This window comes from Salvelinus alpinus, chromosome 27 (genome assembly GCF_045679555.1).
Source record: "Salvelinus alpinus chromosome 27, SLU_Salpinus.1, whole genome shotgun sequence".
Classification (NCBI taxonomy): domain Eukaryota; kingdom Metazoa; phylum Chordata; class Actinopteri; order Salmoniformes; family Salmonidae; genus Salvelinus; species Salvelinus alpinus.
The window spans coordinates 31,580,499-31,716,231 of NC_092112.1; the positions used below are offsets into that span (position 1 = coordinate 31,580,499).

A 135,733-nucleotide genomic window follows, 5' to 3' on the forward strand; every position below is an offset into this window, starting at 1 on the left:
ACAATGCGAATCTATCACACCGCTAGGCTCGCACCATGCTGCTGTAGCTTGTGTGTGTGTGTGTGTGTGTGTGTGTGTGTGTGTGTGTGTGTGTGTGTGTGTGTGTGTGTGTGTGTGTGTGTGTGTGTGTGTGTGTGTGTGTGTGTGTGTGTGTGTGTGTGTGTGGGGGGGGGATTGTTCATGAATTGTATGATAACGTAATTGAGAAAAGCAACCGGTGTGAATAGAGAGATACATCTCATTCTCCAGCCTATGACTGAGTAAATGACTGGCATGAATGGTTTGTGTTATAGACACTCAGACAACCATGTCATTGTGTTTTACATCTATGTGTTCCTTATTAATAGAGCTGGGAAATTCACTGGATGGATGCCCATGAAATCCAAAATGAAGAAAGGGCCTGCTCTCATAGGTGAGTGTGTGTGTGTGCATGCGCTCATCTGCGTATGTCTGTTTGACGGTAGGTCTGATGCTAACACCTGTGAAGTCCTAAAGCTCCTGAAACTCTTGTCTTGTGCTGGGATGTACAGCAGCTCCATGAAGCAGATGAATCAGCCCACCAGTGGAGTCTATGGGGACCCATCAAGCTGCTCCTGGTTGGGAAGGACATGAGCGAGCACAGTAGCACCCGAGGCTACAACGTAAAGACAAGAGAGGAAACACGTTCTGCAGGAGCAACAACAAAGCATTTTAATGTACAAAAGCAAATTAAGTCAGTCACGTGATGTGGACCTCAAATGGAAGACAGTAGGCTAATATGTGTCATTCGGCAGCGAAAAGTGTCATTTGAGGACAAGGTGCTCGTCTGCGTAAAGGGATTACAAAGCACTGGGCTGGTAGCTAAATGAAAGAGTTGTGTTAATCAGGCGCTTTATGGGATTCAGCCCATTCACAGCCCCAGTCCCATAACTCCAGTAGAATTAGATCTGTGGTCCACAGAGACTACCATCAGCTGTGTGTGTCACATTCATAACACACAGAACACAATGAGAGAGTGTGTGTGAGTCTGTGTGTGTGTATGTGCATGTGCGTGTGTGTGCGCATGTGTGTGCCTGCCTGCCCATGTGAGTGTGTGTGTGCATGCATCAGTCTCATTGTGAACCATGTTGAAGTGCATAGGGAGGCCACTCGGTATCAATCCTGTGCATGTGAATGAGGCAATGACAGCTGGGCGATAATACGATTCCACACCGGCACAACCAGTCTCTATGGTAACCATATGCCACTATTGTAACAACACTGTTTGTGTATGTAGACTACATCATAGCATGCAAAGGCCTCATCATATATATCGAGATTCGTTCAAGAACAGTTTGGGGAAATTGCTAAATGCCAGAGCGACTCCAAAAGAGGAAAAAGTAGGTTGCTCTCAGTTTAGCTCATTGGGGCTGTTCATTTGGATAATCCCCAGCTAAATCATAGGAGAATCAGCCCTTAACACACCTCCGTGCTTCTCATGAAAAAGAGTGGAAAAAAACAGATGCTGAATGCTCTCTCCTACAGTTCTCCTCTTATATCTCCAGGCACGTAATGTTTCATGTGGTGGCATTGCTTTCTTTGTGCTACAGAGACAAAGCAATTGGAGCTCAAATACATTTACATACACCCATACACTCACACGCATATACCCACGCACATAAGGGCTGCATAGAATGTTCTCCCGGGAGACCCCCATAGCATCTGGAGTCATTCTCCATGTGCATTCTATCTATCTGGGCTAATTGTCATTCACACAAACCCAGATACTCTCTTTCTTCCATCTGATCTCACACAGAATGGAATGGCTGATGCACAATCACAGCCATAATTAATCTGAGCAAGGTTTTGCCTTGGAAAGCACTCCACTCATTTCCAAAGGAAGAATCTGCCTGTTCCTAGTTTATCTTGGCATGAAGTTAATATACATGTTTGATGCTTGAAACCTAATTTAGGTGTGTCTGTATGTGTCCAGAGTCCATGGATTGTATCTGACTCGACTAGAATCTATCTGCTTAAGACTCAAGGCATTCAGCATATATTCTCTCTGTCCGTTCTACCTATTGAGGTTTTACTAACAGTTCTGACTCCTGCTCATATTCCTGTGTGTGTGAGTGAATTTCCACATTGTTGATTAGTACAGCCCCTCATTGTATTTTTTGTGTTCCATGCCAGAGCTGTTACCACGCAACACTTACAAAGCCACATACGGAGGCCGACCCTGCTCGGAAGAGCCGAACGAACCTTGCTCGGGAAGACCCGAACGAACTCTGCTCGGAAGAGCCGAACGAACCCTGCTCGGGAAGAGCCGAACGAACCCTGCTCGGGAAGAGCCGAACGAACAAACAAATGAATGTCAACCACAGCTCTGAGTGAGGGAAGTAACTCTGCTGTTGTTATTTGTTCTAACTGGGCTCATTGTAATATTGTGTTATAGTCCTAACCTCTAGCCTCGATATACATTTCTATTTGGGCTCTTAGTAGTTCTAAACCGAAACAATATCAAACAAATGTTTATTAAGATAGTGTATTCCTGTAAACTGAATTTATAATAAAGAACATTTTAATTGTACATTTCATCTTCCGGTGGTTGTGATTGCTGTGGGATCTTAGAACTATCCATCCCCATTTTCACAGAGCATCCGTTTACCAAAGACACGCACCTCCAAACTATTCCATCCTCCTATAATGCAGTATCAACGGCAGATTTTTCAGAGAATCTGCCTCGCACATAGGCAACTATGCAATTGAAAGGAGCCTAGTATTGTGTGCCATCGTGCATAAATGTAATGAAACAATTATATTAATTTGGGGACGGGTCAAAAAGCATTAAACATTTATGGAAATGTAGCTAGCTAGCTTGCACTTGCTAGCTAATTTGTCCGATTTAGCTAACTTGCTGTTGCTATCTAATTTGTCCTGGGATATAAACATTGAGTTGTTATTTTACCTGAAATGCACAAGGTCCTCTACTCCGACAATTAATCCACACATAAAACGGTCAACCGAATCGTTTCTAGTCTTCTCTCCTCTTAGGCTTTTTCTTCTCTTGACTTTATATTGTGATTGGTAACTTTCATAAATTAGGTGCATTACCGGCACTAACCTCGTTCGTCTTTCAGTCACTCACGTGGGTATAACCAATGAGGAGATGGCACGTGGGTACCTGCTTCTATAAACCAATGAAGAGATGGGAAAGGCAGGACTTGCAGTGTGATCTGCATCACAAATAGAACTGACTTCTATTTTAGCCCTTGGCAACGCAGACGCTCGTTGGCACACGCGAGCAGTGTGGGTGCAATAATTGAATAACATGTTTGTCTAAATTAATTTTGTAGTCAGCCTGTTAGACCGCTGCGCCACTCGGGAGGCCACTCCACAATACTTTTGAGGTAATATTCTATAAGTGGAACAGGAGCTCAAGCAGTAGAACATTTGAGGTGCAGGTACTCAGCTCTTGTGAGCTCCTACACAAGTCAATCACACGTTTTATAATGTATTTCCACATTGAAGGAATGCCATTAGAACAATGTGACATTTGAATGGGAGTTAATGACAATGCAATATACTATATAAAAGACTGTACATACACAGCCACATATTTAACCATGGAGCCTGTTCTAATTGGCCAGTGAGGGGCCGAGCCTGGATACACACCCAAAACTTGTTAATTCATGAAAACCCAGGCCTTTCGTGCCACCGCCAGCTACTGCGCCCATAATTCCGGTAGTGAAAATAGCAAAAATATTCCTGACACAGCCCCGAACCTATAACGTTACGGCCAGTATTAAGATCAACTTTGGTTTCTTTAATCTTTATGAAAGCATTGAAACCGGTTCCAAATAATGTATTAGAGAGTGGACATTTCCTCATTTGTTTCTGAGTGACCTTATGTCCATAAGCTGACCATTATGTACAGCAAAGGCCAAAACATTTGCTTTTAGTTTTCTATGAATATTCATGTGTTCTCATGGAGAGACAGTGTATGCCCCATTTAACACTGCTCAGAGAATGAACTTCATTAGGGAGATCAAAGGTAATTATTTATTCCCTTGTGGTTTTTGCAAAAAACATTTTTTTTTTACACCCAGTCTGTGTGCCTGTGTGTGTGTGTGTTAAAGAGAGAGATGAGGATGATGTCATACCAGCACAAAATGAATCATAAATACATTGCTGATATTTGTGTTTAAAATATATACCTCCTCTTGTTTTTTTTGTTTTTTAATATTTATTTTTTTGTTTTTTTTCTGGGTGGATCAACTTAATATTGCGGAAAGAATGTTGCTTCCATCAATGTAATTGTCTGCATCATTTCCAATCCCCCATATATTTTTGGGGTAAATATATATATCCATATACATACACATATATACATATACATACCTATATAGACCTACATACTTTTTTAGAATATACCTTTATTATTCCCCGCAAACCCTACCACCCTTCCCCCAATTGGAGTAAACCAATAATCACTTAAGCTTCTACCTTCAGTTTATATATCTTATACACATTTTACAGACACAATCTATTTTACAATAGTTATATTTTGTTTGTTTTTACTCCTTCCTCTATTTCTGATGTACACCTCCTCTTGTTAGCTTTACACGAGATATGCATGGAAAGTAGGAGAGAGATGCGACACAGAAACGATAACATCTACAGCTTTCCCCTTCGCTAACCATGTCACTCCCTCAGATACACATGGTCAGCATGGTCCTAATCGACATCCTGAATGAAACAACTCAACCGTGAACTGTGGATTACATTCATTTCCGCATCTCCAAAATTCCTTTCATGTGTAAGGAACAATGAGGCCTTCCGGGTCATCCTGGTCTCATAGACAAGACGTATCATAGTAAATGTAAATTCGGGACACTCAAATTAGTATGATATTTTACGTTTGGTATGGTTACATAAGACAGGTGGTTACTTAAGGCAAAAACAAAAGGAGGGTAGGCGTATAACGCGAACGTCTAGCAACCCAAAGCTTGCGAGTTTGAATCTTATCACGGACAACTTTTGTATTTTAGCTAATTTTATGTATTTTAGCAACTTTTGAACTACTTACTACTTTTTAGCTACTTTGCAACTACTTAGCATGTTAGCTAACCTTTCCACTAATCCTAACCTTAACCCTTTTAGCTAACCCTAACCCTAACTCTTGAATTTAATTCCTAAACTTAACCATTAACTTATGTTATATGATGCACATAGTATTGAAACATCTTGCGTCTGAGTATAATATGCTTAAAAAAGGACACTGAAGCCATGTACTGCAACATACAAACAAAAGGTGTTCCTTTTACAATGCAAATAACCTTTTCTCTAAAGCTTACTGTGTGCTTCCCAGTCGAAACAGTTTGCGCATATATTGTGAAATTTTTGTTTGTTTTGGTTTTCAGAAGCATTCGAGTGCACTTCTTTTTTTCGTGAGGTAAACCAAACTTTGGTAGCCGAAGTCTACACCCCTTGATTGGTCAACTGTAGGTATTCTTCAATTAAGTGTTGTCATTCAACAAGTTTTTATGCAAATGTTTTCACTTGAGAAATACTGCACTAAACATCTTAGTTAGATGTACAATTGCGCCGCTAAGACCTCCATGGCAGAAACGTCAAAATGAATGACTATTCTGAGGAAATGTCACTGTATGTTGTTGCTACGGCGTCTCAAGAGTGACAAACAGTAATATTGCTGCTTTTTTCCTCATTTTTTGTCTTTTAATGTGAGGCACAGACGTTTGCTTCGCCTAGCCGAGTTCTGCTAGCATGAAACTAAACCGAGTATGCGGACGCCTTAAGTCTCATCTCTTTGCTCTGCCTCTCTTGCTCTCTCTCCCTATCTTTCTTGCTTGTACTCAATACTACTGCTATTATTTCATGAGCAGCATCCTTCTCATTGGGGACTGGAGCTGGGGTGAAGTTCTCTTCAGATGACATTTCAATGATTTAATCCACGGCTGTCATCACCAGCCCCCCTCCCTCCACCCCCTCCGTCTCTAGTTATTTGACAGCATAATGATTGTGAATGCCGCCCCCCCCCCCCCTCATCCAGAGAGAAATTCGAGGGCCTCACAGCGCCAACAAAAATAATGTAACAGGACTTGACTTCTATCACACAAGGTTGTGCATACAAAACGGACCCTGTTTCAAAAGTATTTTTTCTTATTGATTCTCTTTACACTCCAGTTCTATCTTTATGTGTTGTAATTTTTGTAAAGAACTGTTGACAGAAAAAGCACCATATATCTTCTTGGGTCTGAGGAGATAAAAGAAATGGCAAGCCTCCTTTACAACATCGGGAGTAATGTTTTTGTGTGAGCCAGCCGGTTCCTCTTGGCTCGCTGGAGTGCTGGGAGGGGTTATCCGCCATCAAATCACTCAATATCCCTCCAAAGCTCTTACATCTAAAGGACTCATTTGACCTTCACCTACACCGATTGTTTCAGCTGCATTATCTATCCTAGCCAGATGAGTCAGATAGAACTGGGATGAGTCCCACATGGCACCCTATCCCCTATATAGTACACTACTTTTGACTAGGACATTGACTTATTTATTTTTGTATATAAGAATTTGTTCTTAACTGACTTGCCTAGTTTAAACAAAGGTTACATTTTAAAAAACTAATTTGACTAGGGCCTATAAGGCTCTGGTCAAAAGCAGTGCACTTTATGCAATAGAGTGCCATTTGGGATACAGACCTGGGTTTGGGGGAGCAGAACAGAGCAGGCTCACAGGTAGGGAGGGGCCAGGGGATGACGGGTGGCCCTTTATACCAGTCACACAACTGCATTAGTCACCAGGAAGAGAAAACATGGGAAAACCCTCAGCCAACTAATTACAATCACTCAACTTGGGAGAGCGCCGAGGGGGAGGGAAATGAGAGGTGAGGGGAGAGTTGGTTATGGGTAGGGTAAGGAGGAAGGGGAGGAGTGAAATCCCCTAGCTTGGGATGATATATATTCCAGAAAAGCTATGTCAGCTCGGTGGCGGTATAATCCACTGTGACAAGTGAAATGATTAATGAGGTTTGAATGGCTGCAGCAGAGGTTTAATGAGCGGAAATATTTTCGATGAAGATGCTTTGCAGTACATTTGAAAGATGGTTAAAAACCCCATGCCTGAAAATAGTAACCTTTTTAACCCCGCAACCCCCTACCCTACTCTTTCTTATTTATGTGATGTCGTTACGAGATATTGCATTACAATCACAGCAGCACATCACTACAGTACCTATATAGCAGCATACTACTACAGTGTAGCAGAACCAGTGTGGACCGGGACTGGGCTTGGCCTGTTTCTCCTTGCTACAGGAGGATTCACGCTCATGTGCTCGACGAAGACGTTCTCAGGGAAATTACCGTCAGATTTCCAAGCAGGTGGTGTTTCCTGTTCCGCTGATCGGGTGCCAAGGCCATTCATGACTCAAGGTTGCTCTGACTCAGTGGTGGGAGTCAGCACGAGACAAGGTAAGTACTGTATGTGTAAAGCCCATTGATAACACTGGATAGAAAAACAATGGCAACGGACACTGTCCTTCTTTGGCTCCATGTTCGATTGAACGGCTGTTGCATTGTTTGTGATAAATTGTTCAAAAGATCAAAACAACAATGAGAGGCCTGTGCAAAACAGCTCTCTTTTGATATACTGTAGTGGACCTCCCCCTCTGTCGCGCTCTCTCTCTGTCTCGCTACGTCTCTCTCTCTGTCTGTCTCTCTGTCCTCTGTCTGTCTGTCTGTCCTCTCTCTCTGTCCTCTCTGTCCTCTCTCTCTGTCCTCTCTGTCTCTCTCTCTCTCTGTCCTCTCGGTCTCTCTCTCTGTCCTCTCTGTCTCTTTCTCTCGTTCTCTCTCTCTTTGTCTCTCTACCTTTCTCCATATACTGTTGTGAGCTAGTATGATGTTTAACAGAACCTATAAATGCAGTGTCACACTTGGCCACCCAAGTGATGTTATTACCCTATTGTATAAAAGCTTGTCACGTTGGACCATAACAGACATAATTCCAGACCCTTCAAATCGCCATTGCCCCCTTTGTAGTTTGTAAGTAGCAGCAAATCAAACTACTGTACATTACGCCATTATACATTTGATTGCTGAATACATCATATTGGCTGTAATGTTGACTCGCTTTCAAATGAGGGTTGTTGATCTTCGACAGTCAAGATTAAAAGGAAAAAAATAGCCTAGAGCGCAGTTTGAGTACACTTTTCCAATATCTCCAGAACATAGATATGATCACATCCCACATGGTTCACACCGCATTACACAAGTAGAGTATTAAATAATGCAGCAGGTTTCGTATTGATATGATATGAATGTATTGACAGCACAGGTCAATGTGGGTACCTTAAAGAAGAAGCTCTGTCTCAATGCCAATCTTAATCAAGGAGGATCATTCATTTTAGCTGGGATGTTATGGTGGGCCCAGTGGTGATCTAAACATATTAGTGTCAGCTCATGTGGCTGGTGTGCTCCTAACCAGAACATATGTCAATACTTCTGTATTCATAGAGACAAGTATGGCAATATAGCATCTGCTTGATTTGAATTCTTGCATTTTTTACAATGACATGAAAATGTTTTTATATTTTGTCACGGTATAGAGAACATCAATCAATAGATAAGAATTAAAAGCAATTTACCACCAGTAATAACAATCACAAATTCTCAGCTGATGTCAATTATAGGTCAACATAGTGAGACCAAATCAAATTTTAATGGTCACATACACATGTTTAGCAGATATTATTGCGGGTGCTGCGAAATGCTTGTGTTTTGAGCTCCAACAGTGCAGTAATATCTAACAAATAATATCTAACAATTTCACAACAATACACACAATACACACAAATCTAAAGTAAGGAACAAAGAATATATACATTTTTGGATGAGCAATGTCGGAGCGGCATAGACGAAAATACAGTAGAAAAGAACAGAATACAGTATATACATATGAGATGAGTAATGCAAAATATCTAAACATTATTAAAGTGACTTGTGTTCCATTATTAAAGTGGCAGTGATTTCAGGTCTATGTATATAGGGCAGTAGCCTCTAATGTGCTAGCGATGGCTATTTAACAGTCTGATGGCCTTGAAATAGAAGCTGTTTTTCAGTCTCTCGGTCCCAGCTTTGATGCACCTGTGCTGCCTTCTGGATGATAGTGGGGTGAACAGGCAGTGGCTCGGGTGGTTGTTGTCCTTGATGATCTTTTTAGCCCCCGGTGATGCGTTGGGCAGTCCGCACCACCCTCTGGAGAGGTGCAGTTGCCGTACCAGGCGGTGATACAGCCTGACAGGATGCTCTCAATTGTGCATCTGTAAACGTTTCAGAGGGACTTGAAGAGGCGCTGTTGCACTTTCTTCACCCCACTGTCTGTGTGGGTGCACCATTTCAGTTTGTCAGTGACGTGTACGCCAAGCTTCCCACCTTCTCCATTGCGGTCTTGTCGATGTGGATAGGGGGGTGCTCCCTCTGCTGTTTCCTGAAGTTCACGATCAGCTCCTTTGTTTTGTTGACGTTGAGTGAGAGGTTATTTTCCTGGCACTACACTCCCAGGGCTCTCACCTCCTCCCTGTAGGCTTTCTCGTCATTGTTGGTAATCAGGCCTACTACTGTTGTGTCGTCTGCAAACTTGATTATTGAGTTGGAGGCGTGCATGGCCAGACAGTCATGGGTGAACAGGAAGTACAGGAGGGGTCTGAGCATGCACCCTTGTGGGGCCTCTGTGTTGAGGATCAGTGAAGTGGAGGTGTTGTTTCCTACCTTCATCACCTGGGGGCGGCCTGTCAGGCAGTCCAGGACCCAATTGCACACGGCGGGGCTCAGACCCAGGGCCCCGAGCTTGATGATGAGCTTGGAGGGTACTATGATGTTGATTGCTGAACTATAGTCAATAAACAGCATTCTTACATAGGTATTCCTCTTGTCCAGATGGGATAGGGCAGTGTGCAGTGCGATTGCATCGTCAGTGGATCTATTGTAGCAGCAAGCAAATTTAAATGGGCATAGGGGTCAAGTAAGGTAGAGGTGATTTGATCCTTGACTAGTCTCGCAAAGCACTTCATGATGACAGAAGTGAGTTCTACGGGAGATAGTCATTTAGTTCAGTTACCTTTGCATTCTTAGGTACAGGAACAATGGTGAACATCTTGAAGCATGTAGGGACAGCAGACTGGGATAGGGAGAGATTGAATATGTCCGTAAACACTCCAGCCAGCTGGGTTTGCGCATGCTCTGAGGACGCGGCTAGGGATGATGTCTGGGCCGGCAGCCTTGCGAGGATTAACACACTTAAATGTCTGACTCACGTTGGCCACAGAGAATGAGAGCCCACAGTCCTTTGTAGCTGGCCGTGTCGGTGGAACTGTGTTATCCTCAAAGCGGGTGAACAAGGTGTTTATCTTACCCCGATGCACGACGTTGGTGACTTCGACGTGGTTGGTTTTCCCATTGTAGTCCGTGATTATCTGTAGACCCTGCCACATACATCTCGTGTCTGAGCCATTGAATTGCGACTCCACTTTGTCTCTGTACTGACTTTTTGCCTCTTTGATTGCCTTACGGAGGTAAAAACTACACCATTTATATTCGGCCATATTCCCAGTCACTTTGCCATGGTTAAATGCGGTGTTTCGCGCATCCAGTTTTGCGCGAATGTTGCCATCTATCCACGGTTTCTGGTTTGGGTAGGTTTTAATAGTCACAGTGGGTACAACATCTCCTATACATTTCCTGATAAACACAGTCACCGTATCTGTGTATTCGGAGGCTACCCGGAACATATCCCAGTCCGCATGATCAAAACAATCTTGAAGCATGGATTCCGATTGGTCAGACCAGCATTGAATAGTCTGTAGCACGGGTGCTTCCTGTTTTGAGTTTCTGCCTATAGGAAGGCAGGAGCAAAATGGAGTTGTGATCAGATTTCCCTACGGGAGGGCGGAAGAGGGCCTTGTAGGCATCTCGAAAATTTCAGTAGCAGTGGTCCAATGTTTTCTCAGAGCGAGTGCTATTGTCAATGTGGTGGTAGATTTTCGGTAACCTTTTCCTCAGATTATCTTTGTAGAAATTTCCGGCTACAATAAATGTGCCCTCAGGATATGTGGTTTCCAGTGTAGTTCTTTGAGGTCCGTCATTGTATCAGCTTGAGGGGCAATATACACGGCTGTTACTATAACCAAAGATAATTCTCTTGGGAGGTCATAAGGTCGGCATTTGATTGTGAGGTATTCTAGGTTGGGTGAACAAAAGGACTTGAGTTTCTGTATGTTATCACAATCACACCATGAGTAGTTAATCATGAAACATACACCCCCGCCCTTCTTCTTCCTGGAGAGATCAGTCGATATCCATACATGTTTATATCATATATAACTATGGAAGCCCTATGGATGCCATAAGCTATTCTTTATCTAATAACCCTATACTGAAGTACAGTCCTATTGAAAATCCAATATACTGTCTACTCCCTATTTTTCACCCCCCAACAGAAGCTCAGGCCAATTTGTTGCAATGGACATGGGCAGATTTGAGTGTTATGAAGCGGATTGATGTTCTGACAGTAGTGATAGTGGGTTCTGTCTTTTGCAATGTGATTTATGAATGTGAGAGTCATTCTCTGGTCCCTGTTTCTGAGGCAGAGTAGTGGGCCTCCAGAGTGCAGCACCTCGCATCAGCGCTACGCTAGGCTGCTCAGGTCCAATTAACATCCCTGCATCCCTGCACAGAGAAGGGATCCCTAACCCATGGAGCCCCCTGTCCCAAGCCACATCCTCCTCCTGCCTAATTCTCCACTCTGTTTCTCTGCTTTGGTCCTGACCCTATCACATCCTTTACTTTGCAGACTTTGGTTTTCGTTTTCAATTTCAAATTTCGAGGTTGGTTCTGTTTAGGTGTGGACGCGCACTGAATTGAATCATCCTTGTTGGGCAGGGCGTCTTGTAACTTTTGCCTCATTAGTCAGTCGTTAGTGTCACCTGTTGGCACAGGTGATATTTAAGAGTTGTGGAGCCAATGCTCCAGTGGCATGAGAGATGTTGGATGAGCTACACGGCTGTTTAGCTCTTCCTCTTTAAATTGTTAACAATGCCTTTTATCTTGCGTCTCCCCTGTTTGGTTTGTTCCACGTTTGGTTTGACTCCCTAACCTAAGTTGGTGGAGGTTTTCTTTCCTTTTGTCTGATATTAGTCAACTCTAGTGGGCGTTCATGGTGGGTGTTAAGACCCAACTGGAGTTTGCTTGGTCAGCACCCAGTCAGTAGGAACCCCAGGGATGCCTTTCAGAAACCATTTCAAAACACCACCTGTTTCATTTTGTTTGTCAGTGACTTATTTATCAGTTCCTTTTTTCTGTTGAGCGACGGTTTTTGATTTCTTATTGTGGAACTTAACATTCAAAATGCATGGAGTCTTTCTCTCTCAATATGCTCTCTCTATTTCTCTTTACCGAGACTCAGTCCATCTCTTTCTCTAAGCGCTGAGCATGTACTATTATTCTTTTGGGGATCGATGATGTCGTGTGCTTCCGGAGATACACAGAATAAAATGTTGCACTTCCAAATAAAGCAGCAATCAGCAGTTGAAACAATAACAAAGTCCCTGTTTCGGTAAAAAGCTGAGGGATGGGGTAGAGAAATGTAGCCACTCTCAAATTCATAGACAGAGCTATGGATGCAAGGACTGACCAAGTGACCATCCATGATATCACAATTACCGTTTTAACCATGTTTTGAGGCTATATAGAGTTTGTTTACATTTACTCTGTTAATTGTAGTAAAACAAGCTTATATTTTGGGTTTTGATGGGGTACGACAGTTGAACTAAGCTTATGAGGCATTTACAGTATACGTTATATTCTTCAAGAATAAATGGGTACATATCATTCATTTATAAGTCCAAACATGTATGCAGCAACTGCATATTGCCCCTTTAGAGGAAAACAGTGTGTACTGTACTTCCAACGTATGTAAGTACAGTTGCGGCCAAATATATTGGCACACTAGCACGTTTCTACAATTATTCACTATTTCTTCTAAAATAAGTTTTAAAAAAAATAATAATATTGAATCATTTGATTTAACATTGCAGAACAAATTTTATTTTGTAAACTTCATTTTACAATTTTAATTTAGAAAATAAATACTAAAGGTATTAGCAAAATTATTGGCACCCTGGAGCTAGTAAATGCAGAAAAATGCTTCTTGTAGCCAACAATGAGCTTACTGCACCTTTCTACTGGCAATTTGTCCCACTCTTTAGCAGCAAGCTTCTCTAATTCGTCAATGTTTGAGGGGTGCCCTCCACCAACTGCTGTTGTCAGATCTCGCTATAGGTTTTGGATGTGATTCAGATATGGACTATTCACTGGCCACTCCAGAACAGTCCAACGTTTCTTCTTTGAACCATTCCAGGGAGACCCAGTTTTTGGACACTGGGTTGAACATTGGACTCCAAAACACCTTGATAATCTGCTGATTTCATGATCCCTTGCGCATGCTCAAGGCCCCCAGTACCAGAGGCAGCAATGCAACCCCACAGCATTAAACCCATGATTGATTGTAGAGAGGATGTCCTTTTCATTGAATGCTTCAGTTGGTCGTCCTTAGAGTCATGTATAAAATGCCCAGTTGCCCATTATTTTGGCTACCATGGCTGGAAGAAGAGATCTCAGTGACTTTGAAAGAGGGGTCTCAAAGGAGCATAGGGTGTGTGTGTGTCTGTGTGTGTGTGTGTGTGTGTGTGTGTGTGTGTGTGTGTGTGTGTGTGTGTGTGTGTGTGTGTGTGTGTGTGTGTGTGTGTGTGTGTGTGTGTGTGTGTGTGTGTGTGTGTGTGTGTGTGTGTGTGTGTGTGTGTGTGTGTGTGTGTGTGCGCGCGCGCGTGTGTCAGTCACCAGATCTCAAACCTACTTGAACACTTATTGGAGATTCTGGAGGGGCACCTGAGACAGCGTTTTCCAACACCATCAACAAAACAGCCAATGGTGGAATTTTCTCGTGGAAGAATGAACCACAGACCACTGTCTGTGGTTCAACAAATGCTAAATCATCTCTCAACACACACCATTGTGATGTACTTTACAATATGCTTGACAAAACCAACCTCCCTCTTGAGAGTGACCGTCATCTTTCATAGAACTCCACAACAAAGGAGAACAATCTGTGCTTCAGTGTGTAAACGTGTGTACACTCTCTCTCTCTCTCTCTCTCTCTCTCTCTCTCTCTCTCTCTCTCTCTCTGTGTGTGGGGATTTTGATGAATAGTGGTGATTATTTGTGAGAGCCTTAAGAGTGGTTTACGGGATTACAGGCCATCACGGGGGTGGAAGACGATCACTGAGGCAGAAAATAACTTTCATAAGGAGTCTCCATTTAAATAATACACAACGCAGACAAACAAGACCTTACAGGCCCAGGGTGCTACGTTGAACAAAGATCATTGTGGACAGCTAGGAACAAAATAAACCCCACTGCTGGTTTCCAACAAGAAATATAAAGCAGAAAAAAAACAATTCCATGTTTCAAATCAAAGGAAACACTTGCAACAAGGATCTGGTCTGGTTGTCACTGAATTGGAGTCACAGCTGAAATTAGATAACTGTCCAATACTGTTAAAGAAGTCAAAAAATATATATACTGCAATAACTGCAGAATTACAACTGGCTGCCTTGAATGGCATCGGTATGCCTTGTATGTAAGAAACCCATATGCAAGACCTGCTATCATTCATTCATCCAATGCAGATCAGCATGCAACAACTCCTATTACGATATGGTTAAATTCACTCTAGAGTAAGATGGAGAACCTTTCCTTTCCCAGTTTTGTTTGTGCATTAACGTCTTCTCTGATGTTATTGTGACTATTTATTTCAGGTGCATGACTTCACTGCCATGATGGATGCCTTGCTGCACTTTTCAAAGCTGTGCTTTTTTTTATGTGGACTTTGGTGAATACATCACCACATTTGATCCTTTCTCTTATAAGTGTGAATGAAAAGAGTTGAATGAAAAGAGTCATTAGTGTGAAGCAAGGTAGGCTAGAGGATTGTGTTACACTCTTTCACAACACCATTCATCAGAAAGCTTCACACAATCAATTCATTACTTTGTTGACGTGGCGGGACTGGGATTGAGTGAATGGCGAGTTAGCTCACATTAGCCTACAGGTATTACATGACATATTTTATCATATTGCAGCAACTAGGGCGGTCTCTGCGAATTAAGCTTACACTTTATCCACTTGAGATGTTTTCCTTTCACTCATTATAACAGTAACGTGCATGTGACCATCCCACTGACTTTGATGGGAATGATTTTTAAAGGAAACACTTGTCACATATTCAAAGGCAACAAGGAACTGGTCTGGCCAGTCACTGAGGGGAACAATAGTGAATATGTTCTCGAAGGAGAGGGCACAGTGCACAATGCAATGCATAGCACACAAGGAACAAACATGACTTTATTAGCCACTGCGACCTGGACTCAGGGGTAGACGTAACATAGTAAATTAAAATCTGGGACACTGAAATTAATAAATGTTACGTATGGTATGTATTCATTTGTGGATGTCCATCATCCATTTCTTATGATATGTTACAAATTACAATTGGTATGATACTGCATGTTACGAATTACAATTGGTATGATATGTTATGGATTGCAATTCGTACAATATGTTACGAATTTGCAATATGTATGATATGTTATGAATTCCAATTTGTTGTGACTAATGTTAGCTAGGCTAAGGGGTTAGAGTTAGGAGTTAAGGTTAGGGGTTAGGGTTAATGGTTAAAATTAGGGTTAATGTTAGGGGAAGGGTTAGCTAACATGTTAAGTAGTTGCAAAGTAGTGAAAAAGTATTTGCAAAGTTGCTAATTAGCTAAAATGCTAAAGTTGTCCGTGATGAGATTTGAATACCAACTATTGGGTTGCTAGACTTAGCGTTATACATCCACCTGATCAACCACCATTCTTTCGTTTTTGCCTTAATTAACCTTCTGTCTTATCTAACCAAACATAACAGAAATTAGGAATGAGTTGCCTCTGCCTATAAAAAAAACGTCCTCTCTGGACAGCTTTAAAAAATAAAGTAAAAATATGTTTGATGTCCTCTGTGCCCATATGAATAACCCCTATGATGTAACTGGAATGATGACATAGATGTTCTTCTTTTAAGTTTTTGTTTTATTATTTCACTGCCATACTGTGTTCGATCTTGTATAGCCATCTTGTCTCAAGAGGACCACAATGGAAATAAGTCCCAGACTTTATTGTGTGCTATCCTCGATGATTTTATTCATGTGCATGTATGGCTTTTAAGTTTTATGTGTGTTTGTTTTTTAAAATGGTTGAATAATAAACTAAACTAAACTAAACATTTCATACTAATTTGATAATCCCGGATTTCAGTTTACTATGTTACGTCTAGCCTATGAGACTAGGCTGGTCAACAATATGTCAATGTGAATAAAAAGAAGGGAAGCACTGCAAGGGTACATCTTTGTGGATCTTTGTAGATAGCAGGTGCTCCTTGGAGCAAAAATTGTCATCAAAAGAAAGGTGGACCAAGGCACTCTTCATATAATACAAATGCCTTTATGTGTATGGCATGTTCAATGAAACAATTTTTTAAAAACTCCAACACGTTAGGGAGTACTCCCTGACAAAGGCCATGCAGCCGAACAACCTGGTCTCGTAATATTCTGTATGTAAATCCGAGAACACTCCATTTAGTATGATATGTTACATTTTGTATGGTATGTATTAATTTGTGCATGTCCATCATCCATTTCGTATGATATGTTACAAAATACTATTTGTATGATATGTTATGAATTGTAATTCGTACAATATGTTACACATTTGCAGTACGTATGATATGTTATGGATTGTAGCGTTTTTAAATCGTTGTTCTATTGAACATGCCAAACAAATAAAGCCATTTTAATTATATGAAGAGTGCCTTATCCCTATTTTCTTTTTAATACGTCAATGTGTCTTTGAATGTGTGTAGCCTAGTGGAGGTAGTTACAGCTAGAGTCATGCAAGGATGCAGAGTTCACTGGGGTACCTTCCCAGGCTTAGTCATCTCCTTCATGGATAAGCCTTTTCCCATGTATCCTGGCCGGGGACTCTACAGTGAGCATAGACCTCGTGGGGCATTTAAGCCCTGAACAGCACCTGACAGGCAGCCTTGTCTCACAGGCTGCGTGCCTGTGAGACAAGGCTTAGCAAGCTCACTTAGCTAGCTAGTCTCGTAAGCTAGTTAGCTAGGTAGTCTTGTTAGCTAGTTAGCTAGCTAGTTAGCTAGTTATCTATGCTGGTTGTTAGCTTGCATAACTGATATGTGTATAATTATAAGGGACACTTCATGTTTAATGGATAATATTTAAATTTACAGAGCTCCATTCCTGACAGGCTGATCAGATTAGCTTTCAGCATCAGAGCTTGATCAGATTCAATAGCAGCCTTAGAGGCTGACAAGTCAGGATGCTGCCTTGTAGGCTGTTTCATAAGCAAAGCTCCTTGAAGGCATATTAGCAGTCAAAGTGCCTTATAGGCTGATGCATATCTGATCCAGTGGGTGAGCTCTATTCCTGAAAGGCTGATCAGAGTCAATAGCAGCCTCAGAGGCTCAAAAGTCAGGATGCTGCCATTCATGGTTCAATGTCTGCCAGCTCCCTATGCCAGACTAGACAGGTCTCTACGCAGCATGCATGTAGCAGCCATTGACAGAGAGCAAGAGTGCTGTGTGCCCAGTGGCTGCCATAGAGACACACAACAACACAGTAAACGCACGTAGCCCAGTCAGCACAGGCAACCTGCCCAACCTAAACATGCCACAGGCCCCTTAGAAGACAAGCCCACCTAGCCCCTCCTCAACCCCTTTCTCTGGGCTCAACCTCACTCTCTCCTACTCTGTAGGTCTCCCACACACCAAGGTGACTGAGTTTTTACAATCACTTAAGCAAACACCTATCTTTATTTGTACTGCTGCTACAGTAGGCTTCAACACTTTCAAACTCCCTTCAACACTCAAGCTCAAATACTTGAACACTCTCCAGCTCTTTACGCTCCCTATGGTTCCCTATGCCTGCATGTTCTATGCCTGCATGTTCTATTGGAATGGATGATTCAGGGGTACGACTGGCTACAGCTTCTTTCGACATTACTTCTCACACTGTGTCTCATTGCTTTCCAGACACCGGCAACCTGTTATTGGCTGTTTGTGAATCATTGTTCTACAAGGGGAATCACATAATACCTCTTTGGGGTCTTTATTGAAAAGAAGACATTTGGCGTTTCTCAAAATGTATACTACCGTGCTCCGGAGCACGCAAATTGGAGCATGGTTGGGTCGGAGTATGAGTCCAAATCTAAGTATGCGAAACGGAGCGACGGAGGGCACTCTCAAAAGTGTACCCCGTTTGTACATATTTTAAGCATGCATTGATTCAAGCTTCAACTGAAAGTATGCAAAGAAATATAACGCAACCACATAAAAAATGATGCAACATTTCTTTAAATCAATGGCGGCCATTATTTGAGCTAAAGCGAGAGAAAATACACTCCGACTTCAAAATAAAATGTTGCCTATTCACACCTCATACGTTAATAAATACATGTTGTGTTAATTTTGATATGTTTACCTGCCTACGTACTGTAGATCGCAAGCCCATAATAAGTCAATTGGGCTAACTGGCTAATTACTAATACTGTTAGCCAGCCAGATAGCCACAAATAATTGTTAGCTTGCTACCCACGAAGAATTAACGTCTATCTTGAATAACATTAGTTTTAGGTGTTTTTTTCCTGTTAAACTATCTGGTTAGCTACATTATTTTTACGATTCACATATAGCTAGCTGATAGTTATTAAGTAAAACATTTATTTTGTGTGTATCTTGTTTTGTCTCTATTGCCATTGTTGTCCTGGCTGGAAGATGGTTCAGTGAATGGGGTACTGTAAGTCCATAGTTTTAAGTCAATAGGGCTAACTGGCTAGCTATCTAGCCACAATTTTTTTTTTAGCGACCCTCAAAAAATGTACAGTGGGGAGAACAAGTATTTGAAACACTGCCGATTTTGCAGGTTTTCCTACTTACAAAGCATGTAGAGGTCTGTAATTTTTATCATAGGTACACATCAACTGTGAGTGACGGAATCTAAAACAAAAATCCAGAAAATCACATTGTATGATTTTTAAGTAATTAATTAGCATTTTATTGCATGACATAAGTATTTGATCACCTACCAACCAGTAAGAATTCCAGCTCTCACAGACCTGTTAGTTTTTCTTTAAGAAGCCCTCCTGTTCTCCACTCATTACCTGTATTAACTGCACCTGTTTGAACTCGTTACCTGTATAAAAGACACCTGTCCACACACTCAATCAAACAGACTCCAACCTCTCCACAATGGCCAAGACCAGAGAGCTGTGTAAGGACATCAGGGATAAAATTGTAGACCTGCACAAGGCTGGGATGGGTTACAGGACAATAGGCAAGCAGCTTGGTGAGAAGGCAACAACTGTTGGCGCAATTATTAGAAAATGGAAGAAGTTCAGGATGACGGTCAATCACCCTCGGTCTGGGGCTCCATGCAAGATCTCACCTCGTGGGGTATCAATGATCATGAGGAAGATGAGGGATCAGCCCAGAACTACACGGCAGGACCTGGTCAATGACCTGAAGAGACCTGGGACCACAGTCTCAAAGAAAACCATTAGTAACACACTACGCCGTCATGGATTAAAATCCTGCAGCGCACGCAAGGTCCCCCTGCTCAAGCCAGTGCATGTCCATGTCCGATTTTGCAGGTTTTCCTACTTACAAAGCATGTAGAGGTCTGTAAATTTTCAAAAATCCAGAAAATCACATTGTATGATTTTTAAGTAATTAATTTGCATTTTATTGCATGACATAAGTATTTGATACATCAGAAAAGCAGAACTTAATATTTGGTACAGAAACCTTTGTTTGCAATTACAGAGATCATACGTTTCCTGTAGTTCTTGACCAGGTTTGCACACACTGCAGCAGGGATTTTGGCCCACTTCTCCATACAGACCTTCACCAGATCCTTCAGGTTTCGGGGCTGTCGCTGGGCAATAAGGACTTTCAGCTCCCTCCAAAGATTTTCTATTGGGTTCAGGTCTGGAGACTGGCTAGGCCACTCCAGGACCTTGAGATGCTTCTTACGGAGCCACTCCTTAGTTGCCCTGGCTGTGTGTTTCGGGTCGTTGTCATGCTGGAAGACCCAGCCACGACCCATCTTCAATGCTCTTACTGAGGGAAGGAGGTTGTTAGCCAAGATCTCGCGATACATGGCCCCATCCATCCTCCCCTCAATACGGTGCAGTCGTCCTGTCCCCTTTGCAGAAAAGCATCCCCAAAGAATGATGTTTCCACCTCCATGCTTCACGGTTGGGATGGTGTTCTTGGGGTTGTACTCATCGTTCTTTTTCCTCCAAACACGGCGAGTGGAGTTTAGACCAAAAAGCTCTATTTTTGTCTCATCAGACCACATGACCTTCTCCCATTCCTCCTCTGGATCATCCAGATGGTCATTGGCAAACTTCAGATGGGCCTGGACATGCGCTGGCTTGAGCAGGGGGACCTTGCGTGCGCTGCAGGATTTTAATCCATGACGGCGTAGTGTGTTACTAATGGTTTTCTTTGAGACTGTGGTATTCATGTGGAATTCATTTGCCAACCCTGGTTTTCACAAGCTAAGCACTTATTTTCTATATTTCACTGTTTATATCATGGAACTAAAGTATAACGTAAAGGGTGTGTGTGTCTTAAAATGACACTCTATTCCCTGTAGGGTGCACTACTAGTCCTGACCATAAGTAGTGGGAATAAAGTGCCATTTCAGATGTACAGTGCCTTCATAAATTATTCATACTCCTTGACTTATTCCACATTTTGTTGTGTTACAGCCTGAATTCAAAATGTATTGAATAGATTTTTCTTCTCACCCATCTACACACAATACCCCATAATGAAAAAGCGAAAACATGTTTTTAGAAATGTTTGCAAATGTATTGAATATTAAATACAGAAATGTCAAATTTACATAAGTATTCACACCCCTGAATCAATACTTTGTAGAAGCACCTTAGGCAACGATTACAGCTGTGAGTCTTTCTGCGTAAGTCTCTAAGAGCTTACCTGGACTGTACAATATTTGCATTATTCTTTCAAAAAATCTTCAAGCTCTGTCAAGTTGGTTGTTGGTCATTGCTAGACAGACATTTCCAGGTCTTGCCATAGAGTTTCATGCTGATTTAAGAACTGTAACTAGGCCACTCAGGAACAATCAATGTCTTCTTGGTAAGCATCTCCAGTGTATATTTGGCCTTATGTTTCAGGTTACTGTCTTGCTGAAAGGTACATTTGTCTCTCAGTGTCTGTTGGAAAGAAACTGAACTCAGTTATACTCTTGGATTTTGCCTGTGCTTATCTCTATTCTGTTTATTTATATCCTAAAAAACTCCCTAGTCCTTGCCAATTACAAACATACCCATAATATGATGCAGCCACCACTATGCTTGACAATATGAAGAGTGGTACTCAGTGATGTGTTGTGTTGGATTTGTCCCAAACATAGCGCTTTGTATTCAGGATATAAAGTTAATTTCTTTGCCATATTTCTTGCAGGTGGACTGAGGGACCTTGCAGATAATTGTATGTGTGGGATACAGAGAAGAGGTAGTCATTCACAAATCATGTTAAACACTATTATTGCACACAAAGCGAGTCCATGCAACTTGTGACTTGTTAAGCACAGTTCTTACTCCTGAACTTGCCATAGGCTTGCCATAACAAAGGGGTTGAATACTTATTCACTCAAGACATTTCATCTTTTCATTTTAAATTCATTTGTAAAAAAAAAAATGTATTACATTATGGGGTGACAAGCCAGTGTCACAAAATCTCAATTTAATCAATGATAAATTCAGGCTGTAAGACAACAAAATGTGAATAAAGTCAAGGGGTGTGAATACTTTCTGAAGGAACTGTATTTACTCGGGACCAGATTCGGACATTTGTCATTTATAGAAGTATGACGACAACCCGTGCATGTGCTACTGTTAGGGCTGTCGTTCTCCTCTTCCTCGGACGAGGAGAGGAGAGAAGGATCATCAGACCAAAATGCAGCATTTGGGAAATAAGCCATCTTTTATTTCAATACGACGATGGCAACACGAAACACAAAATTCTTTCAAATTTACAAAAAAACGACGTCGACGAAACCTGAACATAAACTACATAACTAAACGTAAACTCACGGACAGGAAACAGACGACATCAAAATAAACGAACAGCCAAACAGTCCCGTATGGTACATACATTCGACGACACAGGAGACAATCACCCACAAACAAACAGTGAGAACACCCTACCTAAATATGACTCTTAATTAGAGGAGAACGCAAAACACCTGCCTCTAATTAAGAGCCATACCAGGCAACCACAACCAACATAGAAACAGATAACATAGACTGCCCACCCAAAACACATGCCCTGACCTAAACACATACAAAAACAACATACAACAGGTCAGGACCGTTACAGAACCCCCCCCTCAAGGTGCGAACGCCGGGCGCACCAGCACAAAGTCCAGGGGAGGGTCTGGGTGGGCAGTTGACCACGGTGGTGGCTCCGGCTCTGGACGCTGTCCCCACACCACCATAGTCACTCCCCGCTTCTGTCTTCCCCTCCCAATGACCACCCTAAAACTAACATCCCCTAAATGAACGGCCAGCACCGGGAGAAGGGGCAGCACCGGGACAAGGGGCAGCACCGGGACAAGGGGCAGCACCGGGACAAGGGGCAGCACCGGGACAAGGGGCAGCACCGGGACAAGGGGCAGCACCGGGACAAGGGGCAGCACCGGGACAAGGGGCAGGTCCCGGCTGAGGGACAAGGGGCAGGTCCCGGCTGAGGGACTCTGGCAGATCCCGGCTGAGGGACTCTGGCAGATCCCGGCTGAGGGACTCTGGCAGGTCCCGGCTGAGGGACTCTGGCAGGTCCCGGCTGAGGGACTCTGGCAGGTCCCGGCTGAGGGACTCTGGCAGGTCCCGGCTGAGGGACTCTGGCAGGTCCCGGCTGAGGGACTCTGGCAGGTCCCGGCTGAGGAACTCTGGCAGGTCCCGGCTGAGGAACTCTGGCAGGTCCCGGCTGAGGAACTCTGGCAGGTCCCGGCTGAGGAACTCTGGCAGGTCCCGGCCGAGGGACTCTGGCAGGTCCCGGCCGAGGGACTCTGGCAGGTCCCGGCCGAGGGACTCTGGCAGGTCCCGGCTGGACGGCTCTGGCAGGTCCCGGCTGGACGGCTCTGGCAGGTCCCGGCTGGACGGCTCTGGCAGGTCATAGCAGGACGGCTCTGGCAGGTCATAGCAGGACGGCTCTGGCAGGTCATAGCAGGACGGCTCTGGCAGGTCATAGCAGGACGGCTCTGGCTGGTCATGGCAGGACGGCTCTGGCTGGTCATGGCAGGACGGCTCTGGCTGGTCATGGCAGGACGGCTCTGGCTGATCATGGCAGGACGGCTCTGGCTGATCATGGCAGGACGGCTCTGGCTGGTCATGGCAGGACGGCTCTGTAGGGAGGAGAAGGAGAGACAGCCTGGTGCGTGGTCTAGGCACTGGCTGCGCTGGAGAGGAGGAAACAGCTGGAGAGAGAACCCGGAGAGACAGCCTGGTACGGGGGGCTGCCACCGGAGGACTGGTACATGGAGGTGGCACCGGGTCTACCGGACCGTGAAGGAGGACACGTGCTCTTGAGCACCGAGCCTGCCCAACCTTACCAGGTTGAATGGTGCCCGTAGCCCTACCAGTGCGGCGAGGTGGAATAGCCCGCACTGGGCTATACTGGCAAACCGGGGACACCACTCGTAAGGCTGGTGCCATGTATGCCGGCCCGAGGAGACGTACTGGAGGCCAGATACGTTGGGCCGGCTTCATGACATCCAGCTCGATGCCCAACTTAGCCCTCCCAGTGCGGCAAGGTGGAATAGCCCGCACTGGGCTAAGCACGCGTACTGGGGACACCGTGCGCTTTACCGCATAACACGGTGTCTTACCAGTACGACGCCTTCTACCTCCACGGTAAGCACGGGGAGTTGGCTCGGGTATTCTACCCGGCTTTGCCACACTCCTCGTGTGCCCCCCCCCAAGAAATTTTTGGGTCTGACTCACGGGCTCCCAACCGCGTCGAAGCGCTGCCTCCTCATACCAGCGCCTCTCAGCCTTCGCTGCTTCCAACTCCTCCTTGGGACGGCGATATTCCCCTGGCTGAGCCCAAGGTCCTCTACCATCCAGGATCTCCTCCCAAGTCCAGGAGTCCTTGTTGCTCTGTTGAGCATTCCCTTGCCGCTTGGTCTTAGCGTGGTGGGTGATTCTGTTAGGGCTGTCGTTCTCCTCTTCCTCGGACGAGGAGAGGAGAGAAGGATCATCAGACCAAAATGCAGCATTTGGGAAATAAGCCATCTTTTATTTCAATACGACGATGGCAACACGAAACACAAAACACTTTCAAATTTACAAAAAAACAAGAAAACGACGTCGACGAAACCTGAACATAAACTACATAACTAAACGTAAACTCACGGACAGGAAACAGACGACATCAAAATAAACGAACAGCCAAACAGTCCCGTATGGTACATACATTCGACGACACAGGAGACAATCACCCACAAACAAACAGTGAGAACACCCTACCTAAATATGACTCTTAATTAGAGGAGAACGCAAAACACCTGCCTCTAATTAAGAGCCATACCAGGCAACCACAACCAACATAGAAACAGATAACATAGACTGCCCACCCAAAACACATGCCCTGACCTAAACACATACAAAAACAACATAAAACAGGTCAGGACCGTTACAGCTACACAAGAACCAATGGAATTCTCTGTTCATGGACACCCCTCGCTAGCACCATTCACTAATCACCATTTTTCGAGCTTTGCTCTTTTAATCTTGTAAACTTACTTAATTGTGCTAGGTTAGCGCAACGGAGAACAGAAACTGGATAGTGGTTGCTGATCACACGAGAGTACATATTTCATGTTCTTAGGCTGTGTCTACACATGCAGCCCAATCAATTTTAAGAGTTAAAGTGCAACCCATTTCACCAGGAGGCAAATGTAAACAGGAGGCTAGCACATAAGCCTGGAGAGAAGTACAATAGGACATATGAACAAAAGTGGTGTTAGGGATAGGATAGGATTCTAATACCGATTTTGTTTCTTCACCTCACAATATGGTCAGATTTTTTATGGTTGTCTCGTCATTATCGTTATTGTCTTGACTGTATTTCATTTAATATATGTATTTTTTTATTGTAAAAAAAACTTTACCAGCCATGTTCACATAAAAATACAACTGCTCTGCTCTCTATAAAACAAATATAAAAACCCTCTACCCTAATGTAGTTGGTTTCCAGCATCAAATAAAGGAGAGGATACCTACCCTATGAGTGTTCTCTGCTCTCTCAGGGAAACTAGTCGTTCCCCCTTCTCTCCCAACTGCCTTGTCCCCTCCTTCCTTGAGGGAGGGGACAATAATACAAAAGACTGGGGAGCTACAGGCTGCCAGATGGGAAGTGATGTCATTGGCAGACCTGTGCAGACTGGAGGTGGCTGTCCTCTTCCTCCACAGACTCCCCCTTCCTGTTCTAGTGGATGAATTATCAGATATGAACAAGAATAGAAACACATCAACTTTAACACAACTAAATGCCAAATTGTTTATCCATTTATGGGTCCTGCCAAAGATCAAGTTCCGCAGCTATAATCGGAAGGGGTCACTCACCTCAATGCGTTTGGACCGTGTCCTTAGAGGGCATCATGTTGTCTGGCTTATGGAGGTTAAACTGCGCCTCAGCTCCTGCATGGCCTTCCACTCGTCCAGACACATCTCCATGGCAACCTGGACCACCACCTCCCCCTCCACCTCTGATGGTCTGTGATGAATGGGAGGGATATATAATACAAACATTACCACTACTAAAAATATAATTATACACCTGTTGCACTTTGCATCTTCCCAGTATCAATCAATGATATTACCTCCCAAAATTGTTGTGTTGTGGTGTGTGCGTGTGTTGTTCCCCCCCTCCCATCTGTGTGTGTGTGTGTGTGTGTGTGTGTGTGTGTGTGTGTGTGTGTGTGTGTGTGTGTGTGTGTGTGTGTGAGACTCACTGATTCTCCATCTCCACTGGCTGTTGGCTGCCCTCAGGAGACCGTAACCATGCTAAACCATCCATCACATCACTAGGACTTATAATCAAAAACACATGTTTACTTTTGTAACTTAACTCCATGTGGTACTCACCCCATGGCTACAGGGTATTGAAAAGAGCCCCAGTTCAAGGGTCCATGAGCCCCATCTCTTCTTCTTACAGGAGATGCCTCTGAAAGACAGGAAAACAACTTTACATTTACCATGTGGTAAACAAGGATGACACATGACTTGTACACCAAGTGTACAAATCTCTTTTGCAAGATTGATAAGCACTCACATTCCACTGTGGTGTTCATATTCTCTCTTGCCCCTCAGGTTGAAGCTACCTGTAGTATCTATGTTTCTCTGTGCTCTTCTCCCCCCCTCTCCCCCCCCCGGACCCGTCCGTCAGAGTCTGCGTAATAAGCTGGCCTATGGAGAACATCAGTGGGGGTAGAGTTAATCACTGTCTCACTGATGGTCCATATAATAAGTCAATTTTTTTACAAGGCGATGAACAATAAAACGTTTGGCGTGAGCGCGAAAGTTTCAAGCTCATACGACAACCATTAGCCTGGGAGGTGATGAAGCAAGAAATCCATACGTCTCCACCTACTTCTGGATGGAGTACTGCTGTGGGTGCTCCTCTTGGTTGGTCCTGCATTCCCCGAGGCTGGCTCGCCTTGTGCCCCTCTTAGCCTCCTCTCACCCCTCAACTCTCATCCTGGACTCCTCCCCCTCAGGCAGAATGTTTACCACCTAAAGAACATGGAGATTGAAATGGAATAGAGTCAAATAACTTGCTGTCCATGCATCTACAGATACAGTGCCTTCAGAAAGTATTCACACCCCTCGACTTTTTCAACATTTTGTTGTGGTACAGCCTGAATTTTAAATGGATTAAGTTGAGGTTTAGTGTCACTGGCCTACACAATACCCCATAATGTCAAAGTGGAATTACCTTTTTAGAATTTCTTACAAATGAATTAAAAATGAAAAGCTGAAGTGTCTTGAGTCTAAGTATTCAACCCCTTTGTTATGGCAAGCCTAAATAAGTTCAGGAGAAAAATGTGCTTAACAAGTCACATAATAAATTGTATGTGCAATAACAGAGTTTAACATGATTTTTGAATGACTACCTCATCCCTGTACCCCACACATACAATTATCTGTAAGGTCCCTCAGTCGAGCGGTGAATTTCAAACACAGATTCAATCACAAAGACCAGAGAGGTTTTCCAATGACTCACAAAAAAGGGCATCTATTGGTAGATGGGTAAAATAAAAAAGCAGACAATGAATATCCCTTTGAGCATTGTGAAGTTATTAATTACACTTTGGATGGTGTATCAATACACCCAGTCACTACAAAGTTACAGACTTCCTTCCTAACTCAGTTGCAAGAGAGGAAAGAAACTGCTCAGGGATTTCACCATGAGGCCAATGGTGACTTTATAACAGTTACAGAGTTAAATGGTTGTGATAGGAGAAAACTGAGGATGGATCAACAACATTGTAGTTACTCCACAATACTAACCTAAATGACAGAGTGAAAAGAAGGAAGTCTGTATAGAATAATAATATTCCAAAACATGGCACTGAAGTTAAACTACAAAAAATGTGGCAAAGATATTAACTTTATGTCCTGATTACAAAGTGTTATGTTTGGGGCAAATCCAACACAACACATCACTGAGTACCACTCTTCATATTTTCAAGCATGGTGATGGCTCCATCATGTTATAGGTATGCTTGTCATCGGCAAGGACTAAGAAGTTTTTTAGGATAAAAAGAAACAGAATAGGGCTAAGCACAGGCAAAATCATAAAAGAACACCTGGTTCAGTCTGTTTTCCAACAGACACTGGGAGACAAATTTACATTTCAGCAGGACAATAACCTAAAACACAAGGCCAAATGATACACTGGAGATGCTTACCAAGACGACATTGAATGTTCCAGGCCTTGTTACACTTTTGACTTAAATCGTCTTGAAAATCTATGGCAAGACTTAAAAATGGCGGTTCAGCAATGATCAACAACCAAGTTGACAGAGCTTGAAGGAAATAAAAAGAATAATGTGACAATATTGTACAGTCCTGGTGTGCAAAGCTCTTAGAGACTTACCCAGAAAGACTCACAGCTGTAATCGCTGCCAAAGGTGACTCAGGGGTGTGAATACTTATGTAAATTAGATTTTTCTGTATTTCATTTTCAATACATTTGCTAAAATCTCTAAACACATACATTTTCACATCATCATTAAGGGGTATTGTATGTAGATGGGTGAGAGAGAAAAAAGATGTAATCCATTTTGAATTCAAGCTGTAACACAACAAAATGTGGAATAAGTCAAGGGGTATGAATACCTTCTGAAGGCATCTACTGTTAATGTGCCTTCTCAAATGGCTTATCACTTTGACTTTCGGTCCTCTGCTGAACTAGTCAGCCGTGTCACAATCACACCTGCATTTATTTCCTCATTGGGGGCAATTTCTCCCCCCCAAAATTCTGCATGTATCAAACACACACAAACCTCTCGATGACAGATACATATTTTATGGCTTCAGAGTACATTCAAAACTCCCAATGGGCTGTCACTGGTGGCCATTCTGAGCAGTCTAGAACTATGACTAGAACCTCATAAGAGTAAGAATAACCTGAAATCTCTTGAGCTTCCACTGTTCTACTCATAGTTTGAAACGGCAAGTGAAACAGAGTCGAAGCTCACGAGTTCAGGGTGGCCGTGTGAGGCTACTATGATTATTTTGAAAAATGAATTTGAGAGAGGTAAACATTTCTCCAACCTCATTCTTCAGCATCATGTGGCAGGGCTACCGTTATGTTTATATTAGGACTAAGGAGTGCACCATTAAGTTGAAACAATATTATGTTACACAATATCAGATGCATAACTTACTGTACTGTAATGCTGCAGAGACACCATTCCTCTTATCACAGCGTTCCTTGCTGATGGATCCCTAACATTTCCCCCCGTCTTGTCTTATTAGCCAACGGTGTACAGTTCGGATCTTAGACCCTTCTTACTATTTCTTGTTATGCTTACCTTTTTTGGACTAAATTACCTTTTCAATTGCTTCCAAATTGCTATCACTGTAGTCCTATGTAAACCAATTAGCCTGGCAATTATCCTGGCAAGCATGTTCATATGTAAATATTTCAAATAATCATTGTGACGCTGAATTCTGAAAGGAGGCTGTCAGATAGTGTGATGATACTTACTTGTAGTACATGGAACCAGCAAAGTAACACTGCAGACTGTGGGACGACTGATTTGATTGCCTTTATTTCTTTCATGTCACAGTCAACCATTTCACATCTATAACACAAAGAGAAAACATTAGTGAAACAAAGTAGTACATCCAATCATTGATGGAATAATTACTATAATTAATGTCAGGTAGCAGTTTTGACACCATTCATATTGATAGACATAATAATTGTTCATGAAACAGCCAACAAGGCAGCACCCTGATTTATGAGCCTCTAGGGCTGCTATTGAATCTGATCAGCCTGGCAAGAATAGAGCTCACCCACTGGATCGTATGCATCAGCCTATGAGACATTGACTGCTAATATGCCTGCGAGGAGCTTTTCTCATGAAACAGACTAGCTTGCCAAGTGAGCATGCTAAGCAGCCATTCTAGCAAGCTAGCTAACAAACACAAAAATATTGCTTATCTACAACAAATCAGTCTGATTTAATATCAGTGATATATCAGTATAAAGCTGCTTTAATTTTGAAAGATACTAGCTATATTACCTTTTTCCTTTAGGCTTCGGCTTTCTGGCTCTGTTTGAATGTGGCTTGATGGCTAGTTGTTCCTTGCACATGCGATTGGCTCTGGTCTTGGGGGCGGCATGCAGGCTGGGAGACAGACTGCCTGTCAGGCTCTGTTAAGGACTTAAACGCCCCATGAGCGAAGAGGCTGTTGCTGTCCTGGTGCTGAACTTCCGAATTCCGATTGCGTTGCTGTCCACCTCAGTTGTTCCGAATCGCCTCTATTAACTAGTTTGTTTGTTTTTTAACATCGGACGATTGACAATAGTTGTTGTGAGGCATCAAAAATTCCCAACAACGCAAATACTTACAATATATAAATGCTGCATTGGTGTAGGACCTAGGCTACTGTAGAAATGTGACCCCAGACGATGACTTGAGGCCCTTTGTCACTGAATCCCAACAGATAAAAGTGAGCTAGCCTACTGTAACCCAATGATGTCACTGACAGTGTTGTCCCAGGTTGGGTGGCAGATGTAAACAAGTGTCGCATTGAGAGGCAATCTAGTGTGTCTTTACTTGACTTTGAAGTATAAATCTCCTGACGTGCAAAAAGTACTTTATCAGTAAACTCCCCATGACTTTGAAAGGCTTTGTAAAACCCGCTGTCTCCCTCTCTCAAGAGGCTAACCTAGGTTACTGGCTATTAGATTTACGCGCAACTGTATGGTTTCCCCATTCATGAGGTGGAAGTGATTTCAGGAAGTGCATTTGGCCATTGTGCCACCAGTGAATATTTCACGACTCTCATATGGCTATTGTGTGTGCTTCTACAATAAACCACCATCAGCACTACCCCGTCTTCCCCCTTAATCCCAGCACATGGTTACAGTCAAGTAGCCTACATAAATCAGGCGCCACCGATAGTGTAGTTAGAACTAGGAACACATGCACATCAGACGGCCGCGGCTTGCTGCTATTGCAGCAGGAGCAATAGGAATAGTCACTGGTCCGTGGTTAGTAAAGGAGGGGAATGGCTTGAAATGAAACAAAAAAAGCAGAGATGATAAGTATATGACAGTTCTTGTTGCAAATTGCTGCAGTGCTCTTTTTATAGGTGTAGTGTATTCTCATTCGGATTGACTAAACTGGGCAACCGAGCCTCATGTCACATGTGCTTCATAGGAAGAAGCTGGGCATCTGCAAGCTGGATCTGGAGGAGGATGCTGCGGCAAATGATACACAGAGGGCTCAAAGCTTCGTTCTACTGGCTGGGCTTATTTGTTAGTAGGCATCCGGTTTTTTTCCTCACCGTTCCCGCAGTCTTAACCATCATTTTCGGATCTACCGTACTGAGCCGATTCAAGCCCGAAACGGACATCGAGATACTGGTTGCCCCGACACACAGCTTTGCTAAAGTAGAGCGGAGTCTTGCGAACAGTCTTTTCCCCATCGACCAGTCAAAAAACAAGCTGTATTCCGACCTGCATACCCCCGGCAGATACGGGAGACTGATTCTGCTTGCCAAATCTGGAGGAAATATACTGGAGCTAGCCGACCAGGTCCTGCAGGTTCACAAGCAGGTGCAGGATTTGCGGGTTAATTACAAGGGATTCAATTACACTTTCGCTCATCTCTGTGTCCTGAGCCATCGGGATAAGCGATGCCTCTTGGATGATATAATTACGATATTCGAAGATATCCGCTTAGCCATTCTATCGAATCACACTTTTTCAAAGGTGCTCGTGACCTATCCAAATACAACATTAAAGGTAAGACGGCGAGGATTTTGTTTTATAACACGATAGTCTACAATGTTTCCGCCGGCCGCGGGCATCAATTACCGATTTGAGTATCGTATGTGGTGGCAGTTACCCTTAAAGAGAACATGACCGACGTGCTTTGCTACCCCAAACTCCGAATGACCTGGATTAGCAGTGGGACAATGTATCTGCAATGAGACCATAACCTACTGTCTGAAGCCTGCATTCATTTTTTCAATGAGCAGTGGTTGTATTCGCTCAGCCTATTATGTAGACTGCGGATGTCTTCATATATCAGGCAGGCAAGGCAAGGAAATACTCAGAATGGACTGAACAGCCAATGTAGGCTAGTTGTTAGCTGCAGGTTGTGAATTGGCTGCATGGCCCTGCACTGCTCCAATATAGAGGGAATGTGTCCCTTCTTATTTTGATGCAGTGCAGTTCTCCCTCTCCTGCACATATAGAATGGCATTGCTGATCGACTAGTATGGAGCCTGCATCCTCTTGTCCCCTGTAAGATGTTGCTATGCCTCCTAAGTGTGTGCTGTGGTGCAGCCCTCTGCAGATGTATAGCAAGGCTGTTAGGCTACCTCTGCTCATGTCATTTTAGACAGTAGGCTATAAATTAGGTTAATGTTTTAATCAGATGTTACACAATTACAACAGGTAGCCTAATTTTACAACAGGTGACCAGATCTGTTGATAATACCATGACACATTGAGCACATGTGATGAATGAGTGTGGAAAGTAGAATATTGAGTATGATCTGCCTTGAGGAAGACTCACTATAGTGGGTGACATGGCTCGTTACTGAGTTGAAAACTGTTCTGTACTAAATTAGGTCTATGCTTCACAGAGTATCTTAAATCGCAAGGCACAAATCTAGCTAGTGTTGTATATCCTCCAATAAGAGAATCTCAGGTGGGAGGTTTGCTAATCCTCCTGCACCAGGCCTAGCTGTGAGTAATGCACTGGGCCTGCTCTTTTCATTCAACCTGGGCTGTCCCTAAATCACTTCTAGATTGCACATCCTACCACTGTTCATTACTCTACATCCAAGGCCACTGTCTTCACTCACTGATTGTAGGCAGTTGCCTTATTCCCTATGGCTCTGGCCCTTGTGCGCCCCTTGACACCAACCCCCAAGTTCCCGCTTTAAGGTTAGAATAAACTGACCTTTTCCACCCCTCTTGGCAGATACTTCTAAAGCGCCATTCAGTCGCCGTGTTGTGTCGCCTGCATCATTGATATTCCCCGTCTGTCTGTGCAGATTGTCTTGACATGTTTTTTGCTCTTCATTCAGTGCTTTGATGTCAGCTGGTGGCTTTATTCATTTGTTTACTAGTCTGATGCTAACCCAAGCCACAGCACTGCACTACTAATGTTAAATCCCTGGATGGTATGTCAGAATTTCATGGCTTCTGCTTGTATGAGGAGTCCTTGTGGTGTAGGGTTGATACTATGAATGTTCAGGCCCAGTGTTACTGAATATTCCATTTACATGATAATGGTAGGGAATAAATGGCAATGATATCATGCAATTCCCTATTGTGCTGACAGTGCAAGTGATATTTAATTACTATACCCCATGGAATCCCTCACTTGCTGATGTTACAATTGTACAATCAACATAAAAAATTGCATTGAAGAGATTCAGGATTGGTTGTACAGTACAGTAGGCTACAGTACAATAGGTGCAAACATAGATCAAATCAGGCCAGCTAGGGCCCTTGTCTGAAATGAACAAACAATGCTTTATTACATTTGCATCGTTTCACTATTGGCTGACAAGTTAGCTGTTCATCCACTTGTCCAAGAGATCCATCTTCTTTGGAGGGCAGTCAAGTGGTGTCATATATCTCATCTCCACATATCAGTCACTGGGAGAATTATTGTCACTGCATCGCTATACTAGTGGAGCTCCGATCTAATAGGACACCTACAATATGCCCGTCTAAAAACAACTAGGCAGCCAGTGATTGGTTTAATGCATTTTTTATTCAACAGTGTTTAAGTAATCATACAGTACAGTGCATGTCGTCTGATTCTTTAGTCGCCGTAGTAATGGGACATTCTCAAGCATGAATCCAAGATACACAGTTCAACTTACTATAGTAGAAACAATGGGAATAGTTTGCCATACCAAGCAATAGTAAATGGGTGCTAAGTATGATATAGTATTTATCTTAACGTAAAATGTATCAAATATGGGAATTCATGCATATTGTAATGTTTGGTTGGTGAGTCAGTGTTCAAATCATTTACAAGATTTAACCATAATCCACAATGAACTACAAATTACAACTGTTGCTAATATCAGGTAACAGAAACCAAACAGCATATCTCCAGCTTCGCTCTGTAGGGACTTGAGATCCGTCTCTCAGTGTGTCTGATAGTAACCTGTCTGCTGTGCTCCCTCCCCCAGGATGGCCGTGTGTCCTTCATCGGCCACCAGCTGGGTGGGGTGGCCTTCTCGCCCAACAGCCGAGACCAGCAGGTGAAGTTTGCCCGGGCCATCCAGATCACCTACTACCTTCGCAACCATGGCCCCGTGGTGCAGGACGTCATCGCAGAGAAGTGGGAGAATGCCTTCTGCACCCTCATCACACGCCTGTCCACGCTCAGCGAGGACCTGCACATCCAGTCTCTCACCTCCTTCAGCCTGTGGAGGGACTTCCACCAGACGGGAGTGCTGGCTAAAGGGGAGGTGCTGGTCAGCCTAGTGCTCCTTCTGCTGGCGGCCACCATCTCCAGCTCAATGAGGGACTGCCTGAGGGGAAAGCCCTTTCTGGGTCTGCTGGGTGTGCTCACAATAGCCATCGCCAACGTGACCTCCGCTGGCATCTTCTTCATCTCTGACGGGAAGTTTAACTCCACGCTGCTGGGGATCCCATTCTTCTCCATGGGTGAGTGTGGAGCTGCTTAGCCTTATCAGCGGATGCCATGTTGCCTATTGGGGAGGGGATTAGGGTAATTGGCTGTTGTGTGCTTCCTCAAAGAGGGGCGCCCTGTGCTACGCTGATTGTTTTCGGTTTGTTGTGGCAGTGTGTTGTAAATTTGCAAGTGTTTGTGTGCCTGCATATGTGTGTGTCTTACAGCACATCCTTCAGGACAGCACAACAATGCTTTATATTTCTCAAATAATCAGAAAGCTTCTCATGGACACCATCTTCAGCTCCTAGCACTCGTACAATTACTGCTATCATCCTCAGAGTTTCATCAGCACTTCATCAGCACTTAAGCATTCAATCATCAATCACGTTTTAATCAATATTCTTATCATTTTTGGCCAACACACAAAATACATACCTAGGGAAGCATGCCATGGGAGAAGGGGAACGGTACCAGCGGTTACGAACAACCTTGCCATAAACATACTCACAATCCATTGTCATCACTTTGGTTTAGGCCACAGTCGCCACACCCGTCCTCCCAAGGAACCCCAGCCTGCACATACTGTAGTAGGGGGATCCCCTGAATGAAATAGACAACCATTTATAACCGTGCTACGCCCTTAATTACAACGAGGCAAACCTGGCACTTGCAGAGAGGAAAATACGTTCAAGAACAACAAATCTCAACAGTTCAAACCCGTTACATCTACAAACATCACTATCATAATTGTCCCATTGTCGGTGGAGGGTATAAACGTTTCCCAGCAGAGTTGTCCTCTAATTTCTACTCAAACTGTTCTAAGCCACAGTATCACGAGGAGATCTCCTGTGTACGTGGCTTCTGCCTTATAACCTATTTTCCCAGTCTGAAAGGTTCAGAGGTCAATCAAGCCCTGTAGGCTGAGACTACTCTAGTTTGAATTAAATAAAGTTTAAGTAAGAAGCAGGAACAGGAGGCAAAGGCATCTTGGTGACCTCGGTTGTGTCTCATCAGGGAAGGAGAGAGAGTCAGGGAGGAATGGAGGAGGACGGACATAGGCAGGGAGGAACTTAAATATATGTGACAGGTCCTCCGAGACGACAGATGTCCACCACCCACCTCCTGGGATGACACTATAGTGTAAAGACTGTACTTGAGTCCATCCTGTAGTTATCCTCAAAATGAATAACATAATTATCACCAGACTCAAAGTCCAAAATTATATTTTAATTCTGTAATATTAAATCTGACAAATTGTACTTGAACCAATTTCACTTTCTTAGAGAAAATCAGACCTCAACCATTCAACAATACTTTTTGGACTAGAATAAAACCTACAGGTTGGCAGTTCTCACCACGTCAGTGGACAACCGTAAGATGAGACAGCCGGACAGAGTCTTAACACAGTGCACCTTTTCATGTCTTTCCCCAACTATGTATATCTGGGATGTCATCTTAGTGAAGCCAATTACTGTAGCGCTGAGCTTGTCAGTTCTCCTCTCCCTGGGTAGCTGGAGGAAAACAGGGAGGGGGCTTTGTACCAGGACTAATGAAACATACATGACAGACACATTGGCAGGGCACTGCCTGCCATTCTATCTCTGCTCCAAATGAGCTGTGGATATCGACCTCACCTACTGTATGCTGTACCTCACCCACACTATTTACTCTACTGCACTGTAAATGAGTACCTACTTTCTGCAGTTCTTTTAATGATTCCTCTGTGTTGGAAAATATGGAATTCTATATCCCAGAAAGAGTTGACTCACAATCCTAGAACATAAATCATATCAAGAATGTTTTTAATTTTAATGGAGCAAATTTAAATATGTTGACGCTGTGTGTATGCTAAACAGAATGGTTCTGCTGGCAGGCAGGCACAGTGGCCTTTGTGGGAGTTGCACTCCATTTCAATGGAATTTCTCCCGTTTCATGACTACTGACCACTCTGGAAAAACTGGGCCTTAGTAAATGCCTATACCAAGTACTTGTATCTAGGGCTGTTACGGTGACTGTATTACCGCCGCACCGGCAGTCACAAGTCATGACCGCAGTCAAATTCCACGTGACTGTTTAGTCATGGTAACTAGGCTTCTTCAAGCTCTGATACTGCTGATGGTCATTCGTAGCCAACCAAACTTTAAATTGCCGGGTACTCAGCACTCCATTGTCCCTCTAATCACTCTGATAGCAATGCAAATGTTTTCGAAAATAAATTCAAACACTTCATGAGAGCTCATGTTGTTCAACATTTCTATAGGCTATGCAATTGCGTGAGAAAACAGTGATGGCCTCTAAAAAGAGGATCCCATCAGCTTGTATAGGCTAGGCCTACTGTATTTATTTATCAACTTTCCTAATATTAAGCATATTGCTTTGCTTTACAACAGGAGTATAGCCTACCTGGCTGGCATGAAAATGAACCAAGGGAAAAGGTCCTCCATTTAGCTATTTAAGTGCATAGACATATTTTTTTCCAATTCCCCTGTTCCGAGACAGGTGCATGAGAATGGTCCATTCTAAATCAAACTAATTTCACACATACAGTATATTATTGTGAGGACAGACGCTGGGAGACGATGGTGACAGATGTGCGTAATGATGGGCCGCCTGGTGCCCTCGAGCGCCAGAGAAAGGGAGCAGGAGCAGGCGTGACAGTACCCCCCCCCCTCACGCGGCGTCCCACCTGGGCGAGCCTGACGGGCTGGTTGAGGCGTGGGAGCCGGACAAGCCAGCTGAAATGTGGAAGCCCAAAGTGCCGGCTGAGGCCTGACGAACCGGCTGAGGCGTGGGAGCCCGACGAGACGGCTGAGGCATCACATGGGATGGGAGCCTGATGAGCCGACTGAGGCGTGGGAGCCCGAAGAGCCGGCTGAGGTATGACATGGGATGGGAGCCTGCCAAGCCAACCGAGGCAAGAAAAACTCGAGCTAGCTAAGGCATGGAAGCCCAACAAGCCAGCTGAGGAACCCCCGGTTCCTACGGCAAAAATTCTTACATTTCGAGCCTAGTTAGTTTAGCTATTGAAAAAGCCAGGAACCTTCCCGCTAGCCATGATTGGCAGAGATAATGGATAGTCTGGACATGCTGGGAGATAAGTTTGGATTAGTCTGCCATGTAACATGCTTCTGTCTATAACGTGAGCTGTTCGGTATGTGTTGACAGTCCTTTCTACCGTGATGTTTTTGAAAGATATAACATAGCCATCGAGATCTACAAAAGTTGTGCTACTTTTCTCAACATTGATACCTTGAATTTAGCAGGCGCTGTCGACAGATCAGTTTGAAAAATTTAACGGGCTACTTTCTGCCCACACCACCGTCAGTGTGAACCGGAGTGACTTGTCACAATGCTGGCAAAAGAAGATGAACTGTAGCTACAAACAAAACTACAAACTAAACTGAGTTAAATGGTTCCAGTCTGCCGTGAAGTGTTCATCCCTTTATACGGGTGAGAGTCTGCAGTAGCTACATTTTCAGATATATGCTTTTAATTTTGTCAGAAAGTCGTTATTATTGCAAGTCAAAGCATACTGTTAGCTAGCAAACGTTAGCTTGCTGGCTAGCTAGCTAACGTTACATGTATGATCTGTGCAGTAATATTATTTGGATCAGAAATCCATTTGCATTGCTAGTTATAGCCTAATGTTAGCTAGATGTGGCTTGGGGGTGGTTATAGAATTTCCTTCACATTAACCATCAATGTAGACAAGTGTGTTGGATAAGCGTCATCTAATAATTATAAAATATTTTTATCTCTACACTTTCTTTTTTGATATTGCTACTATGCAAGTAAGCACTTCACTGTACCATTTACACCTTCTGTATCCTGGGCATGTGATAAATAAACTTAGATTTGATTTGATATAGGGTGTGTTTACCACATGACCTCACATGTGAATCCTTAAAGAGATGGCTGGGGCCAATGCTTAAGAAGGTGTGAACGATTCTGAATGGGTGTAGACAAAGAGCTCTCCAGTAGGTGTACCAAAACATTCAATGGCCATTTTCGTAAGTGGTGTTACGAGTTTATCAACTTTCAAAGCAGAATTACTTTCCCATTGTTCCTCAACTGCAGTGTATGATATACAATTTTCTAGCTCTGAGTCTCTACTTTTATCCATTGTAAAAAACACAACTTCAAATTTTGCTACATAAGACCAAATCGAGGCTTTCGGTCACAAATGTAGATGTTCCAAAAGTCTGCATCAGTGGCTTGTAGGCTATGCATGGAAGCCAGGAGATGCTAAACATGTTTATGTTAATTAACGGTCAATTACTGTGAGACCGGCAGTTATTTGCTTGACAATCACCAGCTGACAATTTCATGACCGCCACAGCCCCCCTCGTATCTCATTCCCATCTTCATTTTTGAAAGTGCTCCCCTGCACACGCCATGCTTCCTCTCCATAGTCCACAGTCAGATCAATCACAGTTACTAGTTCTCTACAGGAGGTCCTTTCTGATTTACAGTGTTTTGCATTTTCCTTTCTGGACAACACCATTCTGGAAGCATTGATTTTATCCCGCAGGCTAAGATGAATAGTGACACTGGACAAGGCTGTTCACACAACGTGGTGAACAGGGCTCCTCTGGGACCCAGCCGGCCGCTGATGGACTGGAACAACTGACGATACATTCATAAATATTATTGTCATGAACGTAGGATGATTATTATGTTGTGACAACTTCATAGCCATTGGGATTATTGCCGTAGGGAATAATATATTCTTTAGGCCTTGATTAACAAGAACCAATTAATTGTGCTCAGATGAGTGTCCCGGAACAGATGTCCAATCAGAGATAGTGAAACAGTTACGAGAAACATTCTGAGAGAACCCCATGGTGAATAACTTCAGGATGAGGGGATGGTCATTTATTTAAGCAATGTATGTCAATGCAGACAGTTGATTGACATATAGTCAAGTTAGAATCATTTTAATTTTCGAGTAGCGATACGGAAGATATGTTTTGTTGGAAAAAGCCAGTCCACCAGGACCAATGAGAATGGAGAAGAAAGCAGTAGGAAATGCTATAGCTAATGTGTTTGGTTCCTAATGATCACACTGATTAATTACCATGATTGAAAGTGGGATTTACAGAGAAGAGGGAATAACACTGTCGCATGTCTGGTTGAGGATTGATTTTTATTAGTGTGGTGGTTATTATCATTCATGATCAAACGGTCCATGGAATTAATGAATAGATGTCCCACTAAAGAGAGCCACCACATTTACTCATTCCACATAAACACATTAATTCCTAAGAGCAGTCGAAGCAATAGAATAATGTAGGTTTATGGGCAGCTATTTCAGTTCTTGGGCTAATTTGTCAGTGCTGTTGCGTCAAAGACAAGTCATTCGTATTCAGTGCTGTGCTACTGCTGCCACCAACTTTGAGTCAGTCACCTCATCCAGGATGAGTGTGAAACAAACAGACACTTGGTGGGTGTATCGTGCTAGTATAGACAGTCCAGATAGCTCTTCCTCAGTACGTCAGCTCATCCTCAGTACGTCAGCTCATTGATCCAACTCATTACTGTTACAGGCCTTAGACTGGGGATGACAGTGTGCTGCATGTACACACAAATGGACCTATTCCCTCGAGGACACACACAGAGAGACACAGACACACACACACATACCAGTCGTGACCCATCTTTCAGGGCATGTGGGGCAGAGATTTAAAAAACGTTTTATTTAACCTATTGGTAGATGGGTAAACATAATAGACATCTAATATCCATTTGAGCATGGTGAAGTTATACATTATACTTTGGATGGTGTATCAACACACCCAGTCACCACAAAGATACAAGCGCCCTTCGTAACTCAGTTGCCGAGATTTCACCATGAGGCCAAATGTCACGTTCCTGACCTTATTTCCTTTATTTTGTCTTTGTTTAGTATGGTCAGGACGTGAGCTGGGTGGGCATTCTATGTTATTTGTTTCTATGTTTAGGTTGGTTAACTAGCCTGATATGGTTCTCAATCAGAGGCAGGTGTTTTACGTTTCCTCTGATTGAGAACCATATTTAGGTAGGCTATTCACACTGTTTGTTGGTGGGTGATTGTTCTTGTGTCAGTGTTTGTACCACACGGGGCTGTTTCGTTTCGTTTGTTAGTCTGTTCCTGTTCATTGCGTTCTTCGTTGTCTGTAAGTTCACATGTTCAGGTCTTGTAACGTCGTTTATTGTTTTGTAGTTTATTAAGTGTTTTTCGTCTTCGTTATTATTATAAAAATAAATATGGAAACATACCAAGCTGCATTTTGGTCCGATCCTTGCTCCTCCTCAGACGAGGAGGAGAACGAACGTTACACCAAATGGGACTTTAAAACAGTTATAGAGTTTAATGGTTGTGATAGGAGAAAAGTGAGGATGGAACAACCACATTGTAGTTACTCCACAATACTAATCTAATTGACAGAGTGAAAAGGAGGAAGCCTGTACAGAATAAAACATTTTAAAACATCCTAGTGGAAAACTTGGTTCAGTCTGCTTTCCACCAGACACTTGGCGATTAATTCACCTTTCAGCAGGACAATAACCTAAAACACAAGGCCAAATCTACACTGGAGTTGTTTACCTAGCTTCAGGGGGAAGTTGGTTCCACAATTGGGGTGTCAGGACAGAGAAGAGTTTGGAGTGTGTTGAGCGGAGCTGTCTTCCGCTAGGGGTGGGAGGGCCAACAGACCGGAGGTGGCAGAACGGAGTGGGGTGTAGGGTTTGAGCATAGCCTGGGAGGGGCGGTTCCTCTTGCTGCTCCGTAGGCAAGTACGATGGTCTTGTTGTGGATGCAAGCTTTGACTAGATGCCAGTGGAGTGTGTGGAGGAGCAGGGTGACATGGGAGAACTTGAGAAGGTTAAACACCAGGCAGGCTTCAACATTCTGGATAAATTGCAGGGGTTTGATGGCACAAGTGGGGAGCCCAGCCAACAGCGTGTTTCAGTAGTCCAGATAGGAGATGACAAGTGCCTTGGATTAGGCCATCATTGTAAATCAGACTTGCCTAGTTAAATAAAAGTTAAATTTTTTAATTAGATTTAAATATCTAACAAGTAATATCTAACAATTTCACAACATATACCAAATACACACAAATCTCAGTAAAGGAATGGAATCAACTGGTTGATGGACTGTGAATAATGGTATGTCTATCTCCCAGGAAATTACAAAAAAAAAGCTCATACTAGAAGATCTCATGTCAGTGTTATTGAAGTGTTTTAGTTGCAGGTTCACCTGCCTCATTTAAAGCCTATTATTTTAGGGTTTTGCTATATGCCACCAAGTGCTAACACTTATCACTCATCCAACTAGAGTGCATACCAATACTTTTGGATCTTTGACATCCACTTGTATTGAACATATCTTCACTAATGCTGCAGAGCTTAGCTCCAAAGCAATATCAGTTCCTATTGGCTGCAGTGACCATAACATTGTGGCAATAACAAGGAAAGCCAAAGTGCCAAAGATTGGGCCTAAAGTCATTTATAAGAGTTCATATGAAATGTTTTCTCATGACTCTTTTGTTGAAGATGTAAAACAATGTATGTTGTTCTGATGTGTATGAGGTAGTGAATCCAGATGCAGCACTGGAAGTATTTGTAAAATTATTCATGACAATTGTTGCCAAGTATGCGCCTGTTAAGAAATTAACTGTGAGAACAGTTAGAGCCCTCTTGATTGATGATAAATATAAAAATTGTATGGTTCAAAGAAATTATGCAAACAAGTCAGGCTGCTCAGTTGATTGGTTGACATATTGTTGACTTGCTCACTAAATTGGATAAATTACATTCCCAAACCAAGATACATGTCATAAAACAATGGAAAAAGACTTTGGAGCAGGGTTTCCGTTATGAAAATGTGGCGGGACATTTGACCGGCAGCATTTAAATTTATCAGACATTTGAGAAATGTACCGGACCCATATGCATTTGGTGCGTAACCTGATTAGGGTGTTCACCCACGGTGCTCAGAATGACAGAAATCACATTTAGATGGTGGTAATTAATCTTAGCAGAACATTCAAGTCAAAGAGGCAATGATGTGTGCTTTTACCGCGCACTTTTCCTCATCCAAGAAGACGACAGCAAAATCACTAGCCTATGCATAGGCGGAGCGTGAGTTTCACGTTTGAGGAAGCACATTTTCACCATAAAAATCCTCCTTTATAATAAAGCATTCCATGCATGACATTTTCAGATTTATGTAAAATAGCCTACTATTCGTAATGTGATGAGTAGATTGGATAGTCATCATTTAGGATAGTAATACAACTCAATCCTTGTTCGCAGAAAGACTGTTCAATGCATGGCTGAGTATAGTGTAGAGGCTGGGATATAGGCAATATCAGATCTGTTTATTATTTCTTAGCATTGGAAAAACACATTTCATGCAATTTTACTGCACTTTATATGACTGGAGACATTAGCAGAATCTTTTTTAACACAACAAATTACACGGTAGCCTACTCTCCTGACATTGACAACCAATCAATAAAAACGACATTGTCCATATAATAGGGCTATGAGAAGGGGAGACACGAATAGAATATGATGTCCATCTAAACTGGAAAAGGAAATTATTGTCCAAAAACAAACTTTTAAGTGGCACTGACCCAACAATGACAAAGTGAATATGCGTGGTGCGCACTCACTGGGGACATGGCCGATGAGCTCGGTTGGTACCAATAAGATAGGCCATATGCCTAGTGTTGTTCCCTCAATTAAGGTGAGCATTTTGATAACTAAAAGACAGATTAGAGTCTTTTCATTGTCTTCTCTTATTTTTCATTGTCTTCTCTTATTTTGAAATATTGCAAAATACCTGGGCCTCTCTACTTTTCACTGACAGTAGCAACTCAACACTAATCTCTTTGGTATTTGCTTCGTGCAGCCTTTCCTTCTGACTGTAGGCAATGTGATTTAAAACAATGCCATTTTTTAAGGCTAGGGGAAGCTAACGATCCTCTGTGGCCAAATCATGCTTTAGTAGCCTATTTTGAATGATTGTATTTATTTATGTATAGCCAGGATTAGGCTATATAATTTTGGCAATTCAATTTACTTAGGGAAAGCTTAGCTTCCCCTAGCTTTATAGACGCGACGCCTATGAGCCTATGTCAATCTGCTATACCCCATAGTAGAAAAGTTGACCTATTTTATTGGTCAGCTTTTCGAGAAAGAAATATCCCAAACAGTACAATAGATCCCAAATTCATACAACCAGTAGACCTAGGCTACATAAAAGAAAACATTAAAAATCAATGAATCTGATGCAACAGATAAACTATTATTTCTTAACATTATTAGCGCAACAATGCGCACAAGGCAGGCTATGAAGGAATGTGCATTTGGCTACCAGACAATGAAAGTTGAAAACCAATAGAACATGAGAGAAATAAGCTACTGGTTTCAATGGCATATGGACGTCTGTATAAATAATTGCTTCCACGGATATGGTAGGATTTTGCCTTGGCGACTATGATGTAAGGTAAAACATGACTCATAATATGCAGCAAAACGTTCAGGTTTCAAACAATTAAGTAGCTATATGTTTTCAAAATGCATACTGCCTCTAGCATACTGCCTCCAATTACCAGTTGAGAAATCCAAATATTAGCTATTAATCAAGGCCCCAGAAATATTTTTAACACATGATTGCATTAAGAATGACTGTGCAATGACTGGGCTTATAAAAGCGCTGGCTGACAGATTTTCAGCTAGAAGGCTCTGTACATACCGAATATACACACACAGCTTCTCTAACATCAGATAGATACAGTGGGATGTCCCTCAGCGAAGTTGCCTTGGGCGTTACTCTTCTCTATGTTTTACAAATTATTAGCCACTCGTCATACACAAAGCTAGAATGACTACACCACATGACCAAAAGAATGTGCACACTTGCTCATCTAAAATCTCATTCCTAAATCATGGACATTATGGAAGTTGGTTCCCCTTTGGTGCTATAACAGCCTCCACTCTTCTGGGAAGGCTTTCCACTAGATGTTGGAACATTGCTGCAGGGACTTGCTTCCATTCAGCCACAAGAGCATTAGTTAGGTCGGGGCCCTGATGTCGGCCGATTAGGCCTGGCTCGCAGTCGGTGTTCCAATTTATCCCAAAGGTGTTCGATGGGGTTGAGGTCAGGGCTCTGTGCAGGCCAGTCAAGTTCTTCCACACTAATCTCAAAGCCATTTCTTTATGGACCTCCGTTTGTGCACGGGGGCATTGTCATACTGAAACAGGAAAGGGCCTTCCCCAAACTGTTGCCACAAAGTTGGAAGCACAGAATTGTCTAGAATGTCATTGTATGCTGTAGCGTTAAGATTTCCCTTCACTGGAACAAAGGGGCCTAGTCCGAACCATGAAAAACAGCCCGAGACCATTTTTCCTCCTCCACCAAACTTTACAGTTTGCACTATGCATTGGGGTAGGTAGCGTTCTCCTGGCATCTGACAAACCCAGATTTGTCCATTGGTCTGCCAGATGATGAAGCGTGATTCATCACTCCGGAGAATGCGTTTCCACTGCTCCAGAGTTCAATGGCGGCGAACTTTACACCACTCCAGCCGATGCTTGGCATTGTGCATGGTGATCTTAGGCTTGTGTGCGGCTGCTTGGCCATGGAAACCCATTTCAGGATGCTCCCGGCGAACAGTTATTGTGCTGACGTTGCTTCCAGAGGCAGTTTGGAACTTGGTAGTGAGTGTTGCAACCGAGGACAGGCGATTTTTACGCACTATGTGCTTCAGCCCTCGGCGGTCCTGTTTTGTGAGCTTGTGTGGCCTACCACTTCGCAGCTGAGCCGTTGTGGCTCCTAGACGCTTCCACTTCACAACAATAGCACTTACAGTTGACCGGGGCAACTCTAGCAGGGCAGAAATTTGACGAACTGACTTGTTGGAAAGGTGGTATCCTATGACTGTGCCACGTTGAAAGTCACTGAGCTCTTCAGTAAGGCTATTCTACAGCCAATATTTGTCTATGGAGATTGCATGACTGTGTGCTCAATTTTATACACCTGTCAACAATGGGTATGGCTGAAATAGCAAATCCCATTCATTTGAAGGGATGTCCACATACTTCAGTATATATAGTGTATATACAGTATGCGGATGATTCCACACTCTACATGTCACCACCCAAGCCAGTGAGCTAACTGGAATTCTAAATAAGGAGTTACAGTCAGTATCAGAATGGGTGATTAATAATAAACTGGTCTTAAATACATCTAAAACTAAAAGTATAGTATTTGGTTCAAAACATTCTCTAAGACCTAAACCTCAGCTGGAGTTGTACATAAAGGATGTGAGCATTGGTCAAGTTGGGGAAGCTAAACTCCTAGCTACAACAATGGATGATCAATTATTATGGTCAAGTCATATTGACAAAGTTGTGGTGAAGATTGGGAGGGGTATGTCTGTTATTCAGGCTCTGGTCTTGTCCCATCTTGATTACTGCCCAGTAATATGGTCAAGTGCAACAAAGAATAGACCCAGCTGCAGCTGCCTCAAATAGAGGGCAGCACGCCTTGCCCTTAACTGCCCGTGCAGAACATCAACGACATGCCTGCCAGTCTTTCCTGGTTGAGGGTTGACGAGAGATGAACTGTTCTCTTCTAGTTTTCATGACAAGTATTGCTCTAATGACATTTCCAGATTGTCATAATCAAATAGAATTCAGCTCAGACAACCATACATATGCCACCAGGGACTCTTCACAGTCCCCAAGTCCAAAAGGAATTCACGGGACGCACAGTATTATACAGATCCTTCCATCTCCAATTACTCAGGAAAACAGCAAAATTGCCTTAAAAAAAAGATTAAACTACATTTCATGGAACGGCAGGGACTGTAAGGGGACACACACATACATACAGACACTCCAACACACACATTCTTTTGCTGTTGTTGTATTGTTTGTACTATTATTATTTCTGTTGTTGTTGTATTGTTTTTATAGTGTTCTATTAAAAAATGTGTGTGACTGTCCTTGTCTATCAGTGTATCAGAGTTTTGTTACTTGTCATGTTTTATGTTTTGTGTGGACCCCAGGAAGAATAGCGTCTGCTTTGGCAAAAGCTTGGGATCCGAATAAACCAATGAACACACTCTCTCTCTCTTTCTCTTCCACTCTCACAAACACAAACACACACACACACACACACACACAGAGAGAGAAAGATTCACACAAAATTAATTTATCTCGCAGAGCAAACCAAAATATATACATTTAGTGGATAGGAAAGTGTATGTGTTGAACACAACCTATTGATCTGCTCCAAGGAGAGCGAAAAATATTCAGGAAGACATTAGATACATTCTGACAGAGCTGCTTATCACTAATGTCCTCAAGCATGACATATTACATGTCATTAAGCTAGCAGCTATTTCATTTCCCATTGCCGTGTTGGACCAGAAAGCAGAGAGATTTCAGGGCAATGCGGCAGCAATCTAAGTTAGAATGGCATTTCTATGTTCACCCAGGCAGAGAGAGAAACCACTCACCATGCAATATGGTTAGACGATGCATACTTTCCTCTACCTGAACTTTTGCCAATACAGTACTTGGGTCTGTATGTTTTGCCCAAATTCATTCACATCATCTATCTTAACTTTGGTTTTATGCCTTTCTAAAAACATCATAAACTCAGAGAGAGGAGCAGTTTGTCAAATGTCTCTTTTCTGTATGTTCTTACCATTTACTCCAGTTTACAGCAGTAAGAATTAGCCAGATGCTGTTTTAAGTGATCTGCTTTGTGGTAAGTGAGAAGACGAGTATTGACTGGGGAGGAAGCCACTTTATAGATGAGAATCAATGCAGTGGTATGTTAGGGTAATCCATCTTTAATTGAACTATTAGCAGGAAATGTGCTTTGACTTCACAGATCTGTTCCTTCCAGGTCTATAGTTCTATTGGCCTCTCAAGACAGATTGCCAAGTTCATAATAAGTGAACAGCTTCCATGTTTTGTGTCTAGATGTCAATGGATAATAAAGTTATATTCTGTTCCATTCTCTTCTAGACAAATAACTGTGTTGATACTGTACGTTTTATAGTCCGTTTCACCAATTACATTTTGAGAACGTTTCGAACAAGTCATCTTAAATCCCCCATTGTTCCCACATGTCACTTGCTGTGGTAAAATCATGTAATCTCTTGTGGATATGTCTGAATAGATCCTTTATTTGGTCATCTCAGAAGTGGAAGCTTTAAATTAAAAGCAGTAATTTAGCCAGAGACTGCTGAGCCAATCATTAAGACTCTCCACCCCATGCAGTACAGTATGACATCTTAGAGCACCAGTTTCAATAAAACTGCATCCAATAAATTGCACTTAAATTTATATGACCCAAACACTCTGCCCAATGGCCCATAACTGGACTACTTTCTTCAGTAGCTCCATAAAATGTATACAAGTGAGAAACTGTTTTGAGTGTTATGGTCCATTATCAATTATCCTAATCAGGTTTGATGCTTAGCTGATATTGTCACTGTTACTTTAATGCCATCTTATGGCCCATAGTTGCACATTTAAGGTGATTGTCTGTCTTACCATAAAATTATCAGATAGGTCATTTACACCTTAAATGTGCAACTATAGATGTCATACTACACACACACTCACTCAATCACTCACTCACTCACTCACTCACTCACTCACTCACTCACTCACTCACTCACTCACTCCCTCACACACTCTCACAATTCAAGTGTTTCTGGATTGCTGTATGGCTGGAATGAAATTAACGGAATCAAATGTCAATTATAAACTGGGTGGTTCGAGCCCTGAATGCTGATTGGCTGACAGCCGTGGTATATCAGACTGTATACCACGGGTATGACAAAACACTTAATTTTACCGCTCTAATTCTGTTGGGAAACAGTTTATAATAGCAATAAGGCACCTCAGGGGTTTGTGATATATGGCCAATATACCACGGCTAAGGGCTGTGTCCAGGCATTCCGCATTGCGTCGTCACTAAGAACAACCCTTAGCCGTGGTATATTGGCCATATACCACACCCCCTCGGGCCTTATTGCTTAAATAGAAACTGATATACCTTGTATTCCCTCAGGAATGTAATAACCCACTGCACAGATACTGAGATATTTTCTAATTGCACACAAATACACAGACCCAAAGCGAAGAGGGTTTCTTCTCCTCCTGTGAATTTCTAATTCAGCAGCCAGGAACACAAGGCTTAAACAATTAATGTTAAGTAGTGTTCTTCCAGGAAGAGAAACAAAATGCAAATGACTAAATTAGCTGTTCCTTTCGTCTTGGAATGTTTCAGAATCCTTTTCTGCAGAACGCGACTCCTGGTGGCATTACTGGCTTTACTGGATTGATCTGGCTCATTTGTGTGCTCACATTTGTAACAATCATTTATCACCTTTAATCAAACTCAGAGACACAAGTCAGAGTAATTGATTTAGGATGATCTGGGTATGGATCAGGGTCACAGAAGTATGAAATGGATTTGATCCATCCAGAGAAATAATAATATAAATGTATCTATGTTTGACAGATAGATGTAGATATGCATAGACAGAGATCCCCCATTCTGCCCCATATACAGTACGTCATGTTATAGAGCAGTTCTATGTTCATCAAAAGCAGTCTGTCAGATCAATAGAACTAATTCATTGATTACAATGAGACAGTTACTATTTGTATTTTGTTCTGCCTTGTTAATTAACACCCCAGTTCAACACTATGATGAATACCATACATTTCTAATGTTGTTTCTTACTCAAATAAAGTTCCATAGCCAACTCGTGCAGTTTTGCAGGGGACCTAATTATTAGGTCAGGGGACCTAATTATTATTCCCTCTCTTCCATTTAGTTTGTTTTTATTCGTCTCCCATTTAAACTCCAACAGTAATTCATGATTTCCTTTGCATTCCTGAAGTATCATAGAACTGCATTTATCTTCCCCATCCCCACAGGGACAAACTCATGAGGACCCATCACACTCCTATCAGGAATATGAGATTCACTGCAGAAACATACAGTTTCCAGCTGAGCAAACGGACAAACAGAAAGAAACAAAAAGAGCCACAAAATAAAACAATATTCTCAGATTGTCTTTTGTATCTTGTACATTTTAGCAAAGGAATTGGGAATTGTAGATGATTGACGAACCAAATGCAGTGAAAGCTCATATCTTTATTTACCCATGGTGGCTCTGTTACAGTCAGCGGGTGACACATGTTTTCATATCTTTCATGTGTTTTCCACCATGCTGCAGGTTTAAGAAATAGACTGGTATTAGTACCTATATGTGTGTGTGTGTGTGTGTCTCACATCCTTCCACCTCTGACTATTCGCGGTGAGTTTCTCCAGATGGCTGGGCCTCCCCTCTCCATGCCTCAGGGCAGGCAGTGGGTAGATTAGGCTGTGCTGTACTATGCTGTCTGGAACCACATGTGATGCCCATGTGTAGACTAGCTAGGCTGCCTTGTGTTTGTGTGTCTGTTATCAGGGCTTCCCTCTCTCATTTATATAGTATTGTAGGCTATACTCCTTGCATCTGTAATCCACTGCAGAGGGATTAGCTCACCTACAGAGAGAACGACTGCTGCTAACTAGGCCAGGATCTGGAAAAAATACATTTCAGAGTAGACAGCATTGGGAAATCACTATCTGTAGCTTAACGAATTCCTATTGTTAGACATGTTTCAAAAGTCTAGCAAGAGCTAGTTTGTTGCTCAGAGGGAAATAAAATGATACAAACAGATTATAAAGTTGGTCATTATCTAAACACCTGATTTTATTTTAGATTTTGTCAGGATATTGATTTGACATTAGTTTACTTCGATGTAGGTAAGCTATAATTCCGCAAAGCCACATTCTTTATTACATGCCACTACTCATCTGTCTTTTTATCAAGTTTGATACATTCTCGAAGAAAGCAGAACTATATTTCCAATGTTTGCTCTGTCACGTCACCTGTGAAAAATGTATGCGAATAAAAAATCAATGGCGTGGTGTTTTCCTCATCTGAGATTGATGTGTTTTCTGCCTGTGTGCCATTGAAGTTTAAGAGCTGTAATTTGCTTTAATGACTTGGGCCGATGCGACTCAGGCTCGGGGATGAGGCCTCCATCCTGCCAATAATTGTTCCAAGTCCTTTGTCGTGCCTGAAATGGTCCACCAGAGGCCTTTGACAAACTGCCCCCTCAAGCTCAGTGGGATGTTGTACCTGTCTGGGAGCTGCAGTGGAAATGAGGTACAACCTTTCATCTAACCACCTCCTCCTGAGACACCGTTGGCTACTGCCGCATGGCACGCTGCTCCGATTCGGCGATCGGGGACGGCAGGTAGCCTAGCGGTTAGAGAGGCAAGCCAGCAAAGGGTTGCCAGTTCGAATCCTGCGTCCGGAAGGAAAATTCTGTCAGGAAGTGAGCTGGCAACCGGAGGGTTGCAAGTATCAAATCCTAGATACCATTGCCTGAAGTTTTGCAGTTGAGCAAGGCACTTAACCCCAATCCCCCCACAACAACAGATCTGGCTGGGCCTCCCCTCAGCAGATAAGACTGTATCACATCCGGCCGTGATTGGGAGTCCCATCGGGAGGCGCACAATTGGCCCAGCGTCGCCCAGGTTTGGCCGGGGTAGGCCGTCATTGTAAATGAGAATTTGTTCTTAACTGACTTGCCTAGTTAAATAAAAAAATAAAAAAATCCCTGGGCACCCCGTGTAGCAGCCCCTAGCACCTCTCCAAAAACCTGTATGTGTCTTTCGAAGAGGTTGGGCTAAAAGTGGAAGTCACATTTTTGAACTGACAATTGACCAATAAAGTGATCTTGTTCTTAACGTGAATGTCCTCTCTCCATCCGGAACAGAACGTACGGTGGCAGGCAGCATCGTGAGAATGGGACGTTTAGATAATGTCTGGGATTACAACATAAAGTGCCTCTCTCCTCCTGAGAGAGCATGGCAGGTGTGCATCCCTATAGCCCAGGGAATGGCAACTTTGATGGGGGTGGGAGACAGTTTTACAGCAAATTTCCTGCAATTCTACACATTTTGCCATATGGTGGAGGCAAATGTTTGCAGTTTTTAATATGATAACTGATGATCAATGGGCCCCACCCCGGTCGGTAGTTCGACCATGCTTACTACAAGTTTCGATAGTTGGCCGCTAGACTAACTTACCAATATGAAATGTTTTTGCCGACATAGGCTAATTAAGTGACTGATGATGCACAACCAAATGTTGAAATTGATCCTTGTGTATTCTATTATTCTAACTCTCAACAGTAAATTGTATTGGTCCGCATGCCTACAAAAGGGTTGCCCATCCCTGCTGTAGCCTATTCCTCTTGACTCTAAATGTACTGAGATGGCTGTCCTGACGGTCACAATGTGTACGACTGTATGGCTAGCGGTTGTCTGTCCCTATGGCCATAGGACAGTCATTAAAATGAGATTGTGAAGGATCAAGAGGCACTGGTTTTGCTTAATTGTTTTATTGGCAGAAGCCATGCTAGGCCTTCCACACATACTGTACTGTATGTTCTGCCAACAGTATGGCTCTACAGCCCACGAGGGACATGGATGGGAAGGCCTGTGGACTGCAAATCAACTCCTCTCTCTGAAGCTTATGCAGTTGCAAGCGTGCTGTAAGCTACAATTTGGCTTTTCGGTTTTGAACAGTCTGAGAATAACGTTCTCTGTCTAGGGGAAAGCTGATTTAGCATTGAACGGTCATGGTTTCAGACTTGTGTATTTGGTTTTTCACCTCATGTTTGATTGAGGAGTTTGGGTTCTTTCAGACGTTGCTTGTCAGACATTGTTTGCATATTGGATGTGACAGTGTCTCCTGAACTATTTGAGGTTGCTCTGCCTGATTGAAGATCACAGTCATGAATATGTTGTTTCTGAAAGTTCTCTCATCCCTTAATTTTAATTCTGTTATATTCCCTGCTTTACTTTGTTGTTTCTCGCTAGCCCTTTACACTCGTAACAGTATTCTGGTTGAAAATGGCAGATTTGGGCACTGATAAGCACCTAAATTGGAACGCAGTGGCTATAAATGACGTCAGAGCTCTGGCTCTACGCTTCACAGCGCTGTATGGGTTTTGACTGACAGACGTTCTGAACTTGAGCACCGCGTGCAACAAGAGGTTGCCACCATCCCTCTCGGTTATTGGGCTTTCACACATTTTTTGTTGTCTGAGAAAGGGGAATGCTGGATATACATTTTTGAAAGATTAGACTTTGAGGATTATAATACATATCACTTCGATGTCATACAAGCAAGCCAAACGCCCTTGAGTCCAAATGGGCACTTCACATTTCCATATCATAAAACTCATGTCATATACAGTGTCGACAAGATAACATGGCGTCATACCCTGGATGGTTCTGAACAGAATGAGCTTATGTTTGTCTATTCTGAAGAGAATTCTCAGCGGAACGCGCAACTGAATGCACTACTTTCTATGTGCTCCAAAATGAAGATCTGTTTCTCTGAATTGCCCTGTGTAAGACTAACACTGTCAGATTGTATTTTATAGCTTAGCTAGTCATGTTGGCAATCGAACAATCGAAGCTTTCAAATGATGCCCACGTCACACAGATTGCAATTTATAATGGGCAGTTTTTGGATTGCGTAAACAACAGAAGTAACTGTGTGATGGCGTGGATGCAGCAGAGTTGTCTTCCTAACAAAACAACTACAAGTGTGCTTGTTGTAGTTCCTCAACGGCACAGCTAGGAGAGCACCTTATAGTTGAAGACTCTTCTTTGAGTCATTAAAGTGCATTGAAATTACTTAGGAACTGTGCACACTTTGGAGAGGTGTGTGGCCACTTGGAGACACCAGTAAGTCCTCTTACTCAAACCCTTGTAATTGTTTTGTCTTATGTTGCACCTACCCCACATTTTCCAGAAATATTCTCATCATATTACTGAATGTATCAGATTTTGTTATCTAATGCGGTGTAAAGTACAGTATGTGTAAAATACACATCAAATCAACAGTGTAATGTTTGGATCTTGTGTCAGGTGAACTGTTGTGTCCTCAACTTTGATCTAATAATTTCTCTATAATCTCCAAACTTTTCCCTTTCAATTGATACTATGCTTATGCATATGCTTTTCGTATTTCTTCTGTAAGAGATATTTCCATTTAGCCCTATCCATATAGGCCAATTCCCACAAGTGTAAAGGGTTTAAGTAGCCTCAAAGTAAGCCTCTAGGTAATCAAGGTGAAACTGTAATCTTCCAAGTGTGTATTCATTAAACAGTATTATATCAGTACGATCAAGTTTTTGCCCAGAGGCAGAAATGGATCGAATGCAATCTCAAAACGGTCTTGTTCTTCACTTTGTTCCTAAGTCTACCTGTACAGAATGATGAGGAACAAAAGAAGAGCTATTCCTCATGTGCTCAATTATTTATTATATTTTGCCTACAACCTGTTACTGGTGAGCTATCAAATCAAATCAAATTGTATTGGTCACACAGACATGGTTAGCAGATGTTATTGTGAGTGTAGCGAAATGCTTGTACCAGCTTCCATAGTCCTGCATTCTGTGTTTCAAACAGCGAAGACAGATACCACCATACCTCAGAGCGAGTCACTTTAAAAACAGAAAACTAGATAAATACACTGCTCAAAAAAATAAAGGGAACACTTAAACAACACAATGTAACTCCAAGTCAATCACACTTCTGTGAAATCAAACTGTCCACTTAGGAAGCAACACTGATTGACAATAAATTTCACATGCTGTTGTGCAAATGGAATAGACAAAAGGTGGAAATTATAGGCAATTAGCAAGACACCCCCAATAAAGGAGTGATTCTGCAGGTGGTGACCACAGACCACTTCTCAGTTCCTATGCTTCCTGGCTGATGTTTTGGTCACTTTTGAATGCTAGCGGTGCTCTCACTCTAGTGGTAGCATGAGACGGAGTCTACAACCCACACAAGTGGCTCAGGTAGTGCAGCTCATCCAGGATGGCACATCAATGCGAGCTGTGGCAAGAAGGTTTGCTGTGTCTGTCAGCGTAGTGTCCAGAGCATGGAGGCGCTACCAGGAGACAGGCCAGTACATCAGGAGACGTGGAGGAGGCCGTAGGAGGGCAACAACCCAGCAACAGGACCGCTACCTCCGCCTTTGAGCAGTAGGAGCACTGCCAGAGCCCTGCAAAATGACCTCCAGCAGGCCACAAATGTGCATGTGTCAGCATATGGTCTCACAAGGGCTCTGAGGATCTCATCTCAGTACCTAATGGCAGTCAGGCTACCTCTGGCGAGCACATGGAGGGCTGTGCGGCCCCACAAAGAAATGCCACCCCACACCATGACTGACCCACCGCCAAACCGGTCATGCTGGAGGATGTTGCAGGCAGCAGAACGTTCTCCACGGCGTCTCCAGACTCTGTCACGTCTGTCACATGTGCTCATGTGCTCAGTGTGAACCTGCTTTCATCTGTGAAGAGCACAGGGCGCCAGTGGCGAATTTGCCAATCTTGGTGTTCTCTGGCAAATGCCAAACGTCCTGCACGGTGTTGGGCTGTAAGCACAACCCCCACCTGTGGACGTCGGGCCCTCATACCACCCTCATGGAGTCTGTTTCTGACCATTTGAGCAGACACATGCACATTTGTGGCCTGCTGGAGGTCATTTTGCAGGGCTCTGGCAGTGCTCCTCCTTGCACAAAGGCGGAGGTAGCGGTCCTGCTGCTGGGTTGTTGCCCTCCTACGGCCTTCTCCACGTCTCCTGATGTACAGTACTGGCCTGTCTCCTGGTAGCGCCTCCATGCTCTGGACACTACGCTGACAGACGCAGCATTTTTTTGAGCAGTGTATATTATTGAGCATCTTCCTTACTGGGAGGGTGGATACCCTTCCCTCCTCTCCTTTCCCCATCCACCCTCCCTGGATACCCTTCCCTCCTCTCCTTTCCCCATCCACCCTCCCTGGATACCCTTCCCTCCTCTCCTTTCCCCATCCACCCTCCCTGGATACCCTTCCCTCCTCTCCTTTCCCCATCCACCCTCCCTGGATACCCTTCCCTCCTCTCCTTTCCCCATCCACCCTCCCTGGATACCCTTCCCTCCTCTCCTTTCCCCATCCACCCTCCCTGGATACCCTTCCCTCCTCTCCTTTCCCCATCCACCTTCCCTGCTTATTCTTCCTGGTGCTTTCCCTTGTTTGAGTTACTGCAACACAGGCATGCGCATTGTCCTCCCTCAAGCTTCATCTTGTTCCACACACAGCAGCCCCAGTGAGCATGCAGGCATGGTGTCAGAAGGAGGCAGAGCAGCAGACTTGTATGAATCAAGCAGCCAGCAGTGCTCCTGACTTCGGCCAGCCTGGCACTACTAGAATGCAACAGTGATTCATAGATCCATGCAGGAGACAAACACATTTGTGTCCTCAAGCTTACTTATGGCCTACTTCACATTTACAGTAGCTAACGAATATTAGCAGCATCTGAGGGGAGTGATAACATACACTGTATTTATCAGAGCCGCTGCTGTTTCTGACTGATGTTGTTGTTGCATAGGACCGACCGGCTGAGTCACAAGCACCTTTTTATACTGCGCCTGCCCTTCTAATGCCTCTATGCATGTGTATTATTTAACCCAATCATTCATTTAACTGGAGTTTAATGATAAAGGACCTGTCAGGGGTTCAGTGGAGTGGAAAGTGTGTCACTTTGGTCTGTGTATGGAGGCTCATTCAGTCCCGTTTCTGTTAAGAGAGAGAGAGCGAGAGCCCAGGGATGCACCTGATGATGATGCTGAGGATTAGCCAGAAGTCCTATAGAGTCAGATCCTGTCTGTACCTGCAGGCTATTTCCTGGGTATTAGGCCTCAGAGACTCTAGCCTACAAACTATGTCATGTAATTTCAATGTACAGTATATACCTAGTATTCATATATTCATGGTAGGCATGAATGCCTGTGCTGTACAGCTCAAATTCAAAATAGCCCTAACTATATCAATTTTTATTTTATCTGAGTGGAAACCTTGTCTCTGTCAGCCTGACTGATTTTGTATGTTGTATATGCACATAACAATATATTTATTTTAGATAGTGCTTTTCATTACAAAGAGAATCTCAAAGATGCTGTAAAAAAATTTTTTTTAAATAATGTATTTTTCTGGCAGGTCTTTGGTGAAATCAGACCAAGGCTTTGGTAACAGAGTTGTTTTCGCAGTCATTCTAGTGGAGATATTATCTGGGGATATTTTACCAGATGGGCCCAACACTATTATCCATTCCCCACCTGCAACTCATAAATCACGTTAATGTAACCCAGGGGTTTTCCAATCCTACCCAGAAATGCAATGTGTTTTCATGTCAGATATGTAGGAAATGGCGCCAGATACGCAGGAAATGAAGAATGGCGCCAGATGGGATGGTTGCCGATTTACGCGTTCCTAACCAATTGTGCTATTTTGTGTCTTTTCGCTTTGTTTGTAACTTATTTTGTTTATAATCTTGATGCTACCTTCTCTTATGACCGAAAAGAGCTTCTGGATAACAGAACAGCAATCACTCACTTCGAACTGGACAAAGATGGTTTTTTTATGAGTCTGACGCAAAGGATATCATTTTGCTCCCAGACAAGGCCCAAACCCTGTCATTTGCATGAAGAAAATAAGGAAATACAGTGGGCGGAGATCAGGGTGCCTTGTGAGTATTTGTCGGCGAGTGGGCCAAAGTGCAATCACTGGTGAATAACCTGGATCAGCTCCATTCGAGACTATCCTACCAACAGGACATTAAAAACTGTAATATCTTATGTTTCACCTGTCACGATCGTCTATAGGTGAAAGAGAGGACCAAGGCGCAGCGTGATTAGAATACATTCTTCCCTTTAATAATGAAGAACACTTAACAAACAATACAAAATAACAAAACGAATGTGACTGCTATAACACTGAGTGCAAACATGCAACATCACATAGACAATTACCCACAACCCGTCTAATGCCTATGGCTGCCTTAAATATGGCTCCCAATCAGAGACAATGATAGACAGCTGTCTCTGATTGAGAACCACTCAGGCAACCATAGACATACCTAGACACCTACACTGAACACAACCCCATAAACTCTACCAAAACCCCCTAGACACTACAAAACACCCTCGACTAGACAAAAACACACAAACATCCCCCATGTCACACCCTGACCTAACAAAAATAATAAAGAAAACAAAGATAACTAAGGCCAGGGCGTGACATCACCGAATCGTGGCTGAACAACAACACGGATAATATACAGTTGGTTGGGTTTTCCGTGCATCGGCAGGACAGAACAGCTATGTCCGGTAAGGCGAGGGGTGGGGGAGGTGGTCTATTTGTCAATAACAGCTGGTGCACAATGTCTTATATTAAGTTAGTCTTAATGTATTGCTCACCTGAGGTAGAGCATTTCATGATAAGCTGTAGACCACACTATCTACCAAGAGAGTTTTCATCTATATTTTTTGTAGCTGTCTATTTACCACCACAAACCGATGCTGGCACTAAGACCGCACTCAACAAGCTATATACAGTGGGGCAAAAAAGTATTTAGTCAGCCACCAATTGTGCAAGTTCTCCCACTTAAAAAGATGAGAGAGGCCTGTAATTTTCATCATAGGTACACTTCAACTATGACAGACAAAATTAGAAAAAAAAATCCAGAAAATCACATTGTAGGATTTTTAATGAATTTATTTGCAAATTATGGTGGAAAATAAGTATTTGGTCACCTACAAACAAGCAAGATTTCTGGCTCTCACAGACCTGTAACGTCTTCTTTAAGAGGCTCCTCTGTCCTCCACTCGTTACCTGTATTAATGGCACCTGTTTGAACTTGTTATCAGTATAAAAGACACCTGTCCACAACCTCAAACAGTCACACTCCAAACTCCACTATGGCCAAGACCAAAGAGCTGTCAAAGGACACCAGAAACAAAATTGTAGACCTGCACCAGGCTGGGAAGACTGAATCTGCAATAGGTAAGCAGCTTGGTTTGAAGAAATCAACTGTGGGAGCAATAATTAGGAAATGGAAGACATACAAGACCACTGATAATCTCCCTCGATCTGGGGCTCCACGCAAGATCTCACCCCGTGGGGTCAAAATGATCACAAGAACGGTGAGCAAAAATCCTATGATGAAAATTACAGGCCTCTCTCATCTTTTTAAGTGGGAGAACTTGCACAATTGGTGGCTGACTAAATACTTTTTTGCCCCACTGTAAAGCCATAGGCAAATAGAAAATGATCATCCAGAAGCGGTGCTCCGAGTGTCTGGGGACTTTAATGCAGGCAAACTTAAATTTGTTTTACCTCATTTTTACCAGCATGTCACATGTGCACCCAGAGGCAAAAAACTTTAGACCGCCTTTACTCCAAACACAGAGACGCATACAAAGCTCTCCCCTGCCCTCCATTTGGAAAATCTGACCATAATTCCATCCTCCTGATTCCTGCTTACAAGCAAAAACTAAAGCAGGAAGTACCAGTTGCTCGCTCAGTACGGAAGTGGTCAGATGACGCAGATGCTACGCTACCGAACTGTTTTGCTAGCACAAACTGGAATATTTTCCGGGATTCATCCAATGGAAATGAGAAGTATACCACTTCAGTCACCGGCTTCATCAATAAGTGCATTGACGACGTCGTCCCCAAAGTGACCGTACATACATATTCCAATCAGAAGCAATGAATTACAGGCAACATCCGCACCAAGCTAAAGGCTAGAGCTGCCACTTTCAAGGAGCTGAACACTAATCCGGGCGCTTATAAGAAATCCTGCTATGCCCTCAGACGAACAATCAAACAGGCAAAGCGTCAGTACAGGACTAAGATTGAATCCTACTACACCGGCTCTGACGCTTGTCGGATGTGTTGCAGGGCTTACAAACTATTAAAGAATGCAAAGGGAAACCCAGCCGCGAGCTGCCCAGTGACGCGAGCCTACCAGATGGGCTAAATGCCTTTTATGCTCGCTTCGAGACAAGCAGACCACCATAGTCCCTGTGACCAATAATGCAAAGGTAACCTGCCTAAATTACTACCTCCTTGTAGCACTCACGTCGGTAGCCATGAAGATCTTTCAAAGGCTGGTCATGGCTCACATCAACACCATCATCTGGGAAACCCTAGACCCACTTCCATTTGCATACCGCCCCAAAAGATCCACAGATGACGCAATCTTAATCGGACTCCACACTGCCCTTTCACACATGGACAAAAGTAACAGCTATGTGAGAATGCTGTTCATTGACTACAGCTCAGCGTTCAACATCAAAGTGCCCTCAAAGCTCATCACTAAGCTAAGGACATTGGGACTAAACACCTCCCCCTGCAACTGGATTCTGGACTTCCTGACGGGCCGCCCCCAGTTGGTAAGGGTAGGCAACAACACGAGGGCCCCTCAGGGGTGCGTGCTTAGTCCCCTCCTGTACTCCCTGTTCACCCATGACTGTGTGGCCAAGCACGACTCCAGCACTATCGATGAGGCAGCCTATAGGGAGGAGGTCAAAGACCTGGTGTGGTCCCAGGACAACAACCTCTCCCTTAATGTGAGCAAGACAAAGGAGCTGATCGTAAACTACAGGAAAAGGATGGCTGAACACGCCCCCATTCACATCGACATGGCTGTAGTGGAGTGAGTCGAGAGTTTCAAGTTCCTTGGTGTCCACATCACCAAAAAACTATCATGGTCCAAACACACCAAGAAAGTCCCGAAGAGGGCATGACAACACCTTTTCCCCCTCAGGAGACTGAAAAGATTTGGCATGGGTTCCCAGATACCCAAAACGTTCTACAGCTGCACCATCGAGAGCATCCTGACCAGTTGCATCACCTCCTGGTATGGCAACTGCTCGGCATCCGACCGCAAGGCTCTACAGTGGGTAGTGCATACAGCCCAGTACATCACTGAGGCAAATCTTCCTGCCATCCAGGACCTATATACTAGGTGGTGTCAGAGGAAGGCCCAAAAAACTGTCAAACACTCCAGTCACCCAAGTCACAGACTGTTCTCTCTGCTACCTCGTGGCAAGGCCACCCGGACTATTTGCATTGACACAGTCCCTTTATTTATTTTTTTGTTAACTGCTGCATGTACTGTATGCAGCCTGAATTTCCCACACACACCTTCTAAATGAACTGACAATAACTCATTGACTTGTACCACAGCTTAGTAAATCTAAATCTAAAAAGCAAGCAAATTCAATCCACCTCACTCATTTCGGCGTAATCCTTTATAGTTAAGTATTTCTTTTTCCTTGTGTCAAATTAGTCAAAACGTATGACGCCGTTGAGAGCAAGGACCCAACCATGGAGATTTTTAAGGAAATATTTAAAACAGTGTGGAACACATCATGTAGATGGGCCAAATCCATCACTCCCACTGAAATATTTAGGAGATGGAAAAGTGTTACATTTATTATATTGTTCAAAAGCCAACACATTCACGGCAGGCAGCTCCCAAATAGTAATATGGCTGTGACCCGTCACTACTGTGTGTGTGTGTGTGTGTGTGTGTGTGTGTGTGTGTGTGTGTGTGTGTGTGTGTGTGTGTGTGTGTGTGTGTGTGTGTGTGTGTGTGTGTGTGTGTGTGTGTGTGTGTGTGTGTGTGTGTGTGTGTGTGAATATGGAGCATATCCCCCGAGTGCGTCTATTTCCGGTTCTTTTTATAGCTCATGAGCAATTCCACAGATTTAACTTGTGTACTTTTGCATTTAAAGGGGCAATCTGCAGTTGCTACATCAATTTTTGGATTTGTTAATTAATGATATGTACCAATTGATTTTTTAAGAATATAACTTAGAAATGTTTCATGAGCTATGTTCAACTGTCGTACCCCATCAGAACCCCAAATATAAGCTTGTTTTGCTCCAATATTTGCTCCACAATGAGCAGTGGGGGTAATAATGATCATATATGCATATTATATACACCTCACATGCGGCTCATAATAAGACTATGCAATTAGCCTATTGAAATTTTTATCCGATTCCATAAAAGAAATAGGAAAATGCAAAGAGACTATGGTTGAGTTACAGTAATAGGCAATCAAGAAATGTCTGAGAATTTAATTCTAAATACAAGTGTCTTTAATTAATTTGTAAAATGAATGGATTCACATACAAGGCATAAAGATTAAGTTACAAAGCATTAACAAGCATTACTAGGCATTATTCTAAGAATGATCAGAGAGATGCCTACTAGGCCAGAGGCCTAGAAGCCTAGAAAATGAGAATTGATCATACAACCTTCCTCCATGTACTGGATACAGTATAAGAGACAGAACAAAGGCATTTAATTCCATTTATAACATCTAAAGGTGTAACCTTTTCAACCCAAAACCAACAACCATTGACCAATCAAACAATACCAAGTTTATAGTAACCTGACCACCAAGGCCCAATCTCCACAGGGTGTCACAGCATCTAAAGTCTTATGTGGGGGATGAGACCAATGTAAATAAGACAGGATTCCTTTTTATAGAGTCATTTATAGTTCATTTAGTACTTTTCTATCACACATACAGTATCCAGAGGACTGACTATTGAAACGGAGAGATACATTGTGGCCCCTCAGAGGTGGAAAGGCTGACTAGTCCTTGGGCATTGTCCGTTATGTTTCCCTTGTTGTTCCTGGACCGTCTGCCATGTATTACCAGGTAACAGAGTTTAGGGTTGAGCATACAAAAGTAAATGTAAACAAATGCTTTATAGCATCAAAACATGGTTGAAACTATCATGTTGATATCATGGATGGTTAATTCTTGCATCCATAGCTGTGTCTAAGAATTTGAAAGTGGTTACATATCTCCAGCCCCATCCATCTGCTTTTTACCGAAACAGGGGCGAATTAACGCTTTGTTATTGTTTTATCTGCTGATTGCTGCTTTAAATATTTTACTTCAGTATTACAATGCATGTGCTATATGGTATCATTTTAAAACTGATTAACAGAAATTGACTAATGTGTATTCACTGGCATTGGCATTGACAAAGTATGTGTTCCTGTCATTTCAGGTCATGGAACCAAAGGAGTGTTTGAGCTCCTGGCAGGCTGGAGAAGAACTCGAGAAAGCCTTCCCTTCAAGGAGCGCGTGGCAGACGCCTTCGCCGACGTGATGGTGTGCTATACCATGACCAGTTCCCTCTATATCATCACCTTCGGCATGGGTGCCAGCCCCTTCACCAACATTGAGTCGGTGAAGATCTTCTGCCAGAGCATGTGCGTGGCCGTCCTGGTCAACTACTTCTACGTGTTCTCCTTCTACGGTTCCTGCTTGGTGTTCGCTGGTCAGCTGGAGCAGAACCGCTACCACAGTGTGTTTTGCTGTAAGATCCCCTCAGTGGAGTACCTGGACCGTCAGCCCACCTGGTTCAAGACCATGATGAGCGACGGCCATGACCACGTCACGCACCACGAGGTCGTGCCCTACCAAAACCACTTCATCCAGCACTTTCTGAGGGAGCACTACACGGAGTGGATCACCAACACCTACGTCAAGCCCTTCGTGGTCATCCTCTACCTGATCTACGCCTCCTTCTCCTTCATGGGATGTTTACAAATCAGTGATGGATCCAACATCGTCAATCTCCTAGCCAGCAACACGCCCAGTGTGTCCTACGCCACGACCCAGCAGAAGTACTTCAGTAACTACAGCCCTGTGATCGGCTTCTACATCTATGAGCCCATCGAGTACTGGAACTCCACGGTGCAGGAGCACCTCACAACGCTGAGCCACGGCTTCAACAAGATCTCCTGGATGGATAACTACTTTCAGTATCTGAAGGTAGTGAATGTGAGCGCCTCGACCAAAAGTGATTTCATCACCATCCTGCAGGGCTCCTTCCTGCGCAGCCCGGAGTATCAGCACTTCATGGAGGACATCATTCTGTCCAAGACAGATGGAGATGAAATGGAGATCATCGCGTCCAGGATGTACCTGGTGGCGAGGACCACGGAGAAGACACGGGAGGAGGTGGTGGAACTGCTTGAGAGGCTCCGCCCCCTTTCGCTCATCAACAACATCAAGTTCATCGTCTTCAACCCCACCTTCGTCTACATGGACCGTTACAGCTCCTCCGTGGTCTCACCCATCCTCACATCGGCCTTCAGCGTGCTCACCATCCTCATCCTCACCTTCTTCCTGGTCATAAACCCTCTGGGGAACTTCTGGTTGATCCTGACCGTCACCTCCGTAGAGCTGGGGGTCCTGGGCCTCATGACCCTCTGGAATGTACATATGGACAGCATCTCTATCCTGTGCCTTATTTATACTCTCAACTTTGCCATGGATCACTGTGCACCCCACCTGTACACCTTTGTACTGGCCACGGAGCACACCAGGACCCAGTGCATTAAGATCTCGCTGGAGGAGCACGGGGCGGCCATTTTACAAAACGCCTGCTGTTTCGTTATCGGGATGTTGCCCTTGGTGTTTGTGCCTTCCAACCTGACCTACACGCTGTTCAAGTGCTCCCTCCTCACCGCAGGCTGCACAGTGCTGCACTGTTTCCTCATCCTGCCTGTGTTTCTAACGTTTTTTCCCCCATCTAAAAAAAGGCACAAGAAGAAGAAACGGGCAAAACGGAAAGAGCGGGAGAGAGAGCGGGAGATGATGGAGAGGGAGAGAGTGAGGGAGAGGGAGGAGATAGAGTGCATTGAAGTCAGGGAGAACCCTGATCATGTGACTAACGTCTGAGAAGCCGTGTGTCGGTGAGCGCGAGCAGTGAGCGGCAGCGGGACAGTCTTCAGTGATTGTTGGGTGAGGTGTTGGAAGCATGTCCTAAAGCGAGGGTGGCCATGTGTTGTAGCCCCTCAAAGGGCCAGAGGGGTCAAATCTGACCAGTCCTCAGAAGGAGGAGGGAGGGAGAGATATAGACCAGCAGCCATGACCCAGCTAGACAGCCAGCAGCCATGCTGTCTAGAGTAGAGACCAGATCAGACCCATAGATCAGCTACTACTTCAGACTGGACGGTACAGTGTATCTTATCTGCACAGTCTGCAAACGGTTCCCTCTGCTGTTCATACAGACACTTGCACACAACCAGGATGAAACTACAATATCATACATTTACTTACAGTGTAATGTGTAAGGGGATAATATATCTTATTCTAACAATTGTAAATCTACAGTGTCGTGAGCAAAGTATGGTAGCATAAGAATGAGAGAAATGTCTACCTCCAGGATGGTGGTCAAAGTTATCTAAATTGTTTTCTACAATTTGTCATATTAAATCCTTTTATCATCTACAGACAGACAGACAGACAGACAGACAGACAGACAGACAGACAGACAGACAGACAGACAGACAGACAGACAGACAGACAGACAGACAGACAGACAGACAGACAGACAGACAGACAGACAGACAGACAGACAGACAGACAGACAGACAGACTGTATACATTTGAATTTGTTTGAGAGTACACAGAAAGAAAGCATACCCACAGTAGATTCCATTCTTTCCGGTTAACACTCGAGCGAACAGCTGAACTGGGCAGATGGCGTACACTGTGTCCATTATGAAGAATTATCCTGCACATTGCATTGTGTGGATACAATTGTCAAGGTTCATTTTACAGGAAGACAGATATATCTGCTTTATTTCCATTCTCACATCTGTTCTTAGCCAACAATTAGAGTAGAACTGCAGCAAGGTACATAATCTAGGGCTTCATTCAGTCTGTATCCCTGAAGTGTTACAGATTGCACCATAGAAATGTAAAGGTCATTTCAGATTGAGCTGACATATGCAGTGTTTACCGTGAATGCAGTCTCCGCTGACGCGGTAACATTGACTTTCAATTTCAATCACGCTGTAACTTCTGCTATACGGATTGAACAGATCCCTTAATAGAGTTAGGCATGTTCAGGAAATCATAGCAGATGGCTTAACTAGGAGGGAAAAGGCAACTTTGAACTAGTAAAACCAAAAGGAGGAAGTACTGCAGAGGTTGAAGATCATACTGCCTTTCTAACTGGGCTAAGATATGAGGTGTGTCGAGAAATCATCTGAACATCATGGTTGGCAAGGCATCTTCAGTGTTTAACACGTTTCAGTGTCACATGTTTCAATGTCCCATGATTAAGAGGTGATTATGGATCATCATGAACAAAATAAATGATTGGGTGGGTTGGATACAACAGGTCATAATTTAATCAGAGATACATTGTTTCTTTTTGTTTGAGTGAAAGACTATTGTGCCAAATAATTAGAGCGGGATGGGTGTGGGTGCCGATTTGTTGGTACATGTGGATATTCTGTCAAATCAAATCATGATGTAAAAGACATCCTATTGGTTCAAACGTCAAAGTAATGCCATACATCACAATGATGCTTGTTTAAACAACCATTGGTGATGTATATTAGCATTCCAATGGCTTTCATGGACCATTGCTTGATGTACTTTAGAAATCTCCAGAGAACATCAATATTCTCCTCTAGTAGCCTCTCTACTATCCAGAATGGCCAGAGTGGAGTCCCTCTCCCCGTCGGAAAACCAAGCGCATTATCAAGCTAAGTCTGATGATGCTGGATAAGATCTCTGTAAGGGCAGACACTCTCAAGGTCAGAATGCAGGAGATAGTTATCACTGACCTCTGATACGTCACCTTAGGGTGGTTTGTGGCATGTAACAGAATGCCTCTCATGTAAAAGGATGTGGCTGTCCGTAGGTTATTCTTAATTGAAAGTTATGACCTTGAGAGGGCATTGCTGTCTTTATATGTTGCTTGAAAGGGCCAAAGTACCTCTCAAAAAGGGCAATTAAAGCTATGAGGGCAGCTGAAGCAACTTTATGTGTGTTTGGACCAAAAGTTAGAGAAGCTTACAGGAGTAAAATGGTCAGTACAATTAACCATCTTGAGAGCAACATATTGAAGTAAAGAAGCGAAAAGCAGTTTCTGCTTCTGTATGAAACAGTAGCTCGCTAGTTATCAAGATAATGCTTCACCTGCTCATGGGCTTTCACACTCCTCCTTTAGTCAAATAAATGGGATGAAAAGGGTCCTCTCCCTCATGCAAGAAATCACCCTCCTCACAAAAGACTAAAGACGGCCATTTTGTCTGAAAGTTAGCAATTAATGAATCTCTCACGTAAAAAATGATGACAAGGTAAATCCCTAATTTCATTCTCAAATCTCTTATCCGTGGTGATGATTAATCCTAAGCGTTAAAGCCTAAATAGCAAGAGAGAATCTCATAACTTTTAACCAGACATAGTTACTCCAAAGTGATGGGTATAGGTTAGCTACAAAACCTGCAACTGTTGGTGTAACTGCATTTTGTAAAAGCCATCTCATGTATGTATAGTAAGAAGGTTTGAACATTTAATATAATGGGGACAAATGCCAATTTAAATCGTTGACTTCCCAAAATGACTGTGTACGCATGGCACTGTAATGTATTGATGCATGTATTTGATTTCTGTATATTTAGTCTGTGTATCCTTATTTTGCAACGCTGTGCTAACCTATGTTTGTTGTTTAAATGCATATTCTATAACATTTTGTGCAACAAAATAACAAAATGTCCTTTATGTTCAACAAAACAAAAGCCAGAGGATCATATGTGTAATATAACTGTATATGATTTTTTGTAAAGATTTTCTATGAAAAAAAATTAGATTTTTTTAAGCTGAAATGTTCTTATAAAAAAGCAATAAAGGAAAAAAGGGTTGAACACAGTAGGCCAGTAATAAACTGTGGAATGTCAACAGTAAACTGAGTAGATCAACCCGTTGCACCTCCAGTGGACCTAAATGTTTGTGGTGCATCAACAAATGTAACACGTTCTCTATGGGGAGACTGTGGATTCTGCTTGTTTTCTTTGTTTATTCCTCACTACTTGGCCATTATATTACAGGGAGATATTACAGCCTCTTTTTACTACACTGCAATTTTGTCTAGCTTGGTTGTAGTTCTTTTGTTTCTATCAGAATAGTATGCAAAACAACAAAGAATTGCAATGGTATATTCAGAACATGTCTAAGACTGAGCTAAAAGGTTTGCTGTGCTGTTATGACCCGTACTTACACCACTACTGTTGAATATTCAGATTACAATATCATTATACATGATCCATGAACATGCTTAACCCTCCAATAACTTTCAATGGTTTTTCGCTAGACACTCATGATACAGGATAGTCGATTAATCTTTTGAAATACTCAGCTTGCTGTACTTACTGTATACAAGTCATCTCTGTTTAATGCTGTCTTTCTGAGTCTAGTATGTGTTCTATCGTGCGATTGATCATCACTTGTCTAACCACTTCACTGTCTGCCCCACTGAGAAAGTCATTACCTCCACCAATGTTTAATTTACCAAACCCCTTGCTTATGGTTTTGTCTAACTCTTAAACCAGGCTGTCTGATGCAGTGATTTGTTGATGCTTATTGTATGTGTGGTAGGTTGTAATTTTGTCAGTGAGTTTGAGTGTCAACTCACTGTTCAGATCAGAACATGGTCATTGATTGATGACATCAGTGATGAGGTCATTATCTGAGGTTTGGTATTGATGTGGTGTCTGATGCTCTGTGTCTGAATATAAAAACACAAACACTGTTAACGAGTAGCAGGTGATAGGCGACTTGTTCTTATTTCACCTCACTTTTATACGAAGGATGGGCTTCAAACCTGATGCAGTTGCCAGGAAAACAATGTAATGAGAATATGTGTGAAACAACCAATGAACATGATGACTGATTTAGAATATTGCATAGCGAAGTCAGAACAACTCAAGCAGCAGATTAACTAAAGTCTCCCCCTTGATACACCAGCATAGTTCAGTTTGCGTGTTCAGGTTTACCACAACACAACAACATACACATAGATTATGCAATTCTAAACTGTGGTTGAACAGGCATACTGTTCCCAAACCACACATCTGAAATGTCAAAACAGCAAGAACACACCCATGCCGTATTTATTGTCTGTTATCCATTTCTACAATGGTTGTAGCCCAGACAATTTCTGCTCATTAAACAATTCTGTAGTCATCCCCTTTTATGTTTGCAATTATCATACAGCATTTCAACAACACACAACAATGTCAACATTTGACTACTGCAGTAGGATTTCCCCCCTTACATTGAGAGAAGGAAAAAGAAAACTATTGCATAAGGACTTGTGTCGTTTGGTGCTAGGCCAGCTTAACTACAATGCTACCAACATAGTGAACATGCATGTAAGGCATCTTTCAGAAACTGCATGGAGACAAAGTGCTCAGTGTGAAAGATAGAAAGTCTTGGGGGAATGATTTATGAGGATGTATTTGGGAGAAGTGTCTGGATTAGGTTTGAAAATGCCAAGGTCTGAGCCCTAAGTACTGTGGCTATGTGCAGATGTAGGAACTTAATTTGAGCCAGTTTGCTACAGCAGGAACATAATCCTGCAACAGCAGGAAATGTCAATTATTTTGTGGATTATAATTAATGGACATTTTTGTAGGGGTTGATCATTTTTTTCTTCAGGTTAAGAGAAAATCAAGTCTGCAATTTGAATGTGGAAATTACAAACTTCAGAAGCCTTTTTAAACCTAAAATACACTACAAGTTTGACTTTTCCTGCATTGTATGGAGGTTTCTGTGCAACAGAGTGACCGAATTAAGATCCTACATCAGTATGTGTCATAATCTCTAAATAACATGTGCGCGTTATAAGTTAAGGCTATGGGGGCCAGGATAGATGCACACCATTAATCTACAATGGAATTACTCTTGATTTGACAAAATGGCTTGGCTGCATTGCCTTACTTTTCAATGCTTTATGTGTCTTTTACACAAAGAAACTGTTTGGATTGTGTTGAATGTGCTGTTGATGCTGTTGTCATCAAACTGGAGTTTGATTGTGATTGTGACCGTCAAGGTTAAATGTTATGTTGGACATACATAGATAGGATACATAGAATTTAGGTCCTGAATTAATCAAGTAGCTAGTGTAAGGATGTGGTTATGACAACAACTCTTGTTTGTGTAGTTAACACACCCTAATCTATAAAATGACACTTTATTTATTTACTTTTTACTTTTTTTTAAGTGCACATGTTTTAGCTAATTCACTTATCCTATTATTTTTGTTTAAATCATGGTATATAGGGACTAAGGGGATTTCTCAATGTATAATCAACCCAAATATAATCAATGTACTGTAGTGCAAAAATGTCCTGTCACCCATTAGGTCTTCTCGTGGTTCGGAGAAACTTTACTCCCTGCCTCGGACGCAGGTTGGCATTTACTGTCAATGATCTTGCCCTGGAGGGAGCTCTTTAGACTGGTCACTAGCTGGCACAGCCACAAAGTCATAGCTTAAACCTAACCTAACCCCAACCTTAACCCTAATCTTAACAGCACTGTTAACCTTAATGCCTAACCCTAACCATAACTTAAGACCAGAAAGCAAACTTTTGTTTTCATGACATTTTAAGATACAACCAATATTGTCTTTGCATTTGGCCCATCTAGCAGAAATCACTTAGTTCTGCCTCAAGGGCAAGATTCATGACAATCAACGTCAACCTGCGCCTCGGACCAACGTAGAGGGAAGGATGCAAGGAGGAGGGAGAAACAGGGGTGTGAAGTGAACGATTCTGTAGGAACACTGGCTAATGACACTGTGATGACCACAATGTTCCTTCCTAATCCGTAGCATAGGCAATGGAGCCTTCAGACCAGGCCATTAGTGTAGAACAATCATTTCTGACTGAATGGGCTTTCCTAGGCTCCAGTGCTGTGGTAGGTATAGTTAGGGCTGGCAGCAATCCTCTCTCTCTCTTTCCCTCTTTCCTTATCCTGTGGCAGCATGATCATATTTAAAATATTCAGATAACTGGAGAGGTAAGCCCTCATTTGAATCTCAAAAGATTTTAGTAGCTAGAGCAGGCAAGTAACTGTGATAGTCATTACAGAAGATGACTGCAAGCTGTCTGATTACTGCAGCTGCAGAATGACTCTCAACCCGCAACATATTTACTCCTAATGTTGTAGAGTTGTATCCAAACAACCAGAGTTTCCACACACTCTAGTTTTTTCACCATAGACTTTATCTGAGGGTTTGTATTATGTGTTTGGTTTGTCTGTTTACTGTTCTGTATGCTGAGAGGGATATTCTTGGCTCCTCTGCCATGTCATAATCCTGTCTTGATTCTGCTGGGGCTTATTTGTGCTGTGTCTCTGGCTCTCTTTCCCTCATCACTGGCCTGTCTGTCTATCTGTCTGCATGGGCCCGGTCTGGCTACTACAGCTTGTAGGTTGCTGATTCAATGAACTGCTCCGATCCCACACTGATGGTGGTGAAGTGCTTCTACCAAGTTATATAAGCTATCTGCAGTGATTTCTTCCCACTCACTTCCACCCTTTCTTCAAAGGGTGTCAACAGGGGTGGACTTAGTGATTTGGAGGCCCCGGGGCAGAGGTTAGTCAGAGGTTTTTAGAGTAAAGATGTCATTTAATTGTAAAAATGCATGACCTTTTAATGTGCCATGAACACAACTAGTCATTATGTTTTCATTTGATTCTCAAACAAATCACTTCAAAAAGATAGGGTACAGCCAAAATAATTCAATCCTAAATAAATAGTACACTGTGCACCCGCCAACTTCACTTCAATCGCAAGTCGATGAAACTATCTCACCGGAGAAAGCATTAGAGCGAGCGAAACAGCGCCCTTCTGTCTTACTATATGTAGCCCATGTATCTGATGACATGCCATACTCTTTTTGGCCAAATAGCATCAGATACATGGTGTACACATACAGTACATGTCCTCTGCCTCGATGACGATGGCAGTATTAGCAGCAGAACCTGTCTTTTTACTAAAGAAATGTTAAAATGAAATTTTCTTTCTATCTTTTTCTTTTCTCTGCCCCACCTCGACTTTTTCCACATTTTGTTACGTTACAGCCATATTCTAAAATGGATCAAATTTTTTAAAATCCTCAGCAATCTATACACAATACCCCATAATGACAGTGAAAACAGGTTTTTAGAAATGTTTGCAAGTGTATTAAAAATAAAACTATGTATTCAGACCCTTTGCTATGAGACTTGAAATTGAGCTCAGGTGCATCCTGTTTCCAGTGATCATCCTTGAGATGTTTCTACAACTTGATTGGAGTCCACCTGTGGTAAATTCAATTGATTGGACATGATTTGGAAAGGCACACACCTGTCTATATAAGGTCCCACAGTTGACAGTGCATGTCAAAGCTAAACCCAAGCCATGAGGTCAAAATAATTGTCCATAGAGCTCCGAGACAGGATTGTGTCGAGGCACAGATTTGGGGACGGGTACCAACATTTTTTTTGCAGCATTGAAGGTTCCCAAGAACACAGTGGCCTCCATCATTCTTAAACGGAAGAAGTTTAGAACCATCAAGACTTCCTAGAGCTGGCCGCCTGGCCAAACTGAGCAATCAGGGGAGAAGGGTCTTGGTCGGGGAGGTGACCTAGAACCCGATGGTCACTCTGACAGTGCCCTATAATTCCTCTGTGGAGATGGGAGAACCTTCCACAAGGACAACCATCTCTGCAGCACTCCACCAATCAGGCCTTTATGGTAGAGTGACCAGACGGAAGCCACTCCTCAGTAAAAGACACATGACAGCCTGCTTGGAGTTTGCCAAAAGGCACCTGAAGACTCTCAGACCATGAGAAACAAGATTCTCTGGTCTGATGAAACCAAGATTGAACTCTTTGGCCTGAATGCCAAGTGTCACGTCTTGAGGAAACCTGGCACCATCCCTATGATGGTGGCAGCATCATGCTGTGGGGGTGTTTTTCAGCGGCAGGGACTGGGAGACTAGTCAGGGTCGAGGCAAAGATGAACGAAGCAAAGTACAGAGAGATCCTTGATGAAAACCTGCTCCAGAGCGCTTAGGACAGGCTGGGGCGAAGGTTCACCTTCCAACAGGACAATGACCCTAAGCACACAGCCAAGACAACGCAGGAGTGGCTTTGGGACAAGTCTCTGAATGTCCTTGAGTGGCCCAGCCAGAGCCCAGAGTTGAACCCAATCGAACATCTCTGGAGAGACCTGAAAATAGCTGTGCAGAAACTCTTCCCATCCAACCTGACAGAGCTTGAGAGTATCTGCAGAGAAGAAACTCAAATACAGGTGTGCCAAGCTTGTAGCGTCATACCCAAGAAGACTCATGGCTGTAATCACTGCCAAAAGTGCTTCAACAAAGTAGAGTAAAGGGTCTGAATAGTAAATGTGATATTTCAGTTGTTTTCTTTCTTTTTTTTAGCAAAAAAATCTAAACTTGTTTTTGCTTTGTCAGTATGATGTATTGTGTGTAGATTGATGAGGGGAATTTAAAAAACATATATTTTAGAATAAGGCTGTAACCTAACAAATTGTGGGAAAAGTCAAGGGGTCTGAATACTTTACGAAGGCACTGTAAAGTCCAAAGGTATTAGGACAGTGACAATTGTGTTGTTGTTTTGCCGCTGTAATCCAGCACTTTGAAATGATACAATGACTATGAGGTTAAAGTGCTGTCAGCTTAAATTTGAGGATATCTTCATCAATATCAGGTGAACTGTTTAGAAATTCTAGCACTTTTGTACATAGTCCCCCCATTTTAAGAGACCAAAACTGTTGGGACAAATTCACTTGTGTATTAAAGTGGTCAAAAGTTGATTTAGTATTTGGTCCCATATTCCTAGCACACAATGATTACATCAAGCTTGCGACTCTACAAACTTGTTGGATGCATTTGCTGTTTGTTTCGGTTGTGTTGAATGAATGGTAAATATTGTATTGCGTCATTTTGGAGCTTCTTTTAATGTAAATAAGAATATAACATGTTTCTAAACACTTCTACTGATATTTATTTCTTTGTAACTTTCTCACTCATCATTATTCACAATTCTTTCAGGATTATCCATAATCATGGTAGCATCCACATTAATGTAGTTTAACTGTTTAGAAACATATTCTATTCTTATTTACAATAAAAGTGACTCCAAACTGATGCAATACATTATTTACCATTCATTTGTATTGGGCACAAAATAATCTGAAACACAACCAAAACAAACAGCAAATGCATTCAACAAATTTGTAGAGTCACAAGCTTGGTGTAGTCATTGCATGCTATGAATATGGGACCAAATACTTAACTTTTGATTACTTTAATACACATACTGTATAAGTGAATTTGTCCCAATACTTTTGGTCCCCTAAAATGGGGGGACTATGTACTAAAAGTGATGATATTTCTAAACGGTTCACCCGATTATGGATGAAAATACCTTCAAATTAAAGCTGATAGTCTGCACTTTAACCTCATAGTCATTGTATTTCAAAATAACAAAAAATGTGTCATAGTCCCAATACTTTTGGAGCTCACTGTATTTATGGAAATAAATAATTGATCTATTATGAACAATGTTGCCTCGTTAATCTGGGCACAGTAGCCAGGCAAAACCCCCTTCCCTCCCCATTTCTTTTGTAACTTTGAAGCTTCCCTCAGATTTTGCTGTTGCTGAACCAACATGCTGAAGCAGGATAGAATGAGAGCGATGAGCTGAGCAGCCCACGACAGTGGGCCGCTTGTCAGGGGAGCGGAGCATAGGGGGGCCTCAAGGGGAGAAATGCATCTTTTTTAAATGATTACTAGTATTATTTGTTTTAATTATGACCAGATCATGAGGCCCCTTGATGATGTGAGGCCTGAAGCAGTTGCCCCTTCTGCCTAATGGTAAGTCCGCTACTGGGTGTCAATACAGCCGAACACTGTGTTTTTGGCAGAGAATGGACCGTTTAGGAGAGTACAGAGAATATAGTATGAGTGAGCCTTGTTGTGGTCAGACAATGTTCTGATTTATGTTTCACTGTGCTGTGTTGGTACTATGGCTGGATGATGACAGTGGTTAGAGTGAGTTGCATTTAAACTAATCATGAGTAACAAAGTTTTTGTTTATGACATCTCAGCGTGTGCAGTGTGTGTTTGTGTTCGTTCACCTGATATTCAAGGTCACATTCTGCACTGTGGTGGTTGAATAACTACTTTAAGAGTATAGGTGATATTTGATGTTTTTGAAAACATATGGCATTACTCTTCAACGATATATTCAGCAAAATACTACAAATGGTCATACCACCAAATGAACAACAGTCTTCCATAAATCCAGTAATCAGCTAAATAAATGGAAAAATACATTTAGGACAGCATATGTTCATCTCACCTGGCGTACTGTGTAGACAAACGTTTAGATACAGTATGCAGGCGTCTGGCTGAATTGAAGGGATCCAACTCCAGGAACATCTTTACATTTAAATTGTAGCGAGGAACAGTATAATAACCTGACCAGCCAAAAATAGAACCATAGTTAATTGATTATGTAAAGGAATGTTTCAGTCTGAATTTATTAGAAGTATGCTTTTCAATGCTATGAATATTTTCAATGTAAGCTATTTTCTACTGCCTGCTATGTTGAAGCTATAAATAGTATGCATATGTGACATTTTTATACAACAGAAAAATACAATTTTCATTAAAACCTTTGTCTATGAAACACTGTCTATGAAAGACCTTGGTCTTTTTCTACTTACTGTGATTCTTTACTCTCAACCTAACTTTATTTCTCATAAACTATAAAAAAAAATGTATTAATCTTTAGTATTTGTCAACAATCTTCTCCTATTACACAGCAGACAACAAGGTCCCTCACACAAATCATTTAGCTCTCATTTGATAGACCAGTTTCTGCTCTGAGTACTTAGCCCTTATTCTCTGCACACGTACTGTCTGACTCACCCTTTTGTCTTGATATCATTTTTATAATGTTACAGGGCAACCAAACCGTTTCCAGAACATTTCCACATCAGTCTCTGTTCCAGACTGGAGTGCCAGTAACCCAGACAGTAACTCTGCTCTTCTGAACAATGTGTGTGTATTAAAAACCTCTTAAGGATCCGTAGGATCGGTGTCCCTATACCGGGACGGTTGTTGCTAACGTGCGCTAATGTGACTAGAATGACGTTGTAAGTAACAGCAAACTTTCCAGGACATAGATGTGTCTTATATGGGCAGAAAGCTTCAGTTCTTGTTAATCTAACTGCACTCTCCAATTTACAGTAGCTATTACAGTGAAAAAATACCATGCTATTGTTTGAAGAGAGTGTACAACAGCAAAAAACTTTTATCACAGCAGCTGGTTTGATGCATTCACCTCTGAAGGTAAATAATGTACTTACATTCAGTAATCTTGCTCTGATTTGTCATCCTGAGGGTCCCAGAGATAAAATGTAGCATAGTTTTGTTTTGATAAAATCAATTTTTATATTCAAATGTAGGGAACTGGGTTCTACAGTTTGAACCCCTGCTGTCTCTGGCCCCACACCCACCCCGCCTGGCCATATAGATGTGTGAAGGTTAGTGTTTTTTCTGTAGGGAAGCTAATTATGCATAATGTATAACATTCCTGGGAGTGTGTAAACTTACGTTTTGTATTACCATATCATTTTTGTATGTTCTTTATAGTTATATACTTGAAAATGTATCAACTGACCAATTCGTCACGTTTGGGCAGACTTGATAGAAAATATTGTGCAGTATTGCAATGCTTCACTAGATCAGTCTGAAACTTTGCACGCACACTGCTGCCATCTGGTGGCAAAAATCTCAATTGCGCCTGAACTCCTATATGATATTATGGCCTTTCTCTTGCATTTCAAAGGTGATGGAACCCCAAAAAATAGAGAAAACGCATGTGTTTATGTTTGTATTATCTTTTACCAGATCTAATGTGTTATATTCGCCTACTTTAATTTCAACAAACTTCAAAGTGTTTCCTTTCAAATGGTATCAAGTATATGCATATCCTTGCTTCAGGTCCTGAGCTACACACAGTTAGATTTGGGTATGTCATTTTAGCTGAAAAAATTTAAAAAAGGGTCCGATCCTTAAGTTAACAGCATCGCAGAGTATGGAGGGGACTGACTGAATTCACACACGCAGACACGCACACATGCACGTACGCATACTGTTATAGGCCTTAGACTGTGGGGATAAACGTGTGCTGCATGTACACACAAATGAACCATTGCCTCCAGGACACACACACAGACACACACACACATACACTCAAACAAACCCCGGAGTCTCTGTGTCCTTGTTTGTTCAATGTGCGGTCCAAACCAACACGTCCATCTGTCAGTCTGTCCGTCCTGTGGATGTGATGACAGGCTGCGGTTGGCCCACACCTCTGATGTATTTGAACTAGCATTGCCTAAGGCGGGGAATATTTATAACTTCAATCAATTCCCAATGCATAGCACTCCTACAGTTCAGTTTGCCTCTCATTCACTGTGTGTGTAGCTACAATGAGGGCTTGGTGTAACGATAGTCATTTTCTTCCTCCTCCTCGGACGAGGAGAGGCGAGAAGGATCGGACCAATACGCAGAGTGGTTAGTTTCCATAGTGATTTAATATACAACAAAACAATATGCGATACAAAATAACAAAAATACTACCGTGACAGTCCCGTGTGGCACAACTACTGACACGGAAATCAAACACCCACAAAACACACGTGAAACCCCGGCTGCCTAAGTATGATTCTCAATCAGGGACAACGATTGACAGCTGCCTCTGATTGAGAATCATACCAGGCCGAACACACAAAATCCCAACATAAAAATCACACATCGACAACCCACCCAACTCACGCCCTGACCATACTAAATAAATACAAAAACAAGGGAAAACAGGTCAGGAACGTGACACTTGGATTAATTCATATTTAATGGCACTATAGTTTAAATCATATTTCAAATGGAATTGTGAAGGTGGGATTCAATCAAACATGCCAGATTCATTATCCAATATCTTTGTTTACAAAATCATTCCTCACACTCTTACCATTAAGCCAGTGGAAGTGCAGAGGAAATGAATGGTTTATTATCAATCCATTTATCAATAATTTTCCATGCTGAAGCATGTTATTCTTCTCTACATTTAATTAACATGGGGATCACGGCTAGAAACATTATATTAATCAACTGACAGGACCCGATATTTGAGCTACTCCACACAAACACTAGCACCCAGGTTCTCCCTTATGCATTCCAATGAACCAGATCGGCCACCAGATCCCTGCTACACCAATAAGACTGACAGCAAATAATCTCCCTGGCACATCTAGCCATACAGATGTAACAGTATTGCTTGCGTCCCTCTCCTTGCCCCAACAGGCTCCCTCTGAACTCATCGACAACAGTCACCCTCGAAACATCATTACCTATTGCTCCACAAAAGCGAGCGACGTCACCAATTAAAACACTACTAGCACACATTGCTAACTACCCTAGCCATTTCACATCGGTTACAGTCACCCCCTTTGACCTTTTTCTTCTCCTTTTCCACAGGTCAGAGCCCAACTGAGTGATCTGGGTCTTGGCACCAATGTAACAATATTGCTTCTGTCCCTATCCTTGCCCCAACCTGGGCTCAAACCAGGGAAACTCTGTACACATTGACCACAGTCACTCTTGAAGCATCGTTACCTATCGCTCCACTAAAGCCACAGTTCTTGCAGAGCAAGGGAAACAGCTACTTCATGGTCTTAGAGTAAATTACATCACCGATTGAAACCTTACTAGCGCACACCGCTAACTAGCTAGTCATTTCATACCGGTTACACAGAGAATAATGACAATTTCAAAATGTATTATGCTACATCTGTGCTAATTATAAAACCCCATCAGATTATAAAAACAGTGCATTTGGCTCAGCGAAAGAGAGGGGAGGCAAAAAGAGGTAGGGAGCTCTGTGGCCTGGACATTTAGTATCTCTCATCAGCTTTGCTGTTCTCTCTCTCTTTTTCTCTCTTTCTCTCTCTCTTTCAGCTCTACTCCTCACCCACTCCACTCCACCGTCTCTCAAGGAATGAAAAATTCATGGAAAACCTGGGTTGTGTTCAGTACGTAAATTAGAACGTTCAATTGAACGGAAGCGGTGCTGAACTGAACGACCAGTTGAAAAACGGCATTCAGAATGCACTGCTGCCCTTTAAATATGTCACTCATTGCTTCAAGCAGCACCCCGACTGAACGGAGCAAAGTCTGTTCAAGAACATACAAGAACGTTTTGGGAAAACCTAGTTCAGTACAAACCCTTCCTCAACGTAGCAAACATTAAAGTGAACTGAATGAATCCCAGGATTTGATACAGCCGTGCCCCTCTGAGTTCACACAGGGTCCTGGCAATAGCAACCTTTATCCTCCCTCCATCCCTTGAGCAGAATAAATGCAAAAGTATCTCAGGTTAACAGCTAATGAATGAATGCATGTCCAGCAGTGGAGGCTCCTCAAAGGAGAAATGGGAGGACCATCCTCCTCAGTGAATATCATAAAAATAAAAATAGTGAAGCATTAAAAAAGTTATCCTTTTTAGATACAATTATACATATCTTTTTTACCTTTATTTAGCTACACAAGTCAGTTAAGAACAAATTCTTATTTTCAATGACAGCCTTGGGTTAACTGCCTTGTTCAGGGGCAGAATGACAGATTTGTACCTTGTCAGCTCGGGGTTCTGAACTTGCAACCTTTCGGTTACTAGCCCAACGCTCTAACCACTAGGCTACCCTGCTGCCAAATCTTTTAGTAAACCACAATGTTTTGCAATGAAGGTCTACAGTAGCCTCAACAGGACTCTGTAGGGTAGCACCATGGTGTAGCCGGAGGACAGCTAGCTTCCATCCTCATCTGGGTACATTGGTTCTCACCCATTTCCATAGACTATAACACAGTAATTATGACAACTTCCAGAGGATGTCCTCAAACCTATCAAGCTTCAGAACTCTTGCAGCATGAACTGACATGTTGTCCACCCAATCGACCCAAGGATAACAAAATTAACCTAGTACTGAAAGCATAAGCTACAGCTAGCTAGCAATGCAGTGCATAAAATGTGATGAGTTGTTGACTCAAAGAGAGAGAAAGACAATAGTTGAACAGTTTTGAACAAATGCAATCCTTAAAAAATTAAGGAGAAGCTTTGACTTACTTAGCTAGCGAATGCAGCTGGCTAGTTTAGCCTACTCAAACAACTGGTTCAAACAGAGAGGAGTGCTATGTTAGTTAGCTGGCTGTGGCTTTTCAACACTGGATTTCTTCCAAGTCAAGGTAAGCTTTTGGTTTTATTAATTTACTGCCACCGGTGCCCGCCGGTGGAACCGCTAAACTGCTTGCTGTACGCTGTACCTCATGTTTGTAGTGGGTTTACTAACATGTTAGTTCTAGTAGCTATGTTGACTATGACATTAGCTAATATGGTGACAACGATGTAGGCTGTGTGTAGTTGTTAGCAGTTATGGTATGAAGGTTTGGCTTGTTCACAGACAGCTGTTGTGTTGTGCAATGAAGTTCACTAGTGAAGGGAAAAGGTGAGAGGAGGATAGCACGTAGATGCAAGAAGGAATTCTTCAACGAGCGAAGTGATCGTGCTGTTTGTATGTGACTATAAAAGTGTGCTATAAAAGTGCATGTGATTCTGCCGATTCTGTTGAAAAACGTTTCTTAAACGAAAGCAAACTAAACAAAACTGGGATAAACATACCTGAATTTGTCCAATAGAAACTCTGGTTTGCAGCTGTTGGACTAATGATCACGCCTTAGATCAGGTAGATACAAGCAAGAGTGTACAAGTCGGTATTGAATGTCACTCACTGTCTGTCACCTTGTTGACTCCAATTTTTCTCTCGACCTGTGCACCTACATTGTATTCTTTCATTCGAAGGCTAGGTTGTAGCAACCTCATGATGGGATATAGGGAAAATTACAGTATCATGTAGTAGCCTAAACCTATCGATGTTACATTGAGCTGGGTGAATGGAATATCAATGACAGTCATCCAATATGCTGTGATAGAAATAAGGCCATGCTCATAATGTTTTTAAATAAAAAAAGTTTTTTTCCTCCCTCATCTTCTTATGGCTGCAGTGGCAGTATTGAGTAACTTGGAAAAAGGTGCCCATTTCAAACGGCCTCGTACTCAATTCTTGCTCGTACAATATGCATATTATTATTACTATTGGATAGAAAACACTCTCTAGTTTCTAAAACCGTTTGAATTATTTCTCTGAGTGAAACAGAACTTATTCTGCAGCCCACTTCCTGACAGGAAGTGAGATTTCTGAAATCGAGGTCTCTGTTCTAGGGCTTGCCTATAAATGGGCATGATACGTATTAGTATACATGCACGTCATACACCTTCCCCTAGATGTCAAGAGGAAGTGAGAGAAGAAATGAAGTGATTATCTTGGTCTGAGGTGGAATAAATCCTCTTGGAATGACGTGTCCGCCATTTCCTGTTTTCTGAAAAGCGCGAAGTTGGACCTGGAATTGCCTTCTGGAAAGCTGTCGTTATAGGCGAATACTATCTCCGGCTTTGATTTTATTTGATACATGTTACAATATCATCGTAAAGTATGTTTTTTCAATATAGTTTTATTAGATTATTGAAATTTTTTCGGGACGTTAGGCGTGTTGTGTTGTCTGTGTTTGTTGACGATGGAGAGCTTCGCGCCACTTGGCCAGTGTGCTTGCTAATTCAAGAGGGGAAAACGATGTTCTAAATCCAAACAACGACTGTTCTGGACAAAGGACCCCTTGTACAACATTCTGATGGAAGATCACCAAAAGTAGGACCCATTTTATGATGCTATTTCATATATCTGTCGAACTGTGCTATCGCTACCGTTTGCCTTGAATCAATGCTGTTGTGTGTTAGCTATTGTAGTAAGCTAATATAACGCTATATTGTGTTTTCGCTGTAAAACACTTAAAAAATCGAAAATATTGGCTGTATTCACAAGATCTTTGTCTTTCATTTGCTATACACCATATATTTTTCAGAAATGTTTTATGATGAGTATTTAGGTATTTGACGTTGGTGTCTGTAATTACTCTGGCTGCTTCGGTGCTATTTCTGACGGTAGCTGTGATGGTAGCAGCAATGTAAAACTGATTTATACCTCAAATATGCACATTTTTCGAACAAAACATTGATTTATTGTATAACATGTTATAGGACTGTCATCTGATGAAGTTGTTTCTTGGTTAGTTTGGTTGGATCTTGGTTAGTTAGGTTGGCTTTGTGCATGCTACCTGTGCTGTGAAAAATGTCTGTCCTTTTTTGTATTTGGTGGTGAGCTAACATAAATATACGTGGTGTTTTCGCTGTAAAACATTTAAAAAATTGGACATGTTGGCTGGATTCACAAGATGTTTATCTTTCAAATGCTGTATTGGACTTGTTAATGTGTGAAAGTTAAATATTTCTAAAAATATATTTTGAATTTCGCGCCCTGCACTTGAGCTGGCTGTTGTCATAAGTGTACCGGTGTCGGGCTTGCAGCCTGAAGAAGTTTTTAAACGGCACCGACCGCTAGTGATGTCCTTATGCAGGCGTCTGCTGCTGAGGGGGAGCCAGCTATTCCTAGTAGCAGTGCACTGGAGATTTGGAGGTAAATGTCACTTGGCTGTTTCTACAAAACACTATATATTTCTTTATTTAACACCACATGCTTTTTCCACACCACCATGCAGAATTGAATGATGAAATCTAAAAGTTTGGAATAATTGGAATGGCAATGCATCTCATCAAGTCAGAGTGAAAAGCAGTGCTTGTGTTCAGTTACTTCAAAGCCTGGAAGGATGGCTCCCTCTATAGGGCCTGAAAGATTATTCCGTACTAAGGGAGTTTTTCGTTGTCAGTTTTTGCTATCTTGGGTTTTGTTTGGGCTTTTAAGTTGATGTATGACTAATTACTTAGTATTAAGTGCTATAAGAATACAATGTATTTGATGATTGATGATGATGAGTCAGAATGCTAAGACACAGTAGAATTGATATTACTATAAAGGTTTTTATTAAATGTGTGTACTTTTTTACAATATGGGGATTGTCTTAGTATTAACACATCAACGTTCACAAACTCAATCTGGGATAAAAATCTTAAATTGGTACATTTCTTGATGAAATCACCAGTGAGCCACAGGGAATAGGCTTTACAAAACAATAGGATCTCAAGGACCAACATTACAGCCATATTAGGAGTTTGGCTACTGCCTTGTATTCATATTCGTAGAATGTCTTCACAAAATCATATATTCTGTGCATATTCACCTATAGTGACTCGGTCTCCATCCGCTGCAGGCCAAGTATAACAGTAGGTCACAATTACTTTAGAAGAGTTTTAATTTGGGGAGACCCAATCTTTTAATGTCACAATCTCCTCAGATCATCAGAGATCATTTAAGCATGGCATTTAAAGGGTATGATGCAAAAAAGCTATGTTTCCTAACTAATGATGAAATTAAAAGATTTAATCTCCTCCTGAACAAGAAGGAACTCTATGGATTGTGTTGACTATCTGATTATGGTAGACCAAAGCATGAAACTCAAATTGAAGAAAATCTGCAATCTTGTACTGCATATCCATTTCTACAGCAAGATCTTGAGACTTTAGCAAATGAAATCAAATACTGTTAAGTGCTATTGTCAGCCACTAAATACGACAATAAAATGTTTGGTCCATGCTCGCTCAAAAGCATAGACATGTTGTCACGCCCTGATCTGTTTCACCTGTCCTTGTGCTTGTCTCCACCCCCTTCCAGGTGTCACTTATTATGCCTGGTGTATTTACCCCTGTGTTTCCTGTCTCTCTGTGCCAGTTTGTCTTGTTTTCCAAGTCAACCAGTGTTTTACCTAGCTCCTTTTTCCCAGTCTCTGTTTGTTCCTAGCCCTCCTGGTTTTGACCCTTGCCTGTCCTGATGCCGAATCCGCCTGCCTGACCACTCTGCCTGTCCTGACCTCGAGCCTGCCTATGCCCTTGTACTGTTTGAACTCGGACCTGATCACTGAACCCCTGCCTGTCCTGACCTCGAGCCTGCCTATCGCCTGGTACTGTTTGGACTCTGACCCGGTTTATAAACTCTCGCCTGTCCCCGACCTGCCTTTTGCCTACCCCTTTTGTTATAATAAATATCGGATCTCAACCATCTGCCTCCTGTGTCTGCATTTGGGTCTCGCCTTGTGCCCTTATAAATGTTCTGTTAAAATGCTGCAATATATATATATAAATGCTTTACATAAATATTATATAGACATTATACATTTTAGGATAAATTTGTTGTCGGGTAATGTGTATTGTAATTCATGATGATTGAATCAGATTTTCCAGTAGAAGTGTCATGGGACTCAGTTACATAGGAGCCAGATTATTTATTATTTGTGCACCATTCTACTCTCTCCTTATGAGGGTGTAGGTTGCCTCATGAGGCTGCCTTTTCAAAAATGAATAAAATATATATACCAACTAAATATATGTGCATAACTGCACCTTTATTTGCACTTATATCTTTATTCAACACAACAGATTTGCTATCGAATGCTGTACTTTTCTTTACAAAATAAAGGAACAAAAACTCATTCCTCATAAAGAATGAAGTATAAGGTGCGACATATGGTTCTTGAAAGCCTACTACAGGTAGTATGAAAGTAGTAATATTACACATGCTCATAGGAAACACAAAGAGTATGACAATAAGCAATATTACATATTCCTCCTGGACCACTATCCTTGCTGCTTCAGACGATGTCCTTCATGATAAAACATCAAATATTTAGTTTGGAAAATACAATGAATTAGAGCCTTCTTTCCTGAGACACAATCAAACCCTGTTAAAGTACAGTAGGGCATCCTCATTAAAACAGAGGCAGATAAAGTGACGAGACTAATACTGTGAAGTGGAGACGGACAGAGAGCCCACTAAGGAAAGAAATTGACCTATACCTGAGATCAAATAACGACATGTTAGCTATCTCCTTCCTCATTCATCATTTTTGTGCGTTAACAAGATGTGATAACAGGTAAGCATTACAGTTCACTCTATGGGAAATATGCAAATATACGTATTACCTCTTTGACATCAATATGAACCTCTTGGTTGACATGTATTTTTTACAGATTAACATCTCAAACATTTAAGAAAATTACGTAACATTATAGAACATGTGACATCACTCAACTTTCCTAATACCATCATTCAAAATGTAACATAATAAAATAATAAACAAATAAAATCAGATGATCAGCAAAACAGTGAGAGTACAAACTGAAAAGAATACAAACAACAAAAACACAACTCTACTAAGACACTGAGAGAGGAGATATTGCGTTTGAATAAATACTGTCAAATAAATATTGTTGATGCCTCTTGCCAATGTTAGGCCCTTGGGCTGAGAGGAGAGCCTTCTGCCTTTCCATTGTTCTGAAGAGGTCAGTGAGACCTGGTCCTCTCAACACATCAACCGCTTTCACCCACTGTCTGTGGATGTTTCAGGCCTTGACAGGACATCCCAACACAGCCATACTTTTGTTTTTACAGTGTGGTGAATGCTGACAATCTCAGTTAGAGTAGAGATGAAGAGTTCAAAGAACAAAAATTGAGAGTCTGACATTTTATAATAACCAATAAGATAATTATTTCCACTGAATATTTAGATGTTTTTCTAAAGATTGTTTTCTTGCATATAACTCAATGCCTGGACCACATACACAAGCGCACACAGTATCATGCAAAATACTTTTGATAAACATTATTGTGAATGATTAAATTAGGATGTTTATATGCACACTAATAAATGTGATATTAAACTGATTACGGCAGTAGGCAGAGTAAGGCATTATCATGTAAACACCTTACTCTGCTTATCTTAATTGGCGTAAGGTCATAATTGAAGTAAGCATGAACTGATTAAAACACTTGGACTTCTGAGCAATCTTTCGATTTATTAGAACATGTAAACACTTTAATCAGAGTTCCAGCTCTTGAGTAGACTACGAGAACACTCTCAGAAGTTGCCTTGTGGCCTGTCTCAATGTGAGTTAAAGATGGAATACACAGTAGGGGAAACAGCGCCACTGTCCGCCCAAGGCCGTCGTTATCAGGGGCTCACAGCAAAGCTGTGAAATCTATCGTTATTCTTAGATATATTTTTTTTAGATGGCCAAATAACTCAAATATGGATTGGTCATTTTCTTTCTAATTTGGTGCACAGAAACTAAATGCCTTGAGTAACTTGGTCAAAAAGAATGGTTCTGATGGCCAATAGATGGTGCTGTTATAAGCAGTCCCACTTAAACCCTCATATCCTCCACCTTGTTTGACCTAGAGAAACTTGGAATGAGGTGTCTTTTCTCATGTTGAACAAATTTGCCTCAAGGACCCATGACGTCCATAGATTTTCCACCATCTTAGACATTTTGGAAAATCTTTGAAAAACCTATTCTCATGAACCAAATAACACCAACTTCGGTATGTAGGCCCATGGTACATCGCTTAACGTAGTTTGAGGAAGGCTAAGGGATTGGTTAAGAGATGGCTGAGTTATTGATAATCAGGAAATCAGATTTTACGTGTCCATTTAAATCGCTTGTAAATCCCCTTCACAATGGCCTACCAACTTGATACTTTTATACTCATCAAAGACCATGAACCATGTTAAATTTGGCATTGATATCTTAAACAATAACAAAACTATGAACAATTCACTTTTTTGACTACGTAAAGCTAATGCTTAAAAGAATCATAAAAAATCTTCTTCTCATGGACTAAAAGTCAGATTTACTCCAAAATGTGGTATTTGAACTCTTTCAAAGATGGCCACACTATACCAGTAGATGCATTTTAGCACATATGGTAATATGCTAAAAATATATTTTTAAATCTTCTGCTGATGAACCATAGGACCAAATGACAGAAAATGTGGAATGTACAAAAATCTGATTTCATGTGTCCATTTAAACCATTGTAAATCCACTGCACAGTGGCCTATAAACTTCAAATGTGTCATCTCCCCTAAGACACCGCTAAGATGAACTAAACAGAATTTGGAAGTGAACTATATCTCACAATTACTCCAGATTTAGTTTTTAGACTCATTACATCAGTCTTTAATGTTAAGGGTTTTGAAATGTTGCTGCATTCAAATATGTACGCACGGTACATATAGATGAATGTTAGTACAGATGCTAATGCTTCAAATATTTTACAAATCTGATTCTCATGAATCAGATTGACTCCAGATTTGGTATATACACTCAATCAATTAACCTGTAATGAACTTGAGAATGATTATCTTCTGCATTCAAAGTCAGCCACGCTACACCACTAGAGGCTATAAGAACTGAACCGATGAACATGGGGCCATACAATTTGGTATGTAAACATTATGTATGTGTTCTTAGATGATTGAAACCATTTCCCTGTAGGTTTTATGGGTATTATGACACCTCCACTGTGGGGCTCTATATAAAGTCACTGCAACTTTAAATGGCTGCACCAGGCCAGTTGGTGGGACTATAGATGTCATTGGCACCAGTGGCACCATAGGATACTAGAGCAATAACTATTGATCAAGTGGACTTTGTTCGTCTGCATTAGACAATGTGAAATAGTTCCAACATGCTAGACTGCTTGTTTTCCTACTGGTCACAGACGTCAATTCAATGTCTATTCCATGTTGGTTCAACGTAATTTCATTGGGTTGCTATACAACTGTCCTTTCTGTCATCCTGTGAACCCTGTTCATTGCTGCTCTTAGGTATATTTGTTTTTGTGGTAAAAAAAAATTCCAGTACATATTTTGCTGTTCTATTGCATGTGCAATGATGTCCGAGAGAATAAAGAAACTGTGTTTATGGTTTGCAATAACTTCTTTGTTGATTAAATATCGCAAACGGACGTGGCAATTTCACGTAACAATTTCATGTTAGTGAAGGATTTCTGACTACTTGTGTGTGAATATACTTCTCTTTGAATGGGCTAAACCTTTACTACCAGCATTGATCTCAACTAAGACGTAAAGACTGACATCAGTGCATACAGAATGGTTAACAATGACAGGAACATAGTGCTGTAAGACATAGCCACTACTTTAACAGACTTTGTTGTGCTGTTTGCCTTCATTATTTGGTTCAACCACTTCATCCACTGGCTGCTACGTAGCAGTGGACCGTGCAGTTTGTGTATGAGCTCAAATTTTATTTTGTTTCGTGATGTCAACGACATCTGTGAACATGCATAGAGAGACAGTAAGAATCACATGATGACTTTGATCGTTGATGAAAAGTGCTGCTACAGTCAGACCTGCCTGAAGCAGGGGACAACGCTAAACGCCAACACCACAGTCCCTCCAGCTCTCTTTAGAGTATATCATACCTCTTTCTGAACAGCGCTTTAGATCTTACAGGTGCACATAAAAGTTTAAATATCTTCAAACTATGCAAGTCACAGGTGCACGAGTACACAATACAAAATAATCTGTATAAAGTGTAAAAAAAACCATCTTGGTGCCAGCCTTGAGCTGTAAACACAGAGAGGGACATGAGGTAGGAGAGTACAGAGAGCTGTTTGGAGCAGGAACATAGATACAGCAAGACTGGGTTGCGTAGGTCTGGGTGGTGAGCGGTGGTCAATGTCTTAGCAGTTGATAGCAGGGTTGTGATTGGACTGGTGAGGGGAAAGACCAAGAGTCATTTCACAGGAGAGAATCACTGTCTTTTTCTCACATTTCACTGTGAGACTCTTTTACGGATGGTCTGTCTTTAAGTGAGCCAGAAATGGTGTAAAACCTATGGGAGATACGACGAGAGAAAAGTTAAACTATGCAGTTTTAACTCTTGATCTAGTAACCTGTTAAACAAGATAAATGATAAACTATGCAGTTCAACCTCAAACTAATAACCAGTGAAAAAAAATAATTAACTACACCGTTTTAACTGTTGATCTACAATCTGTTCAGAGGAATAGAAAGTAGAAGAGAAAGTAATAATACCTTGACTTTTTAAAATGTCTACACTTCTTCAGGACTTGGAAACAGGAGGATTTTGCACAGGAGCGTTTCAGGTTAATAACTTGGTAGATGATGGGGTTGTACATGGCAGAGGACTTAGCCAGCAGAGTGGGGATCACAGAGACAGAGATAGGCACTGAGTCGGGCTCGCCAAACGCAGACACCACTGAGACCACTGCATATGGGATCCACGCTATCAAGAAACCAGCACAGATCAACATCGCCACCTGGAGGACAGAAGTAGAACCACATCACAGGTCTGTTTCACAATAGTAAAAGCATCTCTGAGGTGAGGTGCCGTGTACAAACATACCACACACACACACACACACACACACACACACACACACACGCACACACACACCTTGGTCAGTTTCAACTCCAGGCTATGGCTGTTCTTGTTCCTGGTGTCAAAGTGGGATATCTCTTTAGCTGAGGAGTTGACCTTGAAGATTATCATAACATAGGAGAAGACGATGATGCCGGTGGGGAAGATAAGGCAGAAGAAGAGGATGGCCATGACGAAGCTCTGGCCCGCCACGGAGGTCTGGGCCAGCCACCAGTCCAGGGTACAGGAGGTGCCAAACGGCTCTGGAGCGTAGCTGCCCCAGCCCACCAGGGGCATGGTGGCCCAGAAGCCTGCGTAGAGCCAGACAAACACCAGACACAGGAAGGCATGGTGCCTCATCAGCCACGTACCTGTGGGCAGAATTATGGGCAAAGGGATTGATCATTTATTGGTTCATTATCACAATAAAGTGTTAATTCAAACTGTTCAGATATTACAGATCACTCAAACGTGCTAATTATTCATTCTAATAAAGGTATTGTGTTACTGTAAATCTAAAACAAACTGAGAGCATAGCCCACTGTACCGTATCTAAGATGACAGATCTTGAGGTATCGGTCTAGGCTAACTACGGTCATGGTGATGAGGCTGCCAACACCGAAGAAGAAGCCAGCCCAGCCATAGAAACGACAGCCCTCCCAGCCAAACAGCCAGCGGTGGGAGAAACTGGACGCCACAAAGAACGGTTTCCCTGTGACTTCAAGAGCAAACAGAGACGTTACCACCTCAGATGATCACTGTGTGCTGTAAAGACATGAGAATGTACAGTACCAGCCAAAAGTTTGGACAGACCTATTCATTTAAGGCTTTTTCTTTATTTTTACTATTTTCTACATTGTAGAATAATAGTGAGACATCAAAACGATGAAATAACACATATGGAATAATGTAATAACCAAAAAAAGTGTTAAACAAATCTAAATATATTTTATGTTTTAGATTCTTCAAAGTAGCCACACTTTGCCTTGATGACAACTTTGCACACTCTTGGCATTATCTCAACCAGCTTCACCTGGAATGCTTTTCCAACATTCTTGAGGGGGTTTCCACATATGCTGAGTACTTGTTGGCTGCTTTTCATTCAATCTGCGGTCCAACTCATCCCAAACCATCTCAATTGGGTTGAGGTCGGGTGATTGTGGAGGCCAAGTCATCTGATGCAGCACTCCATCACTCTCCTTCTTGGTCAAATAGCCCTTCCACAGCCTGGAGGTGTGTTGGGTCATTGTCCTGTTGATAAACAAATGATAGTCCCACTAAGCGCAAACCAGATGGGATGGCACATTTCCACCAGTCTAATGTCCATTGTGTTTCTTGGCCCAAGCAAGTCTCTTCTTATTATTGGTGTCCTTTACTAGTGGTTTCTTTGCAGAAATTCGACCATGAAGGCCTGATTCACCCAGTCTTTTCTGAACAGTTGATGTTGAGATGTGTCTGTTACTTGAACTCTGTGAAGCATTTATTTGGGCTACAATTTCTGAGGCTGGTAACTCCAATTAACTTATCTTCTGCAACTCTGGGTTTTCCTTTCCTGTGGTGGTCCTCATGAGAGCCAGTTTCATCATAGCACTTGATGGTTTTTGCGACTGCACTTGAAGAAACTTTCAAAGTTCTTGAATTTTCGGGATTGACTGACCTTCATGTCGTAAAGTAATAATGGACTGTCATTTCTCTTTGCTTATTTGAGCTGTTCTTGCCATAATAAGGACTTGGTCTTTTACCAAATAGAGCTATCTTCTGTATATCACCCCTACCTTGTCACAACACAGCTGATTGGCTCAAATGCATGAAGGAAAGAAATTCCACAAATTAACATTTAACAAGGCACACCTGCTAATTGAAATGCATTCCAAGTGACTACCTGATGAAGCTGGTTGAGAGAATGCCAAGAGTGTGCAAAGCTGTCATCAAGGCAAAGAGTGGCTACTTTGAAGAATATCACATTTAAAATATATTTTGATTTGTTTAACACTTTTTTTGGTTACTACATGATTCCATATGTGTTATTTCAAAGTTTTAATGTCTTCAGTATTATTCTACAATGTAGAAAATAGAATAAAGAAATACCCTTGAATGAGCAGGTGCGTCCAAACTTTGACTGGTACTGTATAGTATGCATGTACAGTAATGTAGTAGTCAGGAGAATGTATGAGAATCACAATGAAAACCACCGTCTTCATCCACTTCACAGAAAACAAGTGCTGTTTTTCTGATCCCTCAATGATCAAATAAAATCAAAGGTTATTTGTCACGTGCGCCAAATACAACAGGTGTAGACCTTACAGTGAAATGCTAACTTACAATTAGCCCGACTAACCAACAGTGCAACTTTTAAGTAAATAATAGGTATTAGGTGAACAATAGATAAGTAAAGAAATAAAAACAACAGTAAAAAGACAGTTGAAAATAACAGCAGCGAGGCTATATACAGTAGCGAGACTATAAAAGTAGTGAGGCTATATACAGGAACCGGTTAGTCGGGCTAATTGAAGTAGTACGGTTGAAGTCAGAAGTTTACATACACCTTAGCCAAATACATTTAAACTCAGTTTTCCACAATTCCTGACATTTAATCATAGTAAATATTCCCTGTCTTAGGTCAGTTAGGATTACCACTTTATTTTAAGAATGTGAATTGTCAGAATAATAGTAGAGAGAATGATTTATTTCAGCTTTTATTTCTTTCATCCCATTCCCAGTGGGTCAGAAGTTTACATACACTCAATTAGTATTTGGTAGCATTGCCTTTAAATTGCTTAACTTGGGTCAAACGTTGCTGTAGCCTTCCACAAGCTTCCCACAATAAATTGGGTGAATTTTGGCCTATTTCTCCTGACAGAGCTGGTGTAACTGATTCAGGTTTGTAGCCCTTCTTGCTCGCACACGCTTTTTCAGTTCTGCCCACAAATTTTCTATGGGATTGAGGTCAGGACTTTGTTGTCCTTAAGCCATTTTGCCACAACTTTGGAAGTATGCTTGGGGTCATTGTCCATTTGGAAGACCCATTTGCGACCAAGCTTTAACTTCCTGACTGATGCCTTGAGATGTTGCTTCAATATATCCACATCATTTTCCATCCACAAGATGCCATCTATTTTGTGAAGTGCACCAGTCCCTCCTGCAGCAAAGCACCCCCACAACCTGATGCTGCCACACCCGTGCTTCACGGTTGGGATGGTGTTCTTCAGCTTGCAAGCCTCCCCCTTTCTCCTCCAAACATAACGATGGTCATTATGGCCAAACAGTTCTATTTTTGTTTCATCAGACCAGAGGACATTTCTCCAAAAGGTACGATCTTTGTCCCCATGTTCAGTTGCAAACCATAGTCTGGCATTTTATGGCAGTTTTGGAGCAGTGTCTTCTTCCTTGCTGAGCGGCCTTTCAGGTTATGTCGATATAGGACTTGTTTTGCTGTGGATATAGACACTTTTGTACCTGTTTCAACCAACATCTTCACAAGGTCCTTTGCTGTTGTCCTGGGATTGATTTGCACTTTTCGCACCAAAGTACGTTCATCTCTAGGAGACAGAATGCGTCTCCTTCCTGAGCGGTATGACGGCTGCGTGGTCCCATGGTGTTAATCCTTGCATACTATTGTTTGTACAGATGAACGTGGTACCTTCGGGCGTTTGGAAATTGTTTCCAAGGATAACCAGACTTGTGGAGGTCTACAATTTTTTCCCTGAGGTCTTGTCTGATTTCTTTAGATTTCCCCATGATGTCAAGCAAAGAGGCACTGAGTTTGAAGGTAGACCTTGAAATACATCCACAGGTACACCTCCAATTGTCTCAAATTATGTAAATTAGCCTATCAGAAGCTTCTAAAGCCATGACATCCTTTTCTAGAATTTTCCAAGCTGTTTCAAGGCACAGTCAACTTAGTGTATTGTGACGACCCTCCCACTCTGTCTGCCGTATTCTCTCTTTGTTCTTGTTTCCTTATTAGGATGCCGGTGGGTGGAGTTGGGAGGGTCGTCAGCTACATGGGAAACACCTGGGCCCACTGTCATAGGATAAATGCACCACTTCCCCATTCATGGAGGAGACTCTCTCCATGCAGACACCTTGATAGATTTTGTTGTGTTTCGTGGTGCTTTTTGGTTGTTTGCGTTGGCACCTTTCAACACCCTGCATTATCACATTCATGCATGCAAAACACTCACTTACACTGCTGATTACTGATTACACACACCATTGTATATTGTACTTAGTTACTTTATTTAATAAATATATATTTTGTTACTCCTTATCTCCACGTGGTCTCCCTTTTGTTACGGGCTTTGAGCCGGTTCGTGACAGTATGCAAACTTCTGACCCACTGGAATTGTGATACAGTGAATTATAAGTGAAATAATCTGTCTAAGCAATTGTTGGAAAAATTACTTGTGTCATGCACAAAGTAGATGTCCTAACCGACTTGCCAAAACAAAGGTTTGTTAACAAGAAATTTGTGGAGTGGTTGAAAAACAAGTTTTAATGACGCCAACCTAAGTGTATGTAAACTTCCGACTTCAACTGTATGTACGTGTAGGTATGGTTAAAGTGACTATGCATATATGATAAACAGAGAATGGCAGTAGTGTAAAAGAGGGGTTAGCGGGTGGTGGGTGGCGGGACACAATGCAGATAGTCCGGGTAGCCAATGTGCGGGTGCACCGATTAGTCGGGCTAATTGAGGTAGTATGTACATGAATGTATAGTTAAAGTGACTATGCATATATGACAAAAAGAGATTAGCAGCAACGTAAAAGAGGGGTTGGGAGGTGGGACAATGCCAATAGTCCGGGTAGCCATTTGATTACCTGTTCAGGAGTCTTATGGCTTAGGGGTAAAAGCTGTTGAGAAGCCTTTTGGTCCTAGACTTGGCGCTCCAGTACCGCTTGTCATGCGGTAGCAGAGAGAACAGTCTATGACTGGGGTGGCTGGGGTCTTTGGAAATTTTAGGGCCTTCCTCTGGTGTAGAGGTCCTGGATGGCAGACAGCTTAGCCCCAGTGATGTACTGGGCTGTATGCACTACCCTCTGTAGTGCCTTGCAGTCGGAGGCCGAGCAGTTGCCGTACCAGGCAATGATGCAACCAGTCAGGATGCTCTCGATGTTGCAGCTGTAGAACCTTTTGAGGATCTGAGAACCCATGACAAATCTTTTTAGTTTCCTGAGGGGGAATAGACTTTGTCGTGCCCTCTTCACGACTGTCTTGGTGTGTTTGGACCATTCTAGTTTGTTGGTGATGTGGACACCAAGGAACTTGAAGCTCTCAACCTGCTCCACTACAGCCCCGTCGATGAGAATGGGGGCGTGTTCGGTCCTCCTTTTCCTGTAGTCCACAACCATCTCCATTGTCTTGATTACGTTGAGGGATAGGTTGTTATTCTGGCACCACCCGGCCAGGTCTCTGACCTCTTCCCTATAGGCTGTCTCGTCGTTGTCGGTGATCAGGCCTACCACTGTTGTGTCATCGGCAAACTTAATGATGGTGTTGAAGTCGCGCCTGGCCACGCAGTCGTGGGTGAACAGGGAGTACAGGAGGGGACTGAGCACGCACCCCTGAGGGGCTCCAGTGTTGAGGATCAGCGTGGTGGATGTGTTGCTACCTACCCTCACCACCTGGGGGCAGCCCGTCAGGAAGTCCAGGAGGGAGGAGTTTAGTCCCAGGATCTTTAGCTTAGTGATGAGCTTTGAGGGTACTATGGTGTTGAACCCTGAGCTGTAGTCAATTAATAGCATTCTCATATAGGTGTTCCTTTTGTCCAGGTGGGAAAGGGCAGTGTGGAGTGCAATATAGATTGCATCATTTGTGGATCTGTTTGGGCTGTATGCAAATTAGAGTGGGTCTAGGGTTTCTGGGATAATGGTGTTAATGTGAGCCATTACCAGCCTTTCAAAAAACTTCATGCCTACGGACATAAGTGCTATTGGTCTGTAGTCATTTGGGCAGGTTGCCTAAGTGTTCTTGGGCACAGGGACTATGGGGGTCTGCTTGAAACAGATGCAGTATATTAACAATCCTGAGGCAAAGCATGTGACAGAAAAGCTGATAATAAATAGTGTTTACCAGTGCCCTATATCGTTCCCATCATTGTGTGAAGAGACATCCTCACTGCACCAGTCTGATGCCACAGAGGTCCAGCAAGTAAAGCTGTACTCTCCACCAACTCTCATAGTTAACAATATACTCTTTGTCTCAGTTCATGACTTCTACAGTATCAGGGTAAAACGGCTACCAAACAAAATTGACTTTCAACCATTCTGGACCTTCTGGGCCATTCTAGGTAATTCTGGAACATTCTGGACCTCTGATGCAAATCTGGCAGACACAAATTGATCATGCCTGTTGTCTTCTGTGGACAATGGTTCTAATCCTAGAGAGCAATACAAGCGTCTCATACAGAGGGACGTAGTCGGCCCAGACACAGATAAACAAGTGAGAATCCTGTGGTTGTATGAGGCACAGAGAGAGCTGGCCAGAACTTGTTCTGAGACAGAGCGACACACTGTTGTGAATTCTGCTTCTGGCTGGGTCACAGCTAGGAGGTGCTAAAATATTCACAATAAATGTTATTTTTTAAACCACATTTCTTAACTAAGATGACTGTTTGCAAAGGAACTAAATCTCTTGTACATCAAAGGCCTAGTCTGTCGATGTATTGTGATCAACAGGCCATGTAGAGTAACTTTGGCGTTAACGTGATGCTGTTCCTCTAATATCCATAGGGTGGCGATAAAGGACCAATTTCAGGTTTAGCCACAATTTAGCATTCTTGAATATTGAGTTATCAAACATGCCTAACAAGGTAAATGATTGAGAGAAATATTGACCTGTTACATTAATATTAATTTACAAGGAATTGATGCAACATGCATCAATTGTTCTGAAAGAGAGACAGGAGCGTAATTAGGCACTCCACACACAACAATGAAATATCAATGTAATATAATTCAACAATGGTGATTCAGACAGAGAGAGACTGGGATATTAGGTGTGGACAGACCTGGGATCAGATGATGAGACTTCAAACAATGATGTCAGTTGTATGATGTCTATGATTTTAAAACAACTCTGTGGTTCTCTCTACCCATTTCTCTTTCTTTGTTGTCATTATATTCCACCCCTTCATCTTCTTCCAACCATGACAACCATTCCCATGTGTCAGGATGTACTACCAAGAATGTTAATGCCGCGCTAACATTGTTCATATACATGCGGTTCTGAATTGAAATACACAGAATACACGGGACTAATCCCCCTTACAATGTTCTGTGCAGAGACACTGTAAATGGACATACTTTATGAAAAGAATGCGGAATGGTTTACCTGATATGCCAAAGTCAAAGATGGCTAAGTTAACTGTCATGAGCTCAGGCGGCCTTAGCTTTGTCTTGCGTTTGATGGTCATGTATATAACATAGCCATTTCCTGTGGCAGACAGGATCCCTGCAGAGAAAAGAGAGGACAAGAGGAATGCATGACAAGTTGTAAAAATGCAACATGACAGGGTGTACCTACAAGTTAGTTCATTTACATACTTAGGCCTATGGCACAATTGGTTTAATACGTGAGATTTTGCCCTGTGTGTGTTTATCTCTAGAGCCTTGATACATGATAATGATGCATGCCCTACTGTCAAGTTAAAAAAGACAGCTGGGTTGTGGGTAAATGCAAAGACAGTATACATGCATGTTTGGGTTGATCAAACACGTTTTGCCTACTGTCTACAATATTCATAAGACTTGACATACACTTTCACAAGAAAACAAAGGTTTTTGACATCCACCCTCAGTCTGAAATTGTCAATATGCTTTAAGTAATTGATTTCCATGCACAAAAGAAAGGAATAAATAATTTGTCATCTCTATGACCTCTGCCTTGACTCATGTCCTCACACCCACTATGTGTGTGACACAAGTTGTGCTAATTACATGTGACAACACATTGAATGGACTCCAATTACACATGACAACTTACTTGTATTCCTATTGATGCTCTTCGTTGTTGCTTATCAACAGTTCACTGTCCTTCACAAACATGTATTTATTTGTCAATAACAACGTCAGTGTGCTGCTAACAGCTTAAGCTTCCTCCATGGTCCCTGTTCCCTTACTGGACTGGAATCAGTGGTAGACAGGCATTATCCTCTGCTCTATTCTATGTGATATGAGTGCATACGGTATGAAGGGCAGAATCTCTAGTGCTCATTCTCGAGTGAATGTGTCTCATTCTCCTATTCACTCTGGACTGTATCAGCTGAATGACCCTGCTTCACACACAAAGCAATTTATTGAGAGAAATTCAAAGAAAAGATAAATGAAATATCTCTTTCATTTGACTTCTATCATATGATAAACAGATTAGAAAAAAAATATCAAATGAGGTTTCAGTTTGTTCGTTTTTTCAGTGATGAAGGTGAGCATAGGATCTGGACTGAACTTCTTGGAGTAAAATCCAGTTCTTATTCGATTTTGAATAGATTTATAATTCATATGTGTATATGTATACATCTACAGGATATGTAGATGTATACATATATTTCAGGGCGGTAGGTAGTCTAGTGGTTAGAGTGTTGGGCAAGTAACCAAAAGGTTGCTGGATCAAATCCCTGAGCTGACAACATAAAAATCTGTAGTTCTGCCTCTGAACAAGGCAGTTAACACACTGTTCCTTGGTAAGTCAATTGTGTAAATAAGAATTTGTTCTTAACTGACTTAGCCTAGTTAAATATATATATATTTGTATATTCTTCATGGAGCATGAAGAAACATTATTGTGTTACTTTTTTTTAGTATAAATTTTTTTAATTAGGTAAATATTTTCTTAACTCTATTTTCTTAAAACTGCATTGTTGGTTAAGGGCTTGCATGTAAGCATTTCCTGGTAAGGTGAGATTGTATTTGGCTCATGTTGTTCAAAAAGAGAGGGTACAGTATATTACTGGAAACTTTATGTAATATATTACAAAACATTTAGTGGCACTTTTGAGTACTTTGAGTATCTATGGCCCTATGTGGCCTCATCACATGGCAAATATATACAATATATACAAAGGTGTAAAACATTAGCCAAAATATAAACCATAATCTTCGTGAATACCATTTGTCTCAGCATCAAATATCCTCTATATATATTTTTTACAAAGTTTTATTTATTTTACAATGTTAATATGTATTTGTTGTCAATGTTTTGGCATCAAACTGGTTGCAGTTGTGAAAAAAGTGAATAGTTGGAAGATTTGCAGAGTTAATTGCCATTGTTGTATATATGCTTTTTTCATTAATTAGGCTATTTTCTCTTGAATCATATGGTCTATCTACTGGAAACTCATGGACAATGGACACAGATATAATACATTAATACTATGTATTCATATTTTTTTCTACACTTATTCAAGAATAAATTACCAAAGTTGACAAAGATCGTCATAGATTTTCTGTTAATTACCCAAATTACCAAAAATTCCAGTCACTTGGTTAAATTACCAGCATACCGTAGACACAAAGTTAGGATCTCAATGGAGGAATTCAAGCAGAGTTTGAAGTCGCTTGAAGTCACTGTAAAATAGATTTTTTTGGGGGGGGGGGGTTGTATCATTTGATTTACACAACATGCCTACCATTTTGAAGATGCAAAATACTTATGAAACAAACAAGAAATAAGACCAAAAAGAAATAACTTGAGCGTGCATAACTACTCACACCAATTTTGGGAGACACATTTTGAAGCAATTACAGCTGCAAGTCTCTTGGGGTATGTCTCTATAAGCTTGGCACATCTAGCCACTGGGATTTTTGGCCATTCTTCAAGGCAAAACTTTTCCAGCTCCTTCAAGTTGGATGGGTTCCGCTGGTGTACAGCAATCTTTAAGTCATACCACAGATTCTCAATTGGATTGAGGTCTGGGCTTTGACTAGGCCAATCCAATATATTGTGTGATAGTGTTGCTTTAGCAGTATGCTTAGGGTCATTGTTCTGCTGGAAGGTGAACCTCCATCCCAGTCTCAAATCTCTGGAAGACTGAAAGGTTTCCCTCAAGAATTTCCCTGTATTTAGCGCCATCCATCATTCCCTCAATTCTGACCAGTTTCCCAGTCCCTGCCGATGATTAAACATCCCCACAGCATGATGCTGCCACCACTATGCTTCACTGTGGGGATGGTGTTCTCGACGTGATGAGAGGTGTTGGGTTTGCACCAGACAGCGTTTTCTTGATGGCCAAAAAGCAACATTTTAGTCTCATCTGACCAGAGTACCTTCTTCCATATGTTTGGGGAGTCTCCCACATGCCTTTTGGGGAACACCAAACATGTTTGCTTATTTTTTTCTGGCCACTCTTCCGTAAAGCCCAGCTCTGTGGAGTGTACGGCTTAAAGTGGTCCCATGGACAGATACTCCAATCTCCACTGTGGAGCTTTGCAGCTCCTTCAGGGTTATTTTTGGTCTCTTTGTTTCCCCTCCGATTAATGCCCTCCTTGCCTGGTCCGTGAGTTTTGGTGGGTGGCCCTCTCTTGGCAGGTTTGTTGTGGTGCCATATTCTCTCCATTTTTTAAATAATGAATTTAATGTAGCTCTGTGGGATGTTCAAAGTTTCTGATATTTTTTTATAACCCAACCCTGATCTGTACTCCTCCACAACTTTGTCCCTGACCTGTTTGGGGAGCTCCTTGGTCTTCATAGTGCCGCTTGCTTGGTGGTGCCCCTTGCTTAGTGGTGTTGCAGACTCTGGGGCCTTTCAGAACAGGTGTATATATACACTGAGATCATGTGACAGATCATGTGACACTTAGATTGCACACAGGTGGACTTTATTTAACTAATTATGCCACTTCTGAAGGTCATTGGTTGCAGCAGATCTTATTTAGGGGCTTTATAGCAAAGGGGGTGAATACATATGCATGCATTACTTTTCCGTTTTTTATTTTGTAGAATTTTTTTAAACAACAATTTTTTTTCATTTCACTTCACCAATTTGAACTATTTTATGCATGTCCATTACATGAAGTCCAAATAAAAATCCCTTTAAATTACAGGTTGAAATCCAACAAAATAGGAAAAACGCCAAGGGGGATGAATACTTTTGCAAGGCACTGTACAGCAGAAAACCCCAACATGAGGACAAAAGAGATGGAACTTCCTTGAATTCACATTTTTCATCCCTAAAGCTATTCTGGGGGTTAAGATCGTGTCGACATTAAAATGCCGATGCAGAGCTGCATTTTCAAAGTAGGATGTACAGTGGGATTCATCATTATTGGCACCCTTGATAAAGATGAGCAAAAAAGACTCTAAAATAAATAATACAATAGTGAGCTATATTGTCTGCTCAAAAAATTGAAAATATATATTATTTTATTGCTCAGAGAAAGAGAATTTGTTTAACAAGTAGTAAAACAAACACACAAAAAACCTTTGAGAGGATAACTACACTGAGCATTTTCCTAAAATGTTTTATGAGATTGGAGAACATATTGGGAGGGATCTTAGACCATTCCTCCAGATCCTTGATGTCCTTCATCTGCGTTTATAGACTGGCCTCTTCAATCCAAACCACAGGTTTTCAATGGGGTTCAAGTCCGGAGACTGAGATGCAAAGTGTTGATTTTGTGGTCAATTAATAATTTCTTTGTGGATTTTGGGGTTATTGTCATGATGGAAGATTCACTTGCGGCCAAGTTTCAGCCTCCTGGTAGAGACAACCAGGTTTACGGCTGAAATGTCCTGGTACTTGGTAAAGTTCATGATTATGCAACTTATCTTAGCAAGGGCCCCAGGACCAGTGGAAGCAAAATAGCCTCATAACATCAAAGATTCACCACCATATTTTACAGTATGGTATGAGTTATTGACCTTCTATTCAAAACCCTTTTCAAATACATTTAGAATCTTCTTACATCAATGAACAACCTTGATGAATCATAATTGAATGCAAACGTAATCGAATCAGAATTGCTCCTTATTGTGAAGAATGGTTAGGCTATGCCTCAAGAGAGATGGTGGAGCAGAGGATATGAGGGAGTGTATTGATTAATCTACTTCCCTATGCAGTGTACCTCTCTATACTTTATTGACACTTACCTATGATGCAGATGTAGAAGGCAGCCACGATGTCAGCCTCCTTGGACAGCTTGGAGGCAAATGGATCACCCACCAGGAGGTAATGGGGGACATAATCGGGGCAAGCTGAGGTCTCATTCCCCGTAAGAGCCATGCTTAGGTGTCAACCGCTTCCTGGGCAGCCAAAACAAAATTAACATGTTCAATACAATGTGCCCACACTGAAACAGTCAGAATTACATTTGTATTGGTGACACATACTTTCAGATCTCCAAGATTTTGCAAAGATTTTAGGTGATATTTTTCTGCAGCAATTCTGACATTTTGTCACAAAAATGCGCTGACAAGGGAAAAAGTTAGTTGACGTGTGACTTGACTGAACCATATTATGCGGTAAATGTGCGGGGACAGGTTGAAATATTGAGCCCTATTTTTATACTACGGTGATGGGTTTGACTGTTTTATGCGGAAATAGCGCAGTGATTGGTCAAATTTGCAAGCCCTCGCAGAATATGCAGTAGTGGAAGCTGGTTGGAGGAGATAAAGGAGGACCGGTTCATTGTAATAGCTGGAATGGAATAAATGGAAGGTATCAAACACAAACACATGGAAACCACATGTTTGACTCCATTACATTAATTCCATTCCAGCCATTACATTGAGCCCCTCCTCCTATAGCGCATCCCACCAGTCTCCTCTGATATGCAGGAAATTGTTGATTTTGCAACCAAAAAAATTGTGAACTCAGAATTGCAGAATCCTGGAGAGACTGGACAGGTAGGTTTGTTTCTGTCACCTGTTTTCTAGAAAGTGCAATCAAGCGACACAGCAGCAAGGGTTAGACTGACCCTTTCTTGGAAATTCAATCTAAACTAAGAAGCACATAACTTTAGCCAGAGACTAAATTAACATCTAAATCTGATTATAAAAATGTTTAGTGTTTTAGTTAAAATATTCTTACTCCAGGCTAATGTTCAAAAGAGAAGAATAGTTGGCAAACAATTACCCCTGGCACAAGATTGATGGCTTGAACCTGATCTGTCAACATGGTTTTTCTTCACATTTGTTACATCAAATCAATCATTATCTTCATCATCAACAACAACTCTTTCTCTATCTTCATCACCATAATCATAATTCATCTGTGCCACCTACATAAACATCCAAGCTCACCAGCATCTTAACAGACCCCATAAACTAGCTATAGATCCAGAGCCTTGCTGCAGAACCACTGCACCACATCCAACATAAACAGTTAGCCTAGCTAATTGAAAGTCTACACACGCTTTAACACCCGGGGTGTAGTGGGGAAGAAGTCAGGCGCAGGAAACAGAGAGTTCAGGGTAGCTTTACTTTATTTCACCACAACAGTGAACAGACGCCGACGAAAACAAATGCCCCAAACAAGGGGGACTTAAACAGTCCATTAAAACCCAAACACACGTACAACATGTACATCAAAAATAATCCCGCACAACCAGCAGGGGGGCCGGCTGGTAAATAAAGCCCAACCAATCAGCCTAAACTACCCACAGGTGAAACCAATAAACATAAAAGGGGAAAAAGGGATCAGTGGCAGCTAGTAGGCTGGTGACGACGACCGCCGAGCGCCACCCGAACAGGAAGGGGAGCCACCTTCGGCAGGAGTCGTGACACACGCCTTGCACAGCCTTCACATTTATCTCCCTTCAAATTAAATCTCAAAGGGGAATTGATTGGATTTTTCACCTACCGATCTACACAACCTACTCCACATTTTAAAAGTAAAAAAAAATGTCAATAACATTTTCCCACCCAAAAAAATTGCATGTATGATTGCATGTCTTCACACCCCAGAGACAATGCTAGGTGGAAGTACCTTCAGCAGCCATTACAGCTGTGAATAATTTTGAATATGATTCTAACAACTTTGCCCAACTGTTAGGGAAACATTTATCCATTGTTTTTGTTAAAATTGCTCAAGCTCAATAAATTTGCTTGGGAGTCATTAAGCTAAATTCCCATCCAATTGGTTACATATTTTCATTTGAATATTCTAAAATCCGCACAAAAACAATATGCACATTTTCCCACCAGAGATGTGTTTTCATCAAATTGACATATTGTGGATGAAAGGCTGTGGGGTGATGAGGTAGTGCACATAAAAATAGCTTTTACAGTAAATTCCCATACACCGAATAAAAATTACAAGTTAAATGGGTTTCCTTCTCATTTTCAACTCTACTGATGGTTTTGTCACAATTTTTTTTTTACATTATATAGAGAATGTGCCCACTCTAGTCTTGGCACATTCACTCTAGCCAACAGCCAGCTGGCAGATATATATGCAGGTATAGCCTACATGATGATATTATTATGGACATTATTATGGACATTATTTTGTCAAATGGCAGCCAAGCATCGATCATCATGTCACCAGAATAAGACCCTTGACATTTTATTGGAAGGGAGCATCAAACTCATACCATGCACTTTCACCACCCTGTGAAGTTTATCATACCTTTTTTCATCTGTAGCCTAAAGCGTATAGCCTAAGTCAAGTATTGTGGTGGCAGCATCATTTTATGGGTATGCTTGTCATCAGCAGGGACTGGAGAGTTTGTCATGATGAAAATAAATACAAAAGCCCAGATAAAAACCCTGCCACAGTCTTCTAAATACCTAACCCTGCCATAGTCTTCTAAATACCTAACCCTGCCATAGTCTTCTAAATACCTAACCCTGCCATAGTCTTCTAAATACCTAACCCTGCCATAGTCTTCTAAATACCTAACCCTGCCATAGTCTTCTAAATACCTAACCCTGCCACAGTCTTCTGAATCCCTAACCCTGCCATAGTCTTCTAAATAACAAACCCTGCCACAGTCTTCTGAATCCCTAACCCTGCCATAGTCTTCTAAATCCCTAACCCTGCCATAGTCTTCTAAATCCCTAACGCTGCCACAGTCTTCTAAATACCTAACCCTGCCATAGTCTTCTAAATACCTAACCCTGCCATAGTCTTCTAAATACCTAACCCTGCCATAGTCTTCTAAATACCAAACCCTGCCACAGTCTTCTGAATCCCTAACCCTGCCATAGTCTTCTAAATCCCTAACCCTGCCACAGTCTTCTAAATACCTAACGCTGCCACAGTCTTCTAAATACCTAACCCTGCCATAGTCTTCTAAATACCTAACCCTGCCATAGTCTTCTAAATACCTAACCCTGCCATAGTCTTCTAAATCCCTAACCCTGCCACAGTCTTCTGAATCCCTAACCCTGCCATAGTCTTCTAAATACCTAACCCTGCCATAGTCTTCTAAATAACTAACCCTGCCATAGTCTTCTAAATACCTAACCCTGCCATAGTCTTCTAAATACCTAACCCTGCCATAGTCTTCTAAATACCTAACCCTGCCATAGTCTTCTAAATACCTAACCCTGCCATAGTCTTCTAAATCCCTAACCCTGCCACAGTCTTCTGAATCCCTAACCCTGCGATAGTCTTCTAAATACCTAACCCTGCCATAGTCTTCTAAATACCTAACCCTGCCATAGTCTTCTAAATACCTAACCCTGCCATAGTCTTCTGAATCCCTAACCCTGCCATAGTCTTCTAAATCCCTAACCCTGCCATAGTCTTCTAAATACCTAACCCTGCCACAGTCTTCTACATACCTAACCCTGCCATAGTCTTCTAAATCCCTAACCCTGCCATAGTCTTCTAAATCCCTAACCCTGACATAGTCTTCTAAATCCCTAACCCTGCCACAGTCTTCTAAATACCTAACCCTGCCATAGTCTTCTAAATACCTAACCCTGCCACAGTCTTCTAAATACCTAACCCTGCCACAGTCTTCTAAATACCTAACCCTGCCACAGTCTTCTAAATACCTAACCCTGCCACAGTCTTCTAAATACCTAACCCTGCCATAGTCTTCTAAATACCTAACCCTGCCATAGTCTTCTAAATACCTAACCCTGCCATAGTCTTCTAAATACCTAACCCTGCCATAGTCTTCTAAATACCTAACCCTGCCATAGTCTTCTAAATACTTAACCCTGCCATAGTCTTCTAAATACCTAACCCTGCCATAGTCTTCTAAATACATAACCCTGCCATAGTCTTCTAAATACCTAACCCTGCCATAGTCTTCTAAATACCTAACCCTGCCATAGTCTTCTAAATACCTAACCCTGCCATAGTCTTCTAAATACCTAACCCTGCCATAGTCTTCTAAATACCTAACCCTGCCATAGTCTTCTAAATACCTAACCCTGCCATAGTCTTCTAAATACCTAACCCTGCCATAGTCTTCTAAATCCCTAACCCTGCCATAGTCTTCTAAATACCTAACCCTGCCATAGTCTTCTAAATACCTAACCCTGCCATAGTCTTCTAAATACCTAACCCTGCGATAGAGTTGTGTTTTTCAGAGGGACAATTACACACATTTTAATGCCAAACACACACCAGAATGGCCTTCCAATAGGTGTTGAGTGTTCCTGAATGGTCCAGTCTCAGTCCTGACTTAAATCTGCTCGACAATCAGAGACAATGTTTGAATATTGCTGTCCATCAGTGACTCACAAACAAATTTACTCTGCATGAGCAATTTTGACAATGTTTTTAGCAATATTTCCTTAGCAGTTGTGCAAAGTTGTTAGAATCTTTTTAAAATGTTTCACAACTGTAATGAATGCCAAAGGTGCTTCCACCAAGTATTAACTCTGGGGTGTGAAGACATACACAATCAATACTTTTTTATCTCATTCATTTGGAAAATGTTCTATCGTTTTTCGTTCAATTTAGAAATGTGGAGTAGGTTATCTACATCGGTAGGCAAATGTGAAGACTGTGCAAGGGGTGTGTAGACTTTCACTAGGCACTGTACGTGTGGACTGGGGAGTTTGTTTGTTGTGGCCAGTATCAGTGCAGTGACTCCTGTGACAGACACCCTCAACCTCTGAAGGTGTGTCTCAGCTATGAGAACCAGCAGCCAGCCAGGCAATTCTGAGTGGGCACTTCTGCCTTAAAAATCGACTTCATCTCACAAAGCAATCGTCCATTTACAGCTGACCTTTCCCAACAAGTCAGACAAAAGGTTAACCTTTTCTATAACTCTGAAGGCCAGGTGCGAGCCAATCATTCCGCCATTGTGTCGAAGCTACAACATTACACACCCCAAAATAGTTTTTGTCAGTGTCAAAACACTTCATCAAAGTCGACCAGATTAAACAAAATCACAATATGCGAGGAGAATGTTATTTTTTCCTTGCTCCAGGTTTCCAGCAGTGCAGTTTTCTGCAATTCAGCCTAGGTACCACACTCTCTGAAGAATACTAAAACATTCTAACAGAAGTTTGCACAGTCACATCATCTCTCACTTTATTATGCTCTTAGTATTTGACAAGTCATGGTGTAGGCCTACATAAAATGAGTCAGTGACACATGAGGAGATCTGTGAACAGTCACGTTGGTAATATTTGGTTTCTTTAAAAAAAAAAGAAGCTTTTAAAACAAATCATTTCAGAAAAAAGGATTTCAGAAGCCCCTTTAGGGGATGCTTCCAGTATCAGATTATTATGGCTCCCCCCAATGTACGCCCAACGTCTGTCAATCACGTGTAAAACACTGGCAGGTCCTAAAACTTCAGTATTTTTGACGACTCCGAGAGACACCACAAAACAACCACACAATATAATTAACTGTGTGGCTCAGTTGGTAGAGCATGGCGCTTGAAACACCAGGGCACCCTGGTTGTTGGTTTGATTCCCATGGTGGACCAGTATGAAAATGTATATAATCACTATTGTAAGTCGCTCTGGATAAGAGCATCTGCTAAATGACTATAATGTAAAAGTTGAATGAATAGTTAATTAACTGTAAAGAAATATCTGGGTGTCACACAATCCTTTTGTATGGCTAAAAGACGTGTGTGCCACTATTGAAATAATAATTACTGGAACTGTTTGAGTGTAACTAAAATGTAACTTGAAATTCTGTTTGGAGATGAATGCCCATACGTGGTAGAGATGCAGGGTAGATATAAACATTTCCGACAGTGTATAATGATACCATATAGTACATATAGTATGTGTAATACTTCTTGGGAAACTGTCTGTTTATTTGAATCAGTGATGAGCAGTCCATGCCAAGGCAGAAGGGTCTGACTCTGTACAGCAGGACTTCTTCTATAGAAGATATTCCAATGAACATATTAAAAAGAGAGAACATCCCGATAAAGAACTGTATGACCTCAAGAAAGGTGGTAGCAGAATCTAGCACCATAAAAAAAGTGAGACATTCAGTCTGACAGCAAATGCACATGTCTTCAAGGGAATGATAATGATATAAGGTTGAGTAAATATATGAAATAACTTAAGACAGTCAACTTGGTGCTCTCACCCCCTGTAGGCTACTGTGGCTGACTTGAAATACTTTTGTTTTGCTTTAATACATTAAATTCATGAATAATGCTATAATATTCCATGCAGAGCTTACAGGTTAAGACCATGTTAGTAAAATGTGCCTTGTGGACTTTTCTCAGCTTGCCTGCCTGCTCTATACATTTCTTGACTTGAAGTTACAGATGATTGTTGGTATTCCAAAAAATAACAAGGACTTGTAATGTTGATGTTTAATCAAATTGAGTGAATCACATGACTTAGTATTGACTGTGACGGGCTTTGAGAATTCGGTCAAACATCATTACAAATACAAATACTGCGGAGTATAATAGAAAAATAAATCAAATCAAATGTTATTTGTCACATGCGCCAAATACAACAGGTGTAGACTTTACCGTGAAATGCTTACTTACAAGCTCTCTCCCAACAATTTAAAGATTTAAAGTTTTTGTCATTTTGTTAATGTGCTAAATAAAATGTTTAAATATGAACACAATAAAATAACAATAACAAGGCTTTATACAGTACAAGGAGTAGTGGTACCGAGTCAATGTGAAGGGATATGAGGTAGATTAGGTAATTAAGGTAATATGTACAGCACGTGTACTGTAGGTAGGGGTAAAAGTGACTAGGCAATCCGGATAGACAACAGAGTTGTAACGTTCGTCGTCGAGTGAGACCAAAGCGCAGCGTGGACAGTGTTCATGATTTAATGTTCACAAAATGACAAACGGAGAAAACGAAAGCGCACAGTTCTGTCAGGGAAACAACCTAAACAGAAAACAACACCCCACAAAACCCAAACGGAAAATTACAACTTATATATGATCCCCAATCAGAGACAACGATAGACAGCTGCCTCTGATTGGGAACCACACACGGCAAAACAACAAAGAAATAGAAAACATAGATTTTGCCACCCGAGTCACACCTCCAAGGTCATCTCTAAGGTCTCTAAGGTCAGGGCGTGACAAGAGTAGCAGCAGCGTACAGTGCATTCGGAAAGTATTCAGACCCCTTGACCTTTTCCACATTTTGTCATGTTACAGCCTTATTCTAAAAATGATTAAATCATTTCCCCCCTCATCAATCTACACACAATACCCCATAATGACAAAGTGATTATGAAAATAATCAACAGAAATACCTTATTTACATAAGTATTCAGACCCTTTGCTATGAGACACGAAATTGAGCTCAGGTGCATCCTGTTTCCATTGATCATCCTTGAGATGTTTCTACAACTTGATTGGAGTCCACCTGTGGTAAATTCTATTGATTGGACAGGATTTGTAAAGGCACACACCTGTCAGTAGAAGGCACATGATAGCCCGCTTGGAGTTTGCCAAAAGGCACCTAAACGACTCTCAGACCATGAGAAACAAGATTCTCTGGTCTGATGAAACCAAGATTGAACTCTTTGGCCTGAATGCCAAATGTCACGTCTTGAGGAAACCTGGCACCATACCTACGGTGAAGCATTGTGGTGGCAGTCCGGACTTGAACTCGATCGAACATCTCTGGAGGCCGGCAGCTTTGCAGCGACGCTCCCCATCCAACCTGACAGAGCTTGAGAGGATCTGCAGAGAAGAATGGAGAAACTCCCCAAATACAGGTGTGCCAAGCTTGTAGCGTCATAGCCAAGAAGACTAGAGGCTGTTATCGCTGCCAAAGGTGCTTCAACAAAGTACTGAGTAAAGGGTCTGAATACTTATGTGAAAATTATATTTCAGTTTTTTCTTTTTAATAAATTTGCTAAATTGTATGCAAAGTAACAAAATGTGGAATAAATCAAGGGGTCTGAATACTGTGTGAAAGAGTGTGAAAGAGTGTGAAAGAGTGTGAAAGTGTGTGTGTGTGTGTGTGTGTGTGTGTATGTGTGTGTGTGTGTGTGTGTGTGTGTGTGTGTGTGTGTGTGTGTGTGTGAGTGTGTGTGTGTCAGTGTAGTATGTGTGAGTGTGTGGGTAGAGTTTTGTGAGTGTGCATAGAGATAGTGAAAAAAAAAGGGGTCAGTGTAAATAGTCCTGCTAGCCATCTGATTAACTGTTCAGCAGACTTATCGCTTGGGGGTAGAAGCTGTTCAGGAGCCTTTTAGTCCCAGACTTAGTGCTTCGGTACTGCTTGCCATGCGGTAGCATTTTGCGGGCCTGACACCACCTGATATAGAGGTTGTGGATGGCAGGGAGCTCAACCCCAGTGATACTGGGCCGTACGCACTACACTATGCAGCGCCTTGCGGTCGGATGCCGAGCAGTTGCCATACCAGGCGGTGATGCAGCCAGTCCGGATGCTCTCAATGGTGTAGCTGTAGAACTTTTTGAGGACCTGAGGGCCCATGCCAAATCTTTTCAGATCCCAAGAGGGATCTGCCCTCTTCACAACTGTGTTGGTGTGTTTAGACCATGATAGGTCCATTGTGATGTGGACACCGAGGAACTTGAAGCTCTCAACCTGCTCCAGCCCGTTTATGTGGATGGGAGCATGCATGGTCCTACATTTCCTGTAGTCCACGATCAATGGAGTGTGTTGAAATTAACAATTTTAGTGCATTGTTTGTTTATGGTTACAAACATCTATAGCGCATCCACAGTTTGTCATGCAGACCTGAGAAATCATTCAACCTCTGTGAGAAAATAATGTCTCTTTAAGGAGCTATTCAACAAAGAAGGGACACAAGTCCAATGACATAGTTTCCAATGTGACCTAAGCGAAGACAACTGATTTTTAGAACAAATACAAATGCTATGTTGTATTCAAACCTTAGTTCTTCCCAGTGGTTATATTTGAACAAATCTTTCATGAACCTCCCTTTCACTGTTAAACTAGGCTACTGCATATGAGAGCTTTAATCTAGGGGGTAGACACTACAGACTGAGGGCAGTCGGCACATCAATTATTTTAAAGCAGGATGTTTCAGAGGGATTTAACAGTCTGATGGCCTTGAGATTGAAAAACAGCTTCTGGTGTCCTGGAGGGCAGGTAGTTTGCCCCAGTGATGCGTTGTGCAGACCGCACCACACTCTGGAGAGCCCTGCGGTTGTGGGAGGTACAGTTGCCGTACCAGGCGGTGATGCAGCCCAACAGGATGCTCTCAATTGTGCATCTATAAAACTTTGTGAGTGTTTTTGGTGACAAGACAAATTTCTTCAGCCTCCTGAGGATGAAGAGGCGCTGTTGCACCTTCTTCACCACACTGTCTGTATGGGTGGACCATTTCAGTTTGTCAGTGATATGTATGCCGAGGAACTTTCCACCTTCTCCACTGCTGTCCCGTCAATGTGGATAGGGGGCCCTCTGCTGTTTCCTGACGTCCACGATAATCTCCTTTGACGTTGAGTGAGTTGTGTCGTTTGCAAACTTGTTGATTGAGTTGGAGGTGTGCATGGCCATGCAGTCATGGGTGAACAGGGATTACAGGAGGAGGCTGAGCACACACCCTTGTGGGGCCCCAGTGTTGAGAATCAGCGAAGTGGAGATGTTGTTTCCTACCGTCATCACCTGGGGGCGGCCTGTCAGGCAGTCCAGGACCCAATTGCACAGGGCGGGGTTGAGACCCAGGGCCTCAAGCTTAATGATGAGCTTGGAGGTTTACTATGGTGTTGAATGCTGAGCTATAGTCAATGAACAGCATTCTTACATAGGTATTCCTCTTGTCCAGATGGGATAGGGCAGTGTGCAGTGTGATGGCGATTGCATCGTCAGTGGACCTATTGGGGAGGTAAGCAAATTTAAGTGGGATGTCAGGTAAGGTGGAGGTGATACGATCCTTGACTAGTCTCTCAAAGCACTTCATGATGACAGAAGTGACTGCAGCAGGGCGATAGTCATTTAGTTCAGTTACCTTTGCATTCCTGGGTACAGGAACAATGGTGGACATCTTGAAGCATGTGGGGACAGCAGACTGGGATAGGGAGAGATTGAATATGTCCGTATACACACCAGCCAGCTGTTCTGCGCATGCTCTGAGGATGTGGCTAGGGATGCCGTCTGGGCCAGCAACCTGTCGAGGGTTAACACGTTTAAATGTCTTACTCACGTTGGCCACGGAGAAGGAGAACCCACAGTCCTTGGTAGCGGGCCGCGTCGGTGGCACTGTATTATCCTCAAAGCAGGCAAATAAGGTGTTTAGTTTGTCTGGAAGTCGGTGATTGTCTGTGATGTAAACCCTGTCTGTAGACCCTGCCACATACGTCTCGTGTCTGAGCCGTTGAATTGCGACTTTGTCTCTATACTGACATTTTGCTTATTTGATTGCCTTGCGGAGGGAATGACTACTCTGTTTGAGAGTATTGTGGTCTATCGAACGTCAGGTCTAATGATCTTCTGTGAGGTGGATTATCATTGATTTTCATACAATTTGATCTTTTTACAAGTAGAATAAGTGGAAAAACATAATTGATAGGGCTGCATTTTAATGGGGAGGAGAGGGATGACTTCGTATATTGACATGAAGATTCTGAATGTTGATTCTGGCTGATGCAGCAATCTGAAAGGCCAAGCTTTTCACGAGTACAATGAGTACACTTCCACTTTCCCTTTGATGCTTCTGCACGTGTACATAAACGGCAGAAATAAATACATGGGAGAAATGTGTGTGTGATATGCAAATAGGAAAGTCGTTTGTGTCAAGTTCCCTGAACCCTTTGCTGGAGATATTGCATTGGAAATCGAATGTATCTTAGCCCAAAACTTGTCTACTTGTGTACTATGACACATTTCTCTGTTTTCAGCAAGAGAATGCGATTTGGAATGCAAACCCTTTACATTAAACTCTTTTATATACAACTTAAAATATTTTAAGATATATTCACATCTCACTAATGCTAGATTGTTACAAACGATGCAATTTCCTCGGTTCAGATATTTTCTGAAGATAAATGAAAATGTAGATATGAGTGAGCATTATCTAATCAGATTTGTGTCTGTGGCCACAGCCGATAAGTAAATAAAAAGTGCTGTTTTAACTATCTCCAAATATGAGCCTGCAGCTCTGCATCAACTTTTCCTCCAGAGTCATATGTGCACTGCATACATCATGTACTTTAGGCCTTGGTCTTCCATCTGCAATGTATTATGCATGCATGCATTATGTATAAGCCTCAAGCACACCAACTGCGTAAACTGTATGTGTTCCGGTGGAAGTCCATTAATTTCAATGGGAGGGATTCTGCACCGCTGCGACTCATCTGCTGGAGTAGGTTGCAGTGCATGCAGTGTATCTCACGCGTTGGATTTCTCCAACTTCTGCATTGCTTTTCCAAACAGTATCAGAACGAAGGTGCTAACGTGTAGCGTGATTCTTTTGTTGTGATACGGTGGATGGATTGCCCCTTTTCAGGTGTTCCAATTTTTCTTTCTATAAAAAAGGTAATTTGTCAGCGAGACGCATTAATTAATTCAGGCCAGAGGAGTGTAGACCTAATGACAATTGCTGTTTTGTAACAGATGTGACTTTCCATTCATCAAAAGGCTGGTGCACAATGCACTGTTTGGATGCTATTTTGGAGTGTATGAACATGCACAGGTAGCTTACTTTTTGAAGTGATTTGTTTGACAATCAGTCATCAATGTAAGGTCATTTCATTTTTTTTTTGCTAACTTTTAACTTAAATCCAATGATGTGGTGACATTTGTTGTTGATTTCATGCTAAATTCTCATTAGTTAAACAACTCAACCAAAACTAGACATTGAACTGATGTCTGTGCCCAGTGGGATAGTCCTATGCACGATGACATAAATCCCAATGGATATACTATAGTTGCTTATAGCCTATAAAATGCCTTGTTTGCTCTCATATGGTTTATTAGGCTACCTAGAGATAGTTGCAGAAGTGATAAGGATGTAGCCTAAATCGATGCAACACATTCCTTGCTTCTTGACAGCGCATTGAGCAATGATATTCCTCGATCAGACTGACAAAACAATTGCATCAACGCTGCTTAATAAAATATGCAGTCAAACTTTTCCATTATGTAATTAAAAATTGTTACTGGATATGTGTGCAACAAAAGTTGAAAATTCACCTTTTGCTACTATTTCTATCACGTCCATGCATACAAGTTGATGTATATGCATCACACAGAACACAGAACACACTGCAACAGAACACAGAACACACTGCAACTCCCTCTGCAACGCAATTCTGCAAGGCAAACGCAGTGGTCCATTGGAAATGAATGTTCTGGTGTACCAAAACGCATTCCCTGTCGGTCTGATCTAGGCGTAGGCTAGGCCTACTGTACATGTCACGGATCCCTCCGGAACTGTCATTACGCACACCTGGTCCCTATTCCCAGTTGATTAGTAATTGTATAAGTGTGCCCATTGTTCACCATTGTCCTGTCGATTATTGTTCCCATGTCCGTTGGTCGTGTGAGTACCTATGTGTTGGTGCCGCTGTTATGCTACGTGCTTTACGGGTGTCGTTCAACGAGGTTACCCTCGCTCTTTCGCTTGGGTACAGCCCAGGGTTTTTGTATACGTGTTTGTTTTGGGTGTTTTAAAACCCCCTATTGTATATTCCGGCGCCTGTCTCCAAATCCTTTATACCAGCGTGACAGTACAACATTGTAACCAGAAATGTAATATCTACCCTTGACTAAATTTCACATTCATGTCAATATTTTGTCAAAATTCTTATTAGTTCTCCACAAAGAGAAGTATAGAATAAAAATAACAATGAGTCTTTTGGAATTACTTACCTTACAAGTGTTCAGTCATCCCTTTAGTTTTGTTCACTTTCCACCAAAATAATACTGTCCACAAAATAATACTGTCTCCTTCCACAAAATTGCCAATAAAAAAATCGAAAATACTTTGTAAATGTTCTTGTGGTAATATAGCCGGTGGACAGAAATTGCACTAGTCAGTGGCTGGGATCCTCAGTTGAGCGCTTTGGTGATGCGCCTACAAACTAACGCGACGAGTAAATCGACCACAGCAGAATCATTGCGTTCCGTAATTTACAATAGTGACATGTGCTGACTTCATTACGGAATTCAACACATCGCATCTAGATTGGACTAACAGGAAATCGCGGTGGCTCCTATTTGGATGCCATTGAAATCCATATATATAGCTGGATAAAATAGGGCGTCATTAGGCGTATTCTCTATATAATCGCAAAAAGTGAATCCGGTTGCAATCGAATATTTTTTCATTCATTAATCTCTGAATGAGTTGAGTAGCCTATCCAAGCAGCTCCAAGCTATGCTACATAGCTGAAGTCTGTTCATGTAGGCGTGGGTTGAGCACAACCCATCTCACTCAGCCAATATAATGTAAAACAAAGAGCAGGCTATATGAAGTACCATACAGTAGGTGCTCACATATGATATAGGATATTGCAAGGAGGCCATAGAAACAAACAAGAGGCACATGACATTTCTCTCAATGCTGCATGGAGCTCACTTGACCCATTTCTTACACTTTCTTAACCATCATATCAACCAAGTTCTACTTTAGATGTTGCACTAAACTCAAGGAAGCAGAGTCAGAAAGCATAACCATCATTGCATCAAGTAAACAAAAACAAATGTATTCAAACTTCCCAGAGGAGGTATCATGGTCTGAGAAGTCAGCTATGAATTATTAAATAATTAAAACTCAAAATTCAGTTACCAAACTGGCGTCTATGTTTCACAAGTTGGACAGCACTGTACAGCACAGTAATGAAAAGTAGAGTAACCTATAGTTCAGAACATTACAGCACAGAAGAGCACAGTAGAGTACAGTACAGCAAAGAAAAGTAGAGTAAAGTACAGTCCTGTTTTGTACAGTTGAGTAGAATAGAGTAGAGTTCAGTACAGTACACAATGGAGCACAATGGAGCACACTAGAGTTTAGTACACTATAATGTTCTGAACTATACTTAACTTTATTGTACTCTACTGTACTGTATTGACCTCTAATGTACTGAACTATACTGTACTGTGCTGTACTGTACTCTACTGAGCTCTACTGTGCTTTACTTTGATTGTCCAAACATGTGAAACATAGACGTCTATGATTGTTTTCAGATTTGGTCTAGTTCAGATTTGGTCTAGTTCAGATTTGGTCTAGTTCAGATTTGGTCTAGTTCAGATTTGGTCTAGTTCGGACCAACCACAGTTGGTCTTGTTTGGTGTCGGAGCGCATTAAAACAGAAGAATTCCCAAATATGCAAAGGAGGATATTGCATATTTCTACCTTTGTGTAACTAGTAACTAGTAAAAAAATTTCATAAAATTATACCGTTTTCTTAGCTAGCTAAGTTGTTTACCTGTTGCTAGGCAGTTGCTAGGGACATTCCTGAAAGAAGCTAGCTAGCTAACAAGGAGTGTCTAGTTGGCAGAAGAGAAGAAGGGACAAAGAAGGGACAAAGTGGGACAAAATAAGGACAGAAGAAAAGGGAAAGGGGACATTAAGGTGAAGCAGTCCTCTAAAGACACAAAAGACAATAATACAAGAAACAACACTTCTATTGCCTCTCCCTCTACGATACGCACTTCCGGTTTGGTTTGGAGCGAGTAGTTGCATTCCGCTTTGCTCCACAGGTAGTATTACAGGTAGTATTACATTTCATTTCATTACAGTACAACAGTTTGATTTGTTTGATCTTAGCTGGCTACATAGCCGTCTTTGTATCCAAGATAATTGTGTAGTCTAGAGTAATTGTCGAGGTTACCTAGCCAGTTAGAGGTTACCTAGCCAGCTACACTTTCAAACAAAGTCAACAACGCAGCCACTGCTAGCTAGCCTATTTCACCAGCCAGCAGTACTATATCATTTTAGTCAATAAGATTTTTTTGCAACGTAAGCTTAACTTTCTGAACATTCGAGACGTGTAGTCCACTTGTCATTCCAATCTCCTTTGCATTAGCGTAGCCTCTTCTGTAGCCTGTCAACTATGTGTCTGTCTATCCCTGTTCTCTCCTCTCTGCACAGACCATACAAACGCTTCACACCGTGTGGCCGCTGCTACTCTAACCTGGTGGTCCCAGCGCGCACGACCCACGTGGAGTTCCAGGTGTCAGGCAGCCTCTGGAACTGCCGATCTGCGGCCAACAAGGCAGAGTTCATCTCAGCCTATGCTTCCCTCCAGTCCCTCGACTTCTTGGCACTGACGGAAACATGGATTACCACTGATAACACTGCTACTCCTACTGCTCTCTCCTCGTCTGCCCACGTGTTCTCGCACACCCCGAGAGCTTCTGGTCAGCGGGGTGGTGGCACTGGGATCCTCATCTCTCCCAAGTGGACATTCTCTCTTTCTCCCCTGACCCATCTGTCTATCGCCTCCTTTGAATTCCATGCTGTCACAGTTACCAGCCCTTTCAAGCTTAACATCCTTATCATTTATCGCCCTCCAGGTTCCCTTGGAGAGTTCATCAATGAGCTTGACGCCCTGATAAGTTCCTTTCCTGAGGATGGCTCACCTCTCACAGTTCTGGGTGACTTTAACCTCCCCACGTCTACCTTTGACTCATTCCTCTCTGCCTCCTTCTTTCCACTCCTCTCCTCTTTTGACCTCACCCTCTCACCTTCCCCCCCTACTCACAAGGCAGGCAATACGCTTGACCTCATCTTCACTAGATGCTGTTCTTCCACTAATCTCATTGCAAATCCCCTCCAAGTCTCCGACCACTACCTTGTATCCTTTTCCCTCTCGCTCTCATCCAACACTTCCCACACTGCCCCTACTCGGATGGTATCGCGCCGTCCCAACCTTCGCTCTCTCTCCCCCGCTACTCTCTCCTCTTCCATCCTATCATCTCTTCCCTCTGCTCAAACCTTCTCCAACCTATCTCCTGATTCTGCCTCCTCAACCCTCCTCTCCTCCCTTTCTGCATCCTTTGACTCTCTATGTCCCCTATCCTCCAGGCCGGCTCGGTCCTCCCCTCCTGCTCCGTGGCTCGACGACTCATTGCGAGCTCACAGAACAGGGCTCCGGGCAGCCGAGCGGAAATGGAGGAAAACTCGCCTCCCTGCGGACCTGGCATCCTTTCACTCCCTCCTCTCTACATTCTCCTCTTCTGTCTCTGCTGCTAAAGCCAATTTCTACCACTCTAAATTCCAAGCATCTGCCTCTAACCCTAGGAAGCTCTTTGCCACCTTCTCCTCCCTCCTGAATCCTCCTCCCCCTCCTCCCCCCTCCTCCCTCTCTGCTGATGACTTCGTCAACCATTTTGAAAAGAAGGTCGACGACATCCGATCCTCGTTTGCTAAGTCAAACGACACCGCTGGTTCTGCTCACACTGCCCTACCCTGTGCTTTGACCTCTTTCTCCCCTCTCTCTCCAGATGAAATCTCGCGTCTTGTGACGGCCGGCCGCCCAACAACCTGCCCGCTTGACCCTATCCCCTCCTCTCTTCTCCAGACCATTTCCGGAGACCTTCTCCCTTACCTCACCTCGCTCATCAACTCATCCTTGACCGCTGGCTACGTCCCTTCCGTCTTCAAGAGAGCGAGAGTTGCACCCCTTCTGAAAAAACCTACACTCGATCCCTCCGATGTCAACAACTACAGACCAGTATCCCTTCTTTCTTTTCTCTCCAAAACTCTTGAACGTGCCGTCCTTGGCCAGCTCTCCTGCTATCTCTCTCAGAATGACCTTCTTGATCCAAATCAGTCAGGTTTCAAGACTAGTCATTCAACTGAGACTGCTCTTCTCTGTGTCACGGAGGCGCTCCGCACTGCTAAAGCTAACTCTCTCTCCTCTGCTCTCATCCTTCTAGACCTATCGGCTGCCTTTGATACTGTGAACCATCAGATCCTCCTCTCCACCCTCTCCGAGCTGGGCATCTCCGGCGCGGCCCACGCTTGGATTGCGTCCTACCTGACAGGTCGCTCCTACCAGGTGGCGTGGCGAGAATCTGTCTCCGCACCACGTGCTCTCACCACTGGTGTCCCCCAGGGCTCTGTTCTAGGCCCTCTCCTATTCTCGCTATACACCAAGTCACTTGGCTCTGTCATATCCTCACATGGTCTCTCCTATCATTGCTATGCAGACGACACACAATTAATCTTCTCCTTTCCCCCCTCTGATAACCAGGTGGTGAATCGCATCTCTGCATGTCTGGCAGACATATCAGTGTGGATGACGGATCACCACCTCAAGCTGAACCTCGGCAAGACGGAGCTGCTCTTCCTCCCGGGGAAGGACTGCCCGTTCCATGATCTCACCATCACGGTTGACAACTCCATTGTGTCCTCCTCCCAGAGTGCTAAGAACCTTGGCGTGATCCTGGACAACACCCTGTCGTTCTCAACTAACATCAAGGCGGTGACCCGTTCCTGTAGGTTCATGCTCTACAACATTCGCAGAGTACGACCCTGCCTCACGCAGGAAGCGGCGCAGGTCCTAATCCAGGCACTTGTCATCTCCCGTCTGGATTACTGCAACTCGCTGTTGGCTGGGCTCCCTGCCTGTGCCATTAAACCCCTACAACTCATCCAGAACGCCGCAGCCCGTCTGGTGTTCAACTTTCCCAAGTTCTCTCACGTCACCCCGCTCCTCCGCTCTCTCCACTGGCTTCCAGTTGAAGCTCGCATCCGCTACAAGACCATGGTGCTTGCCTACGGAGCTGTGAGGGGAACGGCACCTCCGTACCTTCAGGCTCTGATCAGGCCCTACACCCAAACAAGGGCACTGCGTTCATCCACCTCTGGCCTGCTCGCCTCCCTACCTCTGAGGAAGTACAGTTCCCGCTCAGCCCAGTCAAAACTGTTCGCTGCTCTGGCACCCCAATGGTGGAACAAACTCCCTCACGACGCCAGGTCAGCGGAGTCAATCACCACCTTCCGGAGACACCTGAAACCCCACCTCTTTAAGGAATACCTAGGATAGGATAAAGTAATCCTTCTAACCCCCCCCCCCCTTAAAAGAGTTAGATGCACTATTGTAAAGTGGTTGTTCCACTGGATATCATAAGGTGAATGCACCAATTTGTAAGTCGCTCTGGATAAGAGCGTCTGCTAAATGACTTAAATGTAAATGTAAATGTAACTATTTAAGATACATCACCATTAAGAGAATGACATTCATATCCATAATTATGCATTTCTGTGCAGTACAGATCAGGGACCCATGATTAAATTCTGTTACCGCAATTCTTTCACCATTTCACTTACGGAAGTTCAATAACTAAAATCAATGTTTTCAAAATCGAGGTGTCATGTCAGAGCTGTCACGCATTGTTTCTGCAGACATCTTCATTCGGAGCAGATATTTAACAGAATTTGGGGAAAACATGGTCACATACAAAACGGAGGAAGATTTTCCAAAATTCTGTTACCAAAGTTTGCATCTGCACAGTTTTTCCAGTAAATGTGTTTTTGCAAAATATTCATTGTAAAATTGTTAAAAGTAGTCCTGTGCATAGAGTTGTATGAGTCTCAGTGCAATTCCGTTATTGTGGAATTGCCCTCTAAAAACATCATGCATGCAGAAAAAACGATCTATTTCAATGCTTAGCAGATAAAGCTAAGATGAAAGAGAGAGAGCTTTCCTTAATCACCTTTTGTGATGTGACTGAGTCATTTTCACAATGCTGTATCAATCAAACTGAATCCTCCTTATAGCGTAGGCCTTATACGGTGGAAATGAAGAGTGATGTCTCCATGTTCCCCCTTATTTGTCTGCTTGTGAACCAAGCCTGTGATATCAGAGGGTGGAATCTTCACATACTACATCTCCAATGATCTCTAGGATTATGTTTGTAGAACCATTGCACCAGAGATGCTGCCTGTCCTCCTCAGTGGATGGATGTGACTATCGCAAAGACCACTTTGGCACATTAAACAGCACTCGATTTCGCGTGTCAAATTTCTGGCCTGCTAGAGCATCCCCGGTGAACTGTAAGTGCTGTTATTGTGAAGTGGAAACGTAAAAATCAGCTGTCCTCAGTTGCAACACTCACTACCAAGTTCCAAACTGCCTTGGGAGTGTCATGAAATGGGTTTCCATGGCCGAGCAGCCGTACACAAGCCTAAGATCATGTGCAATGCCAAGCGTCGGCTGGAGTGGTTTAAGGCTCACATCATTGGACTCTGGAGCAGTGGAAACATGTTCTCTGGAGCGATGAATCACGCTTTACCATCTGGCAGTCTGACGGACGAATCTGGGTTTGTCGGATGCCAGGAGAACACTACCTGCCCCAATATATAGCGCTAACTGTAAAGTTTGGTGGAGGAGAAATAATGGTCTGGGGCTGTTTTTCATGGTTCGGGCTAGGCCCCTTAGTTCCAGTGAAGGGAAATCTTAACTCTTCAGCATACAATGACATTCTAGACAATTCTGTGGTTCCAACTTTGTGGCAACAGTTTGGGGAAGGCCCTTTCCTTTCAGCATGACAATGCTCCCGTGCACAAAGCAAGGTCCATACAGAAATGGTTTGTTAGATCGGTGAGAAAGAACTTTACTGGCCTGCACAGAGCCCTGATTTCAAACCTCATCGAACACCTTTGGGATTAATTGGAACACCGACTGCGAGCCAGGCCTAACCGCCCACCATCAGTGCGGACCTCACTAATGCCCTTGTGGCCAACTGGAAGCAAGTCCCAGCAGCAATGTTCCAACATCTAGTGGAAAGCCTTCCCAGAAGAGTGGAGGCTGTTTTAGCGCCTTGCTCCAGTTGTAGCCAGTCAATATAGGTTACAACAGATGCCAATCTATGTCAGTATGCTAAATGATGGAGCTTTCAATAGAGGAATTGCAATGCCTTGTTGCAGCCAAGGACACATCACTAACATTAATATTAGAGCCAAGGAAAGAGCGATCTATTAGCAAAAGTAGATGGAGTTGTCTTTGACAATAAAGGAACCGAGTACACGGCTTGTTAAAATGACCAGATTCAGTCAGCTGATTCTAGCCATCCCTTCTGGTTAGTTCTAGTCGGGCAGCTTAGTCTCCCATTTCAGAGGACCCACACTTTTGTTAGTGTCTTAATAGTCAAGGTCACACCAAATACTTATCACCACATCAGAGGCCTTGATTCCCGGGACTTCAGTTTAATTTAGTCTATGACCCCAACACGCTGTGTGGTCAGAAATATGCTTTCCCTATCCTGATGATTACTTCCACAGTTTTCCCTCCTGTTGAACGTTTTCTCCTGTCGACTGAACCCCTGTTTGTCTGATGTTTAATTGTGCCTGCATCTAAACAAACATAATTAATATTAGTTCTCACCGGACATGATTCTCAGTTATCTGAACCATGAGTGGTCAGATGTGTGTGTGAATGTGGACATATTCTTCTATTAAACTCCCCTTAACCTGGACATCCGCCTTATCCTTGTTCTGACTGGCATTCTGTAGTGGTTACTACCGGCCTTAAGCCAGCACCTAAGGTTTTTATAACATTCATGGTCCAATTCTCTACAACTCTACCCCTATTTTTCATGGTCCTTACGAGCCGGATCCAGTAACTGCTACAGCCCAAGCATGCCAGTTAACAGAAAAGATTCTCCACAAGATGTGGACCGTTCGCACCAACCAGCTCACCTGCCAAAATATCTCGACAATTATGGCGATGGCTACGAGTCAAGGCACAGACTACCACACACATCCATATACCACTCCTATGAGGGAGAGTAGCTAGAGGGTTTTCTTGAGTACTTGAGATGGGATATACAGTTAAAGTGGCCTTCTTCCCCTTCAACAACTCATCACCGGTCCAAGTCACCACCCAGGCTGATCAGCAGAATAGAGGACAGAGCCTCAGCCTTTTCATTGGTTGCTAATTCACCGGGTTCCCACCTCAGGCTAATCTCGACCAGAGATCACCAAGATCACTGTCGAATCTCGACCAGAAATCCTCAGGATCAGTGTTGAACCTCGACCAGAGATCACCAAGATCAGCATGGACCTGAGCGTGGACCGCCAGTGACACCCGGAGAGGTCTCACTGCTGTTTACACAGCCAGTGTGATGAGATTGATGAGCTCATTAAAGCAGTCCGGAAGATGGAAGGTTCCTAAAATCCACCTGACCACCGTCGCCAGTACTTACCTGATGGACACTGCCAGTTGTAGCCTGACCATCTCACCCAGTCCTTCAACAGTTCTCTACTCTTGCAACTGAAAGATGTCTTAGAGGGAGAGAACAAAGGTCTGTGCAACCAAGCTGCCCAATAAGTTGATGGCATGATCTCAGAGATCGTCATGCAACAGATACTACAACAGATGAGCCAGAAAGAGGTTCTGCTGCACCATCGTGACCAGCTCATTGACGCCAGATGCTGCGTCAAGATGCTCGAGACGTAGAGCCATTCCACATTAGCTTCACCATTATCCCGGTCTCTCGGATCGGACCCCTGCTGTTGAGTCCATCACAGCGGTGCTACAACTTTCTCCAGGGCCAGAGGAGCTACTGGAGCTCACCCTGGCGGAGCACCCTACCACTGTGCTCCAGCCAACCCCCGGCGTGCAGATCCAGTCTGTTTCGACAATGGAGCTTAAGTTAGTAGTGGGGCCTACTACACTGGCTCCTGCCATAGAGCTTTAGCTCGCCACTCCCACAGCTGTGCTTCAACCAGCTCCTGTCGCAGAGTCTCAAATTAAACTCCCCTTAACCTGGACATCCACCTCATCCTTGTTCTGACTGGACATTCTGTAGTGGTTGCTACCGGCCTTAAGCCAGCACCTAACATTTCTTATTACATTCATGGTCCTTCGATTCTCTACAATCCTACCCCTATTTTTTCCATCCTGCGGTTTTATCAAATAGGCTACCAACTGGAGAGCTGGATAAGCGACCTGAAGCTGCTCTACTCCAAACAACTTTACTGTCAAACCCAATTGTTTGTGTATTTAACTAAACCCCTGCCATCTGAGCTGAAGAGTAAAATAAAAAAAGATTGACTTATGCAGTACTGCCGCACAGTTTAAAAAATAAATAATAATTATGTAAACGTTGTAGATGTTAATGTGTTGTTAAATGTTAATGTCTGCGCACTGCTCGGCTACAGTTTTATGCCAGTGCTGTTCTGAGCAGACCAATCTGCTGGGGTCTCGGTCCTCACCCTTCAGCTTAATCGATCTACATGCAACGAAAATATAAACAAATATTTCAAACCTTTACGGAGTTACAGTTCATAGAAGGAAATCAGTCAATTTAAATAAATCATTAGGCCCAAATCTATGGATGTCACGCCCTGGCCATAGAGAGGCTTTTATTCTCTATTTTGGTTAGGCCAGGGTGTGACTAGGGTGGGCATTCTAGTTTCTTTATTTCTATGTTTTCTATTTCTTTGTGTTTGGCCGGGTGTGGTTCTCAATCACAGGCAGCTGTCTATCGTTGTCTCTGATTGAGAATCATACTTAGGTAGCCTTTTCCCACCTGTGTTTGTGGGTAGTTGTTTTCTGTATAGTTGTAGTTACCTTACAGAACTGTTCATTTTGCTCTTTGTTATTTTTGTTTCAGTGTTCAGTTTAATAAATTATCATGAACACGTACCACGCTGCGCTTTGGTCCACTCCTTCTTCATCAGACGAGCGTGACAATGGATTTCACATGAGTGAGCAGGGACGCAACCATGGGTGGTGGGCCTGGGAGGGCATGGGCCCACCCACTTGGGAGCCAGGCCCACCCATTGGAGATCCAGGCCCAGCCAATCAGAATAAGTTTTTCCCCACAAAGAGGCTTTATTACAGACAGAAATACTCCTCATTATTTTGTTCAGTACACATTTAGTTCATTTAGAATATGCTCTTATCCAGAGTGACTTGGCCTAAAGTCAGTACATATAACTAAGATTGTAGGTAAAGCAACCATATCACAGTCGCATATTGCATTACTGAATTCATTTTCAATACTTCCTAAACAAACACAATAACCTACAGTATATATTTCTGCGCGCAAAAATGAGCACGGGACGGGAGTGATTTTTATTGGGACGGGCCAGGAAAATCAGGATAGTACAGGAAAATAATTGACAGGACAAGACTGGACAGGAATGAATGAATTTTCACCTCCGTGTCAACCTCTACTAGAGGCCTCTATCATTTTCTATGTTATCAACACATGCTCCAAACACGTGTTTTGGAAAACACATGTTACATCTTCGGCCCTTGTAGGAAAGATGCATCCTTAAAACACTGGTTAGCCTGAGTACCAACGCTATTGGGAAATCGGGCCCTGCTCTGCTCTTGCTGATCAAAACGTCTAGTTTAGATTTTTCATTTGGTTGAGTTGTCAAATAATGTGAATTCAACATGAAATCAATAAAACATGTCACCATGTCATTGGATTTAGGTTAAAAGTTGCGTGAAAAAATACAAAATTCCCTTACATTATAAGTGTCCCTGGCCCAAAGCTGACGGACATACTGCATCACCATCAGATTAAAATGGAGTGGCCCAAATCTGGCCCACACACTGCAGACCGATCAAATTAGAAAAAAGCCCAGCTCTGTGTGGCCCAGCTCTGATATAGTGGGCTATATAGTGCAAAATGATTGTAAAGGTTTGGCCCACATACTGCAGAAAGTTACGGCTGAGTTCCCGTGTAGGTCCCCTATCCAAAAGGTGGGCCAGATACAGGCTGCCACTCAGATCTTATATGGGGATACATTAAACCAGCTACTCCCCAAATTACATTAAAGTACTTTGCTATTAATTGCTGTATTTAACCAAAAGAGAAGAGCAGTAGCAGATAAAGTCAATAAAAAATCTATCTGGTTTATTAAAAGTTGCAACAAAAAACCTGAAGCAAAGAAAAACAGACAGTTTCTGACATGAAGTGCAAAACAATTCTAATATAGGTACTATTGACTTGCATTGGATTGGTGCCACAAATGCTACATTTTTTACATTTGAAACAGTGGCCAGGTTAACAAAACCAAAGTAAGGTATGCTGGCAGACTTTGTCCATAGACTGCTTACAGGGTAAGGGCATTTGGGTGAACTTTCCCTTTATCTTAGGCTCCCAAGTGGAGCAGTGGTCTAAGGCACTGCATCTCAGTGCAACAGGTAGTCCCTGGTTCAAATCCAGGCTGTATCACATCTAGCTGTGATTGGGCTAGGGCGGCACACAATTGGCCCAGTGTCATCTGGGTTTGGCCGGCGTAGGCTGTCATTGTAAATAAGAATTTGTTCTTAACTGACTTGCCTAGTTAAATAAATACAAATATTACTGTTTCCCCTTCCCATGGGAATCCCACTGATGTTGATAGAACTCATTAATTTCTGTAGTAGGACTTTTGCACTGTTGTGTCATATTACCTATTTGTGATCCCAGTAGGAAGAGGAAAAAGGAATAAAAGGGATCGTCATACTCAAATGACACTTAAACAACAGTAGGCCAAAACCTGAACATTATACCTGGTGTTGATAGGGTTAGTGTGTATTTTCCGAGCTGCTGAAAGTAGAGACAAGGAAGATGTCTATCCTCGGCATCAGATGAACACATTCTCCACATCTCTCCCTTCACCAGCTGGTAATAAAGCATGAATGAGTGAGGTATTGTTGCCCCGCAAGAGAAGGGGAGACAGGGAAGATGTTTCTATCCTCGTTGTTGGGTGAACACATCCTCTCCATCTCCCTACATGAGTGAAGTACTGTAAGTGTATATTGACGCCCCGCAAGAGAAGGGGAGACAGGAAATATGTGTCGCTCCTCGGCAATGGATGAACACATCCTCCCAATCTCTCCCTCCACTAGCGAGCATATACCATCCCTCCCTCCACACCACTATCCACCTTCAAAATAAACCCCTCTCCACATGTCTATCATGGCACAAGTGCCTCCACACCCCTGGCTCATCTCCTTCTCTCTCCTTCCCGGTCTGCTGCCAGTTGCAACCACCTTTCCATGACCTACTCCACTTCGCTGTCGGGCGCTTTAGATGTTATTCGGATTCTTCCGGACAGCAGCTAATGAACAAGGGCACAAGAGGTAGCAAATATGTGAAAATGCAGTAGCAACAGGGTGAATGGAATGCTGTGAAATGGAATCTCTCAAAAAGAGCTTTGAATACAAAGTGGAATGAAATTCGCTAGTTTCAGTTTGAAGTCAGACCCCTGAGGTTTGGTTTCCAGGCTCTGGCGCAGTAGGCCTTGTTCAATCACATACTCTGCAGCATTCTGCTATGAGGGGTAGGATGAGGGTTTGCTGTTCCAGGATTTTTTCTTGCTTGTTGAGCATTTCCAGAATTAGCGCTGAAAGACATTTTAAGGGGCATTTCACTATTACACAACAAGGTGGATTAGAGTGAGGTAAGTGTATAATCTTGCCCACCAGGAGAAGGTGAGAGGGAAAATGTGTCTTTCCTATGCAACAGATGGACACATCCTCCCCATCTCTCTCACCATCAGCTGATACTGAAACATGAGTGAGTGAGGAATTGTTGTCCACCTGGAGAAGGAGGAAAGACAGGGAACATGTGTTTATCCTTGATGTCGGATGGACACATCCTCCCCATCACACAATTGTGTGTCTGATAAATCCTTATTTTTGTGGGGCCAAGGTCTTGCATGGTCTTGAGGAATCTGGTGGAATAGAGGTTGACAAGAGCAAAGAGACTGACTAAGAAGAAGGTTGACTGTCTAAAAAAGTAATGTGAGCTAGGAAAGTAAATAAGGAAAGGAAGATAGGAAAGGGACTAGGGAATGAGGAAAGGAAGCTAGGGAAGCAAGGAAGAAAGAGACTTAGGAAAGGAAGGAAGTAAGTAAGAATGGAAGATGTTTCTGAACACATCTACATTAAAGTGGAATGCACCATGGATAATCATGAATGAATTGTGAATGATAAAAAGTGAGAAAGTTACAGAGGGACAAAGATCAGAGTGTGTAGAGTCACAAGCTTGATGGTCATAGCATGCTAGGAATACATGGGACCAAATACACTGACGTCATGATTTGACCTTGTTTTTTCCCCGAGTTCCCAGTTGTCTTGAAACACCATAAATCCAAAGAATGCCAGACTTTGATGAAAAAGTTTGATGACAATATTTCCCCAGGGAGGACAACCGCGGCACCTTCCTGTTCAAGTGAGCACAGCACAACAAGGTGAGTCCAAAAAGGTATTGTATGCAGCCAGGGAGATACAGTTGAAGTTGGAAGTTTACATACACCTTAGCCAAATTTAAACTCAGTTTTCCACAATTCTTGACATTTAATCCTAGTATAAATTCCCTGTCTTAGGTCAGTTAGGATCACCACTTTATTTTAAGAATGTGAAATGTCAGAAAAATAGTAGAGAGAATTATTTATTTCAGCTTTAATTTCTTTCATCACATTCCCAGTGGGTCAGAAGTTTACATACACTCAATTAGCATTTGGTAGCTTTGCATTTAAATAGTTTAACTTGGGTCAAACTTTTCGGGTAGCCTTCCACAAGCTTCACACAATATGTTGGGTGAATTTTGACCCATTCCTCCTGACAGAGCTGGTGTGACTGAGTCAGGTTTGTAGGCCTCCTTGCTCGCACAAGCTTTTTCAGTTCTGCCCACAAATTTTCTATAGGATTGTGGTCAGGGCTTTGTGATGGCCGGCCACTACAATACCTTGACTTTGTTGTCCTTAAGCCATTTTGCCACAACTTTGGAAGTATGCTTGGGGTCATTGTCGATTTGGAAGACCCATTTGCGACCAAGCGTTAACTTCCTGACTGATGTCTTGAGATGTTGCTTCAATATATCCACATCATTTTCCATCCGCAAGATGCTATCTATTTTGTGAAGTGCACCAGTCCCTCCTGCAGCAAAGCACCCCCACAACATGATGCTGCCACACTCGTGCTTCACGGTTGGGATGTTGTTCTTCGGCTTGCAAGCCTCCCCCTTGTCCTCCAAACATAACGATGGTCATTATGGCCAAACAGTTCTATTTTTGTTTCATCAGACCAGAGGAAATTTATCCAAAAAGTACGATCTTTGTCCCCATGTGCAGTTGCAAACTGTAGTCTGGCTTTTTTATGGCGGTTTTTAGGACAGTGGCTTCTTCCTTACTGAGCGGCCTTTCAGGTTATGTCGATATAGGACTCGTTTTGTTGTGGATATAGACACTTTTGTACCTGTTTTCTTCAGCATCTTCACAAGGTCCTTTGCTGCTGTTCTGGGATTGATATGCACTTTCGCACCAAAGTACGTTCATCTCTAGAAGACAGAACGCATCTCCTTCCTGAGCGGTATGACGGCAGCGTGGTCCCATGGTGTTAATACTTGCATACTATTGTTTGTGCTATTGTTTGTGCAGATGAACATGGTACCTTCAGGCATTTGGAAATTGCTCCCAAGAATGAACCAGGAGGTCTACAATTTTTTTCTAGGGTCTTGTCTGATTTATTTAGATTTTCCAATGATTTCAAGCAAAGAGGCACTGAGTTTGAAGCTAGGCCTTGAAATACACCCACAGGTACACCTCCAATCGACTCAAATTATGTCAATCAGCCTATCAGAAGCTTCTAAAGCCATGACATCATTTTCTGGAATTTTCCAAGCTGTTTAAAGGCACAGTCAACTTAGTATATGTAAACGTATGACCCACTGGAATTGTGATACAGTGAATTATAAGTGAAATAATCTGTCTGTAAACAATTGTTGGAAAAATTACTTGTGTCATGCACAAAGTAGATGTCCTAACCGACTTGCCAAAACTATAGTTTGTTAACAATACATTTGTAGAGTGGTTGAAAAATAGTTTTAATGACTCCAACATAAGTGTGTGTAAACTTCCGACTTCAACTGTATGTATACAGTAGCTAAGAAAGTTATACTAAGTGTATGTTGTGTAGTAAGCTGTTAGTAGCTGATGTGCCTCACCCTAATAATTTGGTCCCTTTTCCCCTCATAATTTAGCCTACTGTTCTGACTTGGTGTTGCACATGTAGCCTATAGCCTGTTTTAGAGAAATGTCATCATCGAATATTGTACGAGGTTTCGTTGTCTGCTTATATGCCCCTTTTATTTATCCTACGGTTCTGACTTGGTGTAAAGGGAGAATACTGTAAGAACAGCCCATGTTCTGCTGATAGTCAGGTGTAACAGTGATACGGTGTTGGGACTGCTGTTGGTACTCTGCTGTTGGGACAGCTTTATGTAGGCCCTAAAAGTTTGTGGGCACCGTTTGTCACTGTTAAATTCCGATTAATGTATTGTTTAGTGTTGTGTTGTGTAGTGGCTTTGCTGGCATGCATCTAAAAAAAAATATTTCCCACCAAGATTTACATGCTGAAATCGGTACTGCTAACCTAGTTATTATAATCAAGTGGGTCATCGCATCACACAAATGTGTTTCGAGAAACAATGATGCTGAAACTTGATATTGTACAATCTGTGTGTCACTTCTTTGGCCTGGGCTATTGTTTGAATTCAAGACCAGATTTCTCTCAGTTTGTCAGTGTCAGAGTAGCCACTCATCATTTCGATAATTTGTGAGGTATTAAAAAATATTCTGCTGTCTTCTGCAATGTAAATTACATAAAATTGCATGAAATTCATTTTTTAAATTATGTTTTTTTATTCAGACGATGCAAAAAAAAATCTCCATGTGTGGAAATCCTAACATCGCCTCTGCTGTACTATATGAGGGTTCCTATGACAGGAAATTATAGTGTGCTGGGAAGGGGATCTGATTTGATGACAGCCTTGAGGGATTATGTGGATGAAAAGTCCTATGATGCATTCAGTTTAGTGGAAGGCTATTTAAAAAGATGCTCGAAGAGACTATTTCCATTCTTGGTAATGTCGGAGGGTTGAGCCACTTACAAAAACATCCCACATAATGCACTGTAAGTGCACATACCGTTGCTATAGCGCCTCACTGTACACTTTTCACAGATAACAGCCAAGGGATAAGTATACCGTCTAACCGTGACTGACACTAAGCAGGTTTTCATTGACCAAGGTATATTCAACAAAAGCAATGTTGCAACAAAAAAATTGCGACATATGTAATGGAAACGACAGCTGTAGGGGTGGATTTTTATTTTGTAAAACTTTCTTTTTTGAGACAAATAATGATGGAAACTGTGTTGTTCGAATAAATGATTGGTATGCAGGGTGATACCAATCTACACAACCTTCTCCACATTTTCAAAGTGAAAGAAAAATCATAGAACATTTTCCAAATTAATAAAAAGTAAAACATGAAGATGTCTTGATTGGTGGAAGCACATTTTGCAGCCATTACAGCTGTGAATAATTTTGAAAAAGATTCTACCAACCTTGCACAACTCTTATGGCAACATATAGGCTTATCCATTGTTTTGGTAAAAAATGCTCAACCTCAGTAAATTTGGTTGGGAATCATTGATGAAAAGCAATATTTTCAAACAGATTAAAGTCAGGACTGAGACTGGACCATTCAGGGACACTAACAACCTCTTGGAAAGACATTCTGGTGTGTCTTTGCCATTCAATTTGTGTAACTATCCCGTTGAAAAATACAACTCTATCCTGGGTTAGGATTTCAGAAGACTTTAACTCTAACTTTTTCCTGGGCTTTGCTCCTTTCATATATCTTTTGATCATGACAAACTCCCCAGTCCCTGCTGATGACAAGCATAACCGTAACATGATGCTGCCACCACAATACTTGAAAATGTGCCTCCTCCTCCTCCTGTCCTCCTCCTTTTCTCTTCTTCCTCCTCTTCCCCTCCTCTCTTCATTCCCCTCTCCTCCTCCTCCTCCTTTTCTCTTCTTCCTCCTCTTCCCCTCTCCTCCTCCACCTCCTGTCCTCCTTTCTTCTACCTCCTCTTCTCTCCTTACTTCCTCCTCCCCCTCTTCTTTGGTCTTCCACCTCCTCTCCTCCCCCTGCTCCTCCTCCTCTCGCTCCTCCCCTCCTGCTTTCCCCCTACCTCCTCCTGCTCCTCCTCATGGCAGACTTTTCTTATTTTTTCAATAAATGTCACATTGCATCCGTCAATGACATCAGACAGTGATATGCAAGTGCTTAGAAATGTGCATGTTCCATGTACATGTATGCGAGACCTTAGAAAGCGTATGTCTCTCGTACAGTATGTTTTTTGTACAATACATGCAACAGCTTGTTATTACTATGATGCAAGTGCTTTGAAATTCGTATGTCCCATGTATGAGACCTTAGAAAGCTTACATTACACGTCTCTTGTATGTTTTTTATACAGTACAGGCAACATTTATATTATGTCTAAATGTTAATCACCCATATTAAGTCAGATATTACAATAATTTTCTATGAATCTTGTATGTGTATTTGCTGCCATATGTATTACAAGTTAAAACATAAGACATTTGTTAAATTATTCTATATATTTTCCAAATGGGAAGACAAGAGTTGTTGAGTGTTCCTGAGTGGTCTAGTCTCAGTACTGAATTACATTTGCTTGAAAATCAGAGACAACTAAATTTACTGAGCTTGAGTAATTTTGATGAAACCATGTTGCCTTATTAAGACTTGTACTAAAACGGTATAATCTTACTCAAAATGATCCACAGCTGTAATGGCTGCCAAAGGTGCTTCCAATAAGTATTAACTCTGGGGTGTGAAGAAATGCAAAAACAAGACATCTTTTTATATATACTGTATATATCAAAATTGAGAACATTTTCTATCATTTTCTTTCACTTACAAATGTGGAGTACGTTGTGTAGATCTGTAAGGAGAGAAATATAGTTGACACCCTTTTTAGATTTAATTTTAAAGCAGCAAAATGTGAAGACTGTGCAACGTGTATGTGGACTTTCACTAGGCAATGCAAGTATATATTACCGTTCAGAAGTTTGGGGTCACTTAGAAATGTCCTTGTTTTTGAAAGAAAAGCAAATTTTGTGTCCATTAAAAATAACATCAAATTGATCAGAAATACAGTGTAGACATTGTTAATGTTGTAAATTACTATTATAGCTGGAAATGGCTGATTTTTTATGGAATATCTACATAGGCGTGCAGAGGCCAATTATCAGCAACCATCACTCCTGTGTTCCAATGGCACATTGTGTTAGCCAATCCAAGTTTATCATTTTAAAAGGCTAATTGATCATTAGAAAAGCCTTTTGCAATTATGTTAGCACAACTGAAAACTGTTGTCCTGATTAAATAAGCAATTAAACTGGCCTTCTTTAGACTAGTTGAGTATCTGGAGCACCAGCATTTGTGGGGTTCGATTACAGGCTCAACATGGCCAGAAACAAAGAACTTTCTTCTAAAACTTGTCAGTCTACTCTTGTTCTGAGAAATGAAGGCTATTCCATGCGAGAAATTGCTAAGAAACTGAAGATCTCGTACAACGCTGTGTTACAACCCCCCAAACAACCCCCTTCACAGAACAGCGCAAACTGGCTCTAACCAGAAAAGAAAGAGGAGTGTGAGGCCCCGGTGCACAACTGAGCAAGAGGACAAGTACATTAGAGTGTCTATGTTAAACAATTTTTGGTTACTACATGATAAAAAATTTGTTATTTCATAGTTTGTCTTCACTATTATTCTACAATGTAGAAAATAGTAAAAATAAAGAAAAACCCTTGAATGAGTAGATGTTCTAAAACTTTTGACCGGTAGTATATGTTTTCTCAACAACTGGTTTTGGTCAATAATATCAAAGGCTGCACTGAAATCTAACATTACAACTCTCACAATCTTCTTATCAATTTCTTTCGACCAATGATCAGTCATTTGTGTCAATGCAGTATATGTTGAGTGCCCTTCTCTATAAGCATGCTGAAAGTCTGTTGTTATTTTGTTTACAGAGAAATAGCATTGCATTTGGTCAAACACAATTCTTTCAAACAGTTTGCTAAGAGCTGGCGGCAAGCTTAGGGGTCTGCTGTTAGAACCAGTACATTCCGCTTTACCATTCTTGGGTAGCAGAATTACTTTGACTTCCCTCCAGGCCTGAGGACAAAGACTTTCCTCTCTGCTCAGATTGAAGATATGACAGATAGGAGTGGCTTAATAAGAGTCAGCTACCATCCTCAGTAGCTTTCCATCTATGTTGTCAATGCCAGGAGGTTTGTCATTATTGATCTTTAACAATACTTTTTCCACCTCTCCCAAACTAACTTTACAACATTCAAACTTGCAATTCTTTCCTTTCATTATTTGTTAATATATATGCATGAATATGATGGCTCACTTTTCATTGTTGACATTTCTTGCCTAAGTTTGCCCAATTTGCCAAAGAAGTAATCATTCAAATAATTGGCGATATCAAATGGTTTTGTGATGAATAAGCCATCTGATTCGATAAAAGATGGAGTTGAATATCTTTCTGCCCATAATTTAATTTAAAGTACTGCAAACTTTATATCATTGATCTTGGCTTCATAATGAAGTTTCTTCTTCTTTTTGTTGAGTTTAGTCACATAATTTCTCAATTTGCAGCAAGTCAGCCAGTCAGATGTACAGCCAGACTTTTTACCCACTCATTTTGCCCCATCTCTTTCAACCATACAGTTTTTCAATTCCTCATCAATCCATTGAGCCTTAACAGTTCTAACAGTCAGTTTCTTAACAGGTGCATGTTTATCAATAATTGGAAGAAGCAATTTCATAAATTCATCAAGTACAGCATCTGGATGCTCCTTATTACTCACATCAGACCAACAAATATTGTTAACATCATCCACATAAGAGTCACTTTAAGGTGAAAAGAAACAAACACATCATATCTGAAGGTGTGTGTCTGTGCATACGTGTGTGTGTGGGTGTGTGTGCATACGTGTGTGTGCGGGTGTGTGTGCATACGTGTGTGTGCGGGTGTGTGTGCATACGTGTGTGTGTGTGTGTGTGTGTGTGTGTGTGTGTGTGTGTGTGTGTGTGTGCATACGTGTGCGGGTGTGTGTGGGTGTGTGTGTGTGTGCATACGTGTGTGTGTGGGTGTGTGTGTATGTGCATACGTGTGCGTGTGTGTGTGTGTGTGCATACGTGTGTGTGTGTGTGTGTGTGTGTGTGTGTGTGTGTGTGTGTGTGTGTGTGTGTGTGTGTGTGTGTGTGTGTGTGTGTGTGTGTGTGTGTGTGTGTGTGTGTGTGTGTGTGCATACGTGTACGGGTGTGTGTGTGCAGTGGAAGAGAGAGAGAGAAAGTTAAAGTGTCGGATAAGGGTATGGTGTGTGGTTGACATGCTTTCATCACATGCATATGGTGGGGCTTTGCAGGTTTCTCTTCCAGCAGGAGGAACATTAGCAGGTTCTTCAGTATGGATATGAACGGTCGATATGTCAATGATAGTCTTCGTCTTCTGGTGCACACAATAAATAATTGTAGTTATCAGGTAAAGTATTATTTCATCAGTTTGGATTTCCGGTTGCTCTCACCAGCGATGTCGGGTTTGATTAAAAGAGAACATTTAAGGGCAAAGAGAAAGAGAGGAAAGAACACCAACGTCTCAACATATCATCATCCGTTAACAATATGAATACCAATGATTCAGGATGAAAACAGACATGAAACATTAAAATGTCAATTGCTCTCATCATGCTAGAATGCTATAGTAGCTTTCTGTCACACTGGTGCATAGTTTCCATACAAATGTCTTCCGAACTGTACATATCTACCCTGTAATTGGCGAAGGGTATTTACATTTGACCTACATTCCCTCAAGATCAAAGCTAGAGGTGAGCTGCCTGGAGGCCCTTGTAAAATACATTATATGCCAAAACACTGGACAGGATTATAAAGCATTCAAGGGGATCTGACTGAAGTGCATACCCATGGAGGAATTCAGTTACATGCCATTTACTCAGGCGTATGAATACTGGCTGACTGATATGTTCATGGTAGCTAAACACAATCCCCTTAAGTCCAGCCTTGGCAGCACTGCAGTTGAAAGCATTTGGCCAGATAACATAAACTATTCTGAAATGATAATTACACTAAAGAAAGAGACAAAGCAAACATATGTGGTGCCAGCCGGATTTGCATTTTTAATGACTGTTTGTTAACAGCATATCCAAAGTGTTGGCCTTCAAAAACAGCACAAACGCATACATAAACGTGTACACGTACGTACACACACACACACACACACACACTAGAGGCAGATGGCGAGTTAAATTAAATCACAGTTGAAGATTCATCTGTATTTTACTAAATGCACCCAGTGTAATAATAATAACAACAACAATAATGTATTATCTAATAACAGTGTGTTAGATAATAACAAGTCAAACTGCTCAAGCAACACACTGTCAGAGGTGGACCATGAAATAAGGGTACAACCAAAATAATGAATAGACTTGTGAGGACCAATTTCCTTCAGAAAACAACACCTGATGGTGCAGAATAGTATTCATGCCACAGGGATATACTCTCCTCTCAGTACCATCGGACGTGTCCGGCTCCCAAAAACAGCAGTTCATCTAAAACAAATGGAACAAAGAAAAACAAGGTGCTATTTTTCCTTACGTAGACGAACACAAAAACAGAGTCAATTGGTAACTATTCATGGCTTTATGTTTAGATATATGTTTAGGTATATGTTTAGGTATATGTTTAGGTATTTCCTAAACATATTGCTCGGACATCTTGCTCCTTAACTCAAATTGTGGGTGCTTATATTTGTCCTGTTTTACTGCATG

At 42.2% G+C, this 135,733-nt stretch overlaps 2 protein-coding genes across 2 annotated transcripts; one reads left to right on the plus strand and one right to left on the minus strand.

Moving 5' to 3' along the window:
- Window positions 1-30,869: 30,869 nt before the first annotated feature.
- Window positions 30,870-65,823, plus strand: LOC139556384 (patched domain-containing protein 1-like). The gene is made up of 3 exons (XM_071370289.1): window positions 30,870-31,721; window positions 34,139-34,619; window positions 62,616-65,823. Exons 1-3 carry the CDS (start codon window positions 31,122-31,124, stop codon window positions 64,295-64,297), a joined length of 2,763 nt encoding a protein of 920 aa, XP_071226390.1. The 5' UTR covers window positions 30,870-31,121; the 3' UTR covers window positions 64,298-65,823.
- An 18,123-nt stretch (window positions 65,824-83,946) lies between these two features.
- On the minus strand, window positions 83,947-114,265 carry LOC139556385 (opsin-5-like). Its single transcript, XM_071370290.1, has 7 exons — window positions 113,963-114,265; window positions 100,889-101,041; window positions 96,137-96,256; window positions 89,349-89,519; window positions 88,838-89,172; window positions 88,456-88,700; window positions 83,947-88,252 (listed from the first exon to the last, which is right to left on the minus strand). The coding sequence occupies exons 2-7, from the start codon at window positions 101,019-101,021 to the stop codon at window positions 88,186-88,188; spliced, it is 1,071 nt and encodes a 356-aa protein (XP_071226391.1). The 5' UTR covers window positions 101,022-101,041; window positions 113,963-114,265; the 3' UTR covers window positions 83,947-88,185.
- Window positions 114,266-135,733: the final 21,468 nt, after the last annotated feature.

Coding starts and splice junctions, on each gene's coding strand:
- LOC139556384 (XM_071370289.1), top strand. CDS start 31,122: ATGTGCTTCATAGGAAGAAGCTGGGCATCTGCAAGCTGGATCTGGAGG. Junction 31,722..34,138: donor ATCCAAATACAACATTAAAG/GTAAGACGGCGA, acceptor TCCCTCCCCCAG/GATGGCCGTGTGTCCTTCAT. Junction 34,620..62,615: donor GATCCCATTCTTCTCCATGG/GTGAGTGTGGAG, acceptor CTGTCATTTCAG/GTCATGGAACCAAAGGAGTG.
- LOC139556385 (XM_071370290.1), bottom strand. CDS start 101,021: ATGGCTCTTACGGGGAATGAGACCTCAGCTTGCCCCGATTATGTCCCC. Junction 88,701..88,837: donor TGGAGTTGAAACTGACCAAG/GTGTGTGTGTGC, acceptor TCTGTCCTCCAG/GTGGCGATGTTGATCTGTGC. Junction 88,253..88,455: donor AGACATTTTAAAAAGTCAAG/GTATTATTACTT, acceptor TATCTCCCATAG/GTTTTACACCATTTCTGGCT.